Consider the following 144179-nt stretch of genomic DNA (forward strand, 5'->3'; position numbering starts at 1 on the left):
CCATCGATGGTTTTATAAAGAACATCCAGCTAATAAATCGACAAATTCTCAGAACCTAACTGAAACGTGTTGCTAATATGTCCTCTAAATTGTCGTTAAGCCCGGTGGTTCCCGGGGCGAGAGGCATCGCAACACGCCGCTAACACTTAGACAGGTCCCCGTCGCCGGTCGTCGGCGCCACGCGCACTTCACTGACGTCACCACGCCGGCCGGCCTGGGAACGTTCCCTCCGATGAAACGCTGGTCATTGTTGCCGTGGTTCCTCTTGCAGCAGCGGCGAGGAGGGCGCTAGTCGAACCGGCGCACTAGCCACGGCGCTGGCTCTCAGTTGAGGGCGTCATTGCCTTCGTGCCCGTAGAACACCGGATCTGTCGACAGAACAACGGAAAGACGTCACATGTGTAGCGCAGTATAAGGAAAAAAATCGCAACATCAAGAAATAATTAATGTAAAGTAATAACATTTCTGAAATATACGCTACTGGCCATTAAAATTGCTACACCAAGAAGAAACGCAGATGATAAACGGGTATTCATTGAACAAATATATTATACTACAACAGACGTGTGATTACATTTTCACGCAATTTGGGTGCATAGATCCTGAGAAATCAGTACCCAGAACAACCACCTCTGGCCGTAATAACGGCCTTGATACGCCTCGGAATTGAGTCAAACAGAGCTTGGATGGCGTGTACAGGTACAGCTGCCCATGCACCTTCAACACGACACCACAGTTCAACAAGAGTAGTGACTGGCGCATTGTCACGAGCCAATTGCTCGGCCACCATTGACCAGACGTGTTCAATTGGTGAGAGATCTGGAGAATGTGCTGGCCCGGGCAGCAGTCGAACATTTTCTGTATCCAGAAAGGCCCGTACAGGACCTGCAACATGCGGTCCTGCATTATCCTGTTGAAATGTAGGGTTTCGCAGTGATCGAATGAAGGGTAGAGCCACGAGTCGTAACACATCAGAAATGTAACGTCCACTGTCCAGAGTGCCGTCAATGCGAACAAGAGGTGACCGAGACGTGTAACCAATGGCACCCCATAACATCACGTCGGGTGATACGCCAGTGTGGCAATGACGAATACACGCTTCCAATGTGCGTTCACCGCGATGTCGCCAAACACGGATGGGACCATCATGATGCTGTAAACAGAACCTGGATTCATCCGAAAAAATGACTTTTTGCCTTTCGTGCACCCAGGTTCGTCGTTGAGCACACCATCGCAGGCCCTCCTGTCTGTGATGCAGAGTCAAGGGTAACCGCAGCCATGGTCTCCGAGTTGATAGTCCATGCTGCTGCAAACGTCGTCGAACTGTTCGTGCAGATGGTTGTTGTCTTGCGAACGTCCCCATCTGTTGACTCAGGGATCGAAACGTGGCTGCAGGATCCGTTACATCCATGCGGATAAGATGCCTGTCATCTCGACTGCTAGTGATAGGAGGTCGTTGGGATCCATCACGGCATTCCGTATTACCCTCCTGAACCCACTGATTGCATATTCTGCTAACAGTCATTGGATTTAGACCAACGCGAGCACCAACGTCGCGATACGATAAACCGCAATCGCGATTGGCTACAATCCAACCTTGTGTGAATGCTCTCAAAAGCTAGTCATTTGCATATCACAGCATCTTCTTCCTGTCGGTTAAATTTCGCGTCTCTAGCACGTAATCTTCGTGGTGCAGCAATTTTAATGGCCAGTAGTGTAACTAGCTCGAGTAGGCCAAGGCGACATGTCGACACTTTATAGCATGTTGAGTTACAACAGCGGTAAGTGGGCGAGAGTTAACCTGTTGGAAAACACCATCTGGAATGCCATACATGAATGGCAGCACAACAGGTCGAGTCACCAAGGTGACGTACAGATTTTCAGACAGAGTGCGTCGGGTAACCATTAGAGTGCTCCTGCTGTCTTACGAAATCGCACTCCAGACCGTAACTCCAGGTGTAGGTGAAGTGTGTCTAACACGCAGACAGGTTGCTTGCAGGTCTTCAACTGGCATCCATCTAACCAAAACACGGCCATCACTGGCACCGAGGCAGAACCAGCTTTCATCAGAAAATACAACAGAACTCCACACTGCCTTGAGCTCCCACTTGACACCACTGGAGTGGCATAAGGCGGTGGTTTGGGGTAGGTGGAATGCACGTTATCGGACGTCTGGCTCGGAGCTGTCCCTGAAGCAGCCGTTTTGCAGCAGTTCGTCGTGTCATTGTGGGGGCAAATGCTGCTCAAATTGCTTCTGCAGATGCAGTACGTTGAGCCAAAGCCATAAACCGAACACGTTGGTCTTCCCTCTAGGCAGTGCCACGTGACCGTCCGGAGCCATGTCTTCTTGCGACTGTCCATTCTCTTGACCACCGCTGCCAGCAATCGTGTACAGTTGCAACATTCCTGCCAAGTCTCTCTGCAATATCGCAGATCCAGCATCTCAGCGAGGTGCTGAGAATGGCGTCTTTGTCGCCTTAAAGCCATTTTTGGCTAACATCAACTCACCACATCTAGTCTCAAAGGGATCACGACTACTACAGCTTGTATCTAACACAAACCTGATGTGCATCCTCATAGTGGCGCTACTAGCGCCACTCTTATGCTACTAGTGACATCTTTCAGATGTATGAACACGCCTGCAAACTTTCATTTATGTCACACAACTTCTCCTGTTGTTGCGATTTCTTTCCCTTTCAGTGTACATCTATACTCCGCAAGGCAGATCGTCAAGTATCAGGGAGGGTATGGTTAACAGAGGAACTGGAATTGGCGGTATCAAAGCAAAAGCGATATTCTGAACTCCATTTACATATGTTGCTTTACAAAGGAAAACCCAAGAGTACTGCACAAGTTAAATTTTCGCAGCACTGCGAAGATTGATGGCGTTGAGAAATAGCTGAGGTCGTTAAAACAAAGCCCGATGGTCATATGGAATATTTATCAGATTGTATATAAATTTGCTGCTCAGTTAGACATTCTTTACTACGTGTAGCACAGCCCAATGTCCTCCGCTCGTCGCTCTTGTCTGTGTTTGTCTTCTCTAGAGTACACTGGTCCAGTCCGGAGGAACTCTGCACATGCTAATCGAGTTGATGTACCTCTTCATGAGACAGACTGCTTAGTCACAGGGTGCTCGATACCAGCTCGAGTCGATAAGGTCTTTCCATTCTAGGGAGTACACCCACAGGTGTCAGAAGAGAGGTAGCGGCAGAGACTTAACAGAAGAATTAAGAAACCGATCCAAGGCCTCTTTGGTTTGGAATTCGTTTTTATCCATTACGACTGAAATCCAGAAAAAAATTCCACCAATTCCAACGTCAACAGAAGTCCGCCTACCTGAGATGTGGGGAATGAAGTCCTCTAGAGGATTATGTAGAACAAAAGAGAAGCTGAAACTTCCTGGCAGATTAAAACTGTGTGCCCGACGGAGACTCGAACTCGGGACCTTTGCCTTTCGCGGGCAAGTGCTCTACCATCTGAGCTACCGAAGCACGACTCACGCCCGGTCCTCACAGCTGTACTTCTGCCAGTATCTCGTCTCCTACCAGATCAGCGCACACTCCGCTGCAGAGTGAAAATCTCATTGTGGAAAAAGAGAAGCTACTATCAGTCCCGCATCCCCAATACGGGACTTGGAAGACCGTCAGCAGACTAGAAACAAGGGTGACAAGGTGCAAGACTAATCTGAAGAAATGGGGTATCAGTGATGATGAAGTTTGCGTGGGGCAAGGCAGGATTCTGAATAGTTGGTGGTTTGCAGTAATCTAAGCGAACGTGTGATTGAAAGACTTGTTTGCAGCGAATGATTGCGCTGTTCTGGCTGCTGAACACGAGACTCACGAAGTGTGCATTCACTCATTAATATTAGATTGTATTTTTAGGATTATAACGTGTTTTAGTGCTTCTTGGACTCGGATAAATCCATACATATTATAAAGACGGATGTATTTTCCACATCTCCTACTAAACCACTGGACCGAATTAAAGCTAACTTCGTACACACATTACTAACCGTCTGGAAAAAATCGCTGTAGGGATCAGAACAACCTATCTACCACAAGGATGGGGGTGAAAAAGCAATGTAGCCCACGACATCCGAATATCTACTCTTTATTCATCCTGTACTTGAGGATAAGAGTACGTGGTGACTTACAACAAACTTTACACATAATTTCACACCTTTATGAAACTTTTTCTCGCTGACAACCCCCACAAAATGATTAAATGGAAGTAAGTTTATCGCTTACTACATTTTTGCTCTTCGTGCAGTAAAACTGCCGCATGAACCATGACGTTTTACTTTACCTCTTCTTTACTACTAATCCTTCGCGACACATGTTGCAGACAGTAGTCACATATATCATTGAAAGTATCAGAAAAATTATATCCTTGTTCGTTTCATAGTTCAGGAGGTATGACGTCAAAAACACTAAGATGCGTAAGAACCTGCCGCATCATGCACGATATTTTCAGTTATTACCTCTTTACTACTATCTCAGAAAATAATTTTGAACAATTGGTTCATGAGCCCATTCGAAGGGTAAATGGTTGCGAAAGCGTACTTGACCTCGTAGCAACAAATAATCCTGAACAAATAGTGAGTATCGTGACGAATACAGGGATTAGTGACCACTAGGCCGTTGCCGCTAGGCTGAATGCCGCAACACCTACAACCATCAAAAAGAAACGCAAAGTGTACTTATTTAAAAAACCTGATAAAATGCTCTTTACGTCTTTTTAAGGGAAAGTCTCACTCCTTCCTATCTGATCATGTAAGTGTAGAAAAGTTGTGGAATGATTTCAAAGATATAGAATCGACAGCAATTGAGAGATATATACCACATAAATTAATAAGTGATGGTACTGATCGTACATGGTACACAAAACAGGTCAGATCGCTGTTGCAGAAGCAGCGAAAAAGCATGCAAAAATTTAAAAGAACGCAAAATCCCCAAGATCGGCAAAGTTTTGCAGAAGATCGAAATATAGCGCGTACTTCAATGCGAGATGCTTTTAATCATTTTCCATAACGAAATTCTGTCTCGAAATCTGACAGAAGACCCAAAGAGATTCTGGCTATGCATAAAGCAGAACCAGTGGCAAGACGCGGTCAACGGTGAAGTCACTGATGACGGTGCCACTAAAGCAGGGTTATTAAACACAGTTTTCCAAAACTCCTTCACCAAAGAAGACGAATTAAATATTCCTGAATTCCAATCAAGAACAACTGCCAAGATGAGAAACATAGACATAGATATCATTGGTGTCGCAAAGCAGCTTAAATCACTTAATAAAGGCAAGGTTTCCCGTCCAGACTGTATACCAGTAGGGTTCCTCTCAGAGTTTGCTGATACAGTAACTCCATATTTAGCAATGATATACAACCGCTTGCTCACAGAAAGATCCGTACCTAAAGACTGGAAATCGCTCAAGTCACACAAATAGCCAAAAAAGGAAAGTAGGAGTAATCCGTTGAACTACAGGCCCATATCACTAACGTCGATTTGCAGTAGTGTTTTGGAACAATACTGTATTCGAACATTATGAAGTACCTCAGCACGGATTCAGAAAATATCTTTCTTGCGAAACACAACTAGCTCTTTATATTCATGAAATAATGAGTGCTATCGACAGGGGATCTCAAATTGATTCCATATTTTTAGATTTCCAGAAGGCTTTAGATACCGTTCCTCACAAACGTCTTCTAACCAAACTACGTGCCTATGGAATATCGCCTCAGTTGTGCGACTAGATTCGTGATTCCTGTCAGAAAGACCACAGTTCGTAGTAATAGAAGGAAAGTCATCGAGTAAAACAGAAGTGATAGCCGGCGTTCCCCAAGGAAGTGTTATAGGCCATCTATTGTTCCTGATCTATATTATCTATATTAACGACATAGGAGAAGATCTCAGTAGCCGTCTCAGATTGTTTGCAGATGATGCTTCCATTTACCATGCTGTAAAGTCATCAGATGACCAAAACGAATTGAAAAATGATTTAGATAAGATATCTGTATGGTGTAAAAAGTGGCAATTGACCCCGAATAAAGAAAAGTGTGAAGTTATTCACATGAGTACTAAAAGAAATCCGCTAAATTTCGATTACGCGATAAGTCACACAAATCTGAAGGCTGTAAATTCAACTAAATTCTTGGGGATTACAATTACAAATAACCTAAACTGGAACGATCACATAGATAATGTTGTGGGTAGAGCAAACCAAAGACTGAGATTTATTGACAGAACACTTAGAAGGTCTACTAAAGTGTCTGCTTACGCCACGCCGGTCAACTAAAGAGACTGTTTACGCCACGCTTGTCCGCCCTATCCTGGAGCATTGCTGTTCGGTGTTGGATTCGCATCAGGTGGGACTGACGGATGACATCGAAAAGGTACAAAGAAGGGCAGCTCGTTTTGTATTATCGAGAAATAGGGGAGATAGTACCACAGACAGTATACGTGAATTGGAGTGGCAATCATTAAAACAAAGGCGTTTTCCGTCGCGATGGGATCTTCTCATGAAATTTCAATTATCAGTTTTCTCCTCTGGTTTCGAAAACGTTCTTATGGCAGCCACCAAAATAGAGAGAAATGATCATCACGATAAAATAAGAGAAATGAGTTCTCGCATAGAAAAATTTAAGTGCTCGTTTTTCTCTCGCGTCGTTCGAGAGTGGAACGGTAGAGAGACAGCTTGAAGGTGGATCATTGAATCCTCTGCCAGGCCCTATATTGTGAATAGCAGAGTAATCAATAAATGAAATTGGAACGATCATATAGATAATATTGTGAGGTAAAGCAAACCAAAGACTGCGATTTATTGGCACAACACTTGGAAAATGCATCATGTCTACTAAAACGACTGCTTACATTGCGGGCTTGTACGACCTCTTCTGGAGTACTTCGATGCGGTGAGGGATCCACATTAGATAGGACTGACGGAAGACCTCAAAAAAAGTACCAAAGAAAGCAGCTCGTTTGGTATTATAGCGAAAAAGAGGAGAAAGTGCCACAGTTATGATACGCGAACTAGGGTGGCAATAATTAAAACAAAGGCGTTCTTTGTTGCAGCAGGATCTTCTCATGAAATTTCAATCACCTTCTTTCTCCTCAGAGTGTAAAAATATTTTGTTAGCGCCCATCTAGATAGGGAGAAATGATCATCATAGTAAAATAAGAGAAATACGAGGTCGCACGGGAAGATTTATGTGTTCGTTTCTCCTGCATGCTTTTCGAGTGTAACAGTAGAGAAATACTTGAAGAAGGCTCGATGAACTCTATGCCAGGCACTTAATTATGAATTGCAGAGTAATCATGTAGCTTTAGATAGTTCCCCACGAATCGCTCCTATAGATACCGGGTGACAACATTAGACTAATTTCAAAGCGCACAGGATTTCTGAGCAATCATTCTTTCCGTACTCCATATACGAAAGGAACGGGAAGAAGCCGTAATAAGAAGTACCCTCTGCCATTCACTCACTTCATAGCGCTTCTCAGACCATAGATCATAGATGTAGATGTACATGATACCACTGTCACTTCCAGGGAACAAGCACTGCCAGAAAGAAAAAACAAGAAATTGAGAAGTGGTACTGCCAGAAAAGTCTTTTGGGATGTTCTTCAAGTAGCACGGTACAATGACTTGAACGTCGATTACGTCGTCAAAGCGTTGACCCTTCACGTGACTTTGCGCACTGTGTCTTTTTGTGGTAGGTTCATAAACATAACACTGTCTCGTCTCCCGTGATGAATTGTTCGCATATTGTATTCAAGCCGTGGCAGGCGCCCACGCGTCGTTGTTTTCGTTGACGAGTCGAGTGTTTGGGACAAACTTTGCACACACTTCTCTCTTTTTCAAAAAATTCTGGATATCGCCTTGAACACCTGATTTAGAGATGTTGTACCATTGTGATTTACGACAAAACAGCGTTTACACACCACGGCCGTACGGCCACTACTTAATACTGGCTGCTCACAATTGACAGATGGAATGCTCGCGTGATGTTCTCAGCTATTAGTTCAAGCAGGCACTGTAGTTACTCCACTGACGTCGCTTGTACGCCAGGGATGAAATGAATATCGGACTTTTTGAAGGACCGTTTACTCAGTGGTAGACGTTCTTTTGATGACTGAAATAAATTAGATGATTTTTGTAAGATGTGTTGAGACTGGAGCAACTCTGAAGTAGCTGCCATGAAGGTTTGTTAAGCGCATACAGTTTCTGGAACGCGTAACAACCAACCAGTGGAAAAATGCTCCTATTGCAGCACAAAAAACGTGAATATCCTCCAGCTTAAATAAAAGATTCTGACTGAAAAGAGGGGTACCAGCTGCTTCATTCTACCATCCTCAGTACCTTAAAAAATTTCCCCAAAATTTTGGCATGCCAACATATTTGCGCTCGTTTTAACAGGCAACCATCATCTCACTCCCACAAGCTCCTTTAATTGTAACTCTCTCACACCCACCAGCCCATCGCTGTAAGTCGCTCATGCCCATCCACCCACTCATTGAAACCCGACTCATTGTCATTATCTGTTTGTGTGTCTCTAATTGTAACTGTCTCCTGTCTTATAGCCAGTCTCCTTTGTTCTGTGCTACTACTACTGTCCCTGTCTCCCTCTTGCTCTCTCTTTCTGCTACTGTCTGTTTCATTCCTTCCCACTGCTGCCGCCTCTTCTCACTGTCACTGTCTCTCTCTTCCTATTATCATTGTCATAGACTGGCTCTCAGCCACTTCCACTTTGTCCTTTTCTTTATTCCTCTTTCACTGGTACTGTCTCCTTCACTCTTTTTCTAGCACTATTCTGTCACTGTCAACTATGTTCCATGGTGACTGTGTCCCTCTCCCTCACACACTCCTTTGGTCTTTCTACACCACAAACACTCTCTACTATCTTCCAATATTTATAACTTTTCCGTTTCTTTCCACTGCGAATATCTCCTCTCTCACCACAAAAAAGTGACGATATTTTCGGAAGCTAAAATTTTTGGGGAAATTTTTGAAGGTGTTGAAGAAGGCAGCTGGTACTGCATTTTTCAGTCAGAGTATTGTAAACAGCAACATATTCGCCATTTTTGTTCTTCGATAGTGGCATTTTTCTGCTGGTACCCTTCTTTTCTCTGCTACAGCACCGCACGTCACTCACGAGAAAAGAAGTTTATGGGTCAGTTGAGCCGTGCTGCGACTCGCGTTGGTGCTGTTTGTAGGTTTCCGCTCTCTGTTGGAGGCCAGACGGTACCATTTAGTTGGCATGGTTGCGGTTGTTTGTCTTCTCGTTTTCACTGTCGCCACTCGGTTTCGTAAGCGTTGCTTGTCCGCTAATGGCAGCAGCGGCGGTTATCGATATGTAGTAACTGTTGCCCTATCTTTGGGACGACGTCGTTGTTTTTCCGGGCCGTGTGAGTGGGCTAGTTCGGTTGGGACTGAGGAGGACCTAGATCCGCGTAGTGCGTGAACACGCCAGGACTGATGGTGGCACGCATGGACTGCCGGATGGAAGGGCTGTGGTCACGGGGGTGCACGACCTCGTCGTAAACCGAATCCAGCAAGCTGTAAGATGAGTGCATTTCAATCATAGTAGAGAAACCTCCACCATTGTGATATCTCGCGATCTTCCAGTGACTTGGGTTCGTGTTGCTGCTCGTAGTGTCGCTGAGGTGAAGAGCAGCGAGTGGAGTGCTTTCTATTCTGGTGGTAGTGGTTCCTTTCCCGTTCTGAGCACTCTAAACACAGTTTCCTGGGTACGTAGTGCAGACCGCCGGTTCCAGCTTTGGCGTATTTTTCCATCGTTGCATTTGGTTTATCGGACGTCAGGTAACTTCAGCAAGATTATCATTAGTCATTCGTTAGACTGCCACTAGTCTGTGTTACCATCTTGTGAAGTGAATGCAACTCTTGGCTGCCTATCTCATCGCTCGCGAAAGTGTTTGTTGCCAGACCTTCTCAGCGGTCGATTCCTGGAGCGCCGTCTGGATCAGTTGCTCGTTTATTTAATTAACGTTTGCTATTGTATTCTGCTGTGTTTGTGGCGACTTGCCTTTAATATTTCAATACCTGTAACTTGTAAGTTGCTGCGAGTTTCAAACAATTCTTAATTTATTGCGATTCCTGGCGTGTAAGGCCTTCTGCCCAGATCACAGTGGCTTGCCTTTAAAACATATTACGAAACAGAGTGGCGCCAGTGAACACGAGAAGAAGACAAACAACAGCAACCATGCCAACTAAGCGATACCGTCTGGCCTCCAACAGAGGGCGGAAACCTACAGACAGCACCAACGCGAGTCGCACCACTGCTCATCAGTAAAATTTTGATGGTTTACTTACGTGAAACTGAAATATCGCAAAACTAGTTTCGCACGTCAGACCAGACGTTACGGACATTACGCGCACTAAAACTGTGCATGTACCTCTTTATTGCAACAAGGTGTTCCGAGAACCCTTCTGATGATAATGAAGATACTTAAAAGGCATATTTATCCGTGCTACGTCACTTTATAAACTACGTTTTCGCTTCACATCGAATTTTACGTGCGTAAGATTACTTTGAACCGCTGCATCTCGGAAACGAATAAAGATATCAAGAAAATGTTCAAGGCTGTTCGAGATCAAGATGTTAGGACTATATCATAAAAATTACTGTCATAGCCTTCTTGGAATCAGTGGCTCGGTTTTGACACTCAAAAAACATGATTTTAGGTGTTTCTGGAAAATGGATAAAGGTTTTTGAAAACGGGAAGATGTCGCTTCTAGATAAAAGCCTAGAGAATACACCGTTAAAATCCGAGCAAATTTCTGGTGTTAGTTTTTCACATAACCGCTGCTGACGACGAAACAATGGTGGAAACGCTTTTTTCTGGTTCAAATGGTTCAAATGGCTCTGAGCACTATGGGACTCAACTGCTGTGGTCATAAGTCCCCTAGAACTTAGAACTACTTAAACCTAACTAACCTAAGGACAGCACACAACACCCAGCCATCACGAGGCAGAGAAAATCCCTGACCACGCCGGGAATCGAACACGGGAACCCGGGCGTGGGAAGCGAGAACGCTACCGCACGACCACGAGATGCGGGCACTTTTTTCTGGTTTTCTCAGGAACCGCCTCCGTAAGCCCCCTAAAGCGCACTAAAGACTACATCTGATGCAAAGAGAACCGACTGATTTGCTCCATTTACCTAACTGGACGAAGTACGTAGTATTCAAATTCTGACCGTATACTGTACGATAATGACAGTAAGACAATCCTTCTGTTGGGTATACAAATGGTCCCTAACCCAAGGGCTTTCCAAAACATTTGACCATAGCTTTCTATCGTCAAAAGAACTCGAGGATGAGCCCCGCAAAACTCCTATTTTTTGCGATGCGTTTTGGAACATACTGCTAGCGCATGCTGTTGCAAGTGTACAGATACTTTGATCAGTTTGATGAGAGTGGAATCCAATTTATCAGGGGGATTTATTGCGAAAGCTATGTGCCAGTGGGTAGTACCAGGATTTACTGTCTCTTTGACAAGAATAAGTAGGCTCGAAGTATTCGCGACGTCTTTTAAACACTTGACTGCCCTGTTGAAAATAAATTATGTGTCTTATTTTAAAATTGTCTGATTCACGGGTCAGTCCATAATACTGATTGTTCACAATAAAGTGAAAAAGGCATCTTGTTTATATGATCTCTGAAATAGGGGAAATAGAACGAAAGTACGGAACCAGGATTGTAGTCAGGTGTGCCACCTCTTCATCTGAAGCATGTCCACGTCCCCAAATGTCTTTCTTCACGGCTCCAAGAATATGGAAATCGCGTTGTGAGATACTGGAAATGTATGGAAGATGTGTAAGGGCTTCCCAGCGAAACCTCTGTAGCGTACTCGAAGCAACCTTGGCAATATGTGGGCGGCTATTATCCTTCCACAGAATGATGCCTTCTGTAACCCACCAGGTTAGCCGAGAGCGCTAATGCTCTGCTTCCTGGTTCAGGTAGGAGCGCCAGCCCTGGATCGAATCCGCCCAGTGGATTAACGACAAGGGCCGGTGTGCCAGCCACCATGGATGTGGTTTTTAGGCGGTTTTCCACATCCCACTAGGTGAATACCGGGCTGGTCCCCACGTCCCGCCTCAGTTACACGCCTCACAGAGATCTGAACACGTTCACACTATTCCATGGATTACGCTAGATGTAGACATCTGGGGTACACTAATTCCGTCCCAGTGGGTACGGGGTGGCGGCAGGAAGGACATCCGGCCACCTCTTAACATTAACGTTGCCAAATCCGTACCTAAACTTGCCGGCCCTGCGTAACAAGCACAAGGCACAAGCAAAAGAAGAAGAAGAATGATGCCTTCCGTCAACATCCCTGAGTGTCTGGAATTGATGGCACGCTTCAGTTTTTGCAAAGTTCCCACCTACCTCTATATGTTAATTGTGGCGCTGGAAGGTATCGTTGGGTTGCAGGACAATGCCCGCCCACGTGCTGCCAAGGTTGTTTGAGCTACGCTGCAGAAGTTCCACTGGAAAGCCATTATACATCATCCATATAGTCCCGGTCTATCCCCATGCGATTACCATGCTTTTGGAGCCTCGAAGTAAGACATTCGTGGCTATAGATTTGCTTTGGACGAAGAGGTGCACACTTGGGTACAATCATGATTCCGTAGTAACTGCAAACATTTTTTCATGAACGCACTGGCTGTCTTATCTCGTAATGGGATAAATGTATTAACAGTTATGGCCATTACTTTTTAAATAATAAACAGTATACTTACTTTTTCTTTCATCTGTCTAATTTTCATTTGACTTCTCCTTATAGTTCTGATTTCATTATATTCCTAACTGATTCTGAGCATTTAATTTTCATTACCTTGCAAGGACAGCAATCGCTATATGCGACCTCATTGTCGGTGGAACTTTTGTTTCTGCCGAAGGAGGCGTAGTCTAGCTAATTTTAAAGGCAAGGAAATCAAAGTGTACTCTAAAATAAAATCTAAATCAATCCAGTTGCTCTAAATTTTATACCCGCATATTCGCTTCTGATGTCAGGATTTACACTCATTATCACTGGAAGCAAATAATTACCTAAGGAAATAACGCATAAAGATCTCATAAAATTTTTTTTCTAAATGACACATGAGACTGGGATTGGTAATTAAATGGCAGATTTATAGGGGCTACCTATGCAAATGTCAATAAATTTTTGTCATCATATTTGAAACACTCTTTCAGCTAAGACACCAAGACATTTTTACAATATCTAAGGCGGCTTGTCGTAAATCAAAGTTTATTTCATAATTGTGCCTATAAAAATACGCGACATGTAGGAGAAAGTGATTTTCGTGTTTATGTTATCAGGTAAGTTGAGATATTGTTGGAGGATCATCCACCATTTGCGTGAAGTAATTTAGAATAAAGGGAAAAGATGTAAATAAAGATTACTTAACGAGTATTTTAAACCTGCTGCCCGGAAATATAATTTCCTAATTGTAACTGATGCCCCACTTTTAGGGTTTACCCAACATGTTCATATCCCTTAGTCGGCTGCCGGTTGCCAGTTACTAGTCAACCATGTCAACTGTTCTTCAGCTGTACATGATGCTGAGCTTGTAAAGAACAGAAGATTGTATTTGGCACAAATAGCGTTAGTTAACCTGTTCTCGTTTATTAATGTCTGAATCAACCAGTAGACAATTTTTTTAAATGTCTCAATAAGTAAAACATTTTGAAAGTGTAGATATTTACTGACTGATAGGCCTAAGAACGTGAACTGCGATCTATCAGTGTGTTGTGCAAGTGTTAGTAGCAATTATTTTAAGGCTCTGTAATTACGAATGTTTCGCGCTACCATGTCTCTCATGAAGGATTTTCAAAAAAGTAAAGTAAAGTAATCTTTGGGATCTGCCTAAATTTTCTTTGCTGAATGGGAACTGAATATTACACGTTACATATTGCAGCTGATATAAAATGGTTGAGAACAACATATTAGACTACGCTTGATCAGAAATGAATATTCTGTACAAATAAATACTGTTCTCTTCGAAACGTTTTAAATTATTTTGACACATTCTAGCATGAAATATGTTTTTTCCATGAAAAACAAAATTCGTTGCCGTCCTTGCAATTTATTCCTTCTGTAAATGCCTAAGCCCAGATCGTGACATTTGGCAGGACTGCTGTGGAGGCGTCATGTCACGGATAGCGCGGCCCCTCCCGCCGGAGGTTCGAGTCCTCCCTCAGGCATGGGTGTGTGTGTGTGTGTGTGTTATCCTTAGTGTAAGTTATTTTAAGTAGTGTGTAAGTCTAGGGACCGATGACCTCAGCAGTTTGGTCCCTTAGAAATTCACACACATTTGAACATTTGAACTACTATGGAAAATAAATAATCCAAATTACATTTTCTTTAATGTTATGATATATTAGGTTTCTGTATACGTTCGCAATGTACCCTCAGGTTAGTGGAGAACGCTAATGCGCTGCTTTCTGGACTCGGGATGGCGGGCCAGCCATGTATCGAATCCACCGGCGGATTAACAACGAGGGCCAGTTGCCAACAAGCCTGGATGTGGTTTTTAGGCGGTTTTCCACATCGCGATAGGTGAATACCGTGATGATCCCCCCGTTCCGTCTCAGTTAGACGACTCGCAGACATCTGAACACGTTCGCACTATTCTATGGATTACACTAGACGCTGACAGCTGGAGTACATTAAAGACATCTGGCCACCCCTTAAAATGAACCTTGCTAAATCCGATCCCAACAATGCCGACCTTGCGAAATCGCTGGACAAGGCCCCAGCAAAAGAAAGAAAGAATACGTTCGCAGCGTGTTTGTTGCGTATGCTAACGTTCCGGCTGCTATGGGTTTATTTATCGATTGTCATTTTTTATTTGTATTTCACTGTTCCTCTTTTAGTTTGCATATTGTCACTTTGTCATTTGGAGGTAGCGAGTGGTGGAGCTGTAGACTCTATAAAATGGAGTGCCTTGTGGAGAAATCGGAATATTTCCGACATATTGTTCATTTTGATTTCAGAAAGGGAGGGGGCCAGTAGCGGAGACAGTCAGAAACATTTGAATTGTTTATGGTAATAGTGCAGACGTAGTCCAAGAACAACGACCAGGAAGACGACGTGATGTTACTCCACGATAACGCCCGAGCGCATCCACTTTATTCACCTGATCTTACGCCCTCAGACTTTCACCTTTCTTGCTCTCTATCAAAGAACCTTAAAGGAACTTCCTTTTGCGGATGAAGATGCGTTCCGAACTGGCTCGACGAGTTCTTCGCCTCAAAATCCATGTGATTTCTGCAGCCGCGGAATCGGAAAGCTACCTCCGCGTTGGCAGACTGTTGTAAATAGTGAAGGAGAATATACCAGTGATGACTTATATCTGTTATGTGTATCTGTTGTGTTTATTAAACTTATGGAAAAACGCTATGAGCTTCTGCACCATCCCAGTACCTGACTAGTAACATATGGATAACTCTCAGACAAATGAATGAAAACACTGAACCCTCTTTAATGTTACAATCTATTTAGCTAGTAACGTACGGATAACTGCCACTCAAATGAATGAAAAGAACACTGGCCGAGCTACAAGTCAATAAAAGACATTGAAATTCCCACGCAACGGTAATTTCTTTTACGGATTTTGTGAAATCAATAAGTTACAGGCATTGCTGCATGCGCGTTCCAAACTGCCCGTTGAGTCCTGCATTAATATGGCGGCGGTTTTAATCGATACAGACGCTGGTTGGAGCTTCAATCAGCCTTCTGTGCCTACTCACAGCGCAGTCACTGTAATCCTATTATCTCTCGAGGAATAGCGAACATCAAAATTGCTTCTTCTCGACTTCTAACCGCGTATTAGACCACAGACAGAATAGTTCTGAATGAACGCTTCCTTTTCACGGACAACTCGTGTGCGTTAATTTCAATTCAGCTCAGGTGTTATGGCGAAACAAGTCGTTATTTCTGCAGGAACTTTCGGCAACAAGTATCACTGCTATTTTCAGGTGGCTGCTGAGGGAGGCAAGAACTTAAACAAAACACAACAAAAGAAATTAAATTACAAATTCTCCGAGAAATTCACCGACCGCATGCATGCCTCTGCACATACAACGGAAGTTATGTGTCATACTTTTGGAAATATCAATGTAACACCGAATTGTTCCCGTCTGAAGAATAAGTTTGCTAGCATAAGGGCATGAAGTGGCTTCCAGAACGAGATTTTCACTCTGCAGTGGAGTGTGCGCTGATGTGAAACTTCCTGGCAGATTAAAACTGTGTGCCGGACCGAGACTCGAAATCGGAACCTTTGCCTTTCACGGGCAAGTGCTCTACCATCTGAGCTACCCAAGCACGACGCACGCCCCGTCCTCACAGCTTTACTTCTGCCAGTACCTCGTCTCCTACCTTCCAAAATTTACAGAAGCTCTCCTGCGAACCTTGCAGAACTAGCACTCCTGAAAGAAAGGATATTGCGGAGACATGGGTTAGCCACAGCCTCGGGGATGTTTCCAGAATGAGATTTTCACTCTGCAGTGGATGTGCGCTGATATGAAACTTCCTCGCAAATTAAAACTGAGTGCCGGACCGAGACTCGAAATCGGGACCTTTGCCTTTCGCGGGCAAGTGTTCTACCATCTGAACTACCCAAGCACTACTCACGCCCCTTCCTCACAGCTTTACTTCTGCCAGTACCTCATCTCCTACCTTCCAAACAGCCAGGAAGTTTCATGAAGCGGCTTGTTGTTGGATATTTTACACTGGTCGCTGCAAAGTATGTTTTACAGACACAATCAATGAACCATTTCTCAACATAACAGCCGAGCGATCTGGTGCAGTGGCAAGACACTTGGCTGGTATTCGCGGATGCACGGCAGTTCAAATCTCCGGCCAGCCATTCGGATTTAGATTTTCCTTGATTTTCCTAACTCGTCATCTTAAACACTTTCGTTTCCACTTACGGCTGCGAACAATCATTTTATTAGGGTTACATACCTCAAGCAGTAAAAACGGAATTCCTTGGATCGCTTTGTTATCCGTGTGTCTGTATGTCCGACCGTTAAGCGCTGTTTTTTTCGGGAACTTGTAGACTATCAAGTTGAAATTTACGTAACATACTAAGGTCTACAGTCCCTGGCGGCGTGAAAAGTTTAAGCTTCTAAGTCAATGCAATCAAGAAATACGGCCATTTATGTCACACATTTCGGTACTCTCAGACTCCCATCGAAACCTATAGAATGTTTTCCGTTGACCTACAGTCATGAAGCAAGTTTTCACAGTACAAAGAAAAACACCCTGAAATTATTAATTTGTAATTATGTAACATAAAAGACATTTCTTTGCCATTTATTGACCGTCTACCTGTCCGTCCGTCGGTTAAGATCCCATTTTGTCTTGAATGCATATAGGATCAAGGTGAAATTTGTGTCAGGTACTAAAGTCCACGGACTCTTAGCGCTGTAAATAATTGTAGCTTCTAAGTCAATGAAATCAAAAGAAACGGCCATACAAGTCACATTTTTGGTACTCGCAAACTCTCTCATGAAAAACTGGAGATGGGCGTGGTGGCATAGGAGTAAAGCGGGGGCTTGGGAAACTGAAAGATCGCGGGATCGATTTTCAGTCGACCTACGACTTTTTCAGTCTTTATTTTAACCTAGTCTTGAACTCTCAACGACGTGAGGAGTTGCCAGAAGCAATGCGTGGTTTGTATTCCACGTTAAACTTCGGGGCCCTGTTTTCCCGCTTGGATAACTGGGGTAGATTAGGGACACGCAAGTCGGAGAATTTGCGTCCAACAGCTTGCATTTATCGCGAATATCTTGCCCAACGTAAAGTCCCGAGCGACTGAAAAAAAGCGCAGGTGACGCCTGTATATAAGAAGGGTAGAAGGATGGATCCTCAAAATTATAGTTTAATATCCTTAACATCGGTTTGTTGTAGGATTCTCGAACATATTCTCAGTTCTAGTTGCTGTCCATGCATCAGCACGGCTTTAGAAAGCATCGCTCCTGTGAAACGCAACTCGCCCTTTTTTCACATGATATCTTGTGAACTATGCCATATTCCTTGACTTCCGGAAAGCGTTGGCTCGGTGCCCCACTGCAGAGTCCTAACTAAGGTGCGAGCATATGGGATTCGTTCCCAAATATGTGAGTGGCTCGAAGACTTCTTAAGTAATAGAACCCAATACGTTGTCCTCGATGGTGAGTGTTCATCGGAGGTGAGGGTATCATCTGGAGTGCCCCAGGGAAGTGTGTTAGGTCTGCTGTTGTTTTCTATCTACATAAATGATCTTTTGGATAGGGTGGATAGCAATGTGCGGCTGTTTGCTGATGATGCTGTGGTGTACGGGAAGGTGTCGTCGTTGAGTGACTGTAGGAGGGTACAAGATGAGTTGGACAGGATTTGTGATTGATGTAAAGAAAGGCAGCTAACTCTAAATATAGATAAATGTAAATTAATGCAGATGAATAGGAAAAAGAATCCCGTAATGTTTGAATACGCCATTAGTAGTGTAGCGCTTGACACAGTCACGTCGATTAAATATTTGGGCGTAACATTGCAGAGCGATATGAAGTGAGACAAGCATGTAATGGCAGTTGTGGGGAAGGCGGATAGTCGTCTTCGGTTCATTGGTAGAATTTTGGGAAGATGTGGTTCATCTGTAAAGGAGACCGCTTATAAAACACTAATACGACCTATTCTTGAGTACTGCTCGAGCGTTTGGGATCCCTATCAGGTTGGATTGAGAGAGGACATAGAAGCAATTCAGAGGCGGGCTGCTAGATTTGTTACTGGTAGGTTTGATCATCACGCGAGTGTTACGGAAATGCTTCAGGAACTCGGGTGGGAGTCCCTGGAGGAAAGGAGGCGTTCTTTTCGTGAATCGCTACTGAGGAAATTTAGAGAACCAGCATTTGAGGCTGACTGCAGTACAGTTTTACTGCCGCCAACTTATATTTCGCGGAAAGACAAAAAAGATAAGATAAGAGAGATTAGGGCTCGTACAGAGGCATATAGGCAGTTATTTTTCCCTCGTTCTATTTGGGAGTGGAACAGGGAGAGAAGATGCTAGTTGTGGTACGAGGTATCCTCCGCCACGCACCGTATGGTGGATTGCGGAGTATATATGTATATGTAGATGTAGATGTAGAAGACTTGCAGCGAGCCACCGAGCCCCACGAAATCAGTATTATTAAGTTTGTATGGAACCCACAGAGTGCGAGTTCTTCTCGCTTTTGTCTGTTTTTTAATTATTATTTATTTGTAGTCGGTATTGTTCGTTTGAAAGGGCACAGCCGGATTTAATCCCCAAACCAAAATTGTGTCCCGTCTCTAATAACCTCGTCGTTGACGCCAATTTCATTTTAATCATTCAGCCGTCATCAGCAAATTATAGATATACATACGTACTTCATTAAGATATTGTACATGTAAGAGGCTTGCGTTTGTTTCCTGGAAATGACCACTGAGCGTTGAAATCGGTTACTTTGCGAGACTTTTCAGAAATTTTGGCTGTGAAAAATAAACAATCTATTTTAAAGTTTTTTTCGTCAAATAAGAAATAATTACGACAGCAAAGTTACACCGTGAACTATTCACTGGGAAAGTAGGAATTTCTGTCCCATTTTATGGTTGTTAATGGTGCTTCTTCACGAAAAGTGAAAATACGTAACCTAAAATGGAAGTCATGATACTAAACTGTGCTTCGGAATGTATGTTCACAAAAGAAAGTTATTTTTATTCCAGTGCAAAAGCTCACGATTTCGTCCTGCAAGACAACACAAATCTAACACAATTGTATCGGCTCGTGGATAATTATTTTCAACAGTAATTAAGCGGCCTGTACAACACTAGGTGTGTTCGGAAAGCACTGGGGAGTAGTGTTGCTACCTAGACACTTTTCGAGGCGAGGAAAGTAGCATACACTTCCGATGAAGATGTATTAATGGTCAACGCAAGCACACTCGTTTCATGAGTTGTAACAACCGGGTGACTCATCCGTTCTGCACGTTTCAAATATTTTCCAAATACGAACTTAAACTTTATCCTGGGCCTAATGTCGTGTTTGGTTCATGCTGAGCGTTGTATTCCTCATTTCAACTACAGTTCACCTCATGCTTCAACACAACCAACTGAAAAGACTCGTTAAATTCACGCGTCGTCGAGCACTTAATGTCCACTGAACAAACCAGTGTGCCAGAAATCAGCTATGTTCAGAGATAAATGCTGAAGAACAGAAGACACATTGATGCAGGAGCGGTAGTGATAGGATGGAAAAATGAAATGAAAATTGGAAATTTTAAAGTATTATCCGAACCTTTTATCCATATAATTTTATTTTGTGTTATACTATGAAAAACTCAAGCAGTTATAACTGACTTACACACGAACCGACTGATAATGACTTCGTGACTATCTACGCTAGTAACTGCGAGTTAACATAGCTTTACTGTGTGTTGCGCTAAATAAATGTAACAAGTTTCATCTCATACCTTTGGAGCTATCATTATTTCTGGAATTAAAGCCTTATTTTCGGAACCAACGCTTTCAGTAAACGATGTAAGTTCATTTAAAATAAAGTCCTGTTTCTTCGAAGTAAAATCTTTTAGGAGGCTTCAGTTACAACTTCGTTGCAACTTTGGTCTTATTTCTTAGAGAGATTTTTCTCATTATTCAGCTACACAGCGTAGGTACGGAAGTGTTCCGTCTACCTACGACCGGCAACTCGGTGCTTATATACTGAACAGCCAAAGAAACTGGTACACCTGCCTCATATCGTGTAGGGCCCACGCGTTCACCCGTAAGTGCCGAATAACGACGTGGCATGGACTCGATCAATGTCAGGAGTAGTGCTGGAGGGAGCAGGCACCATGAATCCTGCAGGGCTGTAAATAAATCCGTAAGAGTACGAGGGTGTTGAGATCTCTTCTGAACAACACGTTGCAAGACAACCCAGACATGCTCAATAATGTTTATGTCTGGCGAGTTTGGTGGCCAGCAGAAGTGTTTAAACCAAGAAGAGTGTTCCTGGAGATACTCTGTAGCAATTGTGGGCGTGTGGGGTGTCGCATTGTCCTGCTGGAATTGCTCAAGTCTGTCGGAATGAACAATACACATGAATCGATGCAGGTGATCAGACAGGATGCTTACCTACCTGTCACCTGTCAGGTTCGTATTTAGACTATCAGGGGTCCGATACCACTCGAACTGCACACGCCCCACACCATTACAGAGCCTCCATCAGCTTGTCCCCTGCTGACATGCAGGTTCCATGCATTCAAGAGGTTGTCCCCATACCCGTACCCGTCCATCAGCTCGATACAATTTGAAACGCGATTGGTCCGACCAGGCAACATGTTTGCAGTCATCAACAGTCCAATGTCGGTGTTGACGGGCCCAGGGGGGGCTTAAAGCTTTGTGTCGTGCATTCCGAAAACACAGATCGATGATGTTTCGTTGAATGGTTCGCACACTGACACTTGTTGGTGGCCAGCATTGAAATCTGCAGCAATTTTCGGAAGGGTTGTATTTCTGTCACGTTGAAGGATTCTCTTTAGTCGTCGTTGGTCCCATTCTTGCAGCATCTTTTTCCGGCCGCAGCGATGTCGGAGATTTGATGTTTTGCCGGATTCCCGATATACGTGGTACACAAGTGAAATGGTCGAACGGGAAAATCCCTTCTTCATCGCTACCTCGGAGATTCTGTGTCCCGTCGCTCGTGCACCTACTATAACATCACGTTCAAACTCACTTAAATCTTGATAAACTGCCATTGAAGCAACAGTAACCGATTTAAGAACTACGCCAGACACTTGTCTAATATAGGCGTTGCCGACCGCAGTGCCTTATTCTGCCTGTCTACATATGTCTGTATTTGAATGCGCATGAGACAACAGATTCTTCGACACTTCAGTGTGTTACGTGGGAAATACTTGAGTGTCAGCATGTTCGTCGTGTACGTGCATAATAGCAAAGAGCAACAAGGAAATTTCCAGAAGGTGAACAGGCGGAAGCCAACCGGGAAGAGAACGTCTGTAAAGTCATCTTTCGCTGGAATCTTGCCAGACACTTACGAGAACGTTTGTTGAATACAACGGCGGCTGGCGACAGAGGAAAATGACACGCCGGGAGGTGATACCGCGTTTAAGAAGCTACTATGGCCATCCTTCGCATCCGCTGTTATATATAAATTACTATTGGTTTTCCGTCTTAAGATTACTGCAGTTTAAGACTATTTTTCACGAGACCCTTTTCAGTTTTAAAAATATGTTCAAATGTGTGTGAAATCTTATGGGACTTAACTGCTAAGGTCATCAGTCCTTAAGCTTACACACTACTTAACCTAAATTATCCTAAGGACAAACACACACACACCCATGCCCGAGGGAGGACTCGAACCTCTGCCGGGACCAACAGCACAGTCCATGACTGCAGAGCCTTAGACCGCTCTGCTAATCCCGCGCGGCCTTTTCACTTTTATTTGTAAAGAATTTTGATTGGTCATTCAGGAAATATGGTACACATAATACAGTATATCTCTATACTTTGGTATTTTCGGATTAAAAACAGTATTTCATCTCAAATTTGGAGTGCAATTTACTTACGGGATTTATGCCCCTTAATTACCTGTTATGAAGTCTACTGTTTTTTCCTTCGTTCTTACCGGAGGCTGAAGGCCGGCTGCACATTCGTTTTAGAATTTTTTCAACCTTTATGTACACACGTTTTATTACGCTGCATTTACGGTTTTGTCAGATTTAATTTTTGTAAACTTTACAAAGTGAAAAGCTGTGTTCATAAGTTCGTCAATACTCACAACCTACACAGAAAACAAATGAATAAACAAAAACACTGTGTTGAGTACTGAGTGGGAAAAGGCGCAAAGGCTTTTGTAAGAAAAAGCTAGTTCACAAAAGCCGAAGAAGTTCGAAAAGTGAGTGTGCAACTATATTTCTTGACTTCAGCCTTCGCTAACAACGGAAGAAAAAGCAGTGGACCTCAGAACACGTAAACAAGAGGCAAATGCACTGTAAAAAAATTGTACGACAAATTTAAAAAGAATTATTGTTTTTAATCTATAAATAACATATTGTATAGAAATATTACGTATATAGTATTTCCAGAATGACCGTCCAAGGTGCTTTATAAATAGAAGCCAAACGTGTCTGGCGGTAAACACAGTTAAACTGCTGTAAGCTGAAGAAGAAAAAAGTTGGCTGTAAGTGAGTAGGATCTGCGCACTGAGGGTTTCTTTCTAACTTGATTATGTATATATAGAGTTCATCGATCCTGCGAATAGATAATCTCAACGATTTTTGCCTGTTATCGACACCGATACTGGCAAGATATTTATCCCGGGAATTTCAAACCGTGACAACGTCTCTAGAGTAATTCCTCAGATTAGCCTGAATATACAAAAAGAAGCAGGCAAGGGAGAAGATTTAATAAAATGTTTTTATTTATTTACTAAAACATTACTATGGCTCACATTTTATGTCTGCATGCAGTAATGTTCTTCTGTTATGTTTCTGACGGATGACGAATGAAATGTATGACCAACGAAAAACTATATTTTTATGTGATATAATTACAGTTCAACAAGTTTCAGATTTTTTACTTTATTTGCACTGTGAAATATTGCTTCTTGCGGAATTTCATGATTCTAGGTCAACGGGAAACGGACTATAGGTTTTGATGAGTGAATTTTCGAGTATCAAAATACGTGACATAAATGACTACATCTTTTGACTGAAGTGACTTGAAAGCTTAAAATTTTTACACCTCAAAGAGACCATAGACCTTAATGTGCGACATAAAATTGAACTTGATACGCCAATCCGTTCCTGAGAAAAATGGTACTTAACAGTCGGACAGACAGTTAGAGTGAGGGACGGACAACAAAGCGCTCCTACACTGAAGAGCCAAAGAAACTGGTACACCTGCCTAATTCCGTGTAACCCCTCGCAAGCTCGCAGAAGTGCCGCAACACGACTTGGTATTTACTCGACTACTTCCAGAATGAGATTTTCACTCTGCAGCGGAGTGTGCGCTGATATGAAACTTCCTGGCAGATTAAAACAGTGTGCCCGACCGAGACTCGAACTCGGGACCTTTGCCTTTCGCGGGCAAGTGCTCTACCAACTGAGCTACCGAAGCACGACTCACGCCCGGTACTCACAGCTTTACTTCTGCCAGTACCTCGTCTCCTACCTTCCAAACTTTACAGAAGCTCTCCTGCGAACCTTGCAGAACTAGCATTCCTGAAAGAAAGGATATTGCGGAGACATGGCTTAGCCACAGCCTGGGGGATGTTTGCAGAATGAGATTTTCACTCTGCAGCGGAGTGTGCGCTGATATGAAACTTCCTGGCAGATTAAAACAGTGTGCCCGACCGAGACTCGAAATCGGGACCTTTGCCTTTCGCGGGCAAGTGCTCTACCAACTGAGCTACCGAAGCACGACTCACGCCCGGTACTCACAGCTTTACTTCTGCCAGTACCTCGTCTCCTACCTTCCAAACTTTACAGAAGCTCTCCTGCGAACCTTGCAGAACTAGCACTCCTGAAAGAAAGGATATTGCGGAGACATGGCTTAGCCACAGCCTGGGGGATGTTTCCAGAATGAGATTTTCACTCTGCAGCGGAGTGTGCGCTGATATGAAACTTCCTGGCAGATTAAAACAATGTGCCCGACCGAGACTCGAACTCGGGACCTTTGCCTTTCGCGGGCAAGTGCTCTACCGAGTTCGAGTCTCGGTCGGGCACACTGTTTTACTCGACTACTGTTTGAAGTAGTGCTGGAGGGAACTGACGCCATGAATCCTGCAGGGCTGTCCTTAAATCCGTTAGAGTAGGAATGAGGTGAAGATCTCTTCTAAACAGCACATTGCAAGGAATTCCAGATATGCTGAATAACGTCCATGTCTGGCGAGTTTGGTGGCAGCGGAAGTGTTTAAACCTAGAAGAGTGTTCCTGGAGACACTGTGTAGCAATTGTGGACATGTGGGGTGTCGCACTGTTCTGCTGGGATTTCCCAAGTTCGTCGGAATGCACAATGGACATGAACGGATGCAGGTGATCAGACACGATGCTTACGTACCTGACACCTCTCAGAGTCGTATCTAGACTATCAGGGATCCCATATCACTTCAACTGGACATGCCTCACACCGCTACAGAACCTCCATCAGTTTGAACAGTCCCCTGCTGACATGCAGAGTGCAGGGATTCATGACATTTCTCCATAACCGTACCCGTCCATCCGCTCGATACAATTTGAAACGAGACTGGTCCGACCAAACAACATGTTTTCAGTCATCAACGGTCCAATGTCGGTGTTGATGAGCCCAGGCGAGGCGTAAATCTTTGTGTCGTGCAGTTATCAATGGTACACGAGTGGGCATTCGGCTCCGAAAGCCCATATCGATGATGTTTCGTTGACGCTTTTTGATTGCCCAGTATTGAAATCTGCAGCAATTTGTGGACGAGTTGCACTTCTGTCACTTGGACGAGTTCTTCAGTCGTCCTCGGCCCCGTTCTTGCAGGATCTTTTTTCAATCGCAGCGATGTCAGAGATCTGATCTTTTACCGGATTCCTGATATTCGCGGCTCACTTGTGGACTGATCGTACGGGAAAATCCCACAATTCATCGGTGCCTCGGGGATGTCGCGACCCATCGCTCGTGCGTCGACTATAACATCACGTTCAAAACTCACTTAAATCTTGGTAACCTGTCATTGTAGCAGCAATAACCGATCTAACAACTGGGCCAGACACTTGTTGTCCTATATAGGCGTTGCCGACCGCAGCGCCGTATTCTGATTGTTTACCTATCTCTATATTTGAATACGTATGCCTATATCAGTTTCTTTGGCGCTTCATTCAATAAGGGTTCCGTTTTTACAGATGAAAACGCACCCCCACAAATTAACAATAACTGACTTTCAGTAATGAAGCAACACGAAATTTTATCAGGTTTCATTCCATAGGGAAACCGTTGTGCCGAGCGATTATATTCATTTTAAGCAGTATAGCGCACAATAATCAGTCGCAAATGTTCGAATTTTGTAATAATAAAACAGGCAACAGCCAACAATACGTTTTTAGTTTCCTGTTGCGCTGACTCATATTGTCGAATCTGTTCCAATTAGTTACGATACAATGAAAGCGTATAAGACACTGTCTCACTGATAAATAGTTAGATAGAGCCGGCCGTTGTGGCCGAGCGGTTCTAGGCGCTTCAGTCCGGGACCGCGCTGCTGCTACGGTCGCAGGTTCGAATCCTGCCTTGAGCATGGATGTGTGTGCTGTCCTTAGGTTAGTTAGGTTTAAGTAGTTCTAAGTCTAGGGGACTGATGACCTTAGATGTTAAGTCCCATAGTGCTCAGAGCTATTTGAACCAAATAGGTACACAGAAGAGTTTGAGAATCTGCATAAAATGGAGGAAATTAATGATACTATCGTGTATAAATTTTATCTGCTTGTGAACGTAGCACCAATATGTATACACTAAATACAAATTTATGTAACACGCGACTTGTAAACAAATGGCCATAAACTTGCAGAAATTATCTCTGCAATATAAGACTTTATAATACCGTGTCTCGATATTTTTCAACATATGAAGTGCCTCACATCAATATGACATTAACAATTAAACATTTGTTGTACATATCTATGAAGAGTAACTGGTCCTCTTTTCACATAGGCCTACTTCTCTTTACATTTGTGGCAACAACAGTACCGCACTATAGCTGTCACTAAAACTCGAACGTGCTGCAACGTATATGAAATGAGGCGAATACGTGTAATATTCAAGTTACGCTCTTACTGCAAAGTTGTACAGGAGCAGCGTCGTCCAAACGTCACGTGACTATCACATTTTGATGTTGAGAACAGGTGCAGTAGACTACGCTCGTTCCATAGATACGTTTTATATGGCTGGAATCACACATAATAAATCCACGAAAGTTCTGCGATAAATTAACAGTGCAACAAACTGAGAATAAAGGGGGCGCCGCTGTTCCGTCAGGCCTCAAACGACATGCAGTATTATATACCAGTTTTTGAATGGGACTCGAAGTCATGAGTAACGGCAGATCATAAAGTGTTACCACCGGACCTTGCTTGTGCAGTCGCTCCTCCCCGCAGTGGCCGAGTCGGCCCGGCGATCGCAGCGCCATGCCCGGCGCGGGGCGGCGCTGGGAACGCAAACACGGCCGCTGCCGTGACGTCACGCGTGGCGCTAACAGTGCTAAGTGGCGTCGGCTGCCCCCGGGCGCCACGCCAGCCCGCGGCCCCACCAGGAATGCGTCCGCCGAGTCCTGCGGGCTGATCTGGCGGGTGGCTGCCGCAGGAGGCAGCTCCCGAGCTACTGACGTGCTCTGGGAAGCCAATCGCGTGAGCATGGGAGGGCGAGACTCTAGTGGCATTGCGAATTGAAAACAGGATCTGAGTAATGTGACTGAACGTCCGTTCCTGATATGCGGGTACAACACGAGTGATTTAGATGAGTCGGTGAGGTGATAGACAGAGAAACAGTGATTGGACACAACACTCTGGACACAAACCTAATACTCAGTGAAGCTAAACTCTGCGTACAAAATTTTCAAAGTTGTTAGGCCACTCTCGGACAGCGCGCGGAAAAAACAAACATATCTTTTCGTGCGAACTCTGATTTCTCTTATTTTATTATAATGACCGTTTCTCCCTGCGTAAGTCGGCGTCAATGAAATATTTTCGCATTCGGAAGAGACAAATTTGGTGATTGAAATTTCGTGAGAAGATTCCGCAGCAGCGAAAAACGCCTTTCTTTCAATGGTGTCCGTCCCATATCCTGTATCATGTCCGCGACACTCTCTCCCCTACTTCGCGGTAATACAAAACGTGCCGCTCTTCTTTGAACTTTCTCGTGGTCTGGTGAGGATCCCAGACCGCGTAGCAATACTCCAAAAGGGGACGGACAAGCATAATGTAGGCAGTCTCTTCAGTAGATCTATTAAATTTTCTAAGCAGCACTGTCGTCGATAGTATTTCCATTGCTATCGCGCAGAGAAGGCATTGACTGAGTCTTGCCGCTAGCATGCGTTATATACGAACAGAATCTTTCTTGATTTTCTGCTAGGTTTCGTGACAAAGTTTCGTTGTGGAAACTATTATAACCATTTCGTGTTGACGTCCGCGCTAAATTTCGAACTTCTTTAAAAGATCACGAATCTTGGAAATTTTGCGTTCGTTTAAATTTGGCATGCTTTCTTCATGTTTGTGCAACAGTTTTGAGCACTAAAGAGGATCAGCTCCGTCGTTTGTTAATTTTTTTGGTACAAATTTCTCAATTGCTGTCAATACTATTTTTTTATATTCAAGCCAAATATGGTTCAAATGGCTCTGAGCAGTATGGGACTTAACTGCTGAGGTCATCAGTCCCCTAGAACTTAGAACTACTTAAACCTAACTAACCTAAGGACATCACACACATCCATGCCCGAGGCAGGATTCGAACCTGCGACCGTATCGGTCGCGCGGTTCCAGACTGTAGCGCCTAGAAGCGCTTGGCCACACCGGCCGGCAGGCAAATCTGGTCTGCACTTACATTATTAATTTGGAAGGAGTGGAAATTGTCTCTCAGGAAGGTGTAAAGTAATTTTTATCTGATTTTTTTGAACAGGTATATTTTTCGTTTATTTTTGGAGGATGTGGGGGTTACAACATTCACTTTCGCGCGTTCAATAATCCCTGTATCCGGTTTAATGCACGTTATTAGCTCAGGATTATTTTTTGCTAAGAGGCCAAGTCTGTTTTCACAACCGTAGACTATTCGCATAGGCTCATGAATTAACTGCCCGAAATAATTTTCAGAGAATGTGTTTAGCACAACGTACTGAGGGTAAATTAAAGTCAGCACCAATTATAATTGTATAAGCAGGGTACGTGTTTGAAATTAGACTTAAGTTCTCTTTGAACCTTTCAGCAACTATATCATCTGAGTTGGGAGGTCGGTAAAAGGATCCAATTGTTATTTCATTCCGTTTGCCAAGAATGACCTGTGCCCTTACTAACTCACCTAAACTATCTGCCCCAATTTCGCTGCATGATAAATTACTTCTAACAGCAACAAACACGCCGCAGCCAACTGTGTTTAACATATCCTTTCGGAATACCGTTATGTTCTTAGCAAAAATTTCGGTTGAACTCGGTTTAACCAGCTTTCAGTCCCTATAACGATTTGAGGAGGAGGAGGAGGAGGAGGATATTGGTGTTTAACGTCCCGTCAACAACGAGGTCATTAGAGACGGAGCACAAGCTCGGATTAGGGAAGGATGGGAAAGGAAGTCGGCCGTGCCCTTTCAAAGGAACCATCCCGGTATTTGCCTGGAGTGATCTAAGGAAATCACGGAAAACCTAAATCAGGATGACCGGACGCGGGATTGAACCGTCGTCCTCCCGAATGCGAGTCCAGTGTGCTAACCACTGCGCCACATCGCTCGCTAAACGATTTGAGCATCCGTGCTTTATAGACCGTGTTTTCATAATCGATTAATCATAATGCTCCAAAATACGAAATGTAAAACATGCAACGTACGCAACGACAAAAGAACTCACCAGTCACCATTTTAGGAGGGGAAGAAGATGTTTTGACGACATCTTTATTGTCTTGTGACACTTAAACTTCACATTTTCTTAATACGCAAGGAAACCTACATAATGCAAGAAAACGAAATGTTTACAAACAACATAGCCAAAGACAATGGTGGAACAAGAGATGAAAGGTCGATATCTCGAAAATGCTATTATTACACCACGAAAATATGATCTTTGGACAAAAATACAATTATTTTTCACAATAAACAAAGATTTTGAGTACGAAAACACACACACACACACACTCACACACAACACACACACACACACACACACACACACACACACACACACACAGGTTGCTTATCGTAATACATAAGTATATTTAGAGGTCCAAATGAAAATATGTTCTTTGCATCAAAACAAAATTACTTATCAAAATATGTAAGACTTCGAGCAAAAAATACTCGTGGCACTCCTGTCAACTTAACTGTTCGATAGGATTGTGAATCCAGCTCACGAATTTTTTTGATCTTTTTTGCTGCAGTGTCTCGAAAGCTAATCTAGCGTTTTATGCGCTGGTGGTGTCACTGAACCCGGTTGTTGCGATATTACAAGAAATTCCTTCAAAGAAAACTAGTAAAGCGAGTGTTACATTTGAGAGAGTACAAAGAGTTCGATGTAATTTTGCATTACACAATTAGTATCAGTTACATGGTGTAGGAATTTGAATACTAATCGCTGGATGTTGGCGTAAACGCATAAGTTGCGTATCACTGTTCTTGGCAAGATGTGATTGAAGGGTAATTGCCACTTCTTCGCTCAGTCAGTAAATGATTCTCGTGGTAGGGAAAAGCAGAAAATAGAAGCCAGTAACGACGACCTGTGAAGAGTTATGTTGTTTCTGTATTTCTACCATGGAGAATGTAGACTGGGAGGACAGAAGATGAGTAGGTGGTTGTAGCATACTTTACCTTTCTGATGTATAGCTCATCCATAGAGTCATTCATACCCTCACTCGCAAAGACTGTCTGGAAAGGTTTGTAATTTAACTAAGCAAATCGGCATATCGTAGGTCGATGTTCACTTGATACACATTACCACTTCTTCTAGCATTTTGGCACTATTCTTGTGATACAAAATATCTCACTCAACCAAGTTTCCAAATGACAACATTTGTACTGAGCGGCACCACACTTCCATGTGTGAACGACTTCGACTAGGGAGCCAGGTATAACTTCGCAAGTTCCAACTTCATCTAATTTGGTAATTTTGGTTGCACTGAAATAAAATAGTGTATATGCACGAACATGTCATGCCCATTCACAAAAAATATTAATTTTTTTGAAATGTCATGATTCGGCACGATAGCTGCATGATGCTTTAATAGAACTAGTAGCTTTAGTCAGACAACAGACCATCCTCAGGAACAAAAAAGCTTGTTTACAGGACGTGCATCAAACCATGAACATTTATATATGTACGTTAATATACAGGGTGTCCAAGAAGTCTTTCCCCGATTACAAAATTCATAAGGCATAAAACCTTACATGGACAAATACTTTTATCTTGAATTGCATGCGACGTATTCGAGTTTTTCTGTACATACGTATCACGAGACACAGTCATCAACAGCAGTCGAGAGAAAATTCCAGACGGCGTACCACGGATTGCCACCAGATGTTAAAAGCATTAAGATGTTGTATGTGAAGATTAAGAAATAGGGAGCGTCTGTGATCTCCCTAGAACCTGGAAGTAGTGCATAGACAATTCAGACAGTGAGAGACGCCTTTGCGAGAAGCCCTAAGAAGTCAGTTCGCAGAGACTCAAGTGGGTTGCAGATTCAAAAGACGTCATAGCACCGCATCCTTCATAAACAACCTCTATTCTGTGCGTGTAACGTCTAGACAGCTCAGTCACTCCAACTGAAAGGTTATACTACTCGCTATGACTTTGCTGATGCCATTCTGGCTGAGTTGAAAAAGATGATGACTATCTGAAACGTGCCCTTTTCTCAGACGAGATCACATTTAATACCAACGGTGTTGTCAACCGACACAGTGCTAGGATCTGGGGGTCCAAGAACCCCCACACTGTGTTTGAGACAGTCGGAGACCACTCTAGGCTGAACGTGTCATGCGGTCATCTGCACACTAAGATCATAGAACCTTTTTTTCTTCAAGGAAACGAAAATAAAAGCCCGGCCTTATCTTAATATACTGTAATTAATTATTGTGCCCCAGATTCAGGACACTCCAGACTTAATCGTCTAACAAGATAAAGAAACATCTCATTGAGGGTTAGAAGTTCGTGCCTGTTTAGATACAACATTTCCGAGAAGATGGATCAGGTGTGCCATCAACTGGCCTCTGCGATCGCCGGACATTAGTACCACTGGATTATTTGTTTGGGGATAGATCAAGGATGAGGTTTACCAAACACAAGTGAATGACATCGCAGCATTACAGCGCAGACTTACTGACATCGTAACATCCACCCCGCACGAATTATTGACCAACACATGGGTTGAATTGGAATATTACTTGGCCATCCATCGGGCAACGTCGAAATTTATTAATTGTGTGTACACAAAAACTTAAATATGTTACCTGGACTTCATTTTTGTAAACATGGAAAGACTTCTGGAACACCCGGTATGTTAACTGCAAGGAAGCTGGACAAGATTAGATTAGATTAGATTAGTTTTCCCTTCTATAGATCCGTGCTGAGGAAATCCTCGTGGATGTGGAACATGTCAATTTTTTTTTTATTTTTAAAGCTGAAATAACAATTCTAATAGTATGAATATATACAATACATCATTTGTTTCTATTAAAAAATTCGTCAATGGAGTAGAAGGAGCTGGCCACTAGAAAGTCTTTCAGGCTCCTTTTAAACTGATCTTTATTTGTAACTAAATTTTTTATGTTTGCTAGCAAATTATTGAAGATGAGTGTTCCTGAGTAGTGGACCCCTTTTTGAACCAAAGTAAGTGCTTTTAAGTCCTTGTCCAGATCATTTTTGTTCCTGGTATTGTATGTATGAACTGAGCTGTTTGTTGGAAAAAGAGATATATTACTTAGGACAAATTTCATTAAGGAGTAAATATACTGAGAGGCAGTAGTTAGTATACCCAGTTCTTTGAAGAGGTTTCTACAGGACGTCCGTGAATTTACTCCACAAATAATACGTATTACACGGTTTTGGACTCTGAAAACTTTTGTTTGACTTGAAGAGTTACCCCAACATATTTTACCATGTGACATTATGGAATGAAAATAGGCAAAGTATGCAAGCTTTTTCATTTTTATGTCGCCTATGTCTGCTAACACTCGAATTGCAAATACAGATTTGTTAAGGCGTTTTTGCAGTTCTGTGGTGTGGTCCTCCCAACTGAATTTATTATCAAGTTGTAATCCCAGGAAGTTAAGACTGTCAACCTCTTCTATCTGCTCGTCTTCATACTTTATGCATATGCTGGGTGGAAACCTCTTACAGGTTCTGAATTGCATATAGTGAGTCTTTTCGAAGTTCAATGTCAGTGAGATGGCCTTAAACCATTTATTAATATCCATGAAAATATCGTTAGCAGATCTTTCTAGAACTACACTCGACATACTATTTACTGCAATACTTGTGTCATCTGCAAACAAAATGAACTCTGCTTCTGGCAGTGTAGCTGATGAGAGATCATTAATGTACACAAGAAAAAGCAATGGCCCTAAGATGGATCCTTGTGGGACACCACATGTAGTTTCTTCCCATTCTGATGATGACTGATGACTTAAATCACTAGTCCCTTGCACTGACACCCTTTGTTTCCTGTTAGCGAGGTATGACTTGAACCATTGTGCAGCACTGCCCGTGACACCATAGAATTCTAATTTATTTAAAAGGATGTTGTGGTTCACACAATCGAATGCCTTTGACAGACCACAATAATACCTGCTGCTTGTAACATTTTCACTGTAGGTGTAAATAGCCTTCTCGATATCAGAACCCTTCAGAAATCCAAACTGTGTTCTTGATAATATGTTATTTCTGGTCAGACGGTTGAGAAGCTGCCTGTACATTACAATGCAGGGAGTACCCGATTTACATGTTAAGCAGTTACGTTAACAGGTGAAACACATGGCCGGTGAGTTTACTGCCTAAGGTATAATATCTGATCGAAAGTATCCGGACACTCCAACGTAATGCGCAATCGGCCATTAGATGTCATTATTGGCGAATCCGGCAGTACAAAAGGAAGCGGAGAGTGTTGCGTTGTCAGCAGCGCAGCAGAACAGCAGAATAGGTCGGTCACGAGAGCTCAGTGACTTCGAACGTGGACTAAACACTGGTAATGACCTGAGTAACAAGTCCATCACAAAGGACCACAGCGAACTAAGACCAGCTGGCCTCATGTAGTAAGGAACAGGGACCGTTGAGCATGGCGGAAAACAGTTGTAAAAATCGAGTGAAGTCAGCAGAAGGAATCATTCGCGAATTACAAAGAGCTACCAGCGGTCCAGCCAGCACAATGACTGTGTGTGTGGATTTGAAAAGAATGGGGATCAAAGATAGAGCAGTTCCTCATAAGCCACACATTTCTGCAGTCTGTGCTAAGAGACGCTAGAGGTGGTGTATAGAGCAACGCCATTGGACAGTGGATGACTGGAAACCAGTGATTTGGAGTGATGAATCTCGCTATACCGATGGGCGGGTTAGGATTTGGCGAATGCCTGAATAACGTTACCTGCCATCATGTGGTGAGGCCAGTAGTGAAATACTGAGAAGGTTGTGTTACGGTATGCGGTTGTTTCTCTTGGTTAGGGTTTGGTCCCCTTATTGTGCTAAAGAAAATGCTGACTACGAAAGATATGAACACATTTTACAGCAATGATTACTCCGTTCAGTACGGAAACAGTTCGAAGATGATGGCTGTTTGTATCAGCATAACATCATAATAACGCACACTCTCATACAGTGGCAGCTGTGAGGTGTGGACAATAATATGCTTGAAATGGACTGGCCTGCCCAGAGTCCCGGTCTGAACCCAATGGAACACCTTCGGGATGAGTTAGATGTCGACTTCTCTTTAGATCCCGACGTCCAACATTACTATATTCTCTGGTTTCGGTTCTTGAGCAAGAATGGACTACCATATCTCCAAAGACATTTAGACAGCTCACCGAAAGTGTCCCCAGGAGAGTTCAAGCCATCATAATGGTGAATGGTGGGCACACTCCATATTAGTGTCAACCAATAGGCCTCCGGATACTTATGATCAAGTAGTGTATAATTCGGACAGTGTCTTGCATTCTACAATTTTTATACAGTTAATTTATTTCGTTGATCTAGGTACAAATGACCATGACTGGACGCATATCCCATAGTTAATGTAGTTTTTTGTACCTGTTGTTTGACTGAAACTCGCTGTTTGACTATTGAGCAAAATCATGATATTTGAAAAGTATTTAAGAGCTATAAATCGTGACCTCCTTTACATAATACTAAGCCTGACACTGGTCTTCAAACCTCGAACTTATCTATATCAGCAATATTACCCTACAGCACTCTGCTGTTCAGTTATTTCCAAACTTATTGCGCTTCAGGGTTGTGAAACTGTTTCCCAGAGAGCCCAGTTACGTACGTACTGAAACTGCGGAGTGCAGACCAGGGATATCTGGTGACTTACCCAGCGTGTTGAGGCCGTAGTGGGCCTGGTAGACGGTGGAGCCGTTGGACGCCATGCTGGACGCGATGGGCAGCCCCGAGTTGAGGCCCGACGCGAGTGGCGAGCCCTGGTTGAGCTGGCCTATCGACTGCCCGAAGCTGCCCATGGACACGCCGCCTTGTGACAGCTGGCCCAGTCCTGCACACAAACGATCCACTTCACAGTCGACCTCGGAAATGTTACGAGATTTCACGAGATTTCGCGTTTGAATATTATAACGATACAGTAAGAACGTTGGATGTGTATTTTTGTTGACTGAACCTACTTGGTAAATAGTCAGGTGCCTCGCTACATATTCCAATCTATCTCCCATCATTTCCATATTTCCTCCGCTGCAACAGTTTTATATTTCCTCTGCTCATATTGCACATGGCTTTTTAATTATAGTTTTTTCTGTTCCTATATTGTGTTAAATCTTTCATCTTTAAATACTCATTTCATCAAGTGACTTCAATGTACACTACTGGCCATAAACATTGCTACACCACGAAGATGACGTGATATAGACGCGAAATTTCACCGACTGGAAGAAGATGCTGTGATATGCAAATGATTAGCTTTTCAGAGCATTCACACAAGGTTGGCACCGGTGGCGACACCTACAACGTGCTGACATAAGGAAAGTTTCCAACCGATTTCTGATACACACACAGCAGTTGACCGGCGTTGCCTGTTGAAACGTTGTTTTGATGCCTCGTGTAAGGAGGAGAAATGCGTACCATCACGTTTCCGACTTTGATAAAGGTGGGATTCTAGCCTATCGCGATTGCGGTTTATCGTATCGCGACATTGCTGTTCGCGTTGGTCGAGATCCAATGACTGTTAGCATAATATGGAATCGGTGGGTTCAGGAGGGTAATACGGAACGCCGTGCTGGATACCAACGGCCTCGTATCACTAGATGTCGAGATGACAGGCATGTTATCCGGATGGCTGTAACGGATCGTGCAGCTACGTCTCGATCCCTGAGTCAACAGATGGGACGTTTGCATGACAACAACCATCTGCACGAACAGTTCGACAACGTTTGCAGCAGCATGGACTATCAGCTCGGAGACCGTGGCTCCGGTTACCCTTGACGCTGCATCGCAGACAGGAGCGCCTGCGATGGTGTACTCAACGACGAACCTGGGTGCACGAATGGCAAAACGTCATTTTTTCGGATGAATCCAGGTTCTGTGTACAACATCATGATGAACGCCTCCGTGTTTGGCGACATCGCGGTGAACACACAACGGAAGCGTGTACTCGTCATCGCCATACTGGCGTATCACCCGGCGTGATGGTATGGGGTGCCATTGTTTACACGTCTCGGTCACCTCTTGTTCACACTGACGGCACTTTGAACAGTGGACGTTACATTTCAGATGTGTTACGACCCGTGGCTCTACCCTTCATTCGATCCCTGCGATACCTTACATTTCAGCAGGATAAAGCACCACGGCATGTTGCAGGTCCTGTACGGGCCTTTCTGGATACATAAAATGTCTGGTCAATGGTGGCCGAGCAACTGGCTCGTCACAATACGCCAGTCAATATTCTTGATGAACTGTGGTATCGTGTTGAAGCTGCATGGGCAGCTGTACCTGTACACGCCATCCAAGCTCTGTTTGACTCAATGCCGAGGCGTATCAAGGCCGTTATTACGGCCAGAGGTGGTTGTTCTGGGTACTGATCTCTCAGGATCTGTGCACCCAAATTGCGTGAAAGTGTAATCACATGTCAGTTCTAGTATACGTATTTGTCCAATGAATACCCGTCTATCATCTGCATTTCTTCTTGGTGAAGCAATTTTAATGGCCAGTAGTGTATTTAACAAATTTTGATCTTGCTACGCCTGTGCATTTTTTGTCTTTTAATACTCCGTGCGGTGTCTAGTTGATTATATATCTGATTGGTCTATCATGTGTGCCACTAAGTATGCGATTTTCTCGTAGACTTCATCCATCACTTATTAGCCACTTAATTTTTTAACTTCTTTCTTTACCACCACATTTACAAGGTTATCAATTTCTTATTTCCAGTTTGCCCTTGACTGTGATCTCTATACCACACTGTCGGAAATTTCTTCCTCAGTTTCGCTATTCATATCATTAGATCGAATTGTCAAGACACTGAGATTGCGAACAGATCTTATGTTGTGTGGTTCTATAGATAATTATAAATTTGGTAATGGACTACACATTTTGCTATGGGGAATCCAATCCTTCCCGCTGTCTCTTCTATCGGTGTCCCTCTCTTTCACTTCGCTGTTCCACGCACTGTCCCCATAGGAAAGTGTGGCATTAAAGAGTACATGATGATACAGTAGTAACGTACAAGAGCTTAGCAGTTTTGACACGCAGGATCTTATACATAACCTGACTATTGAATATGAATTCGTAATCAAGGGAATACCGACCGCAAGTCTAAGGGGAAAGGCAAAGTGTCCATGGTGTTCGATGAGGGTCCAATCTGATCGGCAGTGATGACTGACTGGACTTCTGAGGTCTTCATGAGAAATAGGTAAGAGTACCACTTTGCAGTTTCTCGGGTTAAATGTGATTTCGACATCCTACTACATAAAGATATCGGAAGATGTGATGCCGACCGTTGTTAGTCGAGCAGCGGTCATGTACCAAATAGTTTTACATATGGAAAATAATGGCCATGGGAGCAGTTGTTTTTTATTTTTTGTGACAATGATTTTATATCAGCTCGTTTGCCTCATGTATCGTTATATCCAAATGGTTTATAAATGTTAATGTACATTCAGATCTGATGATGGCACCTGTAGTGTGTTGAAAACGGTTATCCAGTAAACAGCATTTAAGCGATCTTGGCTTTTCAATTATTTCTACAACAGAATGATCGTCCCACCACGCAATATGCGTTCACTGCGACATAAGAAATGCTCTGTTCTCACGGTATTCACTTCAGAGCCAATATCACTGAATTAACAGAGAAAATGTGCTGCCATCAGTCTTTGGACCACAATCCTAGAGAGTACAGAGGGGGGATGCACTTACTTGCAATGAAATAATTAAGAATGCTGCACAAATACAGTCGAGTTGGGCCAAGCACATCACATGAGATATTATGGGCGTCGAACGGCGTATACGCAGCTTGTTGTGCATCAGCATCATCTATGTCATTGCAAAGAGAGTAGCAGTGAATGAGATTTCCCAACCTTTGCAGAGGAATATCTGTGCTGGTCACAGTTGGGGACACGAATGGTGTACAACAAGTACGTCTACATCTACGTGATAACTCTGCTCTTCACAATATACTGCTTGGCAGAGGATTCAGTGAGCCACCTTCAAGTTGTCTCTCTACCGTCCCACTCTCGAACGGCGTGAGGGAAAAACGAGCACTTAAATTTTTCTGTGCGAGCTCTCATTTCTCTTATTTTATAGTGATGATCATTTCTCCCTATGTAGGTGGCTGCCATCAGAACGTTTTCGCAGTCGGAGGACAAAACTGGTGATTGAAATTCCATGAGAAGATCAAATCCCAACGGAAAACGCCTTTGTTTTAATGATTGCCACTCCAATTCTCGATACTGTCTGTGACACTATCTCCCCTATTTCGCGATAATACAAAACAAGCTGCGCTTCTTTGTACTTTTTCGATGTCATCCGTCAGTCCCACCTGATGCGGATCCCACACCGCGCAGCAATACTCCAGAATAGGGCGGACGAGCGTGGTGTAAGCAGTCTCTTTAGTAGACCTATGGCACCTCCTAAGTGTTCTGGCAATGAATCGCAGTCTTTAGTTTGCTCTACCCACAGCATTATCTATGTTATCGTTCCAGTTTAGGTTATTTGTAATTGTAATCCCCAAGTATTTAGTTGAATTTACAGCCTTAAGATTTGTGTGACTTATCACGTAATCGAAATTTAGCGGATTTCTTGTAGTACTCATGTGAATAACTTCACACTTTCCTTTATTCAGGGTCAAATGCCACTTTTCGCACGATACAGAAATCACATCTAAATCATTTTGGAATTCGTTTTGGTCATGTGATGACTTTACAAAACGGTAAATGACAGCATCATCTGCAAACAATCTGAGACGTCTACTGAGATCTTCTCCAAGTCGTTAATATAGATCAGGAACAATAAATGGCCCATAACACTTCTTTGGGGTACGCCGGATATTACTTCTGTTTTACTCAATCACTTTCCGTCTATTACTACGAACTGTGGCCTTTCTGACAGGAAATCACGAATCTAGTCGCACAACTGAGGCGATATTCCATAGGCACGTAGTTTGGTTAGAAGACGTTTGTGAGGAACGGTATCTAAAGCCTTCTGGAAATCTAAAAATATGGAATCAATATGACATCCCCTGTCGATAGCACTCATTACTTCATAAATATAAAGAGCTAGTTGTGTTTCGCAAGAACGATATTTTCTGAATCGGTGCTGACTATGTCTCAATAAATCGTTTCCTTTGAGGTACTTCATAATGTTCGAATACAGTATATGTTCCAAAACACTACTGCAAATCGACGTTAGTGATATGGGAATGTAGTTCAACGGATTATTCCTATTTTCCTTTTTTGGGTATTGGTGTGACTTGAGCAATTTTACAGTCTTTAGGTACGGATCTTTCTGTGAGCGAGCGGTTGTATATAACTGCTAAATATGGAGCTATTGTATCAGCATATTCTGAGAGGAAGCTGACTGGTATACAATCTGATTTAAGCTGCTTTGCGACACCAATGATATCTATTTCTATGTTTCTCATCTTGGCAGTTGTTCTTGATTGGAATTCATGAACATTTACTTCGTCTTCTTTGGTGATGGAGTTTCAGAAAACCGTTTTTAATAACTCTGCTTCAGTGGCAATGTCATCAGTGACTTCACCGTTGTTATCGCGAAGTGAAGGTATTAACTGCGTCTTGCCTCTGGTGTGCTTCATGTATGACCAGAAGCTCTTTGGGTTTTCTGCCAGATTTCGAGACAGAGTTTCGTTGTGAAAATTATTGAAAGCATCTCGCATTGGAGTTCGCGCTGTATTTCGAACTTTTGCATAACTTTGCCAGTGATTCTGCTTTGTTTTAAATTTGGCATGCTCTTTCGCTGCTTCTGCAATAGCGATCTGACTCGTTTTGTGTACCATGGGCGAACAGTACCTTCACTTACTATAGTATAGAAAGTCAGTACAAAGGTTGAAAGTGGAGTGGACCTATTGTCTGCAGACGTTACAGTGCATGGTCGGAAGTCCATCTTATTCTGTACGGCGTGTTGGCATTGATCCCATACACTTCAGTATCAGATTGCAGTGGTAGATTACACATTGTGTATCCAACTAAAGTCAGTTGCCCTGTGTGATGGTGTCTATGAATGACGGTTCTATGGGACGACAAACTATTGAGACCAGATGGTGTGAACGGAACTAGGAACTCCTCAGAACATACTGGAAAATGACCAGATATTAGGTCAATGATTTTATGGTCTGGGCAGTTATGATAAATAAACGAAGATAATACATATCTGCGTGACGGTCACTCACTTTTTTGTTCTGGTGAGAGACCGTTACAAAACATTTTCGTGCAAACATCAGTCCAGCTTCCAAAGTGACATCACCCCTTACTAAGTTTTCTCTTCTTCCACAGGATGACCACAGCATTCACGAAAAGACTATGTAACATCTGTATGACCTAAGTTGTTTTTGTAATGCTGTTTAGCCTGAAGATGAGGTTTACCTCGAAACATGTCGCTAAATAAATAAATAATAGAATAGTTGACGAAGTTTGTGACTGGTAGCGGTAATTTAAAAAACCTTTACTTATTTCTTGAGACAGTCACGGTCGAAAAATAGTCAAAATGGCTTCAAAAGCATCTCCATTACCTCTACAGAGTGCAAGCGAGAACTATCAAGAAGAACGAAACACATGACAGTTATGTGGGCTGCACGACATCAGGCGAAATTTCTCACCAGACACTCATTCTTGGCGGGAGACGCTATTTTCTACGCATCTTTACGTGCTCATTGTGCGGTCAGAATTGAAAAGAGCCAATTGCTGCGATCGACGGGTATACTAGAGAAAGTGCCCATCATCTGTGCAAAATTTCATCGGATTTTCGCAGTGGTTTCCATTTCGCGACCGATGGGAACTTACTTTCCGACTAGCCCTTGTAAATAATCTAGTTTGTACGGAACCCTCTGAGCTCGAGTGTTTCTGGCGCCTGGCAAATTATCTTTATATTGTTTACCTTCACGGTGGGGATGTCGGGCTTGACGGTGGAGCGGAAAATCGCTTGCGTGGAAACCAACAGGTCGAGGTATCGAATTCTAGCCTGCACTTCTCAACGATGTGAGGAGACGCCAGAAGCGATACGTGGTTCGGATTCGACGTCAAAATGTAGGCCTCCTTTTCGCAGTTTTTTAATTCTACATCTTCATTTATACTCCGCAAGCCACCCAACGGTGTGTGGCGGAGGGCACTTTACGTGCCACTGTCATTTACCTCCATTTCCTGTTCCAGTCGCGTATTGTTCACGGGAAGAACGACTGCCGGAAAGCCTCCGTGCGCGCTCGAATCTCTCTAATTTTACATTCGTGATCTCCTCGGGAGGTCTAAGTAGGGGGAAGCAATATATTCGATACCTCATCCAGAAACGCTCCCTCTCGAAACCTGGACAGAAAGCTACACCGCGAAGCAGAGCGCCTCTCTTGCAGAGTCTACCACTTGAGTTTGCTAAACATCTCCGTAACGCTATCACGCTTACCAAATAACCGTGTGACGAAACGCGCCGCTCTTCTTTGGATCTTCTCTATCTCCTCTGTCAACCCAACCTGGTACGGATCCCACACTGATGAGCAATACACAAGTATAGGTCGAACGAGTGTTTTGTAAGCCACCTCCTTTGTTGATAGACTACATTTTCTAAGGACTCTCCCAATGAATCTCAACCTAACACTCGCCTTACCAACAATTAATTTTATGTGATCATGCCACTTCAAATCGTTCCGACGCATACTCCCAGATATTTTACAGAAGTAACTGCTACCAGTGTTTGTTCCGCTATCATATAATCACACAATAAAGGATCCTTCTTTCTATGTATTCGCAATACATTACATTTGTCTATGTTAAGGGTCAGTTGCCACTCCCTGCACCAAGTGCCTATCCGCTGCAGATCTTCCTGTATTGCGCTGCAATTTTCTAATGCTACAACTTCTCTGTATACTACAGCATCATCCACGAAAAACCGCATGGAACTTCCGACACTATCTAAGACACACAAGACGCTGAAGTGGCATCCAATAGAAAGACTTGGACCAGGTTATTGAGCTACGCAAATGGTGAGGACAGCGTGTTGTCTCAGGTCCACGTTGTGACTCGATACGAGAGATGGTGCACTAACAAAACGTGCATCTGAGGCGGCGGCAAGCAGGTAATTACCTGGCGCCATGCTGGAGACGCCCCAGCGCGAGTCTCCGGTGAACATGCCTGGCGAGCAGAGGCCATCCGACATGGCGCCGAATGGCGGCAGGCCGTGGGAGGGCAGCAGAGCGCCCGGCGTGCGGAACACGTTCGTCGTCTTCTTGCGCTTCTTCCACTTTGCGCGCCTGTTCTGGAACCACACCTGCAACAGCGGCGCCGCTCTCTGTCAGCCTCTGGTCAACGCAACAAGGGGAAGACATCAATCAGTAACCTAAATATTAATACAAAAGGAACAGTCACGAAATTGACCTCTTATATTCGGGAGAAAAAAAGCATACTTGCAAGACAACAGCCCCAGCAATCGATCCCGCGCTAAAATTTGGGTCAAAATTCTGACTAGAGTGGTAAAACTACCATAGGCCACTGTAGACTTTCACAAGTAGGCGTAGAGTACGATAGTCTTTCTAGTAGGAAGGAAGGAAGATTGGGTTTAACGTCCCGTCGACACCGGGGTGTTAGAAACGGAGCACAAGCTCGGATTGTGTCAAAGAGGGAGTAGGAAATCGGCCGTGTCCTTTCGAAGGAACCATACCGGCATTTTCCTGGAGCGATTTAGGGAAACAACGGAAAACCTAAATCTCGTAGCCGAAGGCGGGTTTGAACCGCCGCCGAGAGTAGTGTGCTAACCACTGCGCCACCTCGCCCGTTTTTCTAGTACGTAACTTTCATCAGACAATATCATAACCGCGTTGCCTGCACGTTAGGTGTGTTGCATACCCATCGGGCGCTTTCTCATTTCGATCGCTTTGTTTGCGTGTATGATCACTGTCTTACTAGGTTCCTCTAGGAACCGGAAGTTGTGAACCATCAAGAAACTGCGTGACGACATATAAACGGCCGTCTAACCTACGGAACATTTTTGTTCTGCATAGTTATCCTCCTGTATGTTACTTGAAAATAATATTTATGTCAAAATTGAAACTGTCAGTATATAATTCAAGTTTTTTTCATAACATGGAACAGAGGGATGTTGCAGAAAAAATAAAGGAAAAATGTAGTTTTATCATACTGGGCGATCAAAAAGTCAGTATAAATTTGAAAACTCAATAAAACACGGAATAAGGTAGATAGAGAGGTACAAATTGACACACATGCTTGGAATGACATGGAGTTTTATTAGAACCAAAAAAATAGAAACGTTCTAAAAATGTCCGACAGCTGGAGCTTCATCTGATCAGAATAGCAATAATTAGCATAACAAAGTAAGACAAAGCAAAGATGATGTTCTTTAGAGGAAATGCTCAGTATGTCCACCATCATTCCTCAACAATAGCTGTAGTCGAGGAATAATGTTGTGAACAGCACAGTAAACCATGTCTGGAGTTATGGTGAGGCATTGGCGTCGGATGTTGTCTTTCAGCATCCCTAGAGATATCGGTCGATCACGATATACTTGCGACTTCAGGTAACCGCAATAATCGCACGGACTGAGGTCTGGGGACCTGGGAGGCCAAGCATGACGAAAGTGGTGGCTGAGCACACGATCATCATCAAACGACGCGCGCAAGAGATCTTTCACGCGTCTAGCAATATGGGGTGTTTTTTTTTGTTCTAATAAAACCCCATGTCATTCCAAGCATGTGTGTCAATTTTTACCTCTCTATCTACATTATTCCGTGGTTTATTAAGTTTTCAAATTTATACTGACTTTTTGATCACCCGGTATATGACTAAAAAGGTAGTTTCCTCAAAAAGAGGTGAAATTAAAAAGAACTACAAAACATAACCGTAAGAACCATCGCTTCAATATTTCATCGAGCTTATATAAATACTTCCATAGTAGAGCCAGGCGACCATTCAGATTTAGCGCAACTTTGAAATACAGAAAGATCTTGATCGCACAATTCTTTATTAAGCGTTGCGCCTTTCAAAATTTCATCGTCAGACTGAAGATAAAAATATAACTTTAGTACAAAGCTCACGAAAGTGAGCGCATAGACTGAATACAATACAAATCTCATCTCATGCAGGCATACTTGATTGTGTCGTGCATTACAATAGAGCTAGTGGAGGGTTGAAATTTGCAGATGGGTTCAAGTAGACCTACGTGTGAAAAGAATTGAAAAATGTGCGCTTGAAGCATGGCACTACGTTATTGTAGGACACTATTGAAAAACGATGTCGAAGTTCTTGTAAAATAAAAAGAATTAGCGCTCTTGTCGAGCAAAAAATATTATAATTTTGAAAGCATGGTGCTTGACGATTTTCAGTTGTGTGTTATAACAGTTAATATAAAACGAAGAAAAAGAAATCGATTCTGTCATGATTTCGGGATACTCTACTTGGTTATTTCCCTGTGGCAATGTTCGTAGCTTCGTAACACTTCTTTAACAGGCGACACTGTGGGGGATCACCTTGGGATGAGGTGAAGTGTCCGTGAAATGAAAGCATGGCTCCCTAGGTTACGCCCTTTAAAATTACGTCTCCTGTGATCACGGAGACATTACGTTATACTCGTCTGCTAATGGACACCTGATTCATTAATTAGCCGCTCGGCTGCGCTGCGCCTCGCTGCCACCGGAGTCGCTTCCCCGGCGGCCGTAATGTGATGAACTCCGAAAATAGTCTGAGGCGTTCGCGTCTGTAGAGAGCTGCGAAAGACCAGAATGGTTTTATCCAATGACGAGCAAAAGTGGCACCCAGTGTCGCTACAGGAGAACATTACAGTACTTAAACTAAATTCAATAAGTAGGCTCGACTTTCAGTGTAACGAACGAAATATAATTGTAAGTGGAGACGCAGGAAACCAAATTCTTCAATAAACTGTATCTGTATTGTTGCTCTACATGGAAAAAAAAAGTATCGCGGCTTAAAATATGCATCTGTTACGAACCGTTCGTTCGTTTCTTCTGCTTGTCACTTCCATGGATAGAGAAGTACTTTTAAATTAATGACCTGCGTCTTAAGTAAGAAAAATGTGGAACGCGTCCTGTTGGTGAAACATGCAATATTATTTACAATTCATCAGACTGTAAACTGACTAGATAGTAATAATGATGTTATATCGACAATTAAAAATAGATTTGTGTGACTTATTGCGTAATCTAAATTTAGCGGATTTCTTTTCATACTTCACACTTTTCTTTATTCAGGGTCAAATGCCACTTTTCGCACCATACAGATATCTTATCTAAATCATTTCGCAATCCGTTTTGAATTCTGATGACTTTACAAGACGGTAAATGACAGCATCATCTGCAAACAATCTAAGACGGGTACTCAGATTTTCTCCTATGTTGTTAATATAGATCAGAAGCAATAGAGAGCCTATAATACTTCCTTAGGGAACGCCGGAATTACTCCTGTTTTACTCGATGAATTTCCGTCTATTACTACGAACTGTGACCTTTCTGACAGGAAAACACGAAACCAGTCGCACAGCTAAGGCGACACTGCGTAGGCGCGCAGTTCGGTTAGAAGACGCTTGTGAGGAATGGTGTCGAAAGCCTTCTGGAAATCTAAAAATATGGAATCTCTAAAAATATGGAATCGTGTAGGTGTAATTATTGGGTCGAGGAAGGTAATGCATTTAAACAAAACTGTTTCCTGCGACGCTGTTTGTATTCACTATACACTTACATTAAAAATCTTGATGGGCCAATTTACACTACAATACATGAGTCTTCAAGTGCAAGAACAATGGAAATAAAATTGGAGAACTAGGTATTAAAATAGATAAAGTTCTCTCTTAAACACTAAGTCTAAACGTATGCTAGCTGTTCCCCAACCTCTAAGATAAGTCGTAGCGTCAGTTCTGTCTCGCGTGTTTTTAGATTTCTCCGGGACCTAAACCGATATTTCCCAACGTTGATTTCTACCCGGTTATTCCATTCGTCTGTAAATAAATCGTATCAGTATCCTGCAACCATGATTTATTTAACTGATAGTTCAGTAATATTCACAGCTGACATCATCTACCTATTTTTGGAATTGGAGTTATTACATGATTCTTGAATGTCGGACGTATTTCGCCTTTCTCATATGCCTTTGTCATGGCTGGCTCTCCTAAGGATTCAGCATTGCTGAGGGAATGTCATCTTCTCCGGGCGCCTTTTTGGACTTCGGTCTCTCAGTGCTCTGTCAAATTCTTCTGGCATCGTCGTATGTTCCACCTTTTTGTCATTTACTTCTTCTTCCGTTTCTATAATACTGCATTCGAATTCATTTTTCTTACGCACTTAAATTCGCTAGGTCATAACTTGTCAACTGAAGAGGCCAAGAGGAGCATTTACATTGTGATGTGCTCTCTCACTTTAAACTGAAGGCTGAAGCCATCTGGTTATTACCTACTAGAAGCTGAAACAGAGCACGAAACTACATATTTGTGTGAGCCGAGTCGTGGAATGCAGCAAACGAATTGGGTTACAAGAACATCGTTGTGTTACTCGTGGACAGTATGCCTAGACTATATAAGAGTTTGCGTTATAAATTTTTTTAAACAAGTGATAAAAATAAGGCTGCTGTCACAGATTTCAGATGTGTTGAGATGGAAGACTGAGATAAATAAGTGACCGTGTAACGGTGAATAATTACCGTCTATGGACAGAATTATGAAGCAATAAAGACAAAAAATTCTAAATGCTATATTTGTGTTACTTTCGCTTCATAATAAACACATTTTGATAAAAATCCATTAATTAATGTTTATATATTTTGTACCGTTACATATTAATTACGTTACGCATTTGAGGATATAGGTAAATTAATTTTGGCTTGTGAATAATTACATGTATACTTTTCTGACGTATGAGAATATTTAGGAATAAGAAACTTTTGATCTTCATAGTTTTTATTCTATATCAAAGTCCTGAAAACAGTTTGTTTTCTTCTCGGTGCAGAAATTAACATTACATTTCTGGCAGATAACTAATGGACTTCCTTTGCAGTTTGGCGTCTTGCATCCATCTCTCTTCTCAGACACAACTGGACACTGTCCAACAGTGTGCTGACAAACAACCTTTTGGGGAACTGTCTTTGATGCGTGTCCCATTTTCTTCTTCTTTGCATATTCATTATCTAGCCTGGAAGAAGGTCTTCTCCTCTTTGTCCCACTTACGTCTTGTTAATTTTGCACATGACATCATCAGCTCTTTCAGCTTTGAACTGGCAAAGTGGCGTCGCCTTATTTTTGTGTACCCCAAGAGAGTCACGGTTTCTCCTGCCATGCATTTACTACCATAATATCAAGAAGTTAAAAAATAGCCGATGTCGGTACTTCCTTGATCTGATGTCAGTACTTCCTTGATCTGACGTTGACTCTGTATAATGCAGTTAGAGAATCTAATAGGTCTATTCCTCCAATAATCTCGCTGTGGAGAAGAATAACTGATGGACAGTCAACTTTAAGCCATTCTTAGGCTTTATTAACCAATCGGTTCATCTTACTTAGAGGGATCACTAGAGGAGACACTGATGAAGCAGTCATGACTCTCTCCACCAGTCTCAAGAGCAACAACATTCATCTTCTTTCCGTAATATACTGCAGGTTCAGTATCCAAATAAAAATAACAGTGTGCTTGTGAATGCCCAAGTTGACAAATTTGTACGTTTTAAAAAATAGGCTCACAAATCCTAAATAATACCTACAATAATCATTTTTTATCCAGAAATATCTCAAAATCACATCCACCAAGTAATATTTATTTAAACTTCATGACTTACGATTTTCACGTTCAGTTATAATACACTACTGGCCATTAAAATTGCTACACCACGAAGATGACGTGCTACAGAAGCGAAATTTAACCGACAGGAAGAAGATGCTGTGATATGCAAATGATTAGCTTTTCAGAGCATTCACACAAGGTTGGCGCCGGTGGCGACACTTACAACTTGCTGACATGAGGAAAGATTCCAACCGATTTCTCATACACAAACAGCAGTTGACCGGCGTTGCCTGGTGAAACGTTGTTGTGATGCCTCGTGTAAGGAGGAGAAATGCGAACCATCACGTTTCCGACTTTGATAAAGGTCGGTTTGCAGCCTATCTCGATTGCGGTTTATCGTATCGCGACATTGCTGCTCGCGTTGGTCGAGATCCAATGACTGTTAGCATAATATGGAATCGGTGGGTGCAGGAGGGTAATACGGAACGCCGTCCTGGATCCCAACGGCCTCGTATCACTAGCAGTCGAGATGACACGCATCTTATCCGCGTGGCTGTAAAGGATCGTGCAGCCACGTCTCGATCTCTGAGTCCACAGATGAGGACGTTTGCAAGACAACAACCATCTGCACGAACAGTTCGACGACGTTTGCAGCAGCATGGACTATCAGCTCGGAGACCATGGCTGCGGTTACCCTTGACGCTGCATCACAGACAGGAGCGCCTGCGATGATGTACTAAACGACGAAACTGGGTGCACGAATGTCAAAACCTCATTTTTTCGGATGAATCCAGGTTCTGTTTACAGCGTCATGATGGTCGCATCCTTGTTTGGCAACATCGTATCGCCCGGCGTGATGGTATGGGGTGCCATTGGTTACACGTCTCGGTCACCTCTTGTTCGCATTGACGGCACTTTGAACAGTGGACGTTACATTTCTGATGTGTTACGACCCGTGGCTCTACCCTTCATTCGATCCCTGCGAAGCCCTACATTTCAGCAGGATAAGGCACGACCGCATGTTGCAGGTCCTGTACGGGCCTTTCTGGATACATAAAATGTCTGGTCAATGGTGGCCGAGCAACTGGCTCGTCACAATACGCCAGTCACTACTGTTGATGAACTGTGATATAGTGTTGAAGCTGCTTGGGCAGCTGTACCTGTACACGCCATCCAAGCTCTGTTTGACTCAATGCCCAGGCTTATCAAGGCCGTTATTACGGCCAGAGGTGGTTGTTCTGGATACTGATTTCTCAGGATCTATGCACCCAAATTGCGTGGAAATGTAATCACATGTCAGTTCTAGTATAATATATTTGTCCAATGAATACCTGTTTATCATCTGTATTTCTTCTTGAAGTGGGAAATTTTAGTGGTCAGTAGTGTAAATATCAACAGCTGAAATACACGCGTCCACGCTATGCGGAACTCCAAAAATTCAACTGTTCATGTATTTAAAGATATTCTTACAGTCCAGTGCAACTTACAATATTTTGAAGCGTTACGAATTTGCTACTGACGACTGCGAGAAAGTGCTTCTCGCTTTTCAAGTACAGCGGTGTATTGTGAGCGTTACAAAATTGTCCAGCTCGTCCATAGAGGGTTCACTAGCTCACTGGCAGAGGGAAGGTGGCGTTCCAGGGCAGCGTGTGTAGCCTGCCGAGGCACAGCGGCCGGTCTGGTCCGCAAGGCTGTTGCGCTAAATTCGGGAGGGCGCGTACCTGCTGCAAGTTTCATCTGCGGACGCAGCACTAAGTACGGAGCGCGCCGTAAAATAATCACTTAACAAGCGCCCAGACCAGGCTCTAAGCCCCGCAACTTGCTTGCCGCAGCCTCGCCGATGGAATAAACATGACCGCCGCTGCGTCCCGAGGAAGCACTGGCTCTCCTCTGCGCCTGCACTACTCAGATTCTGGGCAGCAGTCACTGCTCCGCCTACTCCATGTATTCAGAGCTCCTGTCGAGAGCTCTGAAAAACACAACATTGTGTTCCTGACCACCGGTTCATCACAGCGTATTTTAACCGTTACAACATTAATAATTTATTTATTCGTGCTTCTGTAATGCTGATGTTCAGTTCAGTACCTATTTCAGTTACGTATGCAGGGGCACAACGTGCAGGAATCACCTTATCAATAACATTTATAATGAGCCTAGTGTTTTTAAAACACCTTACGAACATAGGGTGGAAATTATGTGTGGGTGACTGACATGAATTTTTATTACTGTTATAAATTTTTCAATCTGTGCAGTAGTCACCCACAGTATCAGCTCATTTTTTATCATTTTTTATAACTTTGTTATTATTTTAAATAAAAAGATGATGGGGTAAATTACACTCCTGGAAATTGAAATAAGAACACCGTGAATTCATTGTCCCAGGAAGGGGAAACTTTATTGACACATTCCTGGGGTCAGATACATCACATGATCACACTGACAGAACCACAGGCACATAGACACAGGCAACAGGGCATGCACAATGTCGGCACTAGTACAGTGTATATCCACCTTTCGCAGCAATGCAGGCTGCTATTCTCCCATGGAGACGATCGTAGAGATGCTGGATGTAGTCCTGTGGAACGGCTTGCCATGCCATTTCCACCTGGCGCCTCAGTTGGACCAGCGTTCGTGCTGGACGTGCAGACCGCGTGAGACGACGCTTCATCCAGTCCCAAACATGCTCAATGGGGGACAGATCCGGAGATCTTGCTGGCCAGGGTAGTTGACTTACACCTTCTAGAGCACGTTGGGTGGCACGGGATACATGCGGACGTGCATTGTCCTGTTGGAACAGCAAGTTCCCTTGCCGGTCTAGGAATGGTAGAACGATGGGTTCGATGACGGTTTGGATGTACCGTGCACTATTCAGTGTCCCCTCGACGATCACCAGTGGTGTACGGCCAGTGTAGGAGATCGCTCCCCACACCATGATGCCGGGTGTTGGCCCTGTGTGCCTCAGTCGTATGCAGTCCTGATTGTGGCGCTCACCTGCACGGCGCCAAACACGCATACGACCATCATTGGCACCAAGGCAGAAGCGACTCTCATCGCTGAAGACGACACGTCTCCATTCGTCCCTCCATTCACGCCTGTCGCGACACCACTGGAGGCGGGCTGCACGATGTTGGGGCGTGAGCGGAAGACGGCCTAACGGTGTGCGGGACCGTAGCCCAGCTTCATGGAGACGGTTGCGAATGGTCCTCGCCGATACCCCAGGAGCAACAGTGTCCCTAATTTGCTGGGAAGTGGCGGTGCAGTCCCCTACGGCACTGCGTAGGATCCTACGGTCTTGGCGTGCATCCGTGCGTCGCTGCGGTCCGGTGCCAGGTCGACGGGCACGTGCACCTTCCGCCGACCACTGGCGACAACATCGATGTACTGTGGAGACCTCACGCCCCACGTGTTGAGCAATTCGGCGGTACGTCCACCCGGCCTCCCGCATGCCCACTATACGCCCTCGCTCAAAGTCCGTCAACTGCACATACGGTTCACGTCCACGCTGTCGCGGCATGCTACCAGTGTTAAAGACTGCGATGGAGCTCCGTATGCAACGGCAAACTGGCAGACACTGACGGCGGCGGTGCACAAATGCTGCGCAGCTAGCGCCATTCGACGGCCAACACCGCGGTTCCTGGTGTGTCCGCTGTGCCGTGCGTGTGATCATTGCTTGTACAGCCCTCTCGCAGTGTCCGGAGCAAGTATGGTGGGTCTGACACACCGGTGTCAATGTGTTCTTTTTTCCATTTCCAGGAGTGTAGATTGAAGAAAAGTAAAGTATGTTTAAATTTCGATATTTGTTTTAAAATTCATCAGTGTTCAATAAAACGCTCAAAGCTGGTGCCTTATTTACTGTTGCGAATTGATTAAGAAAAGTGTTACTCAGAGGGGTTCAGTTGGCAAAAATGTGAGTTTCAAAGAATAGGAAACAGAAAGAATAGGAAACAGGATGAGAAACAGCATTCAAACAAACACACAAAGATAGTTCAAGGGTACACGAAAAAGGAACTGAACCATCACCAATCCATTCTATTTAAGGCAAGGGAATTCCGCTCCTAGCATAGTCGTGTTCCCAATGGGTAATCACAGATTGGTATTGGAAGTTTACACAAAGATCACATGGTTCGATATATCCACAATCTTACCAGAATGCTCTATAAAAATATTTATAGAAATTGTGAAATAAGAAAACAGCTCGCGATAGCGATTAATTAAGTTAAAATGTGTAATTCCACATCGATTTTAATGAGGAAATCAAATCCAAACATATTAGTTACAGAAAAATCTTCCGAACTGCGTTAATAACGGCATAGTATTGACCTGATGGCTCAAACAATTTTACGCACACGTGGTACTGCTACTACAAAGCACACACAACGTGGGTTGAACACAAAGAGAATTTATTAATTTGAATAATTTGAACGAGAGAAAACACGTATACGCACATTCACACTAAAGAGCGACGATTTTAATCAGAAGTACGCCTCATGACAACGTGCTTCCACTTTCCTTTATTGGAGTGGAAACAAAGCAACTACCGCAATACACTCCGAAACCAAGACTGAAATCGCACTGCATCCCGATTTAAAATAATATATAAAACATTTTCGATGTAGATCTGTAGGAAAAGTAATTAATATTTCAGTCAGTCTGAAAACTTAAGAATTTCATTGTCCTTCGGACTCACCAAACACGCGCTTACTCGGAGATGTTACCACTTGAGAAACTACCCGCAGACTGGCTAGCGTGGGACCCGTCCGAGGGTGTCCCACAGATACAATAGCAAGTGACCAGAGAGGTAGCTTCCTTTACCAACCTGACAAGGGACAGACAGAACCACACCAAGGAGACAAACCTCTTTGCCTTAGAAATCGTATCTACCTGCTCAAACGTTGGTCCTACTGTTATATAGCAGACAGAACTTCTCTGCTACCACCGAGCATGCAACTACAAATATTCACTCTCATTCATCCTTTCATACCAGAAGGGAACGAGATGACAATATCTTAAGACATGATTTACACTACGTAAAGGAGGCGGATGTGGGTTTCATAGGAAACTGTATGATAAGAATTACATATAAAAATGTGTTTGAAAGTGTTGTATGACAAGTTGTTCTTGTTTATATGTGAATATAACTTATTCCACTGCTCGGTCTCCTCCCAGATAAATTTAGAAATACCACATTAAATTTAGAGGTGCAAATGTATGACGTAAACAACAATAAATCGAGGAAAATAGCATGAAAGGAATCTAACGGAGACCTTTCATATCATAGTACTATGTTTGCACAAGCTTGCACGGGAGCCAGTCTCGCTATAGGTCACAAGATTTACGATTTACGCTGATAAGCAACAATACCACTGCCGTTCATTTAATGGCGATTTCTTAAACACTTTTCAAACATGAAACTTCAGATCTACACGGGATGCATGTACCAGGTTGGTCTAAAAAGTTCTCGGACTGATAGTGAAAGCAACAATTTATGCTTTCAAAGAACTTTTATTTTTAAACATAATCTCCTGTAATAACAATACATTTCATTCAGCATTGTTCAAATGTCATTACCCCCTCTCCGTAATGTTCCTCCAGCAGTGCTGCAAAGTACCCATCTGCAGCCGCAGCGGCTTCTTTATTGGACGAAAAGCGATGACCAGCAAGGAATTTCTTCAGTTTTGAGAATAGATGGAAGTCTGTCGGAGCCAAATCCGGGGAACATGGTGGATGTTCCAGCACTTCACAGTGTAAATCCCTCAATTTCCTCAATGCCAAGACACTTTTTGTGGTCAGGTGCGTTATCCTGATATAAGATGATTTTTTCTTTCTTTAGGTGGATCTGTTTTCACAAATGCTTGCGTCCAGTTGCGTTAGAAGTTGAGAGCTGTATTCTGCAGCTACTGTTTTAACTTTTTTAGAATAGCCAATTAACAAAATTCCTTTCGCATCCTAAAACATCGACGCCACGAAATTTCCCAGTGATGGCACCGGACCTTGCCTTGTTGCCTTCTTTGGAGCTGAGGAGCCTGCTTCTGTCCACTGCATAGACTGCAGTTTGTAATCGAGTGCGTAGTTGGAATCCATATGTCATCCGGTGTCACGTATCGACGCGAAAAGCCACTTCTGAATTTCTTAAAACACACCGAGTACTTTTCACAAACTGTAGTGCGAATGTGTTTATGATCCGCACTGAGCACACGCGGCACCTATCTTGCACAGAACTTTCTCATGTTGAATTCCTGGTGCAAGATGTGAGCAACACGTTCGTTTCATATCCCTAGAGCATTAGCAATTTCACACACACTTATACACCGATCTTACAAAATTATGTCATGCACTATGTCGATGATTTCCGGTGCAACTGAACTTTTTGGACGTCGATCGTGTGATCGTATGGAAGATCTTGGATGCTTTCACGGCCACGTTTAAACTCGGTCGCCAACTTCTACGTGGTGGAAAGCCGCTATACACGATTAAAAGCCGAAAATGAATTTCAGTAGGGGTCAAACCTCCTTTTAGGAAGAATTTAATCACTGCACGGTATCGACTTCTTCCATTTTCAGCACCACGCGCGCCACAATGCTTCAAACACCTGCTTACAGTCAGCTGCTGCCTGCAATGATTTGCAGTTTTACGTGGCATGTAGAAACACATGTATCAACGTATGGGGAAAAATCATGCGAGTAGTGCTGCGATCTCTGGGCGAGACCGAGAACTTTTGAGACAGCTCTCATATATTTGTGTGCATGTAGGTTCTAGATATTCCTCTGAACCACAGGACGGATTTTAACCAAACTTGGTACACATATCCCTTACTATCAGCCAACAATTTGTGTGGGGGGTAAGAACCGCTGACCTCCCGTAGTTCAATAGATATGACATCATGAGATTTGAGATGAGTGAAAGCTGCCGCAATTTATTACTACTGTGCTATTAACTCTGTTTGCAATTAATTTCGCAGAGACTATTAGCATATACTTCTAAATACACCTACAAAATTGTACCAAGGCACCACACATAGCCCAGGAGATATGACGTCATAAACACTGGTATTCGTGAAAAACTCTCGCAGTGTGCATGATTTTTAAATTTATTACTCCTTTGCTACTAACTCTACTCGCAACAAATTTTACAGACAGTATTCACATATGTCTCTGAATATACCTACAAAATTATATCGTTGTAAGACACAGTTCAGTAGATATGCGATGTACGAAAACCTGTCGCATCATGCATGACGTTTAAATTTATTACGTATTTTCTGATAACTCTGTTCGCAACACATTTTGCAGACAGTATCCACACATGCCGCAGAATGCACCTTCAAAATTACATCATTGTATGACACATAGATCGGCAAATACGTCGTCATAAATACTGAGATGCATGAAAAAATGCCGCGTCACGTATGAAGGTTTAATAATTTGTTCTTTACTGCTGAGACACTCTTATAAAGTTGAGTCAGCTTAAGGAAATCCCTGACACCTGGCAGCGCTTTTCACAGCTTTCATCTGCAAAGCGCAAACTTTTGAAGGCGAAAACAATAGCAGTCTTCCCAGCTATGAAGAGATGTTGCCACACAGACGTTCACAAAATCACATCGTAGGTACGCGAAATAGCTGCGCCCAGCCTACAGAAACTGTATGATTCTAATATGTAGAAAGCTGGCAATATAAATATCCGGACAATGCTCGGTTTCTTAGCTCATACTTTATACAGTGTACTTACCATTTGTTGACAACAAACTTGAGCAATGGAATCCTCACTTCATAAGAAAGTCTCATTTCGGCATACTGTCTAAAACAATTTTGTTTTGAAAAACAGTGGGAGACTTTTAAGGTAATCTTTAGTATCACCAGCGTCGAAGTGGAGGTCGATGGCTTGGCTGGTCTGTAAAGCAGGACAGGCCTCGATCTGTGGTAGATCTGACGGTAGAGTATTCTGTTCGATGTCCTCTTTCATGGTACAGTGACTACTCTGAAGTGTGTTGTGCTACAGTTACGAAAAAAAAAACAGCGAGATGATCCAGTGGTTAACACATTCGTCTCACATTTTAGAGCATGGCGGTTCAAACCCACGTCCAGCCATCCTCATTTACGCCATGTGATCAACAGTAACCGGACAGCTGGCTGAAAAATGACTTACAAATTCGAGGCGTCCTCCGTCGGTAATGCTGCGATTCAGTATGGTGTTGGCCCACCCTTAGCCTCGATGACAGCTTCCACTCTCGCGGGCATACGTTCAATCAGGTGCTGGAAGGTTTCTTGGGAAATGGCAGCCCATTCTTCACGAAGCGCTGCACTGAGGTATCGAGGTCGGTCGGTGGGGCCCGACACGAAGTCGGCGTTTCAAAACATCCTAAAGGTGTTATGTAGGATTCAGATCAGGACTCCGTGCAGGCCAGTCCATTGCAGGGATGTTATTGTCGTGTAACCACTCCGCCACAGGCCGTGCATTATGAAGAGGTGCTCAATCGTGTTGAAAGATGCAGTCGCCATCCCAGAATTGCTCTTGAACAACGGGAAGCAAGAAGGTGCTTAAAACATCAATGTAGGCCTGTGCCGTGATAGTGCCATGCAAAACAACAAGGGATGCAAGACCCCTCCATGAAAAACACGACCACACCATAACACAGCCGCCTCTGAATTTTAGTGTTGGCACTACACACGCTGGTAGATAACGTTCACCGCTCATTCGCCATACCCACAACCTGCCATCGGATCGCCACATTGTGTACCGTCATTCGTTATTCTACACAACATTTTTCCACTGTTCAATCGTCCAATGTTTCGTTACACCAAGAGAGGCGTCGTTTAGCATTTACCGATGTGATGTGTGGCTTATGAGCTGCAGCTCGACCGTGAAATCCAAGTTTTCTTACCTCCCGCCTGACGTAGTACTTTTATTGGATCCTGATGCAGTTTGGAATTCCTGTGTGATGGTCTGGATAAGTGTCTGCCTATTACACATTAGGACCCTTTTCATCTGTCGGCGGTCTCTGTCAGTCAACAGACGAGGTCGGCCTGCACGCTTTTGTGCTGTACGTGTCCCTTCACGTTTTTACTTCACTACCACATCGGAAACAGTGGACATAGGGATGTTTTTGGAGTGTGGAAATCTCACGTACAGACGTATGACACAAGTGACACCCAATCACCTGACCTTTGATCACCTTGAATGAGAGTGTCCACACGTTACAACATTGGAGGAGCCACAGGTATGTGCCGCCTGCAGGCACGGGGGAGATCGGACAGGTTTGTACGACCTCATTGCAATGATGACAGACCCCTCGCCCAACGACTCGCCGTGCTTTTGTCCACTTCCATGTCTCCGTAGACATTCTGCAACGGCTTATGAATATCTGTGATGCTCTGGTTTTCCACTGACAAAAATTCAATGACAGCTCTCTTCTTGGAACGCACCTCCGTTACAGACTCCATTTCGAAGGTTGCGTATATTTTGGAAATTTGTGGTAAGGTCTGCTGAGGTCATCGGTTCCTAAGCTTACACACTACTTAATCCAACTTAAACTAACTTACGCTAAGAACAACACACACACCCATGCCCGAGGGAGCACTCGAACCTCCAACAGCGGAGCCGCGCGGACCGTGACAAGGCGCCTAAGACCGTTAGGCTACCCCGCGCGGCAGACTACGTATAGCGCCGCCACCTATCGGAACTTCATGAAGCTATAGGGGCTGAAGTGCGAATGTTTCATGATGTCCCGCAAGAGATTTCGCATTTTTTTCAGCCGAAATTGGCCGACAAAATAGAAGTGTTGCATTACTTATTGAACACCTCTCTAGACTCTCTGAACAACCGAAAGGTTTGAACGGTAAATCGCATATCGAATAAAATTTTAAATAATATTTGGCGTACGTCATAAAGCGGAAGAGAGCAAGGGATGCTGCCTGTGTATGTGTGTGTGTGTGTGTGTGTGTGTGTGTGTGTGTGTGTGCAGACCTGCTGCATGAGGAAGGCGCGGGGAGCTGGAGACGTGTGGACGAGCCCAGCCAGCGAAGGCGCCCGTGGACAGTTGACGCTAGTAGTTGTACCGCAGGTGCTAAACACGGCGATTGACGGCCCAACAGTAGCATTTGCAGACCAGTATTTGCCCACGTTCTTAGCAGGACCAGTCCAGATCTTCAATCAACACGCCTGTCAAACGCTGACAAGTATACGCTGTGACGGAGAACACTAACACAATGTCGCAGAATTATTCCAACACGCAGGAGTTTCTCGCACAGCGTACTGCCCCGTGCGTGGGAGGAAAGGACATTATTCTGGGATGTATCAAAATCGGTAATTTTTGTGAAAAAGCTAACATACACACATCCGTTGTTCTTACACATACCAGATTTCGTATATCCAGCAGTACTGCCCCAATTGTGTACCGCTTCAAGAATGAATGATTAGATATCAGTATCAGCGGTGCCGAGAAATAGTTTAAATCACTGAAACTGATCAAGGTCCGAGGGGAATCGCTGTCAGATTCTATACGGAATGTGCAACTAATTTATCCCCTCTTTTAACTGTGATACACAGTAGAACTATCGAGAGAAAGAAAAAAGCGTAGGTCACACACATCTGCAAGAATGGCAGCAGAACTGATTCACAAAACTAGCATTCAATATCTTTGACATCCATCTGTTGTAGAAGCTTAGAACATATTCTAAGCTCGAACGTATTGATGCGCCTAGAGCAAATGATCTTCTCCATACCAACTAGCACAGATTCCTCAAACACAATCGATGCTAAAACCAAACTGTATTTCCCTAAAATAACATCCGCTAAGCAAGTGATCAAAAGAAATCAAGTCGATGCAGAATTCTTCACTTCCGAAAGGCATTTGATTCAGTAGCACTGTAGATGATATGTAGTCATGTGGAGGATCAAAGGAAATCTGAGGCTGGACTGAGGATTTCTTGCTACGTGGAACACAGCATGCTGTCTTGGGCGGGAGGGTCTCTCACAGATGCAGAAATAACTCCAGGTGTGCCCCGGGAGAGTATGTGTGGACCTTTCTGTTCATATTGAATATTAATGATTTAGTACGCAACATTAATAGTAACCTCAGACTATTTGTGGATGATCCACGCATCTACAATGACTTACTATACGAAATCAGCTGTATAAAAAAGAGTGAAACTTGAGTGTACCCCGCCGAATAAAATGTTCAAACAACTTGCGACAATGCAGCCGAGTAATGTCTCCGATAACCACAGACATATCGACAGCTGAGTTCTCCGACATTTAAACCCTCGGTATTTTCTGTATGTGACACATTATGGTTCTTGGTCGGCGTGGCCCCGCCTACTGAGGGTTCACATTTCCTGTCACAGCGCTTTCTCGTTGTGCCTTAATAATGACGGGACAATAACCTGTCGAAATAGCGGCTGTCATCAAACAGATCACCCGGCTGCGTTGCCGTATGTTGATTGAACAGTCAGGCAGATCTTGTTAAGATTTCTAAATGTCTCAGAGATTGGCATTTTATGTTAATAGCTCCGAAATGTAAAATTTTGCTCTTGACGATACGCATCAACGTAGTATCATTCTTCGATGTAGATAAAACAGGTAGCATACTTCGGTTCATTGGTACGATACTGGGAAAATGCAGTTTATAAAGGAGGTTGCTAACAAAACGCTTGTACGACCCATCCTAGACGTGTGTCGGATCCGCACAAAATTGAACTAACAGAGGATACTGAACGAATACAGAGAAGGGTACTGCGAATAACCTCAGATTTATTTGATTCACGGAAATGTGTTACGAAAACGTTTGAAGAATTGCGCTCACGCATGTTTATTATACTGGACAACATAGTTTCTGTTTCAAAGACGGATTTGAAGTGCTTATCAATCTGAACTGACGGCCCTTGAAGATATACGCTAAATAATCGTGCGATAGCTCACTTACAATGGTCTGAGAAGCCAGTATTTAGAGGGATATAGAAAAGTACTACAGTATCCTACGCATCGTTCCAATAGGGACAACGAAAAGATGATTACACTAGTTACATCACGCACAGAGGATTTGACCAGTTATTCTTTCTTCGCTCCGTACACAAACGGTAGAACTAGAAACCCTGATTACGTGCGCAAGATCAAGCATCCTCCGGCATGTATTTTACAGGGATTTGCAGGCTATGGATGTAGATTCGTTTTCGGCTGGTGCCATGCAGTTTCTACCTTCACTTCTTCTACGCTGTTTGCTGCTATGAAACAGTGCCTTTAAATCCACGGCTGACTGCTGTTTACAGGAAACGTATTCAAAAAATGGTTCAAAGGCTCTGAGCACTATGGGACTTAACATCTGAGGTCATCAGTCCCCTATAACTTAGAACTACTTAAACCTAACTAACCTAAGAACACCACAGAAATCCATGCCCAAGGCAGGATTCGAAACTGTGACCGTAGCGGTCGTGCGGTTCCAGACTGAAGCGCCTAGAACCGCTCGGCCACACCGGCTGGCCACGAAACGTATTCACAGCTGCCAATACATTTCTTGTATCTAGTACAGCTGAGGATCACAGCAGTGTCTGTTCCTTCAGGTATGCATTCATGTCTGAAGGACATTGCCTAGAAGACGGCTAAACACAAACACTGCAAATACAGTAGTACTTACATGCCTAGGCAAAGTCCGCGCCAATAATAAGTTACTTCATATGCGGGAATCACAGCGATTGTGCGAGTGGAGGACGTGGACACAGGGTGAAGTATAGAAGATTGGATCAGTCCTGGAAGTGTGTTCGAATAGCCAAAGCGGTTAAGGCGACCGCTTGCCTAAAGCTGGATATTCGGGTTTGAGTTCCAGTCCGGCTCAAATTTTCATATGCGGCCAATAAATTATACAGCTGGAGTCTCCCCTTTTTTGCAATAGTGAATTCATTTCTTGTTCCTCATACATCCGTAGACCGCAGCAGCGTCTGTTCCTTCAGACATGCACGCATTCCTGAAGGACATCGCACGTACACCGTTAGACACTGCAAGTAGTACGACTGTTTTTGATGTGTGTAAGACACTGAGGTCGAGCAAATGCAGTTGCAAGACAGCGAAGAACCAAAAAATAATTCAGTGTATTATAGAAACGTTCGCTTCAAGTTTTTGTTTTCATGAAAGCGGATTATTTAGGCGTGGTGCATAATCGGCTTCTACGACTGCACGGTTCCTATTTCTGTTACAATTATCTTCTGCGCTTTGCGACACGCCGAATGAACGGAATGCTGTGTTTCTGGTGGTGATTTTAACACATTTCGTTGAAGTAGAAGGTTGCGCAGTGGCACTGTCTCGTCAACGCCAAGAAAACAGTAAGTCCAAAACACCGACAAGTTCCACGGAATTAACATTACCCTGCGTAATCCTACAACCAGCACGCGACGGCTTCCCGCACGAATCTATGGTTAACGAACACGTCTATGGAGAATAATACGTGCAGAACGCTTACACTTATTAATACACACAGGACATGCAACATTTTCACATTGGGGCTAATGTTACGCTGTTTGAATTTAGCGAATTACCAATGATGAAGTCCATCATTTACCATTGTTTAATGATGAATCCACAATTTTACGAAAGGGAAACAGCAACACACGCAATGATCATAGATGTCTGCTGAACAATTCATGTGGTAGTGTCAAATTTACACCTTCATTTCTTCATCAAGACACATCACTGAGTTTGTCTCGTTACAGCCAAAAAGCGATGTCGCTATAAATAACTTTCAAAATGCCATCTATACCGGAAACGGGTTCCAAGAAGAGAGCTGTCATGCAGTTTCTTTTGATGAAAAAGCAGAGCATCGCAAATATTCATAGCTGCTAGCGGAATGTCTACAAAGATCTGGCAGAGAACAAAAGCACGGTGAGTCGTTGGGCGAGGCTTCTGTCATCATCGCAACAAGGTCGCGCAAACATGTCCGATCTCCCGCGTGCCGGCCGGCCGCACCATTGTGACTTCTGCAACGTTGGAACGTGCGAACAATCTCATTCGAGGTGACTGACAGGTCACAATCAGACAACTCGCTACTGCTACTGTTAGTAGTGCTGACACATTCGTCAACCAGTTGGGGTACTCGAAGGTGTATGCCCGCAGGGTTCCTTGCCGCCTAACAGAGGATCATAAAGAGCATCGATCTATGCGAAATTGCTTGAGCGTTACGAGGCTGATGGTGGCAATTTCTTGTCTAACATCATCACAGGCGTTGAAATATGGGTTCATCATTTCGGCCGGGAAAAAAATCGGCAATCCATGGAGTGGAAAAAGTTCAAAGCTGCACCCTCGGCCAGTAAAGGAATGCTGACGGTCTTTTGGGACTCTGAAGGGGTTATTATGTTCTATGTCCTTCCACATTGTACAGTGATCAACTCTGAAGTGTGCTGTGCTACACCTAGGAAAAAAAAACCAGCGAGATGGTAAAGTGGTTAGCACATTAGTCTCACATTTTAGAGCATGGCGGTTCAAACCCACTTCCAGCCATCCTAATTTACACTATGTGATCAAAAGTATCCAGATCAGATACTTGGCTGAAAATGACTTACAAGTTTGTGGCGCCCTCCATCGGTAATGCTGGAATTCAATATGGTGTTGGCCTTGATGACAGCTTCCACTCTTGCAGGCATATATTCAATCAGGTGTTGGAAGGTTTCTTGGGGAATGGCCGCCCATTCTTCACGGAATGCTGCACTGAGGAGAGGTACCGACGTCGGTCGGTGAGGCCTGGCACCCAAAGGTGTTCTTTAGGATTCAGGTCAGGTCTCTGTGCAGGCCAGTCCATTGCAAGGATGTTATTATCGTGTAACCACTCCGCCACATGCCCTGCATTATGAACAGGTGCTCGATCGTGTTGAAAGATGCAGTCGCCGTCTCAGAATTGCTCTTCAACAATGGGAAGCAAGAAGGTGCTTAAAACATGAACGTTAGGCTTGTGCTATGATAGTGTCACGCAAAACAACAAGGGATGCAAGCCCCCTCCATGAAAAACACGATCACACCATAACACCACCGTCTCCGAATTTTAGTGTTGGCACTATAAACGCTGGTAGATGACGTTCACGAGGCATTCGCCATACCCACACCCTGCCATCGGATCGCCACATTGTATACCGTGATTCATCACTCCACACAACGTTTTTCCACTGTTCAGTCGTCCAATGTTTACGCCCCTTACACCAAGCGAGGTGTCGTTCGGCATTTAACCGGCGTGATGTGTGGCTTATGAGCAGCCGCTCGACCATGAAATTCAATATTTCTCACCTCCCGCCTAACTGTCGTAGTACTTACAGTGGATCCTCATGCAGTTTGGAATTCCTGTGTCATGGTCTGGATAGATGTCTGCCTGTTACACATTACGACCCTCTTCAACTGTTGGCGGTCTCTGTTAGTCGACAGACGACGTCGGCCTGTACACATTTGAGCTGTACGTCTCTCTTCACGTTTCCACTTCACTATCTCATCGGAAACACTGGACCTACGGATATTTAGGAGTGTGGAAATCTCGCGTATAGACATAAGACTCAAATGACAACCAATCACCTGACCACGTTCGAAGTCCGTGAGTTCCACGGAGCGCTCCATTCTGGTCTCTCACGTTGTCTAATGACTGCTGAGGTCGATGATACGGAGTACCTGTCAGTAGGTGGCAGGACAATGCAGCTAATATGAAAAACGTATGTTTTTCGGGTGTGTCCGAGTACTTTTGATCACATAGTGTAGGTTTTCCGTGATTTACCTAAATCTCTTCAGGCAAATGACGGAATGGTTCCTTTGAAATGGCACTGCCGTTTTCTTTCTCCATCCTTTCCTAATCCGAGCTTGTGCTCCGTCTCTAATGTCCTCGTTGTCGACGGGACGTTAAACATTAATCTCCTCCTCCTATCGTCGTCCCGCCACAAAAATGCAAACGAACTTCTCCGTGATAACCAAGGCCTAACATAAGTCTGCGCACCCAAGAGGTGCTCGCAAACCTCTTCATCCACCCTACAGCCAGTATCTCTCGCCTTCCGACTTCCATCTGTCTCGAACGATGAAGGGTGCATCCCACGTGAAGCAGTACGTTGTTGATGTGGAGTTTACTGGTGCAGCAAGACGTTGGTTCCGACGTCGACGAGTAGAGTGGTACTATGCTGTCATACAGGCCCTCCCAGTAAAATGGTGTAAGGCTATCTCAGTGAACGGAGATTATATTGAAAAATAGGATTTTGTAGCCAAAAGAGTGGATATTAATGTGGTGTATTGGAATCCTGAATAAAATCAACTTGTTCTCAGAAAAAAGTGAACTTACTGAACGCCCCTCGTATTTTTCATTGGTCGGAAATCTAAGGACTACGACAGGTTTACAGTTGCTACGAACGTTGTCCTCAGTTTCTTCTTCTACCATTTGAGGCAGATGTTTTTCATTACTGCACTATGTTAGCTTAGTCTTCACCGGGTCATTTGGTACCAGTTGTTCGTGTCCCACAAAGTGCCAAATGTCACTATAGCTATTCTGAAAATATCTCGGTTTTAGGCGTCTTCCGGTTGTATTCATATTTCACTTAGCTTTTTTTTTTATTTTGATGTGTCACTACGTTCCTCTTTCCAGTTTCGAGAAAAAATATTGAAGATGCGTTTCGTCCATTTGGAATCATTAATTCTTCTGACAAGGGAACCTCCCCATCGCACCCTCCTCAGATTTAGTTATAAGTTGGCACAGTGGATAGGCCTTGAAAAACTGAACACAGATCAATCGAGAAAACAGGAAGAAGTTGTGTGGAACTATGAAAAACATAAGTAAAATATACAAACTGAGTAGTCCATATGCAAGATAAGGAACATCAAGGACGCTATGAGCTCAGGAGCGCCGTGGTCCCGTGGTTACCGTGAGCAGCTGCAGAACTTGAGGTCCTTGGTTCAAGTCTTCCCTCGAGTGAAAAGTTTATTTTCGCGAAGTTATGATCTGTCCATTCGTTCATTGACGTCTCTGTTCACTGTAATAAGGTTAGTGTCTGGGTTTCGCGATCGCACCGCAAAACCGTGCCATTAGTAGAGGAAAGGACGTGGCTCTCCAACGGGAACCGAAAACATTTGATCGCAAGGTCATAGGTCAACCGATTTCTCCACTGGAAAACATGTATGATATATTCTATACGACACTGGTGACGGCATGTGCGTCACACGACAGGAATATGTGGTCGACCCACCTAACTTGTACACTTGGCGAATGGGTAAAAAGATTCTTCTACCTTGCCCCATTTAGGTTTTATTGTGGATGTGATAATCACTCCCAAAAAAGTGATGAAAACATAAGAGTTTCTCACATAAACTGCAACAAATGCATGCAACAGTTTCACAGTCGCACAGTTTTCCCTGTGCTCTGTCAAAACATATGTTTTTAACGTTTTCTTTCACACGCATCAAAAAATTCTAATAAGAATAATTTTGAAAAGAGTTGAAAACCAATTGAATAGCACTCTAAGTGAAGACCAATTCGGTTTTAGAAGCGGTGTAGGGACGAGGGAAGCAATCTTATCTTTAAGACTAATAATTGAGAAACAAATTTCCAAAAACAAACAAGTATTTATAGCCTTCGTAGACCTCGAAAAGGCATTTGACAATGTTGTATGGCCAGAAATGTTTAGAATTCTGAAGAAGGCTGGTCTGAAATATAATGACAGAAGGATAATCTTTAAAATATACCAAAATGAAACAGCCTTAGTTAAGAAGGAAAACAAAGAAGAAACAGCAAGAATAAGGAAAGGAGTGAGACAGGGATGCCCACTATCTCCAGTAATTTTCAACGCATATATCCAAGAAGCAATAGATAAAATAAGAGAGAATATTGAAGTAGGAATAAAACTTAACGGAATGAAAATAGATATGTTGCGATATGCAGATGATATCGCCATAATTACAGAAAGGAAAGAAGATTTAGAAGCCGCACTCAATGAAATGGAAAACACCTTAAAAGAACAGTATGGAATGAAAATAAATAAGAAAAAGACTAAAGTGATGGTGAGTGGCGCCCTGAACTACAATGAACCCATACGAATAACAATAAAGGGAGAGAAACTAGGGCAGGTTACAGAATTTAACTACTTAGGTAGCAAAATAACAGCAGATGGAAGGAGCAAAAGTGACATTAAAAACAGAATACAACTTGCCAAAATAGCATTCAATGGAAAAAGAAACTTACTGACGAGTAGAAATGTTAGTTTAGACGTAAGAAAGAGAGTCATGAAAACCTATGTGTGGAGTACAGCCCTTTACGGATGTGAAACTTGGACTAGTGGAAAAGAAGAAAAGAGAAGATTAGAGGCATTCGAAATGTGGTGCTACCGGAGAATGGAAAAAATCAGCTGGCGAGACAAGGCTACAAACGAAGATGTCCTCAGAAGAGTGAAAGAAAACAGATCTCTTTGGCGAAATATACAGAAAAGAAGAATAACCTTCATAGGTCACATTTTACGGCATAACAATTTCATTAAGAGAATATTAGAAGGAATCATTGAAGGAAGAACTCGCCGAGGACGACCTAGATTAAGCTACATTCAACAAGTAATAAATGACATCGGGTGCCAGACCTATGCAGATATGAAGAAGAAAGTTGACAAAAGAACGGAATGGCGTGCTGCTGCCAACCAACCTGTGGGTTGATAACCGAAGAAGAAGAAATTTTTCCGTGTGTAGACCGTCAAATCCTGCATATGTCCAAGGAAATCTCAACATGTCCTGGAATTTTGGAGAGAGAAGTTGAGGTGTGAGTGCCTGAACTTTGATAATTGTCTGAAAATAAAAAATTAAATTTTTCACTTTTTTTTTTTTTTTTAGATGAAGTAGGTCAGGGGGCAGAGTGGGCAGGGGTCGTTCTTGGAGGCCTGGCCACGGTGTCCCCGTCTCCTGACAGGATAAGGGAGAGGCAGCAGGAAGGAAACACTGTACATTGTAATTTTTTTGTTAGTAACAATAATATTTTATTTATTCATTTAATTTTAATGTCCCAAAAGAAAAATCATATATAAAAAAGAAGGGAAAGAAATATAGGGCCGTGACATCGTCGTCACTTCACTAGGAGTAAATCCTATCCCTCGAAACAACGTAAACCTGGGACTCCCCACCGCTTCGGGGGGTTATGAAACATGCTTCCTAGAAAGTTCGCAAAATGCGTTTTATATTTAGAGTGGCGTCGGATGATTTCGTGTTGTTCTAGTAGATAATGCCAATAGTCCATGCCCGATATCAAGGTCCGCGAGAGCACGTAGTGCGATGCGTGTCCTCCAATCCATCGGATTGCCAATGTTTTTTGTGAGGGGAAAAAGACAGAGTCAGGGAAAAATAAAGCGTCCGTCGTGATCGTGGATTCGTCGGTTCGTCGGAGGAGGGCCATGATGCGTTGCGTCAGCCGCCAAACAACCTTTGCCTCACCGCACTGCAGAGAATGTTCGTCGGTGTCCTGCATGCCACATATAAGGCAGAGCGGGGAATCCACCATGCGAATGTCGTACAATCGTTGGCGGTTGACTGTCTTGCGGTTGATTAGTGTATACCATGACGATCGCGCTGCCGTGGTGAGGAGAGGTGTATGGACAGCTCGCCAAATCTGTCGCCAGTTTCGTGTTGGGTATTTAAGTTCGACAACATTGCTGCCATGATGACGCCGCAAGTATCGACATATCTCACGGGTAGTGGGGATTTTGGTAGAAGGTATCTGTAACTGGACATAACTAAAATCAACAAAAAATCGCGCGACGTGAGAAAAAGAGGGCGAGATTGTGCCTACCGCCACCGGTGGTTCAAAGGACGTGGGAAGAAGCACATCCAGGATGGCCGACGTGATGGCGTGTTGCCGTTGGTTCCAAGTTCGTAGCGTCGCTCGCAGGTATAGAGCTAGAGCCTTGTTCCGCACATCCGTGAGGTTAAGTCCTCCAGAATGGTGTGGGAGAGTTAAAGTCTTGTATGTGATCTTAAACAACACTCCTTGGCTGACATAGTATCCAAAGGCCGCCATTAATCTGTCAGCAATACCATGTGGCATTGGCAATACCTGTACCAGGTGCGGCAGTCGCGAGGCCAGGTGAACATTATTGTAGTCCACCTTTTGGAGCAGGTCGTGCGTTCGGAGTGAATTGTTGCGTATGTGCAGTCGAACGGGTTGGAGGAGACGTCGATAACTCGCCGCCGCTGATTGCCGTAGCGATCGGGTGAACAATACACCTAAGCATCGCAAGATGTCCACCGTCGTAAACGGACTCTGCAGAGCGTCCAGCCCTCGACCGATGTGCATGATCTTGGTTTTATTCATGTTGATCCTGCTTCCCGCACCTACTCCGTACGTATTGAGAAGGGTAACCATCTTACTTACTTCGTTCTCTGACCGGACGAGTATCATCAAGTCGTCGGCATATGCACGACACGTGAAGGAGCTCGCACGGAGTCGGACGCCTGTTAGAGTCCGTCTAAGAATCTGCATCAGTGGTTCGAGAGCTATTGTAAACAGTATCATCGATAAGGGACATCCCTGCCTAACTGAGCTGCAAACAGGAATCGTTCCTACCTCCCTGCCATTGACTCTCACCGTCGAAGAAGCGCCGCGAAGGAGGCGCATGAGGACGGTAATAAAATCCTGTGGTATCGCCATGCGTCGCATGGTCGAGTCAAGGAAATCATGGTTGATCCTGTCAAAGGCACGATCAAAATCCACCGATACGAACGCCGCTCGCATGCGACAAGCTTCCGTCAGGGAAATTACGTCACGGTATTCGCCGAGGATAGAATGTATGTTGCTCCGAACCCCTAGACAAGCCTGGTCTGGTGGTATTATCTTGGATATTACAATCTTGAGCCTTGCCGCCAACATTCGCGCAAAGATGTTATAGTCAGTATTGAGCACCGTGAGCGGTCTAAATTGATGGGCACTGATACTCGCAGTCGATTTCGGTATTGGTATAAGCAGTCCCGCCATGAACTGCGACGGAACGTCCGTGTCAGGGCTCAATAACTCATTATACATCAATACCAACTGGGACATCATTAAATCCGCAAATGCGCTATAAAATTCGAGTGTCAACCCATCTGGCCTAGGGGATTTATGCACCGCACCCTTCGCGAGTGCGCCCCGGATGTCATCTTCCGTTAGGGGTTCCAATAGCGCCTCTGCATCCGGACCATCCACTTCCGTTTGCATCTGTCGCAAAATTTCTTCTCCTGTCCGATTGTCCGTCGGCGTCCCAGTGAAAACTCAGCAGCAATGTCCTGTTGTGACGTCAAGGGCCGACCATCGTCATCATGGAGCACTGTGATTAGGGATAGGCGATTACGCGCATGTCCCTTGGACACATGATGCATGCTAATACGTTCTCCATCGACGTTGTCCAAGCACCGAGCACGGATCGAAAGTCCATCCAGTCGACGGCTCGTGATCGATAAAATGCAGGCCTGAATGCGATGGACTTCCGCTTGACGCTCGGGCGATGGGGCCCTGGAGGACAGGTCGCGGAGCAACATGTAGTAATAATCAAGTGTATCTCGGAGCCATTTCGCTTTTTCCTTGCCATACGTTATGAGAGCTCTTCGTATCGCCGGTTTTGCACACTGCAGCCACCATGAAAGAACCGTACGGTGCAGTGGCAGACGGCGAGTGCAAGTCTGCCATGTTTCTTCGATCCGCTGGCGACATTCGAGATCCACCAGTAAGGATGAATTAAGTTTCCAGGAACTACGACTCCGCCAGACCCGCTGCCGTGGGAGGGTTAACGTGCAAAAATATACAAGGTGATCCGTAAAAGCTGTGGGCCAACGTTCAGCAGCCAACACGTGATCTCGTAATCCATCAGAAACATAAATCCGATCCAGCCTGCTCGCCGAGTGGCTAGTAAAATACGTGTAGCCCTCTCGCTGCCCATGGATCTTTTCCCATGTGTCCATTAGGGCCATGTCCCGGCAGATCGTGTTCAATGCGTGGCAGGAGCTGAAATTAGGAGTTTGATCCTTCGGTGTGAGTACACAGTTAAAATCCCCCCCTACCAAGATGTGGTCATACCTCCCATGGAATAGGGGGCAATCTCCTCCGAGTAGAAGCGTGCACGCGCCTGTCGATTGTCAGATCCGGACGGTGCATAGATGTTGACGATACGAATGCCGTTCACGGTCATAGCCAAACCCCGAGCCGAAGGAAGGTAATCGAGATCACACATCGGAATCCCTTCCCGGACTAGTATCGCTGTGCCACGTCCTCCATCTGGCGTCGGCGCTAGATAAGTGTTGTATCCATGCACGTCAGGAAAAGCAGCATTGCAGGTTTCCTGCATCAGCAGAATATCATCGTCTGTGGCGTAAATCATGTCCCGGAGAAGTTGCATCTTTGCAAGCGAACGTGCGGTGTTAATGTTCACTGTGCCCACCTTATATGCTTGGTTCGTTGTCATCGTCATGCTCGTGTCATGTCACTGAGAACTCCAAGGGCTTTAGTCCACTATTCGTGCTCAGAGGGGTGCCCGCCAACGGGTTGCCCTCCGTTGTTGTCGTTCCGTGGTGTGCATCCTGTAAGTGAGTGGTCATCATTTGGGGGTGGCAATTCCTGTATGTCTTCGACTGGTTCCGCCCAGTCGCAGTGCTCATCTATCCGAGAATCGTCCTCTGATGTATTTCGACGTGGCTGCCGGGACATTGGTATCCCTGACTCCTTCGTCGGCAGCGCTGTTTCAGGCGGTGTCAATGCAGAGGGACCATCTGAAAGGCAGGAGGACATCCGGTCACCATCTGACGGAATCCTGTCAGCGTCCTCTAAAGGCACGTGTTCCGTGTCAGACAGTTCTTCGGCTAGGATACCTTCCGTGTCCCCTAGGCTAGGGGGGGGTCACCCGAACTATGGCGACGCTTTTTGCGACGCTTCGGCGATCGCTGTTTGCGTGCCCTGCCCTCTGCTACCTCACTGTGGTCGTCGATCGTTCGTTGGTCTGTTGCCGTCGCCACTGTCTCGACCTCTACTTCCACGCCGCGTGCTACATATGAGTTTTCGGAAGGTTCCTCCCTCAACTGACGTGACGTGGGTGTAGGGACATTATCCGAGTCACCTCCATGCTCCCGTAACTCGGTATGCTCTTGCATGAACACGTCCTTGTCACGCTCCGAACTTGGCAACACCTCCCGGCGGGCCACCGACACGTACGTCATCGGCAGTTGCGTGGGAACTTCTCGCTGTGACGCTTCTCCATGTGGCAGTTGCACGGCGCGGCGTTGTATGCATTCCGAGCGGATATGTCCTTCTCCACCACAGCCAGAACAGGTGCGTGGCTGGCCATCGTAAATCACAATAGCTCGACATCCTCCAATGTATAAATAAGAAGGGCTTTTTTTAGCAAGGACGATCCGCACCTGTCGGACGCCGTTTAGCACAGGATAGGTGCTAAAACTTGCCCAGCGTTCAGGCGTATGACTAGGTATCGTTCCATATGGTCGCAGCGATTCAGTAACCATCGATTCTGGCACATCAAACGGCAATTCAAAGATCCGAATGACCCTCACACCCAGTCCTGAAGGAGCTACTGTTACATCGCTGATATGGCCATCAGAGTGTCTAAATTTAAATCCTCTTTGAGCAGCGGAGAGAGTTCTTTCACACGCAGCTTCACCGGTCATCTTTACGTACATTGTACTGCTTACAATGGACAGGTGTATTCCAATTATGTCTGCAGCAGGTAAACGAAATTCTTCCCTCAAAAAATGCTCTATTTCGAAAGCTTTGGGTCTGGCAAATTCGTTGTCGAACGTTAATTGCATCGTAGTCTTTCGAAAATTGTGTGCCATGGCGATCGAGTCAGACAACAACATGCACGAGTACCGGCGGTGTAAACACTTCCTCGTCCACGCGCGCCCGCGGCCGGGACAGCAGGTCCATGCCGCGCCACCGCCTAAAGCAGACTCTTCACTCGGGGGAAGTCTTGAACCAAGGACCTTTCGCTCCGCAGCTTCTCACGCTAACCACGGGACCACGGCGCTCCTGAGTTTCACAGCCTCCTTGATATTGCCTATCTTACACATGGACTACTCAGTTTGTATATTTTGTTTATTTTTTTTTCATAGTTCCACACAACTTCTTCCTGTTTCTCGATTGATCTGTGTTCAGTTTCTCAAGGCCTATCCACTATGCCAACTTATAACTAAATCTGAGGGAGGTGCGATGGGGAGGTTCCCATGTTAGGCCATAAAACCGAACTCCGCATTTTCCCTTTGTATTCGTAATTTTTTCTATTTTATTTTTTGTTTCTCTGACCGTCTGACTATCTCTTCAGCTCACAGAGCCATCATTTAACAGGTGCCATAGTGAATGTGCTCAATATTGTCTGCTGTATGAGAAGAGTAAACGTTTTCCAGGCAGTCATCAACAAGATTTCGTACATTATTTTGAATGGAATGAATGACCGCATGTGCTCGCTCTGTCGAGCTTCCAGCCACAGGGAATGGAGATGTTCGTTTCCGGTAGCTTTGCGTGTGTGACTTTCGCAGGAGCCTCGCCGGATAAAACAGCACTCGGAATGCAGGTGCCTTCCACACTGCACTGTATTGTTTAACGAATGATCGCGGTTAATTTTGCACGTAGAACGGAGCGTTGCGAGCCGTTGAGAGAATGAGCTACATGTCCGCTAAATTAATTGGTGGGAGTTTCGTGTCGGCGCTGGCCGCGGCGCCGCCGAATTACTGAATGTTGCAAGAGGCGCCACCGCCAGACAGCCCGGCTCCGGTCACCGCTGGTAGCGACACATTTTAAACATCGGCACCGGCCCGCCCTGTTCCCAAGACTGCGCCTGAATCACGCATGTGCGCCGTTAAATATTCCTCGCAGACCCACCCCCTCTGGACTACAACTGCTTCACCGACACGCTGCGGAAATTAAACAAAATATTACGAGACTAAAAAAATACTGATGCCTCTATCGTGTTGCACTGACGGTACGGAGTGTACACTTTCATAAAAAAGAGGACTCATCAGGAAAGTGTTAAAATGATGCCTCATTTAAATAAAGACGAAAGTGTCTGGTAGAAAAACTACATTACCAGAGGAGCAATAACAGCGCCTCCAATCTTTAATCTACCCTGTAATTGTAATTTCAGGTGCTCCCCGCGGAAGCGTATTGGGGTCCAATACGATAGTGATCTAGCGAAACAATATACACACATCAACGGAAGTTTCGCGTCACCACTTTATTTCAAAATTCATGGCTCAGGGAGCAAGAATTGGCTCTGGTTCATGCATATACAGGTTGTTTTAACTTGACACAACTAGATAATTCGAAAACGACGCATCGTACGAAAAAAAAAAGTGAAAAGTTATTAGCAAAGGGGACATCTGTCTGTTCTCTAACTGGCCACCTCCTAACCACCCTAACCACCCCCCTCCCACCCAAATTTTATTCCATATTCGAATCCCACGCAAAAAATACCTACAATTTACTCGAACCATTGTTTCACATTCATGGTGGATGGTGAGGTAATCGAAGAATATCAGGTGTGCCTGATATAATTAAGAACAGACGCATCTGGTTCTACATTTCATTTGCGATGTATATGTAAGGCTACGTGTTCTAATGTTGTTACTTGTGATCGACATTTACTTCAGTGTTGCAAATTTTATTGTGCTGTGCAAGATGGTCAGCCGTTTCAGTTTCTTGTTAGAAACTACGTTTAGCGTGATCTGGGAACAACGAAGTGGATGTAAGTTTTCTGTTCCCATCGGGACATATGATGTCGGTGATGTTTAAATGTGTGTGAGTTCCTAAGGGACCAAACTACTAAAGTCATCGGTCTCTAGACTTACACACTACTTAAACTAACTTATTCTGAGAACAACACACACAACCTTGCCCGAGGGAGGACTCGAACCTTCGGCGGGAAGGGCCGCGCAATCCGTGACATGGCGCCTCAAACCGTACGGTCACTCCGAGTGGCGATGTCGGAGAGTCCCCTTGCCACAGGGGGTTGCTTGATTTCGGTGAGTATCCTTGGCAGTTACGCCTGTCACCAAGATTTCATGGACATTTTACATTACCACAATGTTTGTTGTTTGTATTCCGCCGGTAGCCGCGTAGCGGGCATCGTGAGAGTTACTGCGGTTGATGGAAACACACACCGAAATCAGTCATCCTGAGGGCGGGGTTCGAGGGCGGACACCGAAATCAATTATTCCGATGGTTTCGAAACACACCACAATCAACCCTGTAGGGAACAGAGAACTACGTTACCTCACAAGTAGCTTATTTGCCAGAACTGCCAATGTGTAGCCGTATTGTTTGTACAGTACAATGACATTTCCAACACTAAAGTAAATTTCGAACATAAATACCAACCGTTGGAACACAAAGCTTTACATTTGCATTGTAAATGAAACTTAGAATCAAGTATGTATGTTCTTAGTTGCAAAAACAGGCACATTGGATATTTGTCGATTACAGCGCCATCCACCTTGAATGGGAAACAATGTTATGAATAAACTGTTTGTATTTTTTGTCGTAGAGTCGGAATGTGCAGATTGAAAAAAGTTGAAAATGGAAAGCTGATCGGTCCATGCAGAAGGGGTGGTTAAGAGGCGGCCAGTTGTAGCACAGATTGATGTGTCCTTTAATAATATTAACTTTTCGCATAGAACATTTTTTTCGTACGGTGTGTCGATTTCCAGATATTTGAATGTCTAAAGTTAAACAAACACCCTGTATAGTCAGTTGAAATGTATCCAGATAATCAAAGCAAAAATAAAACATTTTTGTAACGACAAAATCGTCTGTTTGCTATGGAGGGTTTTCCACATCACTCGCGAGCAACGTCAGGACGTGGTGGAACGTCCCATTGCTCGGATGCAGGCTTAAATCCGTCGTGACTTGCCATAGATGAGATCGTGAAGCCATTCCTGGCCCAAAATGTCACACTCTTCAATAGCTACTCTGTGTAAGTCGCTCAGAGTACGTGGCCGTTATTGACGTACAAAAACAGCTCATTATAATCGATCCCACATGCCATCAACATGGAACTGTCACCCTCTAATAGTTGCGAAATGAAGTCCCTGTGCCGCAGAGCAGTGCGATTGCTCTGAACAACCACGACAGGTTTAGGTGGCCTCCTGCGGTGCCATCCAAGAACATTACTCTACCACCCACTTGTTGCACATATAGAACAAAGGATGGGAGGCGTTCAGTATTACCGGGTTGTCTCCAAACTCATTGCCTGCAATTATCAGGGTACAAACATATCCGACAACAGCCGACGTCAGTCCTGGGGCATCCATTCTGAATGATTTCTAACCCATTTGTAACTGAGACCATGATGTTGTGGAGTACGACGTGGTTTTCTCCACAGTCGTCGGGGAGTTTGATGCGATATATATGGTCCAGCATCCTAGTCTCTTCGAACGTCGAATTATTCTGAGGCGCTATCAGCTTATCTTTCCTTTGACTTAAAATCTGTTAATATTGATCATCCTAAGCACTTGTCAAGAGTTGATGGCCTGTGAGGCGTAAGTCCTCAACACTACCTGTCAATTGAAACAGATTCCACGTCCGCACCACGTCGCTTTGACTCCAGGGCACACGTCTAGCGCCTTCCCTCCTTGACAAACCTTCTGGGCGTAGAGTGATGTTGTGGACCCGATCACTGGTCGCGACTGCCCTTCGTGGCATGACAGATGTTCGCTTTGTAGTTCCACCGGCACCTTTAACGCCTGCGTTCTCGTGCTTTACTTTCAACTGAAACGCTGCAGTGCATTCGAGTGCGGCGTTCTACCCGTAGGTAGCACGCATTATGACTATGTGTTGATCTACAAACAACGTCGGAGGTGGCCATCAGATTGGTATGGGAACAGTCAGAATAGGAACACACCTGCACGCCATATTGGGTCGATGCAACACTTTTTTTGCCGGGTGCATGTAGCAATTTATGACTCTTTACAGACGGTGCCGAAGACAAGAAACCTGGACTACGGAGTTGTGGAAATAAGTCATTTGGTCGGCTAGAGCTCGTTGTGCACTATTTCCAGCTACTGCCCGAGTTGACGAAGTATAGCAGAGGTTCGGTGACGATTTCGGCAGCCACATTGTGGTATTCCACGACCCCCATGAGTAATGTGTAAGGTGGAACTACTGCCAAGTATTATGTGATCATTTTGGCTGATCAGGTCCCTCCCGTAGTAGAATGTTTGTTCCCAAATGATGATGCTGTGTTACAAGACGACAAGGTGCTTGTTTACACAGCTCGCATAGTACATAGTTGAATTTTCGCATCTGTCCTGGCCACCAAAATCACCAGATATCAATATTACTAAGCATTCATGGTCCACTCTGGGGAGAATGGTGCGTGGTCGCTACCCACCTCCATCATCGTTAGCTTAACTTGCCACTATTTTGCAGGAACAATGGTATTAGATTCCGTTGAAAGCCATACGGAACCTATATTTATACATTCAGAGACGACAGGAAGCTGTTCTAAATACCAACGGGTGCCGGCCGAAGTGGCCGTGCGGTTAAAGGCGCTGCAGTCTGGAACCGCAAGGCCGCTACGGTCGCAGGTTCGAATCCTGCCTCGGGCATGGATGTTTGTGATGTCCTTAGGTTAGTTAGGTTTAACTAGTTCTAAGTTCTAGGGGACTAATGACCTCAGCAGTTGAGTCCCATAGTGCTCAGAGCCATTTGAACCATTTTTGAACCAACGGGTCTCCTACCCGGTAATGAAACTGAGGTGGTCCAATGTTTCTGTCCATTCTCTGTAGGTGTCACAGAGGATACTGAGGGTAAACAAACAGGGTCAACACGAATGATCACAGGTTTATTTGACTCGAGGGAGAGCATCACGGAAATGCTGAAAACTTAAAATGACAGCCTGTCGAAGACGAATCCCAATTACTCCACAAAAGCTTGATTACTAAGTTTAAAGAAACAATGCATTATGCGACATTTTTGAAGCATTTCAACGTTTATGCGGCCGTATCTCTTAACCTATGTGCCGGACAGTGATATGTGTGAAGGTACTTTCAGCGGCATGTGTGGGTACTGTCTGCGAAATAAGTTGCGAGTAGAGTTATTAGTAAAGAAGAAATAAATTTAAACAGCACACACAATGCGGCAATATTTCACACTTTTCAATGTTTATGACGACATACCTTCTGAACTATGTGTGGTATCATGATATGATTTTGTAGGTGCATTTAATGGAATGTGTGAATACTATCTGGGAAATTTATTGCGAAAACGGTTAGTAGCACAGAAATAATAAATTTAAAAGTCATTCATGATGAGGCAGTCTTTCACGCATCTCATTATAACGTCATATCTCGTATGACGTCATATCTGTGAGAGGCTGGTGGTTGTTGCCTGATAGTAAGGGATATGTGTACAATGTTTCATTGAAATCGGTCCACTGGTTAAGGAGGAGATATGTAACACACACACACACACACACACACATACATACATACATATACATATATATATATATATATATATATATATATATATATATTATGTGTATGGATTCTTACTTCATTTATGTAATTTCTTTGATTAAGGTTCCTTCGTGCTAATTACGTGGCCTCGTCAAGGTACTCTACTTGTTTCTCATCTTTGACAAATAAAACTACGCTCACAGAAGGCAGCCAATACAGTGACAGATTAACAGTACAAGCTTTCTAAACGACGTTCAGCACCGTTACCTGCTTACGGGGCCGAGGAGGCTAATGCACGCCGCTTGCGGTGGCACTCTGCGAATGCTGATGGTAGATGAAATTTTCACTGCCAATATTTGGCTGGCAAGGGGAGGTGTCGACGTAAAGCTTCTGATCACCAGTCTTTGCGTCAATGTCCTGGATTAAATTCAAAACCTCTCCACAGTATCTCAGAAGTGATGGCATATGACGATGTACATGGTGATCCGTCCGTCGAATGAGGTTATTAATCTCAGCAACCCCTTAGTTGTTGTTCGAGAGGAGTATGCTATGCGTTGGCATCAGATTTCACCCACTCCTTTCTCTCACGATCCTGCAACATCAACATCACACTATACGACGCATCCATTACACTCACCTGCACTCTATAAATGCACATACGTCACGCTTCTTACATTTTCGTAAGGCAAGGGGTGCATGGGCAAGGAGGAATAGCACCTTTCCAATGCGCGGTTCAATCCACCCCATGGGATATCCCATCCGATAATGCCGAACGTCATTTACATTTTTTAACTCTTATGTCATGTTGAAGCAGTTTTCTTTAAATAAAAAGTTGAAAAAAGGTGAGCCGGCCGGAGTGGTCGAGCGGTTTAGGCTCTTCAGTCTGGAACCGCGCTGCTGCTACGGTCGCAGGTTCGAATCCTGCCTCGGGCATGGGTGTGTGTGATGTCCTTAGCTTAGTTAGGTTTAAGTACTTCTAAGTCTAGGGGACTGATGACCTCAGATGTTAAGTCCCATAGTGCTCAGAGCCATTTGAACAATTTTTTTGAAAAAAAAAAAAGGTGGCGAGAATTCTTAGATGCCGTTAAGTCTTAAGTGCCCGGCTGTACTTGAAGATCCAGTCCACTTTCTAGATGCATAAAGCAGGTGAATTCACCCACTGACATCCTATCGGGGCGTCTGTGTACCTCGGTTGTAGCACAGGACACTCTTTGGCACTGATAATTCAGTAGCTCTGTCCACACAAAACAGGAAAAAGGGACTGTCGTCCCGCTGCGTTATTCGTTTCCTCACAATAGTTTACAGTCCCTGCTGACGTGAAAGGACATTACTATGGAAGTTTTGATGTTTATAATCAGGTTTCCTACCGATTTATTTATTGTAAACCGACATTACTACCGCAGTAAGTAAATAACCGAATCGGATACGAAGAATTGCCACTTCTGTTTTCTATATAAACTAAAACAAACACACTGTCAGGTCAGACCGTTGTAAGTTGTAGATCGAAATACAAGGCACCATTTTTCTGAGAGTTTTCCTGGCATGTGCTGCTTATATTTCTAACGTTATGCTGGAATATGGAGTTAGTATTCAGTTCCCTGAATTTTAATCATAATTCTGCGCAGTGGACTGTAAACAAAATAACCGCTACGCCAGACAAGTAATCCGGCTGCACATACTTAGTGACACGTACGAGAAATGGGGAAGTGGATGGGGGGGGGGGAGGGGACAGCCATCGCTAGTTTAATATTAAAACTGCTTCCTAAGTTGAAGACACATACGCAAAGTGAACTGATCTCCCACCAATTTATCTGGAAAAAGTAATAACTTTTTCAGAACCACAGTTGATATAAAATGACATTACAGACTAAAGTTGCTTGGAAGGAAGTAAAGGCCCCTGATTGGCTGGTCCAAGCATTCGATGTAGCAGCTGGTCGGGGAACGATACCTTTCGTAAGGTCACTTTGTCCTGGGCACTTGAGAACGGCCGACGTGCAAGACTGCTGGCTCGGCTCTCCCGAATTGGAGGACGGCTTCCACTACAATAACGGACGTCACTGTGTGCAAATAATGGGAGCGTTAGATATAAATAGAGTTCCGGCGAAGTTAATCAAAATATATTGCAGGTAGGTGTCACAATTGCAGTAAAATTAGATTTACCCTGACTTAGCTTCGTTTAGAGTTGTGCTCTACCAAAACTGTGGTTCGGTAGTTTCGGTACAGCACATAAGTGACGCAGTAAATAGTAGGACTACCGGTAATTTTGTTAGCATTGGTAGGGAACGAAACGTAAATGAATGTGTGAAAGAAACTGGGAGCCGACGATTTTTCTTTGTTTTTGTTCGTTTTCTTATTTTGCACATAATTAGAACCGCACATCTTTCATTGTTAGTCCATTGTGTATTCCATGTCCTTACAAAATATAAACTGCGTTTTATAAACAATAAAAATTCGTTGCTCCGTAACTGCTGCGCTTTTATGTAATCAAAACATACTTTTGACGCAAATGGAGTTTACAAGCACTAACATAAAAAAAATCTATATTATTATTGTATTTTGTACTTAGTAGAACGTTGGTAATCATGATCAAAGGTAAGAGATTCTTGTTATTATAGAAAAGTATGAATGTTGTTTAGGAATAACGGACACATGTTTGAGATAAGCTCGGCGGGATACTGAAGCGATGTATGATATGTTTTCGTTTTACGTCTCTCTTTTTTAGTTTTACCTTTCTGTTGAGGAAATTGAGTTTTATTGCGCTATATGACAAACCTGAATACTTTTTTTTAATTTTTGCTTCAACATCCCACTGTTTTACATTATAAATCATCAATTTTCGAATACAATCTCAATTAAATGTTGACAGTTTCAATTTAGCTATTAACAGTGTTTATTTTTAAGTGTAAGACAGGAGGATAACTATGTAGAACAAAAATGCTCCATATGTTACGCAGAATTTTATATATTCACTCTCAGTTCCTAGGCGGTTCATCAGAGTTCTAGAGGAATCTAGGAAGATTCTGATCGCATACCAAGCAAAGCAGTCGAAATGAGGTAACGCTTATGTTTGTGTGTGTGTAAAGTCTACGGCCGGCCGGAGTGGCCGAGCGGTTCTAGGCGCTTGAGTCTGGAACTGCGCGACCGGTACGGTCTCAGGTTCGAATCCTGCCTCGGGCATGGATGTGTGTGATGTCTTTAGGTTAGTTAGGCTTAAGTAGTTCTAAGTTCTAGGGGATTGATGACCTCAGATGTTAAGTCCCATAGTGCTCAGAGCCGTTTGAACCATTTTTTTGTAAAGTCTACTTATATTAAAAGTAATTGCTTTGATTACACAAAAGCGAGGAACTTAAGCAACAAACTAATTTTTATTACTTATAAAATGCAATCAATTTACACTTCGTAAGGATATAGAATACATGATGGACTAACACTGAACAATGTGCCGTTCTAATTATGTGCAAAACAAACAAACAAAGCGATGGCTCTGAGCACTATGGGACTTAACATCTATGGTCATCAGTCCCCTAGAACTGAGAACTACTTAAGCCTAACTAACCTAAGGACATCACACAACACCCAGTCATCAAACAAAGCGATCGAAATGAGGTAACACCCGATAGGTATGCAACACATCTAACACAAAAGTTGCGCAGTTACAATGTTAACTGACCAAGGTTACTAGGAGAACTAACGAAGTCTACGCTTACTTGTGACAGTCTACGTTTGTCTATGGTAGTTTCACAACTGTAGTTTTTTTCTGGAGTGGAAAACTGGTAGCGGCCATGGCGTTTTTTGTTCCTCCTAATGTTGCAGATTTCTCTTCCTCGTGATGACTGGGTGTTGTGTGATGTCCTTAGGTTAGTTAGGTTTAAGTAGTTCTAAGTTCTAGGGGACTGATGACCATAGATGTTAAGTCCCATAGTGCTCAGAGCCCTGTGAACCATTTGATGTTGCAGAGTGTTGGGTATATCCGTTGTTCGGCAGGGCACTGAGGTAAAGATACAGACGGGGTTCAGTTGGGTTTGTGCATGAAGTAAATCTCGGTCTGGTGGGCTCCACAGGTTGTGGAACAACACGTCGAAACACAACACAAAAACAGCATTTTGAAGGCCTAATGTACACGCGCTGCACCATCGCAGCCGACAGGTTTCCTAGAAATGAGAATGCTTACGGTAGTGGAGGTACTGAGTCTCGGTGGCAGGCTCACGCCCGGCAGTAAACGGCAGAGGAGTGAGTGGCCGCTTGGCGCGGTACGTGTTGCGCGGTCGTGCGCCCTGTTGGTTATTATTTATTGCTCGGGCGCGATATTGCGCGGGGAACCCCACTGTAATTAGATTGGGGATCTATTGCGGCGGCCCAGGGAGCGGCCAGCAGCGGCTGCAGGGGTCGGTGGCAATATTCATGGCAGAAACCGAGGGGGCGTTAGCTGTATAAACACGGCGCCGGTGACCCTCCGGCGCGGCGCGGCGGGGGCCGGCGGCGGCAAAAAAGAGGCATTACGCTGCTCAGAAAGCAGTAGGTTACCGCGCCGGCAGTGATTTGTCACGTGAGGGTGTTAACGTTTGGGCTTTAACGGCGCCGGGGCCGCCGGCTCCCCTATACGTCAGCGCCGGCGGAGGCCGGGGAGATTTCGTAAATGGGGTATCATTCCGGCATTAGGGGATTAATGATTCGGTGGCGGGCCGCAGCGGCGAAATTAACCTCGGGGAGGCCCGGGCCCGCTGGGAGCGGCGCGCCCGCCAGGAAAGGCGAAAGGCGCCCCGCGCACGTGGCCAGCACGTGTTATTAGCGCGCAGCGCCGGTAATTGAGTCGTCCATCTCGGGAACGTCGCAAGGCGCCGACAGCCGGCGGCCGACTCAATGCTATCTGCTCGGTCATCGCGCGGGCTGCGCGCTAATTGTTTCCACGGGAAGGAAGGAAGGAAGCGGTCGCGAGCGCACGGCGGGGCGTGCGCCACCTACCAGGCGCCACGCCTCCCTCTGGGGTGCCAGTCATCGTTGTACACACCACGACCTCTAAATTCGTTCCGTCTCGTTAAAGGTGTGTTTGCACTAAGCGAAACTTGCCTCGTTCAACAACTGCGAAACACTGTGAGAGTTTTCTTGCCCTTCCATTTATACTTAGCTTGAATTTTTCCAGTAGTAGTTACAGAAGAATGGAAAAGCCGTCCACGGAGTAGATCAGTTTGGATTCCGGAGAAATGTAGGAACACGCGAGGCAATACTAAGCCTATTACTTATCTTAGAAGTTAGGGTAAGGACAGGCAAACCGACGTTTATAACTTTTGTAGATTTGGAGAAAGCTTCTGATAACTTGTACTGGCATTCCCTCTTCGAAATTCTGAAAGTAGAAGGGGTTAAAATACGGGGAGCGGAAGTTTTTATACAACTTGCGCAGAAACCAGAAGGCATTCGTAAAATTATATGAATGAATGGTGTCTGTTCTTCTGGACTTTTCCGAAAGAACAGACACCACGCATTCATGTAACTGATTCTCCTCGATGGGCAATTAGGCCACAGCCTTCTGTGCGGATGCACGTTTATGTTGGACCTCCAGCGGGAATCTAAAATTAGTGAGCACGGAGGACACGGATGGGGACTGCGGACAGGTGGCGGTACATAGGAGTGTGGGTCAGCCAGGGAGCTTACCGACATAGTCCATGCATTTGCGATAAACACTCTGCCTGGGTGGTGCAGTGATTAACACAATTGCCAAGTAAGCAAGAGGTCCCGAGTTCGAGTCCCAGTCCAGCACACTTTTTCACTCGTCGCCGCTGATTCCGCACAAACTCCCGATGCAGTTGATACCATTAGTTTCTTCCCTTTCCTTTCCTTTCTTTTCCCTCCACCTTCAGTTTTCAAAGCAGGAAATGACAGACATGGAAGGGAACCTGCAATTGAGAAGGATCTGAAACAGGGTTGTAGCCTATCCCCAATGTTATCCAATCTGCATATTGAACGTGTAACAAAGGAAACGAAAGAAAAATTTGGAGAAGGAATTAAAGTTGAGGGAGAAGGAATAAAAACTTCGAGGTTCATCAGTGACGCTGTAATTGTGTCAGGGACAGCAACAGACTTGGAAGAGCAATTGAATGGAATGGACAGTTTATGGAATGGAGGTTATAAGGTGAACATTAAGAAAACAAGGATAACGGAATGTAGGCGAATTAAATCAGACGTTGCAGCAATAATTAGATTAGGAAACGAAACACTAAAAGTAGTTGATGAGTTTTGCTATTTGGGCGATAAAAGAGTTGATGATGGGCGAAATAGAGAGGATGTAAGACGTAGACTGGTGCTGGCAAGAAAAGCGTTTCTGAATATTTGTTAACATGAAATATAAATTTAAGCGTCAAGAAGTTTTTTCTGAAGGTATTTTTCTGGAGTATAGCCTTGCACGAAAGTAAAACGTGGAGGATAAACAGTTCAGACAAGAACATGAAAGAGGCTTTCGTAACATGGCGTTACAGAAACGATGAATATTATGTAGATGGATCACCAGTTTAGTACCGGAGGCAAGTACTTGTGTTTGTGTGTGTGTGTGTGGGGGGGGGGGGGGGGGGGGAAAGGGGTAAAAATTGTAGAGGTAGATCAAACACAGTCAGCAGATTCATCAAAAGAAAGTAGGTTCCAGCAGTTATTCAGAGATGAACAGGCTTGTACAGGATAGAGTAACGAGGAGAGGTGCATTAAACTACTCTTTGGACTGGAGATAACAACATTATTAATCGTATGGTAATTACACATCATTTTAGGATACTTTATTACAGCATCGTATTTTCACGAATTTCTAGCTAAACTGCAGATGACAGAATCGTCCTCTTCTCTCCACGAACTGAGACCTTCTCAAACTCTGTCGGGTGCATCCCAGCTCCACATATGTTCCGATGAATTCTGTATCCAGTTGACACGGCTGCACAGTGATATGACAACCATCAGACGGGGTTACATTGGTTCAGCTGTTGAAGGTCAGTTCTAACGCCAATTTGAGGTGGATTTTGGGAGACTTCTCACGTTCCTCTAATCGTATAATAGCCGTAGGCTACACTTTATCTGACTTACCCAAAAAATATTAACTTTAAAAACACATTTTGTTCAGCTTTAGCTATGCCTCTCAACATTAAAAAATAGAAAGCATGAAAGTAATGTACTAAATCCATTAAATTTTTTGATGCCAAAAAGTATATGCCATCAAATTTGAACAAGCCTTTAATAATGTTTAGTCTGTGTTTTACCTCTTCGAGAGGTGTTATTACGTCATTGTTATTGTTTATTTTTGCTGATGTCTAACGAGATTTGCGGAATCGTTCTTTTTCTATAGCAGACCTTTAATTTCCAGTTTTTCTGTGTTCGATTATCGAGACTGAACAATCGAGTATATGGCGCGTAGGATTGCTGATTGTTGAATGTGACAACGCGGCTGGTGGATTGAGTTTTTGTGCAGAAAGTCACGGATAAAGTATTTGAAATGAGTGTGAGCGCCGTATCGATGTGAACTGCAAAATGACAGTGATTAATACTGAGTGAACTGTACACTGCACCTTTACATGTCGACGAACTAAGCCAGCTTTCGAGTGTGCAATGGGGCGCAAATTGGTGGATCACTGCTGAAACAAAGAGTGGGCACGACATCAGCTTTGAACATGTCGAGGACTGTGCTTTGATATGAATAAGCCTTGAAGTGTGTCGTATCGGTCACTGACCTGAAAATGTTTCACAGGTTTCCCGGTGTGCACAACGTGTAGACGAGTGTACTCCGTATTTAAAATGGTGCACACTCTGTAACTGCCATATCATGACATGAAGCTCACAACGACACCACAGGTGTCTTATCATTGCCTTTAATAGATGTATAATGAATCTGGAGACATTATTTTCAACGTAGAATCGCGTAATGCTAGCATCGCGCGTCGTCATCGCCTGGCAATATCGGAATTCTGCGTCGAGATGAGGTACAGCCAAAACTAAGAACTTAGAAACTGCTTGCTAAATAAGACCAATCTCTCAATTACGAAAATTACGTCTTGTTCTGTCTTTAAATAAAGTGCTGTGCCAGTATGTATGACAATAATATGACTGTAAGCATACCACATATAAATGTAGTGTGTGCTTCACATCCCTTCCTACAATTCTTTTATCAGTTTTAAAATAGTAGTTACAAACTCTCCCATTCATTCAGTATATTTGCCATGTTTCGTAAATTATGATTTCTCTAGTGATAAATAAATAAGTCACTGCAGTGAGCCAATCTGCAAACAGAAGATTGTAAATTTACCGTTTTCAGCCCAGGAAATTCGTTGCACGTGGAAATAACAACTAATCTCGTCATTTAAATAGCGGATTACGAGATCTAGTCATTATTGGCCTTGTAAGAGAAAGGCACAACACATACTTCTTCGCTGGCCTTGTGGTGGCGTGCTGACCGGTGGAAAAGCGTCTGTTACGTTTCGCGGTTCCAGTCTCGCTAACCGTAACGTTTTTATTCCATCTGTGAATGAGCTACAAGCAGTCAGATCAAACATCGATAAGCAAATTGCAAGAAATATTTTCAGCTCATAGTGCAATGGTGAAAAACTTACAATGCTGCACAACAGATAACGCCTCTTTCCGCTGCTGACAAGCAAATTTTGGGTTTCTAGGAATACATAACTTTATTTATGAAATGCCACATTTGCATACCTGTTGAGTAGCACACAGCATACCAATTAAACAAAGACGCAATCGAAATCTAAGTGAGTAGTATTTTACTAATTCGTGCCGATATAGGCACGCTTGTGTACAGATACTCAGTTTTTTTAAAACAGACATTCGTCGTAAGGTTAGATTAGATTAGATTAGATTAGTACTTGTTCCATACATCATGAATACGACACTCCGTAATGATGTGGAACGTGTCAGGTTAATAAAAGGTGTGTATACAAGATATTACATTAGACAAAATATTACATGACACTCAATAATTATTATTAAGAACAGGAGAGGACCCAAGACCGAACATGGGGCACCCCATTCTTGATTGTTTCCCAGTTTGAGAAATCACCAGTTTTTTGCATATTATGTGAATTGTTTATTTCAAGGTTATCGTGGGTAGTTTTATTTCATTTCTTATAATACAGTGCACAATTTTCGTAAGGTTTCTTTTAGTGTTGTTAAAACAATACTAAACATGAGACAGAAATTAATCATCAACGATATATGCGAATTCTCTGATGTTACCTATGACAGTCTGACAATGCACATGCAGTTTATTGATTACATGCATGTAGAAAACTTGTTCTGAGTTAAAGCTGTCAAACATGGTTTGAAGAAGAATAAAATGGCACTACCAGACGACAGCTAATGTAGAAAATACTTTTCTGACTATTTTGGCACGATGCGCTCTCCCCAGACATAATACAAAAGCTTCGAGATGCATCTGCTGCCTGGCCGTCTATTAAACCTGAAAAGAACTAAATGTCGCAGAAGTTAGCCCTTTTTCCACATGCGACTATTTTGGGTTGAGAAGTGAAAGGAATTATGTTCAAAGTTCTATTAAATTGATAATTTCAGCAGACAGCAGAAATGCGTTTTAAAAACTGTAGCAGCGGCTGTAATAGAACTCGCGACGCCTTATCGACAGTGCGCGACGTTTACCGTTACGCTAGTAGCTAGCAGCTCCAGAAGTCGACAACAGTTCCTCCAGATCTTTCGCATTCCACAGTGCCGTGTGAGAATGCATAAGGCCGGATCTAGGCTTCTGAGAGACAAACAGTTACAGCTTTTCTTTTGCACTGCACGACGGTTTCAACAAACAGATAGTGCAATAGAGTAGCTCAAATGGAAAGGAACACTTCCTATTTATATTTCTACATCCTACACTGTTGGCAGTTCTGTGTACGTGGCAGTTAAATGGTTCAAATGGCTCTGAGCACTATGGGACTCAACTGCTGTGGTCATTAGTCCCCTAGAACTTAGAACTATTTAAACCTAACTAACCTAAGGACATCACACACATCCATGCCCGAGGCAGGATTCGAACCTGTGACCGTAGCAGTCGCACGGTTCCGGACTGCGCGCCTAGAACCGCGAGACCACCGCGGCCGGCCGTGGCAGTTACGTTATTTTATTTCGGTTATTACAAAAGAGAGTCGAATGTATGCGCTGGATAGCCGAGGCAGCTAGTTCATGGCGATTCGGTCAACCAAGTAAATGACTGTACTGAACATGCTGCAAACCACTACAGGGAGCCTGTGTGTCAGAGTTCTCATCGAGTGTGCTGCATCGTTGTTATGATAGGAAAATGAGTGACAGAGAAGATGAGTTGGGGTTCTGTTGGATTGTTGATAGGTTCATATACTGACGGTCTAGGTTCGATTCCACCTTCCGCCGATGATTTTTGATAGGGAGAGACAGATTCTATTCGCTTCTGGCTAAGCCAAGTGAAGAAGGTATAATGGAATTGTGGTCTGAAATTCACATTAAACATGATATTCCTTCTCTACCAAGTAGACGTTAGGTTGAACCACAATAAAGTCAGGGGTGGTGAAATGTAGAAACTCTATCACCAGTATCATTTCTTATACTAGTTATTCATTTCTAGTGACGAAACAAATGCTATGTAGGGTGACAGGACATTTATTCCATCTTTTATTTGAGCTTCTGTATGCCGATAAAATTGGTTCTGAACTGGGAAAGCAACTCAGACCACCCTTAACGCGGAATTTGATCCCTTCGTGACAATACAGCTCGACTACAATTTGTTTTTTGTTCAGAACTGCAGATTCCTCAACATCTCCACATATTGCGCGTGAATGGGTTTGAATCTTGGCCGGGCACTAAGGTTTTCATTATGAATTATCAAGCTCTAGCATATGAACACCTTTCTGCTGGTGGATAATAATTTTGGTTTTTAATGCATTTTCATTCGTTGTCAACACTAACGATATCTGACGTTTTTGACTCCCAGTGACACAATAAGTATTTGCGAGATCACTGTAAGTTCAAGGATGTTATTCTGGGCAGCTGGTGGAGAAAAATTCGGTAGCTGACGTCTGTTTGTGTGCAGTCAACAACGATATGTGTGGGTTTCGATTCCCAGTCAGCACTGAACTCTTCGTCATATTATTTCTAGTTCAAACACGCTCACATATCGCTGCTGGTGGAACAAACCCGTATTTAACGTTCGTTTTCTCTAGAATATAACAGCCATAGGTACCGGGTTGGAGTACTGGGAAGGAAAAAATTAATGTTTCGTCTCGTCATTTCAGTTACAACACCTAGCTACTGCAGAGAAAATCCGATATGTCACAGTTCATTGTGCTTCGATAACAATCCGATTAGGTTCTGGGTTTGAATCCATGTCCAACACAAAGCTTTACCTGCGGCATTTCAAGTAAGTTACTTGTGAAGAAGCAATATTTAACATCTCTCGTAGTTCTTTAACAGGCACAATAGATGCTGGGTAGGAATTCGCGTCCGTTAAAAATGTTTACGTTATATAATTTAAAGTTGATATTTGCTAACTGATACTGTCTAAAATCGAGGTATATCCCTCTCTGTATGCCTAGTCAGGAATGACTGTTAGTTTCCGTCAGTCACGAAATCTTAGTCTGCATGACTTGGGTTTGAATCCATATGCAGAACGAGACGGTTCGTCGTGTCATTTGAAGTTCATACATATTCTCAACCAGCTGCTCGTGAATAACTTAAATTTTTAATGTCATTTTGTGTTAAATAACAAATACGGTATGTTACTTTGAAGAGGAATTCATGAATACGACGAACTTACTACGTGCATTACCTGTCTGTCGTAATAATGAGAGTGGTAACATTTCAGGTATGTCATTTATTGCAATAAATGTGAGCTTACAAGCCTTCAGGACAGTATTATCTGTGATAATGTGTTCGCTGATATTTCTAGTATCGTGGTATTACTTTTCATCTTGAGTTATTGCGATACAGAGCAGTGTTTTCTAGTGGTGACTTATTGGAACAATTTTCAATACCTGCTAGACAGCTGCGTTATGTGGGTTGCATGCGAATCAGGCGAAATGCAATTCAGGTCGTTCGGATACTTTTGAGCACGACTGTACTTTTGTTGAATGAACGCATATGCATGTGTTGTTTCTGTAGCACTAAATAAGTTAAGCCATCATCCTTTGTTCATTTTAGAAAAAGGTCGCTTGACTTTGGCATATTTCGGCTGATTATACAGAAGCAACCTGGAAAAATGTGAAAAACGGAATGGCGAATTCTCATACTTCCCTCACACACTTAATACGTATTGATAATACCGAGAATTTTTTGGTCGAATGCGTATTGATAATACTAAGAATATTTTGATCACGCATCGTTACTATTCGTCAATTTTCACGTATTGACAATAAGACAAAATTTGCCCCTAGATGGTAATTGTATTGAGAATGCTATTGAATGTGTGAGTGCTCCTTAATGTCCGTGTGATGTTTCCACCACTATAAATTGTAGGTTCAAATGGTTCAAATGGCTCTGAGCACTATGGGACTCAACTGCTGAGGTCATTAGTCCCCTAGAACTTAGAACTAGTTAAGCCTAACTAACCTAAGGACATCACAAACATCCATGCCCGAGGCAGGATTCGAACCTGCGACTGTAGCGGTCTTGCGGTTCCAGACTGCAGCGCCTTTAACCGCACGGCCACTTCGACCGGCTAAATTGTAGGTAGGAACTGTATGTTTTTAGTACTTTACAAAATGGCCGAAACCGCTTAAACCCATGGCAGCAAAAATCATTAAAGCTGTTACAGACTGTACAGCGCATGACATAGCAGTTCTCATGTACTGAACCGAGCTTCAGCTGAAATATCCTAAAATGCATCCTGGGCGGAGAACTATGCGAGCACCTCCCGCTCTGTACCGCAAATCTTTTTTAGCGGGCTGGATTGGGATTGGAACCAATCACGGGCCGCCGGCCGCGGTGGTCTCGCGGTTCTAGGCGCGCAGTCCGGAACCGTGCGACTGCTACGGTCGCAGGTTCGAATCCTGCTTCGGGCATGGATGTGTGTGGTGTCCTTAGGTTAGTTAGGTTTAAGTAGTTCTAAGTTCTAGGGGACTGATAACCACAGCAGTTGAGTCCCATAGTGCTCTGAGCCATTTGAACCAATCACGGGCCGGATCCGGCCGCGGGCCACCAGTTGCCCACCCGCGCCATGTGAGGTCGTTGTCCTTCTGTCTGTCTGGCTTGTCCGATTGACTGTGTGTCCGATAGTTAAGACCCCTTTTTCTCAGGTACTAAGGTCTAAGATGCTTTAGGGGTGTAAAAAATATAAGCTTCTAAGTCAGTACAGTCATAAGAGAAGGCCTTATACGTCACATATTTTTATATTCGCGAACTGACTGATCCAAACCTATAGATAACTATCTTTAAACATGACGGGCCTGGTGGACCAAAGGTCCTACAAAAAACGTTGTACTAAGATTCTACGGAACTTGAAGTACAGGTATATTTTTCTAATTACTTGGGGACTACCCTACACGACCCTCCGCGCAGCTGATCATCAACAGGTAGGAAAAGATACCCACTGACTGAGCTGACGAGAACACGACGGGCTACCAGTGGAATAACCTAAGACATGCCTGAAGACATACCAGAATGGTTAAGCGTAAGGAGAGCAGCGGCGCACGCCTCTGCATTGTGCTACGTAGCACACTTTCCGTTTCCCCATATGTATTGCCTTGGCGTAGGATAATCCGGGATTATTTTCTCCTTACTTAGCGCACACATTCTGGATGTACTGTTAAACCTTGCTTTCTGTGAAAGTTCATGATTCTAGGTGAACGAGAAATACGCATTAGGTTTTGATGAGTGAGACTGCATGTATCAAAATGTGTAACATAAATGACCGAATCTTTTAACTGCTCTAACTTAGGAGCTTATTATATTTTTATATGGCCAAGGAACGAAGACTTTAGTATGTGAAATAAATTTGAACTTGGTACTCTAATCTTTTCCAGAGAAGAAGGGGTTTTAAAAGACGGACGGACAAACAGATGGATAAAAAATAAATAAAAATATTGTTTTTGTGTGATATAAGTACAAATTAACAATATTCGGATTTTTCCTTCATCTCTACTGTCAAATCTTGCTTGTTGCTCAATTTCATGATTCTAAGCTAACGGGAAGTACTCTATAGGTTTTCATGAGTGAGTTTGCGTATTTCAAAACGTGTGACATAAATGACTCAATCTTTGCATCGCACTGACTTAGAAGATTAAATTTTTTACACCGCCGATGGAGCAGATCTTTGTATGTGCCATACGTTTGAACTTGATATGCCTACCAAATTCTGAGAGAAACGGGTTTTGACAGAAGAACAGGCAGACAGATGGATAAGAACGACAAATATATATATATATATATATATATATATATATATATATATATATATATATATATATATATTTCGTATGATATAATTACAAATTAACGATCTTCGGATTTTTTCCTTTATACCGTGAAACCTTCCTTACTGATAAATTTCATGATTCTGAGTCAACAGGAAGTATCCTATTGGTTTTGATGTGTAAGTATTCGAGTTTCGAAATATGTGACATAAATGGCCGTATCTTGGAGTGTATTGACTTAGAAGCTTAAAATTTTGCGTAACCAAGGGACCATAGAATTTAATATGTGACATAAATTAGAATTTGACATGTCTAGACTTTCCTGAAAAGAAGGGGACTCAACAGTCGGACAGACAGGCCATAAAACAATCCTATAACGGTTCCGTTTTTACATATCGAGGCACGGAAACTAGAAACATGTTAAAATCAAAATGAAAAACAGTGTTAATGAAAAAATAAAAGGGTAAAGTGCCTCGAAGCATTCATATTGTGGGATCGAGTCTCAGTCGGTTAACGGTTTTTTCAGTCTTTGATTTAAACTAGCCATCGCCTCTCAATAGTATGAGGAAGCCCGAAAAATAATACGTGGCTCGGAATCCACGTTAAACTGTGGGTTTCCCTTCCCTGATTGGATACGTGGAGTAGATTCGGGGCATGCATGTCGCCGAACTGGCGTCCAATAGGAAGACTTGCACCAAGACACTGAGCAACACGAAATTAGTATTATATATATACATAATTAAATTTGTTCGGCCGGCCGGAGTGAGCGAGCGGTTCTAGGCGCTACAGTCTGGAACCGCGCGATCGCTACGCTCGCAGGTTCGAATCCTGCCTCGGGCATGGATGTGTGTGCTGTCCTTAGGTTAGTTAGGTTTAAGTAGTTCTAAGTTCTAAGGGACTGATGACCTCAGAAGTTAAGTCCCATAGTGCTCAGAGCCAGCCAAATTTGTACGGAACCCTAAGAGCGCGTGTCCTACTCGCATTTGTCCGTTTTTTATTATTTATATCATAGTAAAACAGTATTAATCATAAATAAATATAATAATAATAATATTAATGATTATTGCACTGTATGATGAGATGAAGCCGGCCGGAGTGGCCGTGCGGTTCTAGGAGATGCTGTCTGGAACCGAGCGACCGCTACGGTCGCAGGCTCGAATCCTGCCTCGGGCATGGATGTGTGTGATGTCCTTAGGTTAGTTAGGTTTAATTAGTTCTAAGTTCTAGGCGACTGATGACCTCAGAAGTTAAGTCGCATAGTGCTCAGAGCCATTTGAACCATGAGATGAAGCTTGGCGACCCCCTGCCCGAAATGAGTAAGCTGTGAGCTGACGCGAGATTTGACATGTCTCCCTTACTTCATAATCAACAGTACAAATAACATTGGGCTCAATACTCAATACTCGTCATGGACAGCTACACGAAACTTTTAACCTCGAAAACAGGAAAGGTGTCCCAGAATCATTGAATAAATAATACTTGATGAAATCAGTATCAGGCAAGTCAAACCACAACAAAATTTGTTTGAAGACAATACATGTGATTTTTTACAAAACTAAAGAACGTAAGTGCTTGTAGCAAAAGCAAAAGTGCTTTCCTAAAAATCCTTCGCTTGCACAAAGGGGGCCAATACCTTGCCAGACTTATTTGCCAGATTTGACACTCTTAGATTCTTTCTCTGCGTAAAGTTAAAAGACGCTGTGTACAAAGATATAACAGAGTACAGCAAATGATACTGATGTCTGTGCTCAATTTTCTGATGGAATCCTAGAACATGCGCATCACTCTTTACACAGCAAACTGGACGTTTGTATTAAAGATGGTGGTCGGCATTATAAACACCACGTTTCAAGGTCAGTTATTTCTTCTTCAGCGCACAAAGTCTTCTTTTATACTGCCAGTATTCACAATTTTCAAATTGCCATTGTTGTGGATTATTTGTACTAGGATTCACTAAAAAAAGATAAAAGGAACCCCATTGACATCTATATCTGTGTGCTATGGATTCAACAAGTCACTAGTAGGTTTATGGAAGTATGTGGCATGAGATATTTACACACATGACACGCAATTTCCGTACATTAAGATCCGATGCTTTGTGGGCACGAAGCTGGCTCCCAATAGTGTCCCAGATGTGTTCCATGGGGTTCAGATCAGGCGAACTGGGGGGCTGAAACACGAACGTGGTTTCATCATTATCCTCGTCAAAGCACTGGAGCACGATTCTAGCCTTGTAACACGGCAGCTGTCCTCCTGGGAGATGCCACTGCTGTTGGGGAAGACGTGTGAGACTCACAACGTTCACATGGTTCACAGCTGTCATTGTACCTACCACAGGTCCCATGGATGCCTCGGTGAATATCCCCAACAGCGTAACACTTTCTCCACTAGCCTGCGTCCGAGGCCTGGTGCATTTTTTGAGGAGCCGTCCTTTTGTATTCGGCGTTACCTAGACACGACCATCGACCTGTTGTAACAAGAAATATGAGTCATACGTTCAAGTGACACGTTTCAATTGGTCCATTTTCCATTACTGAGTATAGGAATGAATCAGAAATATCAAATATTGAGAGATTTAAAATAGCAGCGCCTAAAAGTAGTTTTATCACTGAAATTTAACTAAGTAGACCATAAGCCCTGGACTGAGATTTATTAGATGAATCCTAATAAAATGTCATTCTCTTATGAAGAAAGTTTCTAGAAAACTCTTATTGAACTAGTCGTTCACAGTTATCTGTCACTCTGGACCCTTACGCACCAGAAGTGGTCGAGAAGATGCAGAGAAGAACAGCGTGAGTCCTCACATGTTTGTTTAGTCAACGCGATTACGTTGCAGTTATGTTCAACATACACCGGTGGAGGAGCTGAAATAAAGAAATGTACAAGTCCATTCCCAGAATTTGAGGTATATGGGATGAAGAGATTGTAGGGTTCAGTTCCCAGATCTCCAGAGTGTGCACTAATGTACTATGTACCAACCTACAGTCCCCCCACTTTGTCCCAAATAGTGGTTGAATATGGCACAAGGAATAAAGATGCTGTTAACGTGTAGAATACGTGATGATAAATATAATTATGATGTTATGTGTTCCATATCATCTACTGTATCATCGCGTAGGGCTAACTGGTTAACTTATGTGACTTTAAATTGGCACAACTCTCCCTGTCGAGGTTGTTGTACCGTCCTTTTATACAACAGGGACAGACAAAAACCACCCCTGGCAGCAGTGACGCTGCTTGGAAGCCCGTGTGCTCAATGACGTTTACCCATTTGTGTGAAATATGGTTTCAACCAGCTAATGGCTTATGGATTATTGCGGGTGCAGCAATTTCGATTGCTATCATTGTACAGGATGTAGGAACTCAGACCACGTATTAGCCACAGTACATTCCAGTCCACTCGCTTAGCTTCGTATGTACGTCAAAGGATAAAATAAGGCGAACTCTTAAACGTCATCGACCCATATTGCGTCGATTTATTAATGAATGTTGTATGTGTGTAGTAGGGAGGTCAGGGGAAACGAAGAGCAGTGCCTGAAGTGGGCTGGCGAACAGATGTCACAATTAAACTGCTATGAGCCTTTACTTCTGTATGGTAGTATGCAGCAAGTACTATCACCGAGGGAACTAGTATCTATGGCAGAGAACCAGGAAAATTTAATCATTAAATCTTAAATGGAAATGGCATGTGATCGTTTTTATCACAAAGGAAGCAGATGCAGGGAGTTACTTCAACTGTAGAATGGCAACTTATTTACATAAAGTGAAATGTACTATTAAGTCCTCCATTATTTTCTTAAGGCAGTCATCGATAGAAACGTACCAGAAATACTACCGCAAAGATCAAATCACTAGGAATCTGAACTCCCTCCTGTACTGTGCAAAGAAATTCTCCCTATAGAACGCACAAAAGAAATTCTCCCTACATTTCAACGATAATGCAAAGCCCTCTGTTTCTCAATGAACGCGAAAAGCTGCGGTTTAGTCATGGGAGTATCAGTTGTTGTTGTTGTGGTCTTCAGTCCTGAGACTGGTTTGATGCAGCTCTCCATGCTACTCTATCCTGTGCAAGCTTCTTCATCTCCCAGTACCTACTGCAACCTACATCCTTCTGAATCTGCTTAGTGTATTGATCTCTTGGTCTCCCTCTACGATTTTTACCCTCCACGCTGCCCTCCAATGCTAAATTTGTGATCCCTTGATGCCTCAAAACATGTCCTACCAACCGATCCCTTCTTCTAGTCAAGTTATGCCACAAACTTCTCTTCTCCCCAATCCTATTCAATACCTCCTCATTAGTTACGTGATCTACCCACCTTATCTTGAGCATTCTTCTGTAACACCACATTTCGAAAGCTTCTATTCTCTTCTTGTCGAAACTGGTTATCGTCCATGTTTCACTTCCATACATGGCTACACTCCATACAAATACTTTCAGAAACGACTTCCTGACACTTAAATCTATACTCGATGTTAACAAATTTCTCTTCTTCAGAAACGCTTTCCTTGCCATTGCCAGTCTACATTTTATATCCTCTCTACTTCGACCATCATCAGTTATTTTACTCCCTAAATAGCAAAACTCCTTTACTACTTTAAGTGTCTCATTTCCTAATCTAATCCCCTCAGCACCACCCGATTTAATTTGGCTACATTCCATTATCCTCGTTTTGCTTTTGTTGATGTTCATCTTATATCCTCCTTTCAAGACACTGTCCATTCCGTTCAACTGCTCTTCCAAGTCCTTTGCTGTCTCTGACAGAATTACAATGTCATCGGCGAACCTCAAAGTTTTTACTTCTTCTCCATGAATTTTAATACCTACTCCGAATTTTTCTTTTGTTTCCTTTACTGCTTGCTCAATATACAGATTGAATAACATCGGGGAGAGGCTGCAACCCTGTCTCACTCCTTTCCCAACCACTGCTTCCCTTTCATGCCCCTCGACTCTTATAACTGCCATCTGGTTTCTGTACAAATTGTAAACAGCCTTTCGCTCCCTGTATTTTACCCCTGCTACCTTCAGAATTTGAAAGAGAGTATTCCAGTTAACGTTGTCAAAAGCTTTCTCTAAGTCTACAAATGCTAGAAACGTAGGTTTGCCTTTTCTTAATCTTTCTTCTAAGATAAGTCGTAAGGTTAGTATTGCCTCACGTGTTCCAACATTTCTACGGAATCCAAACTGATCTTCTCCGAGGTCCGCTTCTACCAGTTTTTCCATTCGTCTGTAAAGAATTCGCGTTAGTATTTTGCAGCTGTGACTTATTAAACTGATAGTTCGGTAATTTTCACATCTGTCAACACCTGCTTTCTTTGGTATTGGAATTATTATATTCTTCTTGAGGTCTGTGGGTATTTAGCCAGTCTCATACATCTTGCTCACCAGATGGTAGAGTTTTGTCATGACTGGCTCTCCCAAGGCCATCAGTAGTTCTAATGGAATGTTGTCTACTCCCGGGGCCTTGTTTCGACTCAGGTCTTTCAGTGCTCTGTCAAACTCTTCACGCAGTATCTTATCTCCCATTTCATCTTCATCTACATCCTCTTCCACTTCCATAATACTGTCCTCAAGTACATCGCCCTTGTATAAACCCTCTATATACTCCTTCCACCTTTCTGCCTTCCCTTCTTTGCTTAGAACTGGGTTGCCATCTGAGCTCTTGATATTCATACAAGTGGTTCTCTTCTCTCCAAAGGTCTCTTTAATTTTCCTGTAGGCAGTATCTATCTTACCCCTAGTGAGACAAGCCTCTACATCCTTACATTTGTCCTCTAGCCATCCCTGCTTAGCCATTTTGCACTTTCTGTCGATCTCATTTTTGAGACGTTTGTATTCCCTTTGGCCTGCTTCATTTACTGCATTTTTATATTTTCTCCTTTCATCAATTAAATTCAATATTTCTTCTGTTACCCAAGGATTTCTATTAGCCCTCGTCTTTTTACCTACTTGATCCTCTGCTGCCTTCACTACTTCATCCCTCAGAGCTACCCATTCTTCTTCTACTGTATTTCTTTCCCCCATTCCTGTCAATTGTTCCCTTATGCTCTCCCTGAAACTCTCTACAACCTCTGGTTCTTTCAGTTTATCCAGGTCCCATCTCCTTAAATTCCCACCTTTTTGCAGTTTCTTCAGTTTCAATCTGCAGTTCATAACCAATAGATTGTGGTCAGAATCTACATCTGCCCCTGGAAATGTCTTACAATTTAAAACCTGGTTCCTAAATCTCTGTCTTACCATTATATAATCTATCTGATACCTATTAGTATCTCCAGGATTCTTCCAGGTATACAACCTTCTTTTATGATTCTTGAACCAAGTGTTAGCTATGATTAAGTTATGCTCTGTGCAAAATTCTACAAGGCGGCTTCCTCTTTCATTTCTTCCCCCCAATCCATATTCACCTACTATGTTTCCTTCTCTCCCTTTTCCTACTGACGAATTCCAGTCACTGGAAATCTGTCAGAACACTGTACTCCAGTCACCATTAACTATGGCAAATATCCGCATGGAAGAAATCGTCTCACAACGAGTCTGTTTTTATGGTTAGTTCTGACAATCTGCTGAATGACCGTCACATTTCCCCAAATAATATGTTTGTATCAATTCTCTATGTGAATTTAGGTTTGACTAACCGGTTTGTTGACTCTCTTTAAACCGAGTGGATGTAAAATTTGGTCAAACATGTTAACATCATGTTTCACGTCCCGTGAGGACTACTCTCCAAATTCAAAGTGCTCGTTTTTGGTTTTCTATTTCAAAATATTCAGTTTCTATTCGTATTTTTTCTGTCTTATGAGACACAAAACTGTACGAGTATATTGTATACTTTAACCAAGACAAAAACCTTATATCTGGTTGTGTTTGAACGGATTTCCACTTCGGTGCCTTTTGTGTCCCTGACCCACCACAATAATTGTTGCAGGGAAAGGGGCTCTACAGTTTAACCGGGAATCCGAACAACGTGTTACTCCTGGCGAATCTTCACATCATCGAGAGGTAAATGTTAGATTAAAGACAGACTGAAAATTCCTTGGTCAATCTGGATGTGACCTCGTGTTTGGGTTTGCCGGACACGTTCTTTAGCATTAGACCAACACAGCCGATGAAATACGGTATTATTTAGTTACCTATCTTTAGACAGAGTACCTGAGAGTACCTGAGGAATTGCAGCCAGAACGGGAAGCAAAGTTGTCAGGTCATGTAAAAGAGTAATTGCTTAAAAATGGAGAATAATTTTAGGCAAAGCATCTAAGGAACTACAGCAGATGATTAATAAATTGTAGTCTTAAAATCCTTGGTGACTTGTTTCAGTTAAGAACCATCTCGAAAATAAAATATCTGTACTGTGGTAGCAGCATTGATAGCATTTATGGACTCTTTCCAAGTACTAGGTATTAATTGTGTAAACCAAACAATTTATACAACAGTCGTTTAGCTTGTACAAATAGACTAGAAACTAATGTAGGGTATTATCATCACTGCTGTCAACGTTGCCAGCTCACCACAGACATATTTGCCGGAAGATGCTTATTTAACCGAAACAAGCCACCAAACAGAAATATAAAGCAACCTGGTCTGCTTTAAGATCAGTGGAGATGAAATTTTGAAACTGAGTAATTATTTGATGGAAAGGATACTATTGCCCTTCTAATGGGGGTGAACTACATTTTATTGGCGTATCCATAATAGTTTTGCGCTACACAGAGGCAGTAAAAGTTATATATAAATAAAAGTCCGCCGACTGTCTGTGTTTATGCTTTCAAATTTTTATTTCCGACATGTGTCTCGAAATGAAAGCTTCGCCATCAGGGTTTTCAGCGTTCACACGAGTCATTCTGGCTTGTACTAGTGAAGCAGGCACACCTGAGAAATGTTGTCGTGCTACATATAAGTAAAACGTATGAGCGCTAGTAAAGACAAACTGCAGTGTTGTTACAGCTTATCTTCTGTTTCTTCAAAAACTAGCACGAAAATTTAAAAAAGTTCTGTATGACTTTTCACTATAATCTCATAGTTTTCCTTACTAGTAGAAAGTTATACTCTTTACCGTACTCGTTATCTGAGTTGTATCACAGCTATAGAGTAATATTTTAAGTGCCTCTTTTAGATGATACGGGACGTTTATTTCCAGTGTTTTCATACTTATGTTTTTGTTGGTATATGTACAACGGAAACCAAACAAAGTAATTTCGCCATCAACTACTAGCGAAGCAGAATCTCTAATTATACAGGTTTTATATAGTGCTGTAATTTGTCTTTAACAGCCCTCATGCGATTTTCCGTTTATGTAACTTAATACTTCTAAGGTATTACTTCCTCACCAGATCTTGACGGAAAGGCACATATCCTGTACTTCTTTTTCTTTCGTGCCTTATTTCCCATGTCTCTTGGAGTCGGCTCTCCTAGTCTTGTTATGTTGCTTCATTTCACGGTGCTGTCCCATCATTTTCAGGTTAGGGTCCCAAGCCATCTCTTGCTGGTCGTCCGGGGCTTCTTTTAAGTTCTTTTACGTCAAGTACAGTTCACGGCGCATGACATGCTAGTACCAGGGTAGATGAATCTCTTGAAGGTATTCCGCTTTGTTTGCTATCTCAAACGAGCCTCGGATGTGGTCGTTTCTTGCTCTGTGATTTATAGTCACTCCTCCAGATCAACGTAACATCCTTGCCTTTGTAACCTGGAGCTTTCGTTCGTCTAATGTGGGTACGGCAACCGTTGTATGATTTTGGAAATCCCGACGACAGAGGTTTCTTTCGTAATATGTATCGGAAGTAAACAAAAAATCGAAAAACCAACAGTCGATGGACTTTTACCTATTAATATGAACTGCATTTTCAGTGACAAAAGACTTGAAAGGTTTGTGTATATAATTTTATAGGTAGTTTTCTTGTTTTTGGATGTCTTTGGGCACGCATGTAATATTTGTTTCGTTTAGTTATGCGCGCGTAGCCTCGTCAGAGACCCTGCGATGCCTGGAGGCTAGTTAGGTCGTCTTTTCTCTGCGAGGACAGGAGAGGGGGAGATGTATCGGGGTGTCGTGGCAGGGAGCACGCAGAACATTGTGCTCCTGGGAATTATTTTATCGATCTGATGGAAGATGTTATTATTACAACAGGAATAAGATCATTGTACATTTAATGAGATGGATTTACTAAGGTAGATACTATTCTGAGAACATTAACGTTTAAGATAACAAATGAACATTACGATGATGATGTTTGGTTTGTGGGGCGCTCAACTGCGTGGTCATCAGCGCCCGTACAAAGTCCCAGTTTTTCCACAGTCCACTCTAGCCACTGACTCTAATGATGATGATGATGAGATAAATTTTATGAGTACCAAGTTTGCATTGCATGTACTTACGAGATCGCACTGCACTACCGCGATCCTCTGTAGTTAGTAGCAGCTCAGAAATTAAGATACGTCTTTTCTTCTTTTTCTACGAGAGCAGTTGCACGGTGTTTTCCATTGCGAGACAGGTAAGCCAGATACAGGAGATACGACTTTTAAATTTCACAGTGTCATTTAAAAGTGTTGACTTCAATAATTCTCTTTATAGTTCAGAGTTATTTTTTCTTTTTTTTTTGTAACAGTCAGAGTTGGTTTGGACAGAGCATATTTCATTTGCATTCCCTCAGTCACATTTTCTTGTTCAAATGTTCAAATGTGTGTGAAATCTTATGGGACTTAACTGCTAAGGTCATCAGCCTAAATTATCCTAAGGACAAACACTTACACAGTCCATGACTGCAGCGCCTTAGACCGCTCGGCTAATCCCACGCGGCACACATTTTCTTCTTGTTTTCGTAGACAATTTTAGTTCTTAACTGTAAATGTGAGCTTAGCTTATAGTTATTTGTTTTCTATGAATTGATTTTTTTTTTTTTTTTTTGGTTTGCAATGGCTTACCCTCATAAAGAGATTACACATTCAGAAAGATACAACGTAGAAGTAATGCAAAAAGATGCACGTTCACATAATCTCCTTTGCGTTTTTTTTATTTATTAGGTAACTTTCAGACTGATCAGGATTTAGAATTCTGTCTACATCATTACAGCCTGTAACTGACACCTGTGCTGGAGGAAATGGTTCGAGATCATTGAAACTGACCACCTGGTCTTAGCCTCAGGTGGTTTAGAATAACAACGAGAAACCTAACTCATTACGAACAAATAGCGGTTAGAATCCCGCTCTCCCCGGATACATATCCAGCGCCTCGGACAGTGCGCCACCTGGCTCGGTGTCAATGACGCCGGCAGCCGCGTGTATGCGGAGTAAGGAGCCGGGCAGTGATTGATGAGCGCAAGTGCAGAAGCAGATTGGTGTCGCGTGCGCACGCGCTGTTGTAATCGGATTAGGCGAGCGGTGTCGGTTTAATGAAGGTGGGTGGCGGTCTGCGTGTCAAGCAAGCAGTCGCGGCGGTGTCGGCCGCGGTCGCGCGTTCCATTATCCCGGCTAGGCGCCGGGGCTGGGGCAGTGGCAGGGGGCAGGGGCATTCCTTGGCCGGCTGTTTGTTAATATAGCTGATCCCCCGAGGCGCGCGCACAATGTATCTCCTCGGCGGCCGCAGCGGCGCATTAGCTGCGATGACACACTCAGACAAGGCGGGGGCCGCACAATGGCAGCCGGCTACCCGCCGCGCCGAGAGCTTACTTAACGCGCTGACTAACTCGCCCAGCTGCCGGCGCCAACAGCAGGTGCTGCGTGCGTGCAAAACCTCGCAATCGTAGTCCGCGCTACTCCTGATGAAATGAGGCCTGGTCAGCAGGAAGGAACGGCGATCCAGTACCGGGATTTGCAAGATCTCTATCTGCCAGTAACAACATACGGGCTCGAAACAATGACGCCTGCGACAAGCAGCACAAATCGGCTCCAGATCTGTCAAACTGCAATACAGAGAGAGAGCAATGCTTGCAGTGAGTTTCAGAGAAAGGATCAGGAAAGAAGAGAGAAGGCGAAGAACGGGAATCTACATTGAGGTGACAAAAATCATGGGATACCTGCTAATATCGTGTCCGGCGTAATGCAGAATCTCAATGCGGCATAGACTTAACAAGTCGTTGTAATGAAACTTCCTGGCAGATTAAAACTGTGTGCGGGCAAGTGCTCTAGCAACTGAGCTACCCAAGCATGACTCACGGCTCGTCATCACAGCTTTAATTCCGCCAGTACCTCGTCTCCAACCTTCCAAACTTCACAGAAGCTCTCCCGCGAACCTTGCAGAACTAGCACTCCTGGAAGAGCGGATATTGCGGAGACATCGCTTAGCCACAGCCTGGGGGATGTTTCTAGAATGAAATTTTCACTCTACAGCGGAGTGTGCGCTCATATGAAACTTCCTGGCAGATTAAAAACTGCGTGCGGGACCGAGACTCGAACTCGCGGAACTGCCGGAATTAAAGCTGTGAGGACGGAGCGTGGGTGTGCTTGGGTAGCTCAGTTGCTAGAGAACTTGCCCGCGAAAGGCAATGGTCCCGAGTTCGAGTCTCGGTCCGGCACACAGTTTTAATCTGCCAGGAAGTTTCATATCAGCGCACACTCCGATGTAGAGTGAAAATTTCAATCTAAGTCGTTGTAAGTCCGCTACTGAAATTTTGAGCCCTGCTGCTTCTACAGCCGTCCATAATTGCGAAAGTGTTGCCGGTGCAGGATTTTGTGCACGAACTGACCTCTCGATTTCGTCCTATAAATGTTCTATGTGGTTCATGTCGGGCAATCTGGCTGGCCAAATCATTCACTAGAATTGTCCAGAATGTTCTTCAGACCAATCGCGAATAACTGTGAGCCGGTGACATGCCGTATCGTCATCCATAAGTTCCATCGTTATTTGGGAACATGTAGTCCATGGACGGCTGAAAATGGTCTCCAGGTACCCGAACAGAACCATTTCCAGTGAATGATCGATTCAGTTGGATAGAGGACTTCGTACATTCCATGTAAACACAGTCCACAGCATTACGGAGCCACCACCAGTTTGCACACTGCCTTCTGGACAACTTGGTCAATGGCTTCGTGGCGTCTGTGCCCACTCGAACCCCACCAACACCTATTACCAACTGCAACCCGAACACAACTGACATGGCCACGGTTTTCCAGTCGTCTAGGGTCCAACCGATGTGGTCACAAATCCCGGAGAGACGCTACAGGCGAAATCATGCAAAGCACGGGCACTTGCATCGATCGTCTGTTGCCACAGTCCACTGACGCCAAATTTCGCCCCACTGTCCTAACGGAGACGTTCGTTGTACGTCCCACATTGATTTCTGCCGTTATTGCACGTAGTGTCGCTTGTCTGTTGGCACTGACAACTCTACGCTGCTCTCGGTCGTTAAGTAGAGGCCTTCGGCCACTCCGTTGTCCGTGGTGAGAGTCAATGCCTGAAATATCGTATTCTCGGCAAACTCTTGACACAGTGGATACTGAGATATTGGATTCCTTAACGATTTCCAAAATGAATGTCCCATGCGTGTAGCCACAACTACCATTCCATTTTGGAAGCCTTAATTCCCGTCGTGCAACCATAATCACGTCGGAAATCTTTTCACATGAATCACCTGAATAGAGTGACAGCTCCGCCAATGCACACCCACTTTATACCTTGTGCAAGCGATACTACCCCGATCTATATATAGCCATATCGCTATCCGATGACTTTTGTCATCGCAATGTATGGATGTCGAGTGGCTGGAAAGATTGAAGTGGCGTTTGGAAGGACATGTAAAATAACTTTAAATCGACCACATTACTGATGAAGTGGCGATAGAGGAAACACAAGTGTCGGACGACCCCTGACGAGATGGAGAAATGACATCCATCGAAATACGGAAAAGACTAGATCCAGACCGCTCAGCAGAGGTCGACATGGAAATCTTTGGAAGAGGCCTATGTCCAGGAGAGGCTATCTATAGGCTGAAGAAGAATGAGGAATATCTACAGGGTTTGTCCCAAATGTTTCGAGAGTACAAAACTCCAGCGAACCAGAACATCAAGAGCTTTGCAGTTTTCGCTGGACAACGGTGGTGAGGGTTCTCTGCAGACAAGTGCGACTTGGTTCAGTCGTCTCTGGGCAGTGATGGGCTGAGAATCACGCTTTTGACTTAGTTTGTTTAAGTGAATAAATTCAAAATGCAACTGTTAATCGAGCAGCGACATGAAATCAAATTTTACGTTAAACTAAAAAAATCAGGCACGGAGGCTGTGTTTTTGATGCGGGAAGCCTTCGAGGCGGAAGCTAACAGTAGCACTAGATGTTCTTGGAGGGACCAAAAACGCAGACGACTACTAGCGCTTCGGAGGTCCGTCAACAACCCAAATGCAAGAAGATGTAGAGAAAGTACGTAAAACACACCTGAAATGAGGATCGAAGCCTGAGCGTAAGAATGATAGCAGAGGGTTGCAGTAACCCGAAATCGAACGTTTATCTAATTTTGAGAGACGTATGCACAAAGACAGCCCCAAAAATACTGACCGATGAACAGAAGAAAATCTGTGCTCTGAAGTGTCGCGAGTTGTTGGAACGCCCCGAACGTGACCTTAATTTTTTGGACAGAAGAGTGACAGACGAGGAGACATGGGCTGCTTATCAGTACGATCCCGAATCAAAGAGACAAGGCAGCGACTGGGACACCAAAAATTCACCTCGCCCAAGGAAGGTCCACATGAGCAAATCCAAGGTTAAGGCAATGCTCATGGGTTTTTTTGACACCAGAAATGTCATTCCCAGTGAATTTGTGGCTCAAGGACAAACGGTTAAAGTCTAGTTTTACACTCTAGCTCTGTAAGATATTTTTTTATGATGTTACTGGGCGTGTTAATACACTCCTGGAAATGGAAAAAAGAACACATTGACACCGGTGTGTCAGACCCACCATACTTGCTCCGGACACTGCGAGAGGGCTGTACAAGCAATGATCACGCGCACGGCACAGCGGACACACCAGAAACCGCGGTGTTGGCCGTCGAATGGCGCTAGCTGCGCAGCATTTGTGCACCGCCGCCGTCAGTGTCAGCCAGTTTGCCGTGGCATACGGAGCTCCATCGCAGTCTTTAACACTGGTAGCATGCCGACACAGCGTGGACGTGAACCGTATGTGCAGTTGACGGACTTTGAGCGAGGGCGTATAGTGGGCATGCGGGAGGCCGGGTGGACGTACCGCCGAATTGCTCAACACGTGGGGCGTGAGGTCTCCACAGTACATCGATGTTGTCGCCAGTGGTCGGCGGAAGGTGCACGTGCCCGTCGACCTGGGACCGGACCGCAGCGACGCACGGATGCACGCCAAGACCGTAGGATCCTACGCAGTGCCGTAGGGGACCGCACCGCCACTTCCCAGCAAATTAGGGACACTGTTGCTCCTGGGGTATCGGCGAGGACCATTCGCAACCGTCTCCATGAAGCTGGGCTACGGTCCCGCACACCGTTAGGCCGTCTTCCGCTCACGCCCCAACATCGTGCAGCCCGCCTCCCGTGGTGTCGCGACAGGCGTGAATGGAGGGACGAATGGAGACGTGTCGTCTTCAGCGATGAGAGTCGCTTCTGCCTTGGTGCCAATGATGGTCGTATGCGTGTTTGGCGCCGTGCAGGTGAGCGCCACAATCAGGACTGCATACGACCGAGGCACGCAGGGCCAACACCCGGCATCATGGTGTGGGGAGCGATCTCCTACACTGGCCGTACACCACTGGTGATCGTCGAGGGGACACTGAATAGTGCACGGTACATCCAAACCGTCATCGAACCCATCGTTCTACCATTCCTAGACCGGCAAGGGAACTTGCTGTTCCAACAGGACAATGCACGTCCGCATGCATCCCGTGCCACCCAACGTGCTCTAGAAGGTGTAAGTCAACTACCCTGGCCAGCAAGATCTCCGGATCTGTCCCCCATTGAGCATGTTTGGGATTGGATGAAGCGTCGTCTCACGCGGTCTGCACGTCCAGCACGAACGCTGGTCCAACTGAGGCGCCAGGTGGAAATGGCATGGCAAGCCGTTCCACAGGACTACATCCAGCATCTCTACGATCGTCTCCATGGGAGAATAGCAGCCTGCATTGCTGCGAAAGGTGGATATACACTGTACTAGTGCCGACATTGTGCATGCTCTGTTGCCTGTGTCTATGTGCCTGTGGTTCTGTCAGTGTGATCATGTGATGTATCTGACCCCAGGAATGTGTCAATAAAGTTTCCCCTTCCTGGGACAATGAATTCACGGTGTTCGTATTTCAATTTCCAGGAGTGTATTTGTAAAGGAAAATGATATATCTGAAGAATTGTGGCCAGAGAAACGGTTGTTAGGCAACAGTATCTGTGTCTGCGATTGCAGAACTGTGGAGTCCTTGGATCTTTGACAGTCAGTAGTGGATAGCTGCGGTGTGCAGCAGGCGAGGATTCATGGAGTGTACAGTGTAATGCATGAATGCAGTTTTGGAACTTTGTGAGTTGCAGATATATTACGAGGAGGAGTGATAACTCAGAACAATAGTTGGATAGCATACGGACATAAAAAAGGTTTTTAAATGTAGAACAAGGCATTATTTGATAAGGTAAATACTTTGTTTTTATATTTGTGGATTTGTATCATTGGTCCACTTCACCCTCGTTACAGTCGAGTTTTTGATAATTATTCTGTTTATTGATCTTCTGAGTTAATTTACTACACCATGGAAGTTATTAGATAAAATGAATTTTGCCGGCCTCTGTGGCGGAGCGGTTCTAGGCGCTTCAGTCTGGAACCGTGCGACCGCTACGGTCGCAGGTTCGAATCCTGCTTCGGGCATGGATGTGTGTGATGTCCTTAGGTTAGTTAGGTTGAAGTAGTTCTTAATTCTAGGAAACTGGTGACCTCAGATGTTACGTCTGATAGTGCTCAGAGCCATTTTTTAAATGAATCTTCATGTTAGAGTCTAAATTGCATTTTTTTATAAGTTCCTTCCTAACTGACATTTCAGAACTTAAAGATTGAGTCACGTGTATCACTGAAATTCTGTGTCAAGATTATGAATCCATTTTCCCTGGACCAGCTGTAGTTAGTTTTTAGCAGTATTTCTTTATCTGTTGCGGAGTGTTGCTGTGTTGCTATTTCTGCCAGTACTTCATTTTGCAGGTGAGATTCATAAAACGTGATTGCTTCGTTTCCTTTGCGCTATGTAAGTTGTGTCACTTTCATTATTTTACCAGGGCCGTATGTCAGTTCAGAAATTTTCGTGGTTTCGGGTTCCATTCTTACACAGGACGACATTACAGTTACGTTTTTTTCAAGCAGTTCGCACTGACCAAGTCTAATGATCGTGAGATTATTGGTTTGCTTATTTATTTGCTTATAATGAGATCGGTTTTCACACACACAGGATTCTTCTCAATTTCATATGAGTAATGTGGCTTTGAGCTCAGTAGCACATTTAGGTTATCATTTCACATTCCCAGGTTTGTATTTACGATAACACACACACACACAAGTAAAGGCTACTCACTTACAGTTCTTGTTCAACGTACATTACCTTTACGCTCTAGGCGCTTCAGTCCGGAACCGCGCTGCTGCTACGGTCGCAGGTTTGTATCCTGCCTCGGGCATGGATGTGTGTGCTGTTCTTACTTTAGTTAGGTTTAAGTAGTTTTAGGTCTAGCGCACTGATGACCTCAGATGTCAAGTCCCATAATGTTCTATGAACTAAAGTCAGAAGAGAATTAATCTTCTGTCTTGATATAGTACCTGAAGAACCGTTCCAAACGAGCAGTGCTCAGTTAAATCTCTAGACGTGCGGTCCCTCCATGCACATAATTCTATTCACTGTTCTGCTTCTACTGAAAACTGACCAATGCCTATCCGTTGGCGACTGTTCCTGTCTCAAATAGTTCAAATGGCTCTGAGCACCACGGGACTTAACATCTAAAGCCATCAGTCCCCTAGAACTTAGAACTACTTAAACCTAACTAACCTAAGGACATCTCCCGGGTTCGATTCCCGGCGGGGTCAGGGATTTTCTCTGCCTCGTGATGACTGGGTGTCGTGTGATGTCCTTAGGTTATTTAGATTTAAGTAGTTCTAAGTTCTAGGGGACTGATGACCATAGATGTTAAGTCCCATAGTGCTCAGAGCCATTTCAACCTAAGGACATCACACACATCCAAGCCCGAGGCAGGATTCGAACCTGCGACCATAGCGGTCGCGCGGTTCCAGACTGAAGCGCCTAGAAACGCTCGGCCACACCGGCCGGCGTTCCTGTCTCACTCGACGACTTAAAGACAAGACAAACGTTCTGCAGGAACTCCCTAATAAGACTCGAACTGATTTACACCTTGCAACTGACAACTTCTGCTCGAGCACGTTTACTTAAGCGCGCGTCTCTCTTCACACTAGCACTGCCGCTCCATGGGGCATGATTCTCGCGGGAAACATGATTGGTTAGTGCGCAGCAATGTTCCTGCTGCAGACTGACTTCCAGGATACTTCTGGTACCAACTATAGCAAACTCTTCTTGTGTGGTAACTCGTTACAGCACGCTCATTTTGGTCCTTACTTCATTATTATCCAGTTTTTCAAAATACCACAAAGTTTCACCTTCGGTAGGTACATTCTCGTCTTCTGGTTCAGTACTTATTACACTTAAATTGTTTAAAACAATAGCAACAAAACAAAACGACTAAGTCGACTTCTGAAACTAGGGGATTTCAAGTGAAAGAACTGTGAACGAAATGTTACCAAAGTTCGTAAAGTGTACCAAATGTTTTGTTACAGTTCGCTCCGCAACGCGGAAGTGATAACATCGGCGCGCTAATTTGGTTTCTACTCTGCTAGTGCTCGTGCAGGGTAAACAGTGGCGACCGGAGCCCACCTGCTCCACAAACTTTGCCAAGCCAGCCGTCACAATGGCAACTGCAGCCCCCTGCTCCTCAAATTTCGCCAAACCAGACGCGTGTTGTCGCAATGAATATTGATGCATTTCATGCACCCATCAGTGAAGTGACAAGCGACTCAATCACCGCACCACGCGATGCAGACTCCCACCAAGCCGTCCAGCCTGTCGCTGTACCTACAGCAAGAGACATGCAGCCCACGCAGAAACGTCAACGGGGCTGCACGGTGGAGGCAGGAAACGACGAACAGCGAGACAAAATGGACACCACCCACCAACAAGTAAGTTGCACTGCCAATACGTAACTACCGACAACGGACCCTTCAACTCATTTGTTGAAAGTGGAGGCAGAAATATATGCAGTATCCACTCTATGGCTCTAGACAAGCTTGTTAGTCGGGAATGCGAGTCATTATTCAAGCACATAGTCAATATTATGGCGACAAGGAAAGCCGCGTCAAAATTAATTACCAATGCCTTCGTTCAGCATTCTTTCCTCGACAAAGCAAGTGCGGAGTCCTATACTCCAAAGTTCTTCACTATTAAACAAGCCACCATCAATAACATTGAAATCTCTCTTACAGGGGAAGGAAATGGTAACGGAAATGACGTGTTGCTTCGAAGTTATTGTCATCAGGCCATTTGGTAAAATTATAGATCTGACCGAGCTAGAGGTACCAAAGCCATTACCTGTTTGTTTTGTGACATTTAGATTACAGTGCCTCCCACCGTTTGTTTGTATTCACCGGGGTCGGTGTCCAGTGGAAGTGTATGTACCCTCCGTCTTCTTTTTTTTTTGGTCATCAGTCTACTGACTGGTTTGATGCGGCCCGCCACGAATATCTTTCCTGTGCTAACCTCTTCATCTCAGAGTAGCAATTGCAACCTACTTCCTCAATTATTTGCTTGACGTATTCCAATCTCTGTCTTCCTCTACAGTTTTTGCCCTCTACAGCTCCCTCTAGTACCATGTCTTAGCAGATGTCCTGTCCCTTCTCCTTATCAGTGTTTTCCACATATTCCTTTCCTCTCCGATTCTGCGTAGAACCTCCTCATTCCTTACCTTATCAGTCCATCTAATTTTCAACATTCGTCTATAGCACCACATCTCAAATGCTTCGATTCTCTTCTATTCCGGTTTTCCCACAGTCCATGTTTCACTACCATACAATGCTGTACTCCAGACGTACATCCTCAGAAATTTCTTTCTCAAATTGAGGCCGGTATTTGATATTAGTAGACTTCTCTTGGCCAGAAATGCCTTTTTTGCCATAGCGAGTCTGCTTTTGATGTCCTCCTTGCTCCGTCCGTCATTGGTTATTTTACTGCCTAGGTAGCAGAATTCCTTAACTTCATTGACTTCGTGACCATCAATCCTGATGTTAAGATTCTCGCTGTTCTCATTTCTACTACTTCTCATTACCTTCGCCTTTCTCCTATTTACTCTCAAACCATACTGTGTACTCATTAGACTGTTCATTCCATTCAGCAGATCATTTAATTCTTCTTCAATTTCACTCAGGATAGCAATGTCATCAGCGAATCGTATCATTGATATCCTTTCACCTTGTATTTTAATTCCACTCCTGAACCTTTCTTTTATTTCCATCATTGCTTCCTCGATGTACAGATTGAAGAGTAGGGGCGAAAGGCTACAGCCTTGTCTTACACCCTTCTTAATACGAGCACTTCGTTCTTGATCGTCCACTCTTATTATTCCCTCTTGGTTGTCGTACATATTGTATATGACCCGTCTCTCCCTATAGCTTACCCGTACTTTTTTCAGAATGTCGAACAGCTTGCACCATTTTATATTGTCGAACGCTTTTTCTAGGTCGACAAATCCTATGAAAGTGTCTTGATTTTTCTTTAGCCTTGCTTCCATTATTAGCCGTAACGTCAGAACTGCCTCTCTCGTCCCGTTACTTTTCCTAAAGCCGAACTGATCGTCACCTAGCGCATTCTCAATTTTCTTTTCCATTCTTCTGTATATTATTCTTGTAAGCAGCTTCGATGCATGAGCTGTTAAGCTGATTGTGCGATAATTCTCGCACTTGTCAGCTCTTGCCGTCTTCGGAATTGAGTGGATGATGCTTTTCCGAAAGTCAGATGGTATGTCGCCAGACTCATATATTCTACACACCAACGTGAATAGTCGTTTTGTTGCCACTTCCCCCAATGATTTCAGAAATTCTATCCGTTTAGAAAATCTATCCCTTCTGCCTTATTTGACCGTAAGTCCTCCAAAGCACTTTTAAATTCCGATTCTAATACTGGATCCCCTATCTCTTCTAAATCGACTCCTGTTTCTTCTTCTATCACATCAGACAAATCTTCACCCTCATAGAGGCTTTCAATGTATTCTTTCCACCTATCTGCTCTCTCCTCTGCATTTAACAGTGGAATTCCCGTTGCATTCTTAATGTTACCACCGTTGCTTTTAATGTCACCAAAGGTTGTTTTGACTTTCCTGTATGCTGACTCTGTCCTTCCACAATCATATCTTTTTCGATTTCTTCACATTTTTCCTGCAGCCATTTCGTGTTAGCTTCCCTGCACTTCCTATTTATTTCATTCCTCAGCGACTTGTATTTCTGTATTCCTGATTTTCCCGGAACATGTTTGTACTTCCTCCTTTCATCAATCAACTGAAGTATTTCTTCTATTACCCATGGTTTCTTCGCAGCTACCTTCTTTGTAATTAATTACTATTAAAAACAGTCTTGATCACGATTTATTTAACAAGGTGACCGGTTTCAACCACTACTGTTGTCATCTTCAGACCATTGAGTAGGAACCTCTTTCTGTTGAAGAATCACTTTCTTCAACAGAAAGAGGTTCCTACTCAATGGTCTGAAGATGACCACAGTAGTGGTTGAAACCGGTCACCTTGTTAAATAAATCGTGATCAAGACTGTTTTTAATAGTAATTATTTATAAGACATTGATCACTGCTGTGCCCATAATAGAGATGGGCAAAACTGTTCTTTTCAGAGATTGGATCAGAACTGTTCACTCCCTGAAATGAATTAGCTGTTTTTCATGACTCACCACTCATTTACAAAAGAAAATAAATGAAAGGCACATTGCCCTTTAAACTTGGTTTATTCCAGTACTATACCTGTATTTTGATCTTATTTGATCCTATTTTGAAGTAACATAGATAATGAGTAAGAATTTTGTATTGTTTATTGAAATTTCCACGATAGGACAAAGTTTTTGATTATTGATTTATTTTGCACTAGCGTGGTTTTTTGGGTGATCGGAAAATGTTGTAGCTTGAGATTTACATTAACAATATATTTGGCTCTAATGTATTAAAATTTCATTAACCTCATACAAATACATCGCAAGCCATATATTTTTCCTTTCGAAGACGCCTAAAATCGCAAAATCCGTACCAGAATAAGAAAAAAAAATATAAATTTGACTGTAAAACGAAAGTGCTGCATATAGCCTTACGCAGAATAAAACAAGGAAAATATTGGTGTATCACATTTTGCGATACGTTTATCGGTTCGCTCGTAATTAAAGCGTAAATTCGAGTGTCCATAATAAAAATCCTATAGTAAGAGTAGTCATCAGGAACCTAATCTAATCAGTTTAAACAAATAAAAATAAAATAAAAACAATTGATGTATACATAACATAATAATGTAATATACATAGCGGTATTACTACGAAGAACAATATCCAGTGGGGACAAACTCCGATGCAGAGGCGCTGAGTCGAGCAGGTCGAGCCGCGAGCTGTATTACTGCGTGAGCTGAGACCGCAGAGACCAGAGTGACACCAGAGTCACTTTGCTCGACGCTCTGGCTAGAGTCGAGACGGTGGGTGAGCGTTGAGCGGGCGAGTTCCGAGGGTGGGGGGAGCTCACCCGCTCCGAGACAAATCGTCCGCTCCCTTGCGAGCAGGTTTTTGCAAGTAGTTCCTATGTTATCCGCTAGGTGGCTCTCTGTCCTGTTGCTGGCATCAACTGCCCAGAGGGCAGGACGTGCGACTGAAACGATCGCCGACAGAGTGCGATGCGAAGTTAAGCTGCGCCAGACACTGCACAGTGCACACGGCAGACGACGCACAGAGACGGCCCGGCATATGTGAAACACAAAATCCAATGGGGCACTGCACAATGCAGGCAGCCAAGGTAGAAGCAGGGCAGAGGCCGGCGCTGGCTGTGTTGTGTGGCGTGCACTGTGCTCTGACCAGCAGAGGCGCTGCTGATATGCTCCGTCTCTCTCTCTCTCTCTCTGCCTGGGAAACGTTTGGAGCTACCGTTCTTTTTTTCTGAATCACTGATTGTTCACTCCTTTGAAAGATTGAACTCTATGAATTAATTCAAGAGCGGATCCCCCATCTCTAGCCCATAATGTATTCAAAAGTAATACCTTCTTTGTACCTATGTTTTCCTTCGCAACTTCTGTGATGGCCCTTTTTAGAGATGTCCATTCCTCTTCAACTGTACTGCCTACTGCGCTATTCCTTATTGCTGTATCTATAGCGTTAGAGAACTTCAAACGTATCTCGTCATTCCTTAGTACTTCCGTATCCCACTTCTTTGCGTATTGATTCTTTCTGACTAATGTCTTGAACTTCATCCTACTCTTCATCACTACTATATTGTGATCTGAGTCTATATCTGCTCCTGGGTACGCCTTACAATCCAGTATCTGATTTCGGAATCTCTGTATGACCATGATGTAATCTAATTGAAATCTTCCCGTATCTCGCGGCCTTTTTCAAGTATACCTCCTCCTCTTGTGATTTTTGAACAGGGTATTCGCTATTACTAGCTGAAACTTGTTACAGAACTCAATTAGTCTTTCTCCTCTTTCATTCCTCGTCCCAAGCCCATATTCTCCTGTAACCTTTTCTTCTACTCCTTCCCCTACAACTGCATTCCAGTCGCCCATGACTATTAGATTTTCGTCCCCCTTTACATACTGCATTACCCTTTCAATATCCTCATACACTTTCTCTATCTGTTCATCTTCAGCTTGCGACGTCGGCATGTATACCTGAACTATCGTTGTCGGTGTTGGTCTGCTGTCGATTCTGATTAGAACAACCCGGTCACTGAACTGTTCACAGTAACACACCCTCTGCCCTACCTTCCTATTCATAACAAATCCTACAACTGTTATACCATTTTCTGCTGCTGTTGATATTAACCGATACTCATCTGACCAGAAATCCTTGTCTTCCTTCCACTTCACTTCACTGACCCCTGCTATATCTAGATTGAGCCTTTGCATTTCCCTTTTCAGATTTTCTAGTTTCCCTACCACGTTCAATCTTCTGACATTCCCTACCCCGACTCGTAGAACGTTATCCTTTCGTTGATTATTAAATATTTTTCTCATGGTAACCTCCCCCTTGGCAGTACCCTCCCGGAGATCCGAATGGGGGACTATTCCGGAATCTTTTGCCAATGGGGAGATCATCATGATACTTCTTCAATTACAGGCCACATGTCCTGTGGATACACGTTACATGTCTTTAATGCAGTGGTTTCCACTGCCTTCTGCATCCTCATGTCGTTGATCATTGCTGATTCTTCCGCCTTTAGGGGCAATTTCCCACCCCTAGGACAAGAGAGTGCCCTGAACCTCTATCCGCTCCTCCGCCCTCTTTGACAAGGCCTTTGGCAGAATGCTTACAATGCTATAATTGTTTGTGATTTGGACATGCAGCAAACAGCGCAGAAGTAACACAAGATGCTCATACTGCGCAGGTCCACACAGAAGTGATGCCTGTGGTAGGGTCAATCAACCAACGTATATTCACTGTACCGGTGGTCACAGTGCCCTATCTCGATCCTGACCAAAGTATCTAAAACACATGGAAATTAACAAACTTACGCCACGCGGGGTAGCCGCGTGGTCTGCAGCGCCTTGTCATGGCTCGTGTGGCTACCCCCCGTCGGAGGTTCGAGTCCTCCCTCGGGCATGAATGTGTGTTGTCCTTAGCATAAGTTAGATTAAGTAGTGTGTAAGCTTAGAGGCTGATGACCTCAGCAGTTTGGTCCCATAAGACCTTACCACAAATTTCCAGTTTCCAACAAAATTACGTCTCTCAATAATAATTCCTTTCGAGAAGCAGCAGGTGTGTTTGAAAACACGTCTTACGCGAATGCAGTTACTTCTTCCTCAAACATTACGAGATAGCATATAGAGTTCCCGCCCCTTCGATTCAATAGCGGCTCAATGCAAATATCAGCACGACCACTACGGTCTGCAGCAACCAACCCAAACCATGGCGACAATGATGTAGATGTCAGGAATGGTGGCTCCAGTAGATTCATCCTCGATAGCACCGCCCCTCCTCCAGTACAGCATGCGAAACTACACCATCAGGAACGCATAAATTCTGTAGAACATAGATGATCCTACCAAAGCGAGTTCCCCCAGGATCAACTTACCAACTAAAACTCTGCCTTCCTCTTTTTTAAAGGTGCTGAGGAAGGCAGAGGAAGTAGTTGGTACCCCATTTTTCAATCAGGATCTTTTACCTAAACGGAAGTATATTCGCCTTTATTGTACTCCGACAGGAGAAGTTTTTCCGCTAGTTTATTAGATTTCATTACCACCTCCTAAGACAGTTACTATTTCCCCTTAAACACGCTGTATTGTACACAGATGGCCATTAAAATTGCAACACCATGAAGGCGGCATGCAACGAACACTAAATTGGCATGAAGTGTACTTCATGTTTGGATTTACAAATAATTAACATTTTATCGCAGATGCGGAATCAGGTAGAAGTAACACCTACAACTTTATTCTTGTAAGATTACGCAGGAGGTTTCTCTTTCAGAAATCGCACTTTCCATGTTGAGTCTTTATTAGAAGACCATGTTATGTCCCGTGTAAGAAGATAAAACGTATACCGACACGTGTCGCGTTTCGACAGTGGCAGGATCGCGACCTACCGAGACTGCAGTTTATCTTTCTGCCAATTTGCCTCACGCGTTGGTCGGATTGCTACTGCTACCGTGTAAATATGCAATCTACAGATTCAGGAAGACCACATTCAAGGCCTTGCAGAGTCACGGGACTGGTACCCGACAGGAACGACCGACCTTCTATTCGCTCGGCTGTGGAGGATCGCTTTACAACAGTTAGTAAACATTACAAAATGCGTTTTACAGAGTATCAGTTGAAAAATTTGTGTTTTTAACACATACCTCCCTAAGCATTATCGTACACGTCACGTCAGCTGTTCTACAGTTCATAATAAACGTTCGAATATCCTGCCGCCAACTACAGTATATTTATGGACTCTTGGGAGAACGTGTTGTATTGCTTGTCTGAGTGGTTCTGCGCGTTCCTTAATGAGGGCATTATGTGACCAAGCAGTTCGTCTTGCATATTCACTTTTCTTTTACACATCCCTGACGTACTTAACTTCGTGAACAAAACTCTATTGGCCATTTAATTGTACTACTACAACCAATCCAGCGGTTAGAGTAACTGTGGTTGAAATGTTCCCTCACGCCTCCGGTAAAATGTGGAAGGGCTCCGTCATGCTGGAAGTACATTGCATTCCGTGTGACCAAAGGAACATCCTCAAGGTAATTTTCCAAAACGCGCAAGTCATTTGGACTCATCATTCGCTGTTCTGAAATGACTGGACCTATCAACGTGTTACCAATCATTGCGCACCAAACATTGATCGATAAACGAACTTGGAAATCGTTTCTCCTGTATCTTCTGGATTTTGCGGATATCATCGGTGTTTATTACTCTGGTGTTGGCTTCAACAATGAATAGTGTTAACGTGGCTCAAGTGGCTCTGAGCACTATGGGACTTAACTTCTAAGGTCATTAGTCCCCTAGAACTTAGAACTACTTAAACCTAACTAACCTAAGAACATCACACACATCCATGCCCGAGGCAGGATTCGAACCTGCGACCGTAGCGGTCGTGTGGTTCCAGACTGTAGCGCCTAGAACCGTTCGGCCACCCCGGACGGCTAGTGTTAACGGAAGCAAATGATGACTGTCATTTAATCGGTGACAAAATTCGAGTTGAGTGGCATGATCGCCAATATGAAGACATGCTGTATGTGAAATGGATACAAGTTTTCCGCATATAATATTCGGATTATGCGTTTTCGTGAGACATTGATGCGTGTAGAAAGTCGCCGTGTGCTGGTGGTAGGACTACGCTGCACCATTTCAACAACGAGTTGATCAGGTTGTTGAACAACACGTTCAAAAGTAAAATGGGCACTTGGAAGAATACATGTTTTACGGAATGTGCTGAGAACTTACAAGATCAAGAATTCGACATGTCGGAAAGCGTCGACGGTAATCTTCGACAGCAGCAGGAGCACTACCATCGGAGAAGCCATAAACATACATCATATCTATACTTCGCTTAGCTTCATTAGCGAGAGCGTAGACAAACACATATAACCGATACTTCTGTCTGACACGCTCTCAAACCCATGCATTACTTCACTCACAACACACCATGTATTAAACGGGCTAGTTTAACGGCAGGAAAACGTCGCGGGCAAAGGGTCTGGAAGCAACAAGGTAGGATGAGCTAGAATAAAACGTCAAAGAGCTTGGGTAAGACATATACCTGCGCGCCACTATCCCAATAACAAATGTATATTAAATGTGCTCTGTAACGGAAACCATTCAGAATAGGAATATGTCTATATGAAATTCTTTTCAAATGATCATTCCTGTCATATCCGTGAATATTGACGATTTTGTCCGGTACCCTGTATATAGCTTCGTGATGGGTGCACCCATGTGTGGCAGCTCTGATGAGGGAAACGATTGCTGCATGATTTCATTCACCATCATGATACGGGCCCAGCACATGGCGTGATGATATAGAGTGTCGTTTAGAACACAACATCATCATCTCTAGTTTTTGTAGCAGGTTGGACAGCAATCTTTAAGGTCTGTGACTGCTCTATCTTCGGGATCTCCACGACGTCATCTTTAAACAATATACTGCAAGGTGGAATGTTGCGCGTGCTGCGCTGAACTTCTTCGATGTACAGGGTGATTCAGCTGCACCTACCGATTGGTTTTATGGTACCCGCCAACGCATTCACATACCACGCATAGTTTTCGAGATATTAAAAAAAAAGTCTTGAAGGCCACTTTTGTAAGTTTTTCTCGAGTAATTCTAAAACTACGGCCTCTAGCGAACACAAATCCCAGTACTACATTTCCAACAAAAAAGCATCCTGCTCATTTTTTCCATAGGACTAATAATTTGCACGCAGCAAAATGGCTCTGAGCACTATGGGACTCAACTGCTGTGGTCATCAGTCCCCTAGAACTTAGAACTACTTAAACCTAACTAACCTAAGGACATCACACACATCCATGCCCGAGGCAGGATTCGAACCTGCGACCGTAGCAATCGTACGGTTCCGGACTGCGCGCCTAGAACCGCGAGACCACCGCGGCCGGCTTGCACGCAGCAGGCGAGACGATATGAAACCTCGCGTGTGGATTTTGAAGGCATCGCAGGTTGCATAAAAACCATTGGTAGGTCGAGTTGAATCACTCTGGGGAGTTCTATTGTTCCATTGAGCGGCACGTCTCATGTCTCACTAATACTGAAACGATTTGTTTATGAGTGCCAAGAGACTGGTAGTATTCGTAGATTGCTAATCTGAAGGTTCAAATGGTTCAAAAATGTTCAAATGTGTGTGAAATCTTATGGGACCTAACTGCTAAGGTCATCAGTCCCCAAGCTTACACACTACTTAACCTAAATTATCCTAAGGACAAACACAGACACACCAATTCCGAAGGGAGGACTCGAACCTCTGCCGGGACCAGCCGCACAGTCCATGACTGCAGCGCCTGAGACGGCCTGGCTAATCCCGCGCGGATCAAATGGTTCAAATGGCTCTGAGCACTATGTGACTTAACATCTGACGTCATCAGTCCCCCTAGAACTTAGAACTACTTAAATCTAACTAACCTAAGAACATCACACACATCCATGCCCGAGGCAGGATTCGAACCTGCGACCGTAGCAGTCGGACTGAAGCGCCTAGAACCGCTCAGTCACAGCGGCCGGCAATCGTCACTGTCTCCAGAATGAGATTTTCACTCTGCAGCGGAGTGTGCGCTGATATGAAACTTCCTGGCAGATTAAAACTGTGTGCCGGACCGAGACTCGAACTCGGGACCTTTGCCTTTCGCGGGCAAGTGCTCTATCATATCCTTTCTTTCAGGAGTGCTAGTTCTTCAAGGTTCGCAGGAGAGCTTCTGTAAAGTTTGGAAGGTAGGAGGCGAGGTCCTGGCGGAAGTAAAGCTGTGAGGACGGGGCGTGAGTCGTGCTTGGGTAGCTCAGTTGGTAGAGCACTTGCCCGCGAAAGGTAAAGGTCCCGAGTTCGAGTCTCGGTCCGGCACACAGTTTTAACCTGCCAGGAAGTTTCATCGTCTGTCGTTTAGAGCAAATCCTGTCATCAGAGACCCACTTAAATACCGATGAAGTCAAGCACCCTATTTCCAAACCGCCTGGGCGCGGAAAGGCCGACTCTGTAGTCTGGAATCCGCCGTGACTCGGGATAGGGGGAGTGGGGTGTAATTTCACGGATTAGGCAACGCACCTAAATTGACTTTAGGATAAGTTAGTTATAGGACCTAGATTATAGATACTAACCTTAGAAACCTGCAGCGACTAACTCCATGGCCTGCCCAGTGTCAGGGGCACGCTCATTGGGGTTAGCACAATGAGCAAGGCCTTATAGTAGGTTTATACTTTCAGCTGACACATTTGTAAGCTGCAGGCTTTAGTGACTAGTTTATCGTAAATCAGCTAGATTACCACTTAGTATTCATTTAACATACTAACTTGCCCATTGTAGTATCCGCATAGTTTTGCCTACTAACTAGTTACTAAATCACACTTAGAATAGCTGCAACCTGCATAAATGTATAAGTACCTTTGGCCCACTAATCACATAAGGCAGTGGGCTACATTGTATAATTAATATGTTTTTGGAAATAAAGATTTTTTTTTTAAAAAAAAATCCTGTCATCACACAACCGTAAAAGACGCACGGTTCCGGAATGAAGCGCCTAGAACCGCTCGGCCACCGCGGCAGGTTAATCTGATGGAAGATGGATGCAGAAAACGAGTATAACGCCAGGAAAAAAAGTTCTGTAGCTAACCTAAACTTTACTGTAAATAGAACGTAAGACCTCTTGATGTCAACAACCAGAACGTGTTCTCTACTGCTCTGGGGTGACTAGAAGCGGCTCGAGTGCGTTATTCGGCTGACGAGCCAGTGTGGGGATTACCTGAATATCTTGCGCGAATTGCCTCGGGGGAGGCGGCCGCCCCCGGCTGCGGCGCTCCCTCTCGGCAACTTTTTTCGCCCGTTTTCGGTGGCGGGGCGCGGTCCCCACGGGCGGCCGCCCGACGGCCCGGCGGAGGCGCGACCGAGCGCGGCGCTGCGTGGCTGCGCCCGCTGTGTGTGTGCGCAGCGACTATCCGTCAGGCGCGGCTGAGTTATGGCGCCCCCGGGGACGCCCGCTACACCGGTTATCCATTTCCCGCTCGCCTCGCCGCGCTACTAAATTATCCAGCAGCATTAACACCAAGCGGGCGCCGCGGAGAGAGCGCCGCGGGGGCAAGAGCGCCAGCCGGCTTCGCGACGCCGTCGCCTCTCGCCCGTGGCTGCTGGCTGGTGGCTGGTGCGCCTCATTTAATTTGTGATGAGTCGCCGGGCGTCGCAGGTCGTCGGCCGTCAGCAGCCGCGACGGCGGCGGAGGCGGTCGTCACCTCGACGCGACACCCTCGGCTTTCACCACAGAGAGCGCCTACCGAAACGCGTCGGCTCACGCTACCGTGCCACTCGTGCTCTGCAAAGCACCTAGCACACAGGTGCACACAGTGAGGTGATGGAAATGGAAATGAGCGTATGGCGTCGTGGCGTCGTTGGCCGGGAGGCCCCTATTCGGGGAAGTTCGGCCGCCAAGTGCAAGTCGTATTTCATTCGACGCCACATGGGCGACTTGCGCGCCGGGGAATGAGGATGAAATCTGTTGTGTCTAGACAAGACAGCCTAGACACAATGAGAGGAAGCCGAAAGGCACGCGCTTAAACTCACGCAGGCTGGCGTGAGGTCTGAAACAGGATACGTAATGAATGCTATAAAGAAAAGTACGTAGCTTCTGGAATACTTAACTTTAATCCACATTTGTAGAACATCACTCTTGATGATACATTAATAGAATCTCAATATCAATTGAATACGGCGCCTTGCTAGGTCGTAGCAAATGTAGCTGAATGCTATGCTAACTATCGTCTCGGCAAATGAGAGCGTATTTGTCAGTGAACCATTGCTATGAACGTCGGCTGTACAACTGGGGCGAGTGCTAGTAAGTCTCTCTAGACCTGCCGTGTGGTGGCGCTCGGTCTGCTATCACTGACAGTGGCGACACACGGGTCCGACGTATACTACCGGACCGCGGCCGATTTAAAAGCTACCACCTAGCAAGTGTGGTGTCTGGCGGTGACAGCACAAAATCATGATGAGGACAACACAACATCCGGTCCCCGAGCGGAGAAAATCTCCAACCCAGCCGGGAATCGAACCCGAGCCCACTAGTAAGGGAGGCGATCACGTTACCATCCAGCTAAGCAGGTAGTGAGGTGATAAATTCGTCGGATAGCGATATCCACATATACTAATAGCGGTAGTATCGCGTACACGAGGCATAAAGGGGTAATGCATTGGCGTAACTGTCATTCGTACTCAGGTCATGCGAAAAGGTTTCAGACGCGATTATGGCCGCACCGGTTTTGTACCCGGAATGGTACTTGGAGCTGGACGCGTGTGACATTCCATTTCGGAAATCGTTAGGGAATTCAATATTCCAAGATCCATAGTATCAAGAGTGCGCCAAGAACATCAAATTTCAGGTATTGCCTCTCACCACGGACAACCGCATTGGCCGACGGCCTTCACTTAAGGACCGAGAGTAACAGCGTCTGCGTAGAGGTGTCAGCGCCAATAGACAAGTATCGATGCGTGAAATAACAGCAGAAATCAATGTGGGACGTACGACGAACGTATCCATTAGGACAGAGCGGCGAAATTTGTCGTTAATGGGCTATTGCAGGAGACGACCGGTCCGAGTGCCTTTGCTAAGAGCTCGACTTCGCCTGTGGCGCCTGTCTGGTCTAGTGACCATATCGGTTGAACCCTAGCGTCATATCTTCATACTCAGCTCCAAGCATTCACCGCGGGACACAAAGATATTGAGCATCTTTGGTCGGAATTTAAAGGTATTGTCCACCATGTACTAGAGAAGTATGTGCCTAGCAAAAGTATAGGGGAGGGAAAGGATTCACCTTGGTACAACAAACATACTACGAAGTTGCTGAGAAAGCAGAGAATTTTGCACAGTCGTTTTAAACGTAGTCACTGCCCCGCTGACAAACAGAAATTATGCGAAATGAATGCAGCTGTCAGAAGGACAATGAGAGATTCTTTTAACGAATTTGAAAGCAATATTTTATCTGCAGATTCTAAAAATAACCACAAAAAATTTTGGTCGTTCGTAAAATATATTAACGCTACAAATAATTCACTACCTTCTCTTGCTGACAGTATTGCTAATGTAAATGATGATGATAAACAGAAGGCCGAAATTCTAAACCTAGCTTTCAAAAATTCGTTTACGGTAGAGGACTCCAGCACCATTCCCCCTTTCAATTATCGAACAAACGAAAGGATGGCTGATATAGTGTTTAGTGTATCTGGGATTGTAAAACAGACGCCAGGAAGGCATCTGGCCCAGACGGTATCCCCGTAACATTTTATGTTGACTATGCTACAAATGTAGCACCATTCTTATCTCTGAGAGAACATTGAAGAGCGGAACGTTCCAAGGGACTGGAAGAAGGCCCAGGTCATAGCAATCTATAAAAAGGGTAGAAAATCGGATGCACATAATTACCGGCCAATTTCACTGACATCAATTTGTTGTAGAATCATGGAACATATTTTGTGTTCAGACATAATGACCTTTCTAGACACTGAGAAGCTCATCTGCAGAAACCAGCACGGTTTTAGGAAACAGCGGTCATGCGAGACACAGCTGGCCCTCTTCGTGCATGATCGAATCAGTTCGGCACTGTCGCTTGCTACGAAAAGTGCGCGCTTACGGTCTATCCGATGACATATGCGGTTGGATAGAAAGTTTTCTAACAGACAGGGAGCAGTTTGTCGTCCTGAACGGGGTGACTTCAACAGAAACAAGCGTAACTTCAAGTGTGCCCCAGGGCAGTGTAATAGGTCCTATGCTTTTTACGATTTACATAAACGATCTGGTTGATGGTATTGACAGCGGCCTGAGACTGTTTGCTGATGATGCTGTATTCTACAGGAAAGTAGTATCGGACGAAAGTTGTGAACAAATTTGATGATTTGCGGAAAATAAATGCGTGGTGTAATGACTGGCAGTGTGCAAGCTAGTGGTGGCTCCACAGTGGTGTGGGCTGTATTTACACGGAACTGACGTAATCTTCTAGTCCAACTGAACCGATAATTGACCGGAAATGCTTATGTTCGGCTACTTGGAGCCCATTTGCAGCCTGCGAAGCCATAGGGCCATGTTGTCAACAAGGCGCTGTGCAAGCTGGTAGTGGCTCTTTAATGGTGCAGGCAGTGTCTGCATGCAGTGTATTCCTCTGGTCCAACTAAACCGATCATTCACTGGGGATGGTTATGTTCGGCTACTTGGAGCCCATTTTCAGCCGTTCGTGGACTTCATGCTCCCAGGCAACAATGGCATTTTTACAGACGAGAGTGCGCCATGTCATTGAGATAAAATTGTTCGCTACTGGTTTGAAGAAGATTATGAAACAGCTCGAGCGAATAATTTGGCTACCCATCGAACATTTTTAGGACACAGTCAAGAGTTCGGTTCGTGCACAATATCCTGCATCGGCGACATTTTCGTAATTATGTACAGCTATAGAGGCAGCTTGGCTCATTGTTTTCTGCAAGAGACTTCCGATGACTTGTCCATGCCACGTCGAGACGCTGCACTACGCCGAGAAACATGAGGTCCGACACGATACTGGGAGGTATCCCATGAGTTTTGTGGCCTCTGTGTGTATTTATTTGCAACTTTAAAAAAATCATCAATATCGAGGTTATTAAAGGCCGAAATCGCCCGTGTTATGGAGGGAAACTGGCAGAATCCATATTTCTAAATTACCATAAAGGATTTGACACAGTATCACACTGCAAGCTGTTAACGAGGATGTGAACATACGGAATAGGTTCTCAGATCTGATAGTGGTTCGAAGACGTTTTAAGTAACAGAACTCAGTACGTTGTCCTGGTCGGCGAGTGTTGGTCATAGACACATGTACCGTCAGTAGTGCCACAGAAAAGTAAGACAGGACCGCACTGGCAAGCGAAAGTGTCATTGCTGGGTTACTGCAGGAGGACGCAGAATGACTTGGACAGAGTTTGTACTTGCTATGATGACTGGCAGGTTGCTATAGGTGTGGCAAAATGTAAACGCTGGTGAGTGGGTTAAACATCTTGTAGTGTTTGAATAGAGTATTACTGGTGTGGTGCGTGACACACTCCACACAGGCTAAAGAAACAGAGTGATTCATTGATGATGTTACATACGTTCAGGGATGGTGATAGGTAAATTTATAAATTTGAGGTAAGAGACCTTGGCCCAGGAACGACCACCGGATTTATAAGCGAAAGTCTTTCTGATACCTCTGACAGTGGACTTCTTCTGTTGCAATCCCTTTGCTTTCCATATTTTGAGAGGCGGTAGTATGTATCAAAACAAGAAAAAAAGTTCAGTAAACCTCCTGGGATTTTTAGTGTGTACCTTAAGGGTTATGAGCGCTTGCTCATCTCTGCTACTGTGAAACACACCTCTACTACTGAAAAAGTGCTCACAGCTGTTAAGTTATACGCTTTATATCCCAGTTACTGGACATATTTTTCTTGTTCTGGTCCATAATACCCCCTCCTAAAATGTGGAAAGCAAAGAGCTTTCAATAGAAGAAGTCCACTGACGGAGGTATCAGAACGATTTTCGCGTATAATTTTTGACTCGGTCGTTTGCGGACCATGGGCCACTACCTCAAATTGATACATTCACCCTTCTCCATCATCCCTAAGAGTTTGTAACCTGTATAGGTGTAACGTTGGGTAGTGACATGGATTGGAACGAACACCTAAGGTCGGTTGTAGTGAAGCCGAATGCTCAACTTCGGTGCATGTGAACAAAGTTGCATGTACATCGACATCTGCATCTGTAGTACACAGGGTACCTTACGTTTTGTAGCGGAGCGTACCTCGTTTACTACTGGCACTTTCCGCTTTTCCTGTTCGCTGGAAGAACGATTGTTGGTGAGCTTTTGTGTGGGCTCAAATCTCTTCTTGAGAAATATACGTACGAGGAAGCAATACATTGGTTGACTCTTCTAGGAACGTCCGCTCTCAGAACTTTAACAGTAAACTACACTTTACTAAATGAACGTGTAACGAAACGTGCTGTTCTTCTTTGGATCTTCTCTGTTTACACTATCAGTCCTGTCTAACGAGAAATACTCAAGTACTGATCGGAAGAGTATTTTGTAAGTTATTTCGTTTGTAGATGGACTACATTCCCTGAGGATTCTTGCACTGAATCTCAGTCTGGAATCTTTCTTCTGGAGCCGGCTCTGTGGCCGAGGGTTCTAGGCGCTTCAGTCTGGAACCGCGCGACCGCTACGGTCGCAGATTCGAATCCTGCCTCGGGAATGGATGTGTGTGATGTCCTTAGGTTAGTTAGGTTTAAGTAGTTCTAAGTTCTAGGGGACTGATGAAATGGTTCAAATGGCTCTGAGCACTATGGGACTTAACATCTGAGGTCATCAGTCCCCTAGAACTTAGAACAACTTAAACCTAACTAACCTAAGGACATCACACACATCCATGCCCGAGGCAGGATTCGAACCGGCGACCGCAGCAGTCGCGCGGTTCCGGAATGAAGCGCCTAGAACCGCTCGGCCACCACGGCCGGCGGGACTGATGACCTCAGATGTTAAGTCCCATAGTGCTCAAAGCCATTTGAACCATTTTTTTGTCTTCTGGAAGAAAGTAGTTCATCTTTAATGGAAACCGCATATCGAAAATTTGTGCAACCAATTTTTTCAGCACTACTCCAGTATTTCGGACCCCCATCTGATTGGAAGCAAAGGAAGACACTGAAGCTATTCCGAGGCGTACTGCTAGTTTTTGATAGTCGTTCGTTAAGATGTCAGCTCTCAAGTTACTAATTCTTATGCGAGTCCAGCGTCGCAAGTCAGTTATAAGGACATCCGGTACCAGGTCATCAATTAAGGTATTACCGTCTTTGACAACTCGAGTGACGGCATGTCTGCTACATTTTTCGTTGGAGACAGGGTGCAGAACTCAATTAGCGACCTGCGCCGTTCGTTTCGCGTGGTTGTGAACCCCGTTCAGTAGTGGACAAAGCTTTTGATTCTGTTCTTGGCTTTAGGCACGTATCACCACTTCCACGTTTTGCTAAGGACGACTGGAATGGTAGCTTCCTCATAAATATTGGGTATTTGCATTGACGTTACTTTCTGACGACCATTCTCATGCGACGAACAACGACAATTACGGTGAGGTGGCAATTTTAACTTACATCTAGCCGTAATATTTTGTTTGCAATAATTTAGGGTCTCTAGGTGTGGTTTTACTTGCGTTCAAATTCTGCTTCTATTGTTCAAAGAGGTAGAGCATGATCCATGAGCGTGGTTGTAACACTTTTTTACTCGTTCATGTATATGGTTGACGTTCATGCTCCATCACGCCCCCTTTGATTTAAATGTGTTCCGGGTTTTCTGTTGTGTCTAAAATTGTTCTTTGTTCAATTTTTTCATATACAGTGGCCCTGTATATTACGTGGTTCATCACTGGGCAAGTGTAATCTTTCATTTGTCATTGCTTTTGAAATATCACTGGTATTCTGTGCGATAAGAAGATGCATACCCACACAAAATCGAAGCGAGGCCAATTGAGTTGAATAGTACTGGCCCACACCTAGAAGTGCTGAGTACTCACTACATGTCAAGGAACTGCGGATACGGAGGAGGTCATTGGGAATTTCCCTACTCGACCACATCAAAAATATAACGATCCGACAACTAGCTTGAGTGGCGCCAATCAGTAAGAAGCTGCAAGAACGAGACTTCGGTGGTATGGACACATCACACAGGCACCACCTACTTCAGTCACCAGCTCAGCCTACCATCTCATTGTCGAAGGCCAGAGACAACGTGAAAGACCTAAATTACGGTGGCTGGACATTATAAACGCAGATCTAAGATCAAGAAGCCGAAATTCACAAAAACAGATAAACCGTGAGGAATGACATGCATTGACCCCAAAAGTGGACCCCTATCCAATGAGATGGTGCTATCAAGAAGAAGAATCAGGAGTACCAGAATATCTACGATTTATTTTCCTTCCCATTTATTTAATGATACCCATTATGAAAGCTGGCCTTAGCATAAATATTAATCTGCAAGCTGCAAGCAGCAGAAGCCTTTTACCATTCTTTGTATGCATTTGCAGCTCATAAGGTAAACAGTGCTTCTCAGACTCCGAGACTGTTTGCTGTTTTACACATTGCGTTCAGCTTGATTATTATATTTGATGTTCTTGGGCCGATAGACATTAGGCTATCAGATTGAGGCTCCCATCCTCATAGTACTTGATCTACCTACTAGGAAGATCAATTATACGTTCACCGAACCAAGTCATGAAACCACGAGAAGTAATTGTGATCTTAAATTCATCCTAGTGTTCATCCAGAAATTTCTTTCCGTTACTCCTGTAAGTATCTTCTACCTTTGCATATATTTATGAAACCGTGTCACATAGCACTATAGATTATTCCTTGTGTCAGAATATGGTATAAAAAGTGGCACATGTTCGGAACATTTTGCTGAAGTCATATGCTATCCTGTACTTAGTTTAGTTACAAAAAATAGGTAGGTGGCTTAGAATTTGTTACCGGTAGGTTCGATCAACTCGCGAAGAATACGGAAATACTCCGTGAACTCAAACGGGTAACCCTGCAGAGGAGAAACGTCCGTTGCTCGAAACACTGGTGAGGATTTTTAGAGAACAAGTATTTGTGGCACTATGCAGAGCGTCTTTACTGCCATCAACATATAACTCGCGTAATGCTCCTGAAGAAATGATAAGAATTTTCCATTGGAATAATCCCAAGGAAATGCAATCCGAAAACAAAGGAAGTAGGTCACAGTACACTTGTTCGCCCACTGCTTGAATACTGCTCACCGGTGTGGGATCCGTACCAGATAGGGTTGATAGAAGAGATAGAGAAGATCCAACGGACAGCAGCGCACTTCGTTACAGGATCATTTAGTAATCGCGAAAGCGTTACGGAGATGATAGATAAACTCCAGTGGAAGACTCTGCAAGAGAGACGCCCAGTAGTTCGGTACGGGCTTTTGTTAAAGTTTCGAGAACATACCTTCACCGAGGAGTCAAGCAGTATATTACTCCCTCCTACGTATATCTCGCGAAGAGACCATGAGGATAAAATCAGAGAGATTAGAGCCCACACAGAGGCATACCGACAATCTTTCTTTCCACGAACAATACGAGACTGGAATAGAAGGGAAAACCGATAGAGGTACTCAAAGTACCCTCCGGCACACACCGTCAGGTGGCTTGCGGAGTATGGATGTAGATGTAGCTGTAGAAGCAGTCTGCGAGCGAAACAGGATAACGGAAGACTAGCAGTGGTACCAGGTTCCCTCTGCCATGCACCTATGGTGCCTTACGAAACGCAAATGTAGATGTGGATGTAGGTATTGTACAATTACATCTTTAGATGATTGGACGCAGATTTGGATCCTGTAGTACCCGAAAGGCAGTCCATTATTCTGAGCACACATGATAACTGATAAACGAACAGTAGAAGCAAGTATTAAGTCATAAGCTCATTCCGGTAACCAACCTAATTCCTGCAGTCATTACTGAACATGGTGGTACTGTGAGACAACCAACTTCTTCTTACTTTGTCTTGACAAGTAGTTAGTGAAAAAGACCCAGACTGTTGGTGTAGGATGTGGTCTTACACTGTTCGTCTAGTACACTGCCTCTGATAGTTGGTTTTGCGCATCTAAAAAACTGTTAGCCCAGTTCTATTTCCACTAAAAAAAAGATAGAAAGAAATAATACTTGTAAACAGAGAGAGTAAATTTTAAAGTATTATTGGACGTATTTGGTTACTGCTTACCTCGGACAACTGAATAGTGCCCCTAAGTGTAAATATGTAGTACAGATGACTACGATGACAGCCGATGCAGGTTGGTGTTGTGTGTTGTTCTGAACAAAGATGGATTCAAAGGAAGCAGTGGAGACAAGCTTCGTGCCTCTCGAAAGCACCTAGGGGACTAGACTGAGCTTAATATCATTTCTCAAAAAAATTAATAACAGTTATCTATCACAGCATATAACCTTCCTCAGTACAAATCATATCATTAAACGAAACTAGTATATAGTTTACATACGAGATATACGTAGAATATATCAAATACACATATAAATGCGTCACAAAATCATTATTTACTAACTGAGTGGCTTATTGTGGGTGCAAAAACAGACGCAAGGTAAGTTCACACACTGTTAATCATTTGTGTAGTAACTTGCAAGTGTGGAAATGTCGTTGTTGTCAGCGTCAGTCTGAAGACTGATTTGATGAAGATCTTCACCCTAGATTATTCTATGTAAGCCTAATCACATCGGCATAACTACTACAACCTACATTCATTTGAACCTGTTAACTGTAGTCAAACCTTGGTGTGCAGTTTCCCCATACTTCCCAACATTACCAAAGTAGCTATTCGTTTATGCTACAGGACGTGTCCTTTCAAGTTTTGCTACACATCCTACACAATTCTATTCCGTATCTTTTCATCAATTATCCAATCCGCCTATCTAATCTTAGACATTATTCTCTTAAATCACATTTTAAAGCCTGTCCATCATTCTTGTTTCACTGCCATATGAAAGTACACTCCAGACAAATACTAAAAAAAAAAAAAAACTTGCTAACACTTAAAAATATATTAAATGTTAAAATATATCATTTTTCCAGAAAATCTTTTCTTACTGTTGCCAGTCTGCATTTACCATCCTCTTTAGTTTGGCCAAACTGAGTTGCTTTACTACCCAAATATCTACTACCTTCAGTGTCTCATTTCCTAATCCAATTTCCTCGGCATCGCCTGGTTTAGTTCGAAAACATTTCATTATTATTGTTTTACTTTTGTTGATGTTCATCTTACAATCTATTTTCACGTCACTACCCGTTCTGTTCCAAATACTACGCCATCTCTGACGGAATTACTGTATCATCAGGAAACCATAAGGTTTTCATTTCTGCTTTCTGAACTTTAACTCCTTTTCCCAATTTTTCTTTGCTTTCCTTTGGTGTTTGCTCAGTGTTTATATAAAATAACATGAAGGATAGATTACGATCCTGTCTCACTTATTTCTCAACTGCTGCATCTAATTCATGCACTTTAACTCTTACAATTGCTGCCTGGTTTTTCTAAAAGTTGCAGACAATCTTTCGATTCCTGTATTTTATCTTTGCTACATTCAGAGCTTCAGAGAGTGCATTTAGTCAGAATTGTCAAAAGTTTATCTAAACCCACAAATGCTTCAAATGCTTTTCTTCGATTTATTTTCTGAGATAAGTTGTAGTGCCTGAACTGACTCGCGTATTCCCTTATTCCTTCGGAATCCAAAATGATTTTCCACATAGTCAAATTCTGTCAGCTATTCTATTCTCCAGTAAACAATTCGCATGAATGTTTTGCACCCATGAGTTTCTAAAAGTTTGTTTTTCTAATATCCATGCCAGTCAGCACCTGCCTTATTTTACTGGAATTACCACATTTTTCTTGAAGTATGAGGGTATTTCGTATGCCTCATATACCTTGCTTAGCGGTGTAGCAGTTCCCAATAACAGGCTGGTTATAATACAAGGAAACAGGACTTACGATTTCTTCAACTGACGGTATATTTCCTTTCTATCCCCTTCATATTTGGAACTTTTTCATATGTGGAACATGTCAAATAAAGTCAGTCTTGGGACTACTCACAACACCAATTCTGAACAGAAGAACTGAGAAACTGCCACGATTAAGCCAAATTACTGTTAGGTTCGTGACAAGAAAACTTATGATCTTGTGGTTGGTAAAGGTAGCTTTAGAGGACTTCCGGAGTGGATATTTTTATACCGCTTACCTTTTATAGCACTGCGGTACTGTCAGTTATCTTTCCAACGAGCGCGCTCTTGGTTTTTCACTCACTGTAAAACATTGGACTACGGAATGTTTGTATGTCTGAGAATTCCTATAGCTCAAACGATTCTTGCGCACGGGTTAACATGTCAATCGCAAACTATTCCAGTATTCTGGAATCGTCAAAAGTTAGAGTTCATCCACTATCAATTTCTTTTTCCCACAGATGTGTGTCACCATCAACAGTAGCAAATGACCTTAATCCACCTGACACCTGCAGGGAGGTTCGAGATTAACCCAGGAAATCAGCATACAGTCTGGCGATCGGTGAAAATTAAAAAAAAGGAGAGGAAAAAAAAAAACACAGCCCAAGTCTTCGTCTCTATCCAATTGCTGCAAATTCGCATTTTAGAGAGCTGTTCTTTTTATCGAATTTTGTACTCTGGAATAACGTGTATTTATGAGTTAGGTGTACAGAAGCTGGAAGTGCTCTGTTCTCTGGCAGTGTTCTGAGTGAGATGGGACAATCGTAAGGAACTGGACCCTATTTGGAATGTCAGCGGTTCAAAACCCGTCCACCTATCCACATTTAGCTGATTTCCATGCATCGTTTAAGCAAATACCTGGACGGCCCCTTTGAAAGTCAATGGACAGTTTTCTGCTGCAGTTACGGGTTCTCCTCGGTGTCTAACGATCACGTTGTCGTCGGGACGTTAAATCTGAATATCCCTTCTTTCCTTCCTCGTCACGCCAGGTAGATTGAACTAAACGCATCTTGATTTGCGGTTGCAAAGAAACGAAGTGCTTGAGACGTGCTACTACAGAAGGATATTGAAGATTGTCTGATAAAATAAGAAATGAAGAAGTTCTCCGCAGAATCGGCGAGGAGACGAAAATGTGAAAAATATTGGCAAGAAGATGAAGTAGGATGACAGGGCATGTATTAGTACATGAAGGAATAACCACTGTGTCACTTCAGGGAGCTGTCGTGAGTGTAACCTGTCAGGGAAGAAAGAGATTGGAATATATCCAATAAATGATTTAGGATGTTTTGCGCAACTGTTACTAGAAATGAGGGGCTGACACAGGAGAGGCATTCGTAGTGGATCGTATTAAACCAGTGAGACTGATAACTAAAAAAAGGGGAGGCGGCCTTCTATGCCACTATAACGTAACGAGTATGGTGTGGCATGTTGTTGTGAAGGGAAAGGGATAACAGAGAAGGGTATCGAGCAGTTGCTGAACTTGGGATACAGAGGAACCTCACAGCTACCTGACGCTTCTACCGCAGACCACGCGCTTATCTTCAATCTACTACTGAACTTCCTTAATTCAGAGGGTATAGTATATGACATAGGGCGGCTCAATCAAGCATTTAAAAAAACCGTGTACTCATCTATTCATAAGAAGTGCAAAATTAAGAACTGTGATGTCAATGTGTGTATCTGAAAAGAGAATGTGGGAAATAGGATTGTTGCGTGATGACAGGATTTGCTCTAAACGACAGTGACGGTTGCCGGCTGCTGTGGTCGAGCTGTTCTAGGCGCTTCAGTCCGGAACCGCGCTACTGCTACGGTCGCCGGTTCGAATCCTGCCTCGGGCGTGGATGCGTGTGATGTCCTTAGTTAGGCTTAAGTCTAGGGGACCGATGACCTCAGATGTTAAGTCCCATAGTGCTCAGAGCCATTTCAACCATTTGAACAGTGACGATTGTAAATAAGTGATATGGCTATGTGACTTCGAAATCAGTGACAAGTAATATAAAAAGATCAGTCTTAATAATCAGTTCCTGCTCTTCCTCGGACACGAAACCTAGTAATCTTAAGGAATTTTTGTCTAGGCATCAAAAGATAAGAAAACAAGGAAAATAAATGGAAGCTGTGTTACTGATTTAAGAACCTCCCTACACACCCAGATGCAGTAGGCCGGTATCGCTCTGAAAGAGAGTTGGGTCGTTGGCAGGAAAGACTCCTACATTGAGTGGTTACGGTTAATGACTTCCCACATTCCATTTGAAGCTTTTGTTCGCACAACCGACATTTAAGTGCGATAATCAAAGTTTGTTAAGACGTTCGGCGAGGAACAGTGCTTGTAGGGCTTTGAACTACCAAGCGCCTTGTTAAGCAGCGCACTGGAAGCGCGCTAACAGTTGCGTCAACGTTTATTCTGTATGGTTTGTACTTCCCGTGGATATGAGTAAGTCGTCGTTGAAGGTCGTTCTAAACAATACAGGCTTTTACTGGGCTAGGCCGCTCTGAAAGCGGTAGGGACTTGTGCCTTCCTGTTGTTCATTCACGAGCTTAGCAAGCTTGTTATCCAGGTGGGGGAAGACAACAAGGTAACATGACGTTACAATTCCTGTACGATTTGATGAATTTACTCCACGTATGGAAAAAGTTGAAATTCAACTGTTAATGTCGACTCGCATGTTTATAATACATTTTGACGTTATTCTTAAAATTCTTTGCTCATTTCGGAAATGTTTAGAGAATACGGTGCACTAATTGTTTATGAAAAAGGGAGTGAGGTCCCACATTCGTGAATACACTGGAGGACGATGGTTCAAATCACCGCCCTACCATCGAAATTTAGGTTTAACGTGATTTCCATAAATTGCCAGGACGGTTCCTTTGAAGGGCACGGCCGATTTCCTTCCTGAACCTCCGTTAGCCTCAGCTTGTGCTTCGTCTCTAATGACCCAATTGTTGACGGGATGTTACGCATCCTTCATTCCTTCTGTTGATGAAATCTTTGAATGTGTGATTTTGTGCACCATATATCATAAAAATTGAACAGTTATTCACATGAACTTTGCCAAATGATAATCAAGTACAGAATACTAATAAATCACCGTTGTCGGCATTCCATCAAATCTAAACACAAAATCTTCCATTTCCATCTTCGCCTGCTTGGAAAATTTCTTGTGAAGGAGTTATGTACGATAGTCATTTCAAAAGTCCTGCACATAGTGCATGCGCGAGCGTTGTGGTGCAGTGATCAAGTTGAAATTCGTGTTAGCTGTGGGCGATACTTCTCGGCGAAACAGTCGTACATGTGTTTGCCGGTACGCGTGGCAGTGTCATGAGTTATTCAGTTTCAAAGTGGAAGCTGAAACCGTGTCAGGTCGGATTACATGTAATGACCAGCGTTCTTACATCCAAGTCGAATCCGTACGTGGAAAGAACCCAGCGAAAATTTACAACGCTTTGAGAGAGGTGTGTGAGGACAGTATAGTGGATAATTGCACAGTATCACGTGTGATCTGTCCGTTTCTGTGAAGGACGGGTAAGCACTCAGGACAACTCAAGAATTTGGAAGGCCATCCACTGCAACAGACTATACCTTTCAGCTTACTGTTAATGACATTTTGAGGGAGGATTGTCGAAAAACATGTGAGGAAATTGCATCTGAGGCAACATTGTCTGTTTCTTCAATTTACAGAACGATAACTGAAAAGTTAGAGATGAGGAAAATTGCTGCCAAATGGGTTCCGGATGATCTGAGTGAAGAGCAGAAAGCAGAAACTGACGATGATCTTTGCGCAATAGCTACAGATAGAGTGCCCCAGGGAAGGTCTGTAACAGTTGCGTGCTACAAACTCTGCAAAATGTTTTGCGCCCGAAACTAGTCAATGACGGCATGACTTGTTTGCAGTTAGTGTCCTCATTTTGCACGATAATGCAAGACCACCTATTGCTCTACCAGTGAGAGAAACGCTCGACAAATATGCATGGTAAATACTTTCCCACCCACCATACAGTCCTGATATGAACCCACCAGTCTTTTATTTCTTTCCAAAATTGAAGGAACAACTCCGTGGAAACCGTTTTGATACAACTGATTAAGCTACCAGTGACGTGACCCAAGCAATCGCACACCTCGACAATGAAGCTGCCCTATTGGAAATACTGAAATTTCCAAAACGTTAGAAAGCTGTCATAAGCAAGAATAGAGATTGCATTGAAGGCCTGCAAAGGTATGTTGTGAAATAAATTATTTTCTTCAGTTCTGTCTTACAGTGTCAGAACTTTTTAAATTACCCTTCCAGCTTATCTAGCTTTCCTTCTGCGCGCGTTTTACCTAATGCGAAGGAAATATCACCATGTGAATACGATACTATTTTTCAGTAACTGTTCTCTGTTGTAGACCTACTGGTGTTAATATTACAAACAACTGACAATTTGTCTAGCGCTATGTTAAAGGCGCTGCAGTCTGGAACCGCAAGACCGCTACGGTCGCAGGTTCGAATCCTGCCTCGGGCATGGATGTTTGTGATGTCCTTAGGTTAGTTAGGTTTAACTAGTTCTAAGTTCTAGGGGACTAATGACCTCAGCAGTTGAGTCCCATAGTGCTCAGAGCCATTTTTTTTGTCTAGCGCTATAAAAGCTTTCATTACTGCTTTACAGAAGTACTGCAGTGGGTTATTAACCTAGACAATTGATTTAATCACAGTACTGGTGTGCTCTGTGCAGGTATCCATAACGCGACAAGGTCACTGCTGCAGACCACATCACGCCTCACGCCGAGATGAATGAGTCAGCTGACTAACCCTCTTTAGCTGACTGGGCATGTGGATAGTTTTCGTCGTCACGCCACTTGACCGTGGGACAGTACCTTAACGTAACTACTGTCAGAAACCCGTGATTGCTTATCATCTTCGACAATATTCAAATGCGTCACTTTACATTTAGTGAGACTGCATAATTGAGATTTTGGAATAAGCAGTTGCTGCTTTAGGCAACACGCTGCTTGTTGTTCGCACAAGTGCAATACAAGTTACAGCGCATTGGAGGCGACAAAAATGGAGCTACAATGGGGAAAGAAAGTGATTCAGTTGTTTTGGCAGATTGCTGGATGCGTATCTCTTTCATGGCTATGCAAAACATGTTTTCAGCGTCATAGATAAAAGGTGGCAGAGCTGAATATGTCACATAAATCTAAAATGATACTGCAAGCAATGCACATTAGATGTTTGCCTTTATTTGATAAGCCTTGTAATCTGCACCAATTACGCCACTGCCTTTATTTGGTAAGCCTTGTAATCTGCACCAATTACGCCACAGTTTACCTTCGATTTATAGATCGGCTGAAAATGAATATGACCCGACCTTGGAAACTGAGCGGGTGTTTTCCAAATGACGGGAGAATCTTAACTGGTAGATAGGGATATATATGCTGGTCTGTACGTTTTGATTTCACAGACACGTCGTTTTCTTAAATCACTCCAGACGAGAATGGGACGACGGTCCCAGGCAAACAACTGTCGACCAGCTCATCAAGTTTACTGTGTATACGTCTAAGCATATCCACTCTCACATACATTAAATTTTAATTTATTTTTTTTTTCGTTTGAGACATACTGTCCCAGAATGACATTAAAAATAGTGCCCATCCCCCGCAAGAGTTTCGTGTACCAACCAGTGGCCGGCCAGTGTGGCCGAGCGGTTCTAGGCGCTTCAGTCTGGAACCGCGCGACTGCTACGGTCGCTGGCTCGAATCCTGCCTCGGACATGGATGTGTGTGATGTCCTTAGGTTAGTTAGGTTTAAGTAGTTCTAAGTTCTAGGGGACTGATGACCTCAGATGTTAAGTCCGATGGTGCTCAGAGCCATTTGAACCATTTTTTTGAATCCAACCAGTGCACTCGGTATGGTTTCTGTACAAGTTGTAAATAGCCCTATTTGTCCAGTGCTACCTTCAGAATTTCAAAGAGTGTATGCTAGTCTACGTCTTGGAAAGCTTTCTCTAAATCTGCAAATGCTAGAAATGTAGGTTTACCTATCGTTTACCGTTCTAAAATAATTCGTAGTGTCAGTATTACATCGCGATCTGTGTGTTCTTGTATTTCTTCGGAACCTAAACTGTTCATTCCCGAGGTCGGCTTCTGTCAGTTCCACACAAGTTCATCGTACTGCGTTCCTAATGTCTCCTCTGTGACAGAGTACTGTAAGGAGCAAAACTAACGTTCTACACTTCTGTGGCTAGTTTAAACTCAAAATACAGCTGTTTTCTATACAGCTACAGAGTAGTTACGAAATACGAGCATTTACGCAGCGGGAACGATTTCTTTTGTAGCACCGTAAGGCATCTCACGAAAACTGGGTGCAGTGAAGTCCCCCCCCCCCCCCCCCCCACACACACACCAGTGTAATAATGTAGCGAAACACAAATATACAGATCGAGACGAACTTTGCGCGGGCACCCTTCGATGTGGTGAAAAATTCAGCGTGCTCTCTCCGGCGCGTCCAAATGAAGCGCGGCCCGCGTAATTGAGTGCGCCCGTTAGCAGCTGTAGTGCGCCCTGCGTCAGCCGCTATTACGCCTAATGAACGATATTGGCAACGCAATCTGTTCGACCGATTTATGTCTTTTCTAACGTGGCCGGCTGTAATTGAAACTCTGTTACAAGGTATTCCATAGGTCATATTTTCAGACGTTTCGGTACCCTCCTGCTCTTCACTCTTAGTGTATTCATTGATCTACAAAGGCTAATTCAGCAAGTGCCTGCAGTTTCCTTCTAATCGTCTTTCGGTTGGCAGTGCAGCTTAGTGCGCTCTCGCCAACCGCTAATTGGCACCGTTTTTCTTCGCTTGTGGCAGGTTTCAGCGTTGTCGCATCGGTTCACTTTGTGCTTTTGCAAAGTTCCTATGCATAAGCCCATAAGCCACTCGCGGTTTGCACCAATGAAGGACAACATTCTGGACTAAAGTGCACTTACGGTGCTGCTCTTGGCAGTACTATGCCAGTATATGGTGACCAGTGATAATCGCTCAGTCTTATAATATTTATTTTCACAAATATTTCCTTTTTCCGAATATGTCAGGATTTCCGAGGTTATGATTATATTGGGACCTAATAACTCAGCTTAGATTGTTGCGCGTGAAACAAAAGAGCGCTATTTTCATTTACAAGCATACGAAACTACGAACGAGCAGTGTACTTATCTATCACATCCACCTCATGACGGGTAGTGTACACTTCCCATCATTCATCAAGCTAACCATTACCAACGGCATTACACCGCGGACACAGTAAGTGCACTTCTTGGGTTCTGTGATCCTTTCTTTTGTGGTTTGAAGGTGTACTAGGAACTAAAATCTATACAAGTTTTCAGCACAATAGGGTGCATTTTGTTTTATCACGGCGTGATGTTTCCCAGTGCACTGAACGATTCAAAAGTGGCTAAACAAGTTACGAAGGACGAGGAAATTGGGCTATTGATGCCAATACTGACCTTATTCCGAGCAGCTGACGAATGATGAAGTCGCAAGCCAAATGCGCTACAGACCGTCCACAACTGGCTCAACTTCCTTAAACGCTGTTCAAGAATGAGTTCCAAAACAACTCAATGCAGAGCGCAAGCGTGTTAGTATCGGTCTACAGCTACTGGACTGTCATGCTAATGAAGTTGTAATATCTTTTTGAGAGGAATCATCACTGGAGATGAAAAATGGATTCATCTCTTTGGACGAGAGAAAAAACTCCAGAGCGCGTAATATAAACACCCCAGTTCCCTAGCTAAAAAGAAATACAAGAGTCAACCCTTTGTAGCTAAAGTGTTGCTCACAGAACTTTGGGACACACAAGGGCCAATTCTGGAACATTATTGGAAAAGAGATCAACAGCAAAAAGCCAACGTTACACTGATATACCCTGTAAGAAGCCGAAGACTTGCAAAGGTCTTTTGTCGATGAGAATTCTTATTTTCATGACAACACGTATCCACATATCGTTTCCCACACCGCTCAGACTATTTTCTGTTGAAATATTCTTTGGTGGGTGTGTTTTACAGGCTTTAGAGACGTTGGAGCATCCTGAATACAGCCCTGGTATCACCTCCGATGAAGAACTGAAGGAAGCTACAACTACGAGGCTTGCTGCTAAACCGAAACCTTTTACGTGAGGGTGTTGTAAAGCTTGTGCAACGATGGACCAAGTGCACTGAAAAGCAGCGTGACTATATTGAAAAATAATGTCATTGTGAATTTTATTCTGTTGTTGTGAATTAGGAAAATATAGTGGACATATCCTCGTGTTGTGAGAGCCTTTAGATGTGGCATTTACAGCGGGTGTCCCACGACGAAAGTCGCGAAATGTCCACTGCGGACGCACGAGTATGTGAATGAAAAGGCGTACAGGTTGTTTTACTTAGCTCCAGTCTGGTGACATACAGCACGAAGCCATCTGTGCCGCTTTCAGGATGGACGGCAAAACTACAACGGATCATAAACAATGCTTCATACTAATCTCGTCAGTTTAGTTCCACCTCGAGTTTCTCCTCACAAGATTAGACATTTGGATACCCCTGCCATCCTCCTCCAGGATCTGCGACTATAGCCACGAACTGATACACAATTGATAAAAGCGCTCTTCCATAGGTCACCATCACAGCTGAAACAGCGATGTCAATACGTCTTCAACGAACTACTCTGGAAAATCGATGTCAATACTACGAGGGTTGGAACTTTAATAGGGGCAACTATTTATTTACTGTTCGTGCAAAATAGATATGTGTTTCAAAGTTTACTGACCTTCATAGTCGTCACCAGCATTTTGTATAACCCGTTTCTAGCGCTGTGTAAGTTGTGGGATACTCTTAGCAGTGCCACTTGTGTTGACAATTCGAGCGGTGCGGTCTCTTGCCCGACGAATTTGTAGCAGTTCTGAAGCGAATGCCGTGAAGTGTTTCCTTCAGTTTAGAAATCGAGTTGAACTTACAAGGGCTTAAGTCAGGGGAGTGCATAGGTGGTATAGCACTTAGCAGCACCATCAGTCAAACAAATCAGTAACAGCTTGCACTTTACGTGCTTGAGCATTGTCCTAAATGAGCAGGTCCTGCAGAAAGTCTCATCGCTTCTTTATCTGTGCTGTTCATTTTTGAAACATGTTGGGTACATAGTTCCGCGTAGTCAGCGCGTACACAACTTTCTCAATAGAGCGCGCCCCGCTAAGCACAACAGCGCAGCCGCAGTGCTCATCCGTCTCCGCACTACGAGATGGCGCTGTCTTAAAGACGGACCAAATTCTGCTTCCGCCGATCCGCGTATTAATATGTAACGCAGCCAATGAGATTGCTGCTAACGCTGAACCTTTTCTCCTCGCGGATCACACTCGCGCAGTGATACCTGAACGCTCGAGGTATTAAAACGAGTGTACAGACCTCCGGTGAGTCAGTCTGCATTTGTCTGCATTAGCCTGTACCAGTCTACATTTGTCTGTACCAGTCTATAGTCAAGTTTCTCTCTGCGCCTAATAAGATTATCATATTCCTATACATAGTCATGAAGATAAATGTATAGACACTTTGTCAAGTATCAGAGATATGTGAGAATAAGATTAACGTACCAATACCAAAGGAACTTCAGATTGTCAATTGTAAATACACTCCTGGAAATTGAAATAAGAACACCGTGAATTCATTGTCCCAGGAAGGGGAGACTTTATTGACACATTCCTGGGGTCAGATACATCACATGATCACACTGACAGAACCACAGGCACATAGACACAGGCAACAGAGCATGCACAATGTCGGCACTAGTACAGTGTATATCCACCTTTCGCAGCAATGCAGGCTGCTATTCTCCCATGGAGACGATCGTAGAGATGCTGGATGTAGTCCTGTGGAACGGCTTGCCATGCCATTTCCACCTGGCGCCTCAGTTGGATCAGCGTTCGTGCTGGACGTGCAGACCGCGTGAGACGACGCTTCATCCAGTCCCAAACATGCTCAATGGGGGACAGATCCGGAGATCTTGCTGGCCAGGGTAGTTGACTTACACCTTCTAGAGCACGTTGGGTGGCACGGGATACATGCGGACGTGCATTGTCCTGTTGGAACAGCAAGTTCCCTTGCCGGTCTAGGAATGGTAGAACGATGGGTTCGATGACGGTTTGGATGTACCGTGCACTATTCAGTGTCCCCTCGACGATCACCAGTGGTGTACGGCCAGTGTAGGAGATCGCTCCCCACACCATGATGCCGGGTGTTGGCCCTGTGTGCCTCGGTCGTATGCAGTCCTGATTGTGGCGCTCACCTGCACGGCGCCAAACACGCATACGACCATCATTGGCACCAAGGCAGAAGCGACTCTCATCGCTGAAGACGACACGTCTCCATTCGTCCCTCCATTCACGCCTGTCGCGACACCACTGGAGGCGGGCTGCACGATGTTGGGGCGTGAGCGGAAGACGGCCTAACGGTGTGCGGGACCGTAGCCCAGCTTCATGGAGACGGTTGCGAATGGTCCTCGCCGATACCCCAGGAGCAACAGTGTCCCTAATTTGCTGGGAAGTGGCGGTGCGGTCCCCTACGGCACTGCGTAGGATCCTACGGTCTTGGCGTGCATCCGTGCGTCGCTGCGGTCCGGTCCCAGGTCGACGGGCACGTGCACCTTCCGCCGACCACTGGCGACAACATCGATGTACTGTGGAGACCTGACGCCCCACGTGTTGAGCAATTCGGCGGTACGTCCACCCGGCCTCCTGCATGCCCACTATACTCCCTCGCTCAAAGTCCGTCAACTGCACATACGGTTCACGTCCACGCTGTCGCGGCATGCTACCAGTGTTAAAGACTGCGATGGAGCTCCGTATGCCACGGCAAACTGGCTGACACTGACGGCGGCGGTGCACAAATGCTGCGCAGCTAGCGCCATTCGACGGCCAACACCGCGGTTCCTGGTGTGTCCGCTGTGCCGTGCGTGTGATCATTGCTTGTACAGCCCTCTCGCAGTGTCCGGAGCAAGTATGGTGGGTCTGACACACCGGTGTCAATGTTTTCTTTTTTCCATTTCCAGGAGTGTAGCATCCAGAATCAAGTTAAGTAATTTTATGTTGTTATTATTCTAATAAATTTGTGTGAAAATTAATCAAGTTCTGTTTAAAGTTGGTCACCGTCAATCTGCTACTCTAAGCGTGCAAGTGGCATTTCTATCGTCTGACCTAACGGCAGAAGATAAACACGCCACGATAAGACCACGAGACATATTGCTGACACTCGCCTACTTAGTTAGAGCGACAAGTCAAATAATCCGATGGTGTTTGTACCGAAGGTCTTACAGTACGCACACCACAGAACACAACCTACGACCAGCTTAGAGACAGAAGTGATGAAACTATCTGCAGGACCTGATCGTCATTTTCCTCAAACACGCCGGTCGCCGTGGCCGAGCGGTTCTAGGCGCTTCAGTCTGGAACCGTGCGATGTCTACGGTCGTAGGTTCGAATCCTGCCTTGGGCATGGATGTGTGTGATGTCCTTAGGTTAGTTAGGTTTAAGTAGTTCTAAGTTCTAGGGGACTGATGACCTCAGAAGTTAAGTCCCATAGCACTCAGAGCCATTTGAACCATTTTTTGAGGTGAGTCCTACAGGTCCTGTTGCCTGTACCGTCAGTGATGAATGCTATGAGAGTCTTTTGCGCACCATCGTCATTCCTACCCGTCAACAGCGTGGACGTGTGGGTGTGATCACTTTATGCAAAATGGCGCACCCCTGTACATTGCATAGCCAGTAAAGAGGCTGTTGTAGAGACATTCAGAAATGCTAGCATTATCAGGTTTCACTTCCCTACAGCATAACCGTGCAGATAACCTGATCTTAATCCGCGTGACTTCTAGCTGTGAGCTTATCTGAAAGATGTTGTGTCCAGTGCCCCAATTACGAACGTAGCTGAATTGAAGGAATGTACTGCACAACGCGTTCTTAACCTGACCACAGAGACACTCTGACCTGTTGTGGAACATGCTGTTTCTCGATTTCAAATTGTGGCAGAAAACGGTGACAGAATACTTATTATGTCTTGTGCCAGTCTCACGACAATTAGAAATTGATGTCATTTTGCTTTATATGCGGTGTCTGGCACAGGACGATTAAAATCCAATTTTTCCCATTCGATGT

At 44.0% G+C, this 144179-nt stretch overlaps 1 protein-coding gene across 1 annotated transcript; it reads right to left on the reverse strand.

The window, feature by feature from the left end:
- Positions 1–324: 324 nt before the first annotated feature.
- On the reverse strand, positions 325–71499 carry LOC126263440 (homeobox protein orthopedia-like). Its single transcript, XM_049960533.1, has 4 exons — positions 71254–71499; positions 42704–42887; positions 35269–35445; positions 325–368 (listed from the first exon to the last, which is right to left on the reverse strand). Exons 1-4 carry the CDS (start codon positions 71497–71499, stop codon positions 325–327), a joined length of 651 nt encoding a protein of 216 aa, XP_049816490.1.
- Positions 71500–144179: the final 72680 nt, after the last annotated feature.

The sequence above is a fragment of the Schistocerca nitens genome, chromosome 6 (genome assembly GCF_023898315.1).
Source record: "Schistocerca nitens isolate TAMUIC-IGC-003100 chromosome 6, iqSchNite1.1, whole genome shotgun sequence".
NCBI lineage: Eukaryota > Metazoa > Arthropoda > Insecta > Orthoptera > Acrididae > Schistocerca > Schistocerca nitens.

What these genes read in the sequence shown, in the direction of transcription:
- LOC126263440 (XM_049960533.1), bottom strand. Translation starts at nt 71,499, where the DNA reads ATGACGTACGTGTCGGTGGCCCGCCGGGAGGTGTTGCCAAGTTCGGAG. An exon ending in CGTCTCCAGCATGGCGCCAG is followed by an intron (nt 35,446 to 42,703) that starts GTAATTACCTGC and finishes GTTTGTGTGCAG; the next exon opens with GACTGGGCCAGCTGTCACAA. An exon ending in CTACGGCCTCAACACGCTGG is followed by an intron (nt 369 to 35,268) that starts GTAAGTCACCAG and finishes TTCTGTCGACAG; the next exon opens with ATCCGGTGTTCTACGGGCAC.